Source organism: Ambystoma mexicanum, chromosome 2q, assembly GCF_040938575.1.
Source record: "Ambystoma mexicanum isolate Mex_15411 chromosome 2q, UKY_AmexF1_1, whole genome shotgun sequence".
NCBI classification, from domain to species: Eukaryota; Metazoa; Chordata; class Amphibia; order Caudata; family Ambystomatidae; genus Ambystoma; species Ambystoma mexicanum.
In genome coordinates this window covers 975,093,960-975,238,138 of record NC_090924.1, presented here as the reverse complement: position 1 = coordinate 975,238,138, position 144,179 = coordinate 975,093,960, and the positions used below count along the sequence as shown (strand labels likewise).

At 47.6% G+C, this 144,179-nt stretch overlaps 1 protein-coding gene across 3 annotated transcripts; it reads right to left on the bottom strand.

Moving 5' to 3' along the window:
- Nucleotides 1-28,882: 28,882 nt before the first annotated feature.
- Nucleotides 28,883-126,625, bottom strand: CTNNB1 (catenin beta 1). 3 transcript variants are annotated; one of them, XM_069648272.1, is made up of 16 exons: nt 126,380-126,625; nt 80,809-80,877; nt 80,166-80,393; nt 79,489-79,742; nt 67,343-67,581; nt 67,056-67,257; nt 66,638-66,782; nt 66,266-66,369; nt 61,313-61,651; nt 60,659-60,817; nt 60,443-60,562; nt 59,426-59,576; nt 52,187-52,308; nt 40,455-40,515; nt 32,012-32,238; nt 28,883-29,600 (listed from the first exon to the last, which is right to left on the bottom strand). In XM_069648272.1, the coding sequence occupies exons 2-15, from the start codon at nt 80,819-80,821 to the stop codon at nt 32,030-32,032; spliced, it is 2,346 nt and encodes a 781-aa protein (XP_069504373.1). In that variant the 5' UTR covers nt 80,822-80,877; nt 126,380-126,625; the 3' UTR covers nt 28,883-29,600; nt 32,012-32,029. The 3 variants fall into 3 exon arrangements, with proteins under 3 accessions (XP_069504373.1, XP_069504372.1, XP_069504374.1); XM_069648271.1 differs by having other exon boundaries at nt 126,073-126,527; XM_069648273.1 differs by having other exon boundaries at nt 126,344-126,428.
- Between the last annotated feature and the right edge of the window lie 17,554 nt (nt 126,626-144,179).

The following is a 144,179-nucleotide window of genomic DNA, read 5'->3' as shown; positions in this document are numbered from 1 at the left end:
AAATGAGTTGACACGGCTTGATTTTGCAAATTACCCTGTGAATCAGGGGAGAAGGCAGAAAGGCATAGGCCTTAATGCCAGTCCACTGGAGGTGAAATGCGTCGCCCATAGAGCTGGGGCCCTGACCTTGCCAGAATGCGAACTGGAGACACTTCTTGTTGCACCAGGTGGAAAGGAGATCCACCTGGGGGTGACCCCACCTGTTGAAAATCTCCTGAACAGGGTAATTTAGCTGCCACTCAATTGTCCACTCTGTCTGCTGAGTCTGTCCGCTTCCAGGTTGGATTACCCCAGGAGGTGGACTGCCATGAGGTAAAAGTCATTTTCCAGGGCCCACTCCCACATGCTGATCGCCAGTCTGCACAGCAGAGGGGATCTGGTGCCTCCCTGCTTTTTGACATAGTACATGCTGGTCGAGTTGTCTGTCTGGATGACGACAACCTTGACCCTGAGCAGTGGTAGCGCCAGCCAGATAGTGTTCAGCACTAGCAAATTGATGTGGTATTCCTGCTCCCGTAGGGTCCAGGTGCCGTGGACGGAGCGATCAGCTGGCTCCCAGCCCTAGAGCAAGGAATTTGTGGCGATTGTGGCCTGCAGAGAGGGCGGCCAGAAGGGCTTGCTCATCCGTAGGTTGCAGTCTCTGGACCACCAAGTTAGGTCCGGGTGCAGCGATGGAGGAACTTTGATCTCGGATTGAGAGTCCCGCTCTGGGTTCAATGAGGCCACAAGGTGCAGCTGAATCCTCCTCATCCTTAGTCTTGTGCGGAACGGCTAATAGGACCGCTGACAGAAGACCTGGGAGTTGTTGGTACCACCATGCCAAGGTCACCTCTCTGCTGAGGAAGTGGGTGGTGGCACTCTTGATGGTCGAGATTTTGTCCTCCGAAGGGAAGACCTTCTCGGAGCTCGTGTCCCAAACAAGGACCAAGAATGTCTAATTCTGCCTGGGCTGCAGCTGCGACTTCTTGAGATTGAGCAAGAAACCCAGATTGTGCAGTTTCTTCATAAGGGCATGGGAAGAGTGGTGATCCACTTCCGGAGATGTAGTCCTGATGAGCCAGTTGTCAAGGTATGGGTAGATGTGGAGGGCCCTGTTCTCTGAGGAGGGCCGCCACCGCATTTATGAGTCTGGTAAAAACCCTGTGGGCCGAGTTGAGGCCAAAAGGAAAGACCTTATATTGAAAATGGTAGCCCATGATCCTGAACCGCCTGAAAGAACGATGGGGCTGCCAAATCAGGACGTGTAGGTACGCGTCCTACAAATCCATGGAGCACATCCAGTCTCCCTTGTCCAAAGTCTCCGCTATAAAAGCTGGCATAACCATCTTGAATTTTTGCAAAAGTAAGGAGAGGTTGAGGGTGGAAAGGTCCGCCTGGTTCTTCTGAATGGCGAAAATCCTCGAGTAAAAGCCAAAGCCTTGCTGGGAGGCTGTGACTTCCTCCACTACCTGGCTCTCTACAAGCACCCAGATATCCGCCAAAAGAGTTGCTGTCCCAACCGGTGGGAGTGGAGGAGAGGCTGGGATAGGAAGGCGGTACCCCGTGGATACTACATAGGATCCAGGGGTCCGCAAAATTCTGGTGCCAGAAATGTGCATGGAGAGCAAGCCTGCCCCCCACCCCCCTAATGGAGACATGTGGCCCTGAAGGGGCATGTCATGCCTTCTTTCCCCTCGGAGGCTGTTGCTGAGGAGGTGGACTGGAAGAAGCCCTTATTTCCCCCCCCCCTTTTTTTGTCACTTCCGCTGGTTCCGAGACATCGAGCAGTCCAGCTGCCTGGATCTGTGTTCCTGGAAGCCGCGGAACCCTCTGTACGTACAACCCCTTTGTGAGCGCTGCTGAGATTGCGTGTATGATTTGGCCTAGTCTTTGTAAGGATGGATAAAGACTTAGCTGTTTGTGAGCTGTTTTTCATCTTGTCCAGCTCTTCGTCCGTAGAGGAGTGAAGGAGGTCTCCCCGCCCCCCCCACTTTAAATGGTAGATCTAGTATGCGTTCCTGTACATCCAGGTTGAATTTTGTTGCCCGGAGCCAGGCTGTCCTTCTCAGATGCGTGGCAAGACAGATGGCATATCCTGAGGTGTCAATATGAGCCACTGTGGATTCCATGAGGTCATGCACCACCAGCTTGGCCTCAGCTAGCCCCGCCTTAAAGTGCGATTGACTCTGGGTGCGACGTTCTGGGAGGAAGCCCACAATTTCCAACCATAATCTCTGGTTGGCAGCTGCCAGCATGGCGTTGGCCTGACGCAGATGTAAAGAGGCGTTGGAATAGAGTTTCTTTCCATACGCCTCCAAGATCATCTTGCCTAGCAGCGCCACAGAGAAGGCTAAGGACAACTGAGGCTTGGAGTATAGTGATGCTGCAGCGATTACTGAGGAGTGTGGCTGAGGATGGGCCGAAAGCAAGAGTGTATCTCCCCCCCGGTCCCCTCCATCTGCCTGTACTTGGCGTCGATTGACCGGCTGGGCTGAGTGGGGCTTGAGCCAACCCTTCTTGGCAAGGGAGACTACATCAGTCTGCATAGGAATCCCCGAAGTGGCAGAGGGTGTCATGTGAAGACTTCAGCCAGAACCCCCTCTGCAGACTGATTGCCCTCAGGCTGGGGAAGGCCCAGTTACTCCACTAATCCAGCAAGACTTTCATGGAAGGCCCTGGCTGAGGATGGTGTGTCCAGATCCTCCTCCTCATCCATATCGTGCCGATATGGAGGATCTTGTGGAGGAGTAGTTGGTGCAGGAGGCGGGGTACAGGGACCGCAGCCGGAGGTGGCAGCAGCGGTTGAGACATCGACTCTGGAGCTGGAGGAGGCAGCTGCGCCAGGGCCTGGGCTGCCAATGGAGGCGTCTGTGGTGTCGCTAGCATGGCGGAATGACTTCCTTGATGGTGTCTTTGAGGATAACCCTAATCCGAGGTGAGTTCATGAGACCGAGGAATCCCTCGAAGAAAACCTCCTCACTGACTTAAGTGGTGGCAGGGGGGTGTTGACAGGGTAGCGGGAGGCTGCCGAGGCCGCTGCATACCCTGTCCATATGGATGCAAAGGAAAGCTGTCCTGCGCATAAGAGGGGTAGACTGTAGGCCACGTACCTGATTGAGGCCAGTCCCACCTCGACACTCGTTCTTTGCCAAATTCCTGGAACGGCATCGGACGAGCACCTGAGTCTGGCACGGTGACCATTTTGTTGCGCTGCCTGCCACGTGTTGCTCAGCCCGTTGGGCCCAGCCCCCTTAAAGACTCTTGCATGTGGATCGCAAGGCCTACCCTGCTCCTCGAGCCTAGGCCCAGTAGGTGTGGCTCCCTGGACCCAGGGGTCAGTAGAGCTGCGTTTAGGCACCCCCTCTGACAGATGTCCGGTTCCAGGGCGTAGCCCCTCAAACATGGTGCCGTACAAGGGCAGAGCCCCTCGGGTGAAGACATAGTAAAAGAACCTTCCGTTCCCTAAACACTCACCGTGGGGGATCTGAGGATCCCTCGGACCGGAGGCCAGTAGCTGCAGCAGCCTCGGTGCAAGCACTGGTAGAAGGACCTGACCAGTCCCTCCCACGTGAGAATCCCTGGGAAGGAGTCCCCCTTGTGGGGTGCGAAGGAGGATATCAGCTCTACCTTGGGCCTGGCTCGATGTTTCATGAAGTTCTTGAGGTCTTCTGTAGGAGACTTCTGTAAGAGCTCCCTCCACCTGGCTAGTCTGTTCTTCAGCACTTTTGAGGACAGCGAGCCTCAAGCTTGCCAACCATGGTCTGGCAAAACAAAAGAGGTGATGGCTGGAAGGTTTAGAATGAATCTTAACCTCTGGCATCGCTCGGGGCAACCTTCCAGACCATCGTTCTTCACCTGCCAAGCCATTACAAAAGGGGAAGACCATATGCAAAGCAGGCTTGGTCCCACCCCCCAAAGGTGTAGTCCAGCCCGAACTGTTAGGTCACATCCCTTCTGCACGAGACCACAAGCATCCCTAGACATGTTTCAGCCTTCTCGGGCGTCAGTGAGGAGTAGCTTGGGTCTCTAGAGGAGCCAGGAACGTAAGCGGGACAGAAAGCCGTTCAGGAGCAGTCATTTGCCTAATTTCTGTACAGATTACATTTGTTATCCTTGCAAGATAAGACTATTGGCCTTAATTCCCTAGAGGATTGAACATGGTGTGAGCATGATTAGGGATACCCCAGTAAGTTGGGCTACCTTTCAGAGGGCACAAAGACCATTGGAGCTAATCTGTTAACTCTGACCTGTTGATATGCCACCAGCATTTACAATTGGTGACCAAACATCGCTCACTTGCAGGTCCCCAAAGCATGCATCCAACTCTTCACCAAATACATACAAGAAAAGTTTACACCATACCTCCCAACCCACACACTGGTAAAGCACAACCCTGGCACCAACAATCAGGAACTCACTGCCCACGTCATTCGACACATCCAAGACTACATTGAATTCCAAAAAACTCAAAACCTGGTTCTTCTCCCTAAATGGTGCAAAGGACAGATTTGGCCTTCATCCCTCCACAAAACCATGCCTCCCAACTAACCCTTGCAGACAATGGCATAGAATCTAGTACTACGGACAGGTAAGAAGAACCAGGAACCAGATTTTAAAGTTATGATAGTGTTGGCTCCTTACATTTCAGCAATTAATGGCCAGTAGCACCTATGGGCTAATGTGATGACTGTTTGCCATTTTTCTGGAAATGAATGCCAGTGACTATGAACCCTAGGCCTAGTAGCACTTCTGTTATAATGCTATGATTGGGCTGGCCCTTTGTATACCAGGTATGCAATATGCTCTCAGATCAGGTGATCTCTAGCACGTTCAGTTCTTGTATGAGGCAATGATGCACTCAAACCATAAACTAGAATGGGACTACCCCACCATCCGCTGTAAAAGAATACCCAGGACCCATTAGCCCTTATGTTCTACCATTATGACTGGTGTGGCTTTTGTTTCACTGGAAATGTACTACGCACTTAAATCAGGTGAGGACTCTGGCAATACCTGCTCTTATATGTGACAACGGTGAGCTGTTCGCCTACAAATCAAACTAAGCTATACCTGGAATACTCGGCCATCCACTGCACCTAACAATGTCAGACAAGTGCATCATTAATTGGACAGCCTGGTTTTGATGCTGGAAATTTCAGGTTCGTTGAGTACCCAACCACATATCTAGGAAGTACTCGTAATTCTGACAGAATTGGGGGTCAACTGCTCATCAAGACTGTTAACCAACAAGCAATTGCCCGTTCAGGTAGACACAAGGCAGCCTGTAGATCTGCAATTGATTGGCCCACTAAAGCACCAGGATTGTTGCCACTAGAATGGCAACTACCCTTTGCAGCCCCTGCCATACCTTGACTTGAACATTCCACTCCAAAACAGAGAAGCAATAGCCTGGTATAGCAGGTTTAGGAAACTGGCTTAACAATATAGTCAATGTTGAGTTTGGCAGAGAGGTACGGCCATGCTTGTAGTATGTAGTTCACACCAGAACTGAGACATTGCTGGAGAACTAAAGTACCAGATCTGCAACTATCCTCATACAATTTCAGCCTAGCTGCACACAATTACACAAGACTACGCGCACCCCAGCAATCTTTAGAAAGCAGCTATCCCCCACGAAAGAGAAGGGGAAGAAAAAAAAGAAAAGTCTAGCTGCACACTCACACAAGCACCACCTCTGCTAGAAAGTAGCTACCCAAGACAATTCAGCCTAGCTGCACACATACAGAGTGCATACATGCACTACTTACCACCCTCTCCGCCAACATGGACTACAGCCGCCAAAGGCGATCTACCAACACGCTGAGATCATACTGGTGAAAGGCACTACCAAATGCCCAGCATCACAATACAACAAAAGGGTTCCTTTGTCATGGTCTCTGCTGGCCCACCAAAATAGATTGTTGGCCACTGACCTAGACATGTCCTTCATGGCAGTTAAGTACTGGGACCATCGATTCCCTCAGCCACTGCAGAGATCACATGCAGAGTCTGGCCTCTAGCACCAGAAAAATGCAGGCAGCGATGAGACCCAAGAGGCAGAGGACTGAAGTCGCTGGTAGAATGTAGTGGCTCTGGAAAAGCTGACACTGGTGACCATTTGTGGGGGCAGGATTTTCCCCCCATCAAATCATCCAGGTATGAGAATACATCAACACTGGATCTTGGGAGGTACATCACTACCAAAAGTGAAGACCCGGGCATGGAGGTTAAGCCAAAGGGGAGAACCATGGGGGCACATGAAAATAACCACCCCAGAGATCCAGCAACACCAGTGCTGAAAATTCAGAGCCTGGAGAATTTCTTTCAGCGTTCCCATTTTGAATGAATCTTTCCTTGAACTGGTTTAAAGCCCAGTGGGCCAAAAAGGGACCAGTACTCCTTTCTTGGGTACCAGAAAGGAACAAGAATACCAACCCCCTTTGCTCGGGTGGCTCACTTCTTCCTGGGCGCTCCTGTTCTGGTTGTTACTCAGGGGTGGGAGGGGATCAGTCTGGCAGTTGGCTTATAAATGGTAGACCGTACCCGTTCCACAAACTGCAATGCCCAGGCATCTGAGGTTATCTCCTTCCACCGAATCAAGTGCTTGAAAATTCTCAACACACAGAAGATGTCAAAGCAGCTTAGTGGGCACCAACACCCCTGCTACTGACAACTAGTGGCACCTCTGCCCCATCCAGGACATAAGGAAAACCTCTGCCCTTGCCAGCTTGCAGGAGCTGTGCCGTCTTTCCAATCAGAATGTACAATCTGTAGGCTTTTCCCCTTGGAGAAGCCAAAAGAAAGTTTTGCAGGTTCCTGGACAGCTTAGCGACTGGGCAGCTAAAATTCTCCAAGGATGCAGCAGCCTTTGGGCTGAACGGGTGCTCACCACCAAAAGCCATGTCCAACAGTTTAGCTTGGATATTCAGCAAGAAACCTGAACTGTGAAGGTAGGTTGAGCTCCCTAACACTATGGATGATCCCATTGCACGGATACACCATGGACAAACTCCATTGAACAGCGACAGAGTTGGCAGTGTCCAGGCCAAACTGCAGTGCTTGGCATGCCACCCCCTCTGCTGTGAACAACCCACAAGAATCTATCACTCATCTCACCAGCTGCGATGTGCCCCCACTGCTTCGAGTCCACAGTCCATGGGACTACACAAATGCACAGGAGGCATTGACTGCTTTCAAGGGCATGCTACTCAAGGCAAAGATGTTATTAGCAAGGGCATCAGTTTTCTTGATTTTGCCCATTAGGCAAGTTGGCGGTGGACATGGCTGATCTGGAGCTTACTGTAGCAGCTTGTAATACTAGGCCTTCTGGCATGGGAATACATGCAGGGCAAACCCTCTCTAACCAGACTATCAAGTTCAGAATCCACAGCTGGATTGGACCATGGTCTCAGCCATGTTGAAACAGGGCCTGAGACAGTCATTAAAAGGAAATGCCGTCTCCCAGCTCTACAGATAAGGAATTCATAGGCCACTTAATAGAAATAGGCAAAATACTCCCCCACCCCAAAAAAAACTATATAGGCCCTTGTGCTCCTGCTTTCACCCACACAGCTCCATGGAAATAATGGGACCAGTAGTGCAGATCGTACCACAAGAAACTTACTGAATGAACCAGGGACTTGGAGACAGCTCATTGGGGTGGGGGGGAGAGGAATTATAAGTTACTCACCGTAATATACTCTTAGTCCATAGTCACTTTTCTCCATACTGTATGGGCGTCCCTTCCAAGGAACAGGAGACAGAACCTTTTTCACCAGAAACCCCCCAAGTGCCAACGCCTTTTTTGGTATTTTGCCATTTAATGCCTTCTAACATTTTCTGTTTCATTAACCCCTTAAGTGCCAAGGACGAAGCCATCATCCAAACAGTAATGCTTGCAGAAAGCCCAGGGAGAGGCCCAAGTGGCCGCCCTGCTTATGACTTGCCAAAGGACATGGCGCTGGAATGCGATGGCCTTTGCCTTGGCCCTGGTTGCGTGGGCATGCATGGACGGGAGCAGCTTGTGCTAGCCCTCATGCTTCTTTGATGGCAGAGACCATCCAGCAGGATATGGAAGCCTTTGAGCCCCGATAGCCTGGACTTGAGTGTCCGAAAGTGACGAACAGGGCATCTGATTTGCGGAAGCCCATGGTCCTGTCCAAGTAGAATTTCAGGGCACGCCTGACATCAAGGTAGTGCAGCACTCTGTGCTTCATCCTTGGGATCAGGAAAAACGTAGGAAGGACCATTTCCTCATTCAAGTGGAAAGCAGTCCGAACCTTGGTCAGAAATGCCAGGTGTGTCCGCAGGACTACTTTGTCCCTGTGAAAGGTATGGTTCTGAGGCGACCAGCGCCTGGATTTCACCGACTCTACATGCCAAGGTGAGGATGACTAATAAGGCAGTCTTGATGGTGACCAGCCTGATGTCCACATACGCCATTGGCTCGAACGGTTTGTGCACCAGGGCACCCAAGACTATGTTGAGGTCCCACACCAGGTGCAGTCTCTTAACAGGCGGGTAGAGCCTTGCGAGTCCTGTCAGATGTTTCTTGCTGATAGGATTAGAGGGGGAAAATGCCTTCCTCCGAGTTCCTGTACACCCCAATGGCTGCGAGGTATGTGCAGCAGGTGTCCACCTGCACACCCGAGTGGGCAAGGTGCGCCAAAAAGGAGAGCACGTTGTCCAAGGTGCACATCAGGGTGTCAATACCCTTGGAGTCTGCCCAGTGGCAGACTAGTCCATTTACTTTTATACTGAGCCCTGGTAGCCTTGCTACTTGCGCCCTGTATGATTTTAAGATTAGCCTGTAAGAGGCTCAGGTGCTGCAGCGTTACCTGCTCAGGTACCACACTGTGAGGGCTAATTTGGTGGGTGGGTGGGTGACCCTGCCCCTGACCCCCCCCGCCCCGCACCAGAAGATGTGCTGGGCCCGTTGGGAGGTCAGAGGCACCTCTGAAAGGCTGAGCAGCTCCAAAAATCATGGCCTGGCCGGCCACCATGGACCTATTAGAACGATGTTGAGCTGGCGAGACTCCTTGATCTTGCAAATTAATATGTGAATCAGCAGAGTGGGCGGGAAGGCGTAAGCCTTCATGCCCTTCCGCTGAAGTTGACTTTCGTCGCCCAGGGAGCCAGGGACCTGTCCCTGCCAGGAGGCAAACTGAGGGCACTTCTTGTTGTGCCAGGTGGCAGAGCGCCACCTGGGGATGACCCATCCTGATGAAGATCTCCTGAATGACAAGGTTTAGCTGCCACTTGTAATTGTCCACTCCCAACCTGCTGAGCCTGTCCACCTCCAGGTTGGCTTACCCCGGGAGGTGGACTGCCATGCAGCGATGTCATTTTTCTGGGGCCCACTCCCACATGGCGATTGCCAGTCTGCACAGAGAAGGGGATCTGGTGCCTCCCCGTTTGTTGACGTAGTACATGCTGGTCGAGGACAAGCTTGCCCCTGTGAAGTGGTAGGAATGCTCCAAACACTAGTCAGATGGTGTGGTATTCCTGCTCCTGTGGAATCCAGGGTGGTTCCCCAGCCCTCGAGCGAGGGGTTTATGGTGATGGTGGCCTGCGGGGAGGGCAGCCGAAATGGCTTGCCCCTCCATAGGTTGCAGTCCCTGGACAATGTTAGGTCCAGGTGGAGAGATGGAGGAACATTGATCATCTCGGATTGAGAGTCCCGCTCCTGGTTCCATGAGGATACACAGTGCAGCTGTATCCTCCTCAGTCTCATGTGTGGGACGGCTAATAGGCCCACCGCAAAGAGAACCAGGAGATGCTGGTACCACCAAGCCAAGGTCACCTCTCTGCTTAGGAAGTGGGTGGTGGCTCTTTTGACAGCCAAGATCTTGTCCTCCGACAGAAATACTTCTGGGAGCACGTGTTCCAGATGAGGCCCAAGAATGTCAGTCTGCGTGGGCTGCAGCTGCAACTTCGAGATTGAGCGAGAAGTCCAGATCATTCAGCGTGTTCATGAGGACATGGGAAGAGTGGTGAACCGCTTCCAGAGATGTAGCCCTGACGAGCCAGTCGTCGAGGTATGGGTAGATGGAGGCCCTACACTCCGAGGGCAGCCACTGTACTCATGAGCCTGGTAAAGACTCTGGGGGCTGAGTTGAGGCCAAAAGGAAGGACCTTGTATTGAAAATGGTAACCCATAATCCTGAACCAAAGGAAAGACCGATGGGGCTGCCAAATTGTGACGTAGGTACGCATCCTTCAGATCCAGGGGGCACATCCAGTCTCCCTTGCACAATGTCTCCGCTATAAAAGCTGGCGTAACCATCTTGAATTTCTGCAGCAGTAAATAGCAGTTCAGGGTGGAAAGGTCCAGCACAACTCGGGCCTGCCTGGTTCTTCTGAATGGCGAAAATCCTGGAGTAAAAGCCCAAACCTTGCTGGGACTTCCTCCACTGCCTGGCTCTCTACGAGCCGGATCTCCGCCAGAAGAGTTTCTGTCGACGGGTCTGCAAACTTCTGCCACCAGAAATGGAAGCGTCATGCCTTCTTTCCCTCTGAGGCAGTTGCAGAGGAAGGGGTGGGGGAGGGGGGCACTGGGAAAAAAAGCACTTACTCTCTCCTCTCCCTCCCTCCACCCCACACCCCTTTTTTGTTGCTTGTGCCAGTTCTGAGACGGCAAGCAGTCAGGCTGCCTGGATCTCCATTGAAAGCCACAGAACCCTCCATACGTACACTCCCCGTCAGAGCACTGGTGTGACTGAGTGTACGACTTCTGCGTGGTCTTTGTGAATATGGATAAAGACTTGGCAGTTTGTGAGCAGTTTTCTTCTTGTCCAGCTCTTAGTCTGTGGAGGAGTGCGAGAGGTCACCCCTCCCACCCCGAAACAGCAGATCTAATATGCATTCCTGGATGTCTGGGTCGAGTTTCGTTGCCCAGAGCCAGGCTGTCCTCATGTCCGTGGCGATACAGCTGAAACGTTAAGGTGTCAATATGGGCCACAGTGGATTCCATGAGGTCCTGCGCCACCAGCTTGACCTCAGCCAGTCCCGCCTTAAAATGTGATTGTGTAGGAAGTTCCTGGAAGACGTCTGCAATTTTTAGCCATAATCTTTGGTTAGAGGCAGCCAGCATGGCATCAGCATTGGCCTAACCAAGATGCAAGGACGTGTTGGAATACAGCTTCTTCCCGTAAGCCTCCAAGATCATCTCTTCCTTGCCTAGCAGTGTTGCAGAGGAGGAGGCTTGAGGATGACTGCTGCTTGGAATATAGCAATGCCACAGCGATCACCAAGGAGTGTGGCCCGACAGGAAGTGTATCCTCCTCCATCTCCCTGTACTTGGCGTCCAGGCATCGATCGACCAGACAGAGTGGTGCTTGAGCCACATTGGTTTGGAGTGGAATCCCTGTTTGGCAGATGGGCATTGCGTGAGGACTTCAGCCAGAACCCCCTATGCCAGCTGTTCAACCTCAGGGGTAGGCTCAGGTACTCTGCAGCCCTGCAAGACGTTTGTGGAAGGCCGTGGCTGAAGATGGCATGTCTGGATCCTCCTCCTCATCCGTAGCCAGTGGATCAGGAGGATCCTGTGGAGGAGCAGAATGAGCCGGAGGCTGGGGTACAGTGAGCGCGGCTGGAGGCTGGTACGGAACCGCTTGAAGAAATCAGCTGGGGGGGCAGAGGCTGCACCGGCAGAGGTGCCACCAGCATCGTAGGGAGGACCTCCATGAGGATAACCTCCATCAGCGGTTACTTCATGAGCCCGAGGAACCTCTTGAAGAACCCCTCTTCACTGGCCGGCGGTAGGGGGTACCGACTGGGTAGCTGGGAACTGCTGGAGCCACTGCATACCCTGCCCGTATGGATGCAGTTTAAAGCTGCCCTGCACATAACGATAGGCTGTAGGCCCACGTGCCTGGTTGAGGCCAGTCCCACCTCTACACTCATTCTTTGCTGAACTCCTGGAATGGCAGACGGGTGTCTGTCTGGCCATCTTGTCAAGCTGCCTGCCACGTGTTGCTCAGCTCACTGGGCCCAGCCTCACAAGACTCTTGCATGTAGATCACGAGGCCTACCCTGCTCCTCGGGCCTAGACCCAGTAGGTGTAATACCCTTGAGCCAGGGGTCCGTAGAGCTGCATTTAGGCCAGTACTAGGGCTTAGCCCCTCAGCCATATTGCCGGTACAAGGGCAGAGCCCCTCTGATGACAATCCGATACAAGAACCTTCTGGTCCCTCAACACTGCCACCAGGAGGATCCTGGAAAACCTCAGTAAAGAAAAGAAAGTTTCACTTCTGAACTGTCTTTCTCCCAACAACCAATCACTGGTCTCCAGGTCATACTGTCCCCAGCCAATTACTGCCATTTACCTAAGCCCCTCTGGCAGCCATCTTCAGATTTGGTAGCACATAAAGTGGCAGTAGGACCAAGAGAGGAGCCACAGAGGGGTAAACTGGAGGGTTCACAATCCATGCCAGACCCATGCTGGAGAACAAAAGTTAGGTAAGTAACTGGTTCCTTCTCCAGCATGGGGTCTGGCATGGATTCACATGCTTCTGAATAAATAGCAGTACCCACATGCACAGCCACGGGAGATGGCAAGGCTCAACATTAAACATCTTACCTCCTTACCAGGCATTCAAGCAAACCGGTTGCTCAGCACTGCTTGGCCGACTCTGGACTCCTCCCTGGAATCCCGGTCGACGCAGTCGAATTTCGTGAAGGTGTGCGTCGACCTCCATGTAGCAGCCCTGCAGATGTCCAGCAGGGGCACACCAGACAGGAATGCCGTAGTTGCAGAGATAGTTTGTTGAGCTGGAAGTCCGATAGCACCTTGGGCATGTAGGAGGGGTGCGTCCATAGCACCACCCTCTCGGGGAATGTCAAGTAAGGTGGTTTACAAGAGAGGGCCTGGATCTCTCCCACTTGTCGTGGGGAGGTGATGGCCACAAGAAACTTTTCCATGATAAAAACTTCAGCGGTGCCAAATGTATAGGCTCGAACGGGGGACCCATGAGCCTAGTCAGCACCACATTGAGCTCCCACGCCAGTGCCTTCACCGGCGGGAACGAACGGAAAAGTCCTTTTATGAATTCCTTGACCGGGCGGTGTGACCAGAACGACAACCGCCCTGGAGTCCTGGTTTAGCGGGAGATAGCCGCCAGATGAACCTTGATGGACGCATGAGCCAACCCTGCCTTGGCTAGCAACAGTAAGTATGGCAGCACCTGCAGAGCCGTAATCAGAGGGTCAAGTTTCTGTGTGCGGCACCACCAGACAGCAAACCTCTTCCACTTATGTCCATAGCATTTCAGTGTAGACAAAGCCCTAGCCTTGGCAAGCACTGCCTTGCAGTCCACCAGGAGATCGTATCCAAACTCTAGTGCTGCAGGAGGCAGGCCTGCAAGCTCAGCGACCCTGGGTCATGGTGTAGAATCGTGCCTCCTTCCCTGGTGAGAAGATCAGAGTCCGTCAGAAGCTTGGAGAGTACGCTGACCTGTCCAGAAGGTCCAGGTACCAGATCTGCCTTGGCCATGCTGGTGTGGCGAGGATCATCCTGCACCGGGACCATCTGAGTTGATTAGCAGCAATGGAAATGGGGGGGGGGAACGCACAGAGGAACAGGCCCTCCCAGGGGAAGGAGAATGCATCCCCCATGCTCCCCAGCTAGGGAAACCGGTCGACGAACCTCCGGCACTTGGTGTTCGTCGCTGCAAACTGATCGATCTGGCGACAGCCCCATCGTCGAAATAGAAGATCCACTTGGTCCTGCCGAAGCTCCCTGCTGAGTCAGCAACAGTGTTCTTCACTCCCAACAGATGAAATGGGACGAGGATCATCTCCTGTAGCACCAGAAAGTTGATGTGCAATGACATCTCCGGTAGCCACAGGCCTCCTGCGTGGAGACGACTGGTATGTGCACCCATCCTTCCAGGGATGCGTCGGTCGTGACAGTCTCCTGATGGGGGGGGGGGGGGCTGGAAATCCACACCTGCCGACAGATGCATGCAGACACACCCCTCCACTGATTTGCTCGACAAACTCTTGAGGGCGATCTTGTCCTCGAAGCTTCCCGATACCTGGATCCAACGGGCATCAAAGAACTCCTGCAGCAGTCGCAACATGCACAGGCGCACAAAGTATATGCATGACGACATCATGCTGAGGATGGACTTGAAGGACCTCACCCTTGCGACCTTCAGGGTCAACATTGTACCTTGCCTAGGATGGCCACTATTCTCTCCGACGGGGATGACTTAACGCTCACCTGGTATCCACAGGGACGCCACCCAGCCGGGTTACTCACTAGTATGCCTCTCAGCTTTGATCTGATGGTCTGTGGGGAAGTTTCTGCCTGAAAATACAGGAGGACTGTGTTCAAGACTGACCGACTGGGGTAAGGATCTTCCCTCTACCCCCATATGATTTCAGTCCCTCTGGTGCCCTCTCCTCATCTTGTGGTAGAATTAGGCATGCTCTCCGTCCTGCCTTCTTTGCAGGGGCGCGTTGTCTTTCATGGGCGAGTGCGGTCCAGTTACTTCACTGACACCGGCCCATTTGATATTGTTCAGGTAGGTCTTATTGCTTTTCTTTAGTTTTGTTGCTATCCTGCATGCCTCTTGGTTTAAAATGTCTTTTCTCCCTTAGGGATGCAGAGCTTCAGCGCGGCAAACTGGCTTGGTTGAGCCCCGCTGGTAAATGATGGTGCATTAAGAGCGCTATGATGCGGTAAGTAAACGCTATGCGCAGCGCTGCCAAGTCTTGTCTTTGTTAACCTGCGTTTTCCTTCCTTGTAGGTCGGAGTGTTCTTCAGCGCAAGTGGAATGTCCAGAGTGATGCCAGCCGAGAGGCGACCAGCCAGGTAAGCCTTTTGAGCAGTTCGTAATTTGTAAATGTCTCCACTGCTTTCTTTAATGTTGCCTCTATCTTCCTCTTTCAAGTCGTTCTGTCCGGGAGGCGTGCAGATTCGAGGAAGCTTTTCTCAGTAGCTGCAAGTGTTAAAAGATGAAGACTGCAGGTAAGATGCTGCTGCTAATGATGTTCCTTTCGTCTCCTTGCAGGTTCTGCTTCTCCGAGGGAATAGCTGGACACGGTGAGCGTCACGTTGCAAGCTGCAAACTAATGCGAAGCGTGTTGGTTTAAATAGCCCCAACAAAATAGTCCAGGTAAAGTAGTCCCTAGGCTACCACACCCAAAACACTAGACCGCATAGCTTGGTTCTTAGGCAGCTAGCTATGTGGATGCCTCCATGATGGCTGACAATACAATACAGTTCCTAAGCACATTGTTTTTGATGGTGTACGAGCCTGGCACCATAGGTGCCAGGACTGGCCCCATGAGGGCTTTTGAAGAGGATGCCAGGCTCTAGAGGCCAGAGTCCTGACTTCACCTGGCCAATGAGTTTGCCAGAGGGGGTTTTGGGCCAGGGTCGTGACAACAACACTGTTGAGCCGGGACCCCAGAAACAGCACATCCTGCGGTGGCACCAAGCAGGACTTTGAAAAGTTTGAGAAGCCTGACGGTCCCCGCCATGTGCTAGTCGGAGGTCTCTCGACTTCGCTCGGATGAGCCAATAGTCCAGGTAGGGGGAGACGTGAATCCCTGCATGCGCAACCACGCCGCCACTGGCACCAGACACTTGGTGAAAACCCTTGGTGCCAACTTCAATCCGAATGGAAGGGCCTTGAATTGGTAATGCTGCACTTGGATCACCAAGCGCAGTAACTCGTGGTGTCCCTTGTGAGGGGAGGGGGGGGGAGGGGGGGGGGGGGGGGGGGGGGGTGGAAATAGGCATCCTCCAAGTCCAGAGATGGGAAATTCCCTTCCAGTTTTCCCAGCACGTGCTAAAGGGTGACCATCCGAAACTTCTGGGACCTGATGTACTTGTTGAGGCGGCAGAGGTCTAGTATGGGTCTCCAACCGCCCACCTTTCTGACGGAGTACAGAGTACACTCGAGCCCCGGAGCCTTTTTGGGATGAGTTCTATCGTGCCATTCTTCAGCATGGCCCATTCCTCCAGAAGTTGAGGGATGTGGCTTTCCTTCCTGGCCACAAGTGGAACACAGACACCTTCACTGAAATCCCAGGATGTGCCCATGGGCCAGGGCATCCAGAACCCAACAATCGGTGGAGATGGACTTCCACATGCTGACCAAGTTCGCCAGCCGGCCTCCCACCAGGGTGTGCAGGTGGGGTCCTGGTTCAATCCTGCTTTGCTGTGGGGCACCACCTTGGCGATAATGGCAACCTCAGGACTTGCTGCGGCCCCTGTAGGCTTCCCGAGCCGAACAGCAGGACAGTTGATGATAGGATGAACCACCACCAATGCCTTTGGAGGAGGACCCCTGGGACTTTCCTCCAGAGGTCCGAAACGACAGGAGTCGCTGCTGGAGCGTGCCCAAAGCATGCGCCATCTCGGTATCTGCCTTGGACTGAAGGGACTCGTCCAGTCTTGCTGAATACGTTGAAGGACATGTCCAACTCCTTCAACTGTACATCCCAGCAGAAGCTAGTGGCCCCTCAACCAACCCCGCCACCACCGACTAATGCAAACGTCATTGCCGACAAGACAACCGAGTCCGGGGACAGCTGGGATCTGCAGAGTCCGACACTGTACTTCTCGTACCGGTCCCTTTTCCCCGGGGACAGGTTTTTCCTAAGGGACAGTCCCTCGTCCCAAATGCCGTCCAGTAGTGATCAAAAGCATGGTCTTCCTATTGGCTTCCTGGCACTGGTACAGGATGTCTTTTCTTCAGGAGCCAGTTGGAACATTTCCGAGGCCATAGAGATCATGGCATGGAAAGAGCCAATCTCGTCAGGCAGTGAGGCCCTGGGGACTGGAGACAGGCGATCCACTCAGTCATCCATACCCATGCCAGTCACTGTATCCGGTTCCGTATCGTCCCTTGGAGGGGATGGCGGCATAGGATGGCAAGGAGGTGGAGGGTGACCTCCTCTTGACAGGTGGGGTCCGCCAACATGTCCGGTAACAGCGGTTGCTGTGGGAGCAATGGCAGTGGTGTGATGTCCTCCAGCTCGTCACCGCCCTGCTGCTCCTCGGTTTACTCGCTGCTCTCCACATCTACCTCGCCGGGGTCCTTACCGTAGGATCTGGCCTAGAGTACGGTTTTAAGACCAGAAACCACCTCCGAGATGTCCGAGTCCTGCAGGACTACCCACCCCCCCTTCTGCTCGACCAGTGGGACGGTCTAGGGGAGATCAGCACCATCTTCACCGTTCTTCTCAATGGGTAGAAAAGATTATTCCCTCCGAGCAGACAGGGAAACTCATCTTAGGGGCCACCTCCTGCAAACCTGCAGCTATCTCTAGGGACGCTGCCACTCCAAGGGAAGAGGTCGCCTGGTTAACCTGGACCTTCACAACCTTTGGCACACTCGAGGCCTTCACCATGGAGGGAGGGTCAGCGCCCTGCTGCTCCTTGCTTTCTCCATCGGAGTCGACTGGGACTTCTCCAGAAGTTTAACCGGATGGTCTGACTTACTCTTCGCTGATGGAGTTGGCTCTTGGTCGAAGGTGCCGTTCAAAACCTGGCCGCCAAGGAGCCCGTCCCAACGGCGCTCCTGGTCTCCGCAGTGCTTTGCCTTATGTTGGGCCCCGTCACTGACGCACCCTAGGTCTAAGACCATTCAGATGGTCTCTTGCTGGGTAAGGCTTGCTGCCGGGACTCACCCACAGCCCGGATCTTAGTCTGGAGCCACTCAGAGCCGCTTGGGACAGTCCTTCATGGTGCAAGGCACCATATGCTTGCAGAACGCACAGGCATCAATGTACGGTTGGTCGGAATATAGGCAGTAAAGGCACAGGGAGTGCCCATCATCCAGGAAATGGTTCTGTGGTCCACAACCAGGACAGATCCTGAACAGCGGCATAGAGTCTCCTTTGTCTTCAGCCATGTCCACACGAAGTAGGACTCAAGAATCTTCTGGAATCCTCCAAGAAGGGAACTAGACCAAAAATAAATATATTGCCCTTGAGGGGCATAGAAGGTTCCGAAAAACAGGTCCCTGTTAGTTGGATGATGGACGCAAATGCAGTAAAACGCCCAGGGCTAATCACGAGGGCTCCCAACACTTGAACGTGCTGTAAAAATCTGAAGATGGCTGCTTGAGGGGGGACTTCGGTAGAGGGCAATCATTGGCTGGGGGCAGTATGACAGACAGTGATTGGTTGTTCAGAGAAACAGTTCAGAAGTGAAACAAGGAACAAGTTACTTACCTGTAACTGTTGTTCTCCAGCATGGGTCTGGCATGGATTCACATGCTCATGAATATTCCCCGTCGTCAGGCTGGGAATCCTCGGTAAAGAAAAAACCAGTATCAGTTTCGTTTCTGATCTGTCTTTCGTAGTAATAACCAATCACTGGTCTCTGCGTCATACTGACCACAGCCAATGACTGCCCTCTACCTAAGCACCGCCTCTGGCAGCCATCTTCAGATTTGGAAGCACATGAAGTGGCAGTATGACCAAGTGAAGAGCCGCAGAGGGGTAGGCGGGAGGGTTCGCATGTGAATCCATGCCAGACCCATGCTGGAGAACAACAGTTACAGGTAAGTAACTTGTTCCTTCTCCAGCATGGGGTCTGGCATGGATTCACATGCTCATGAATAAAGAATACATAGCAGTACACACATGCACAACCACGGGAGGTGGCAAAGGCTCAACATTAAGCATCTTACCTCCTCACCAGGCTCACCTCAGGCGAACAGGTTGCGCAGCACTGCTTGGCCGACCCTTGACTCCTCCCTGGAATCCCGGTCGACGCAGTAGAATTTCGTGAAGGTGTGCGTCGACCTCCACGTAGCAGCCCTGCATATGTCCAGCAGGGGCACACCAGATAGGAACGCCGTGGTAGCTGCGATCGCTCTGGTGGAATGGGCTCTCGGACGGCCAGGCAGCGGTCGGTTTGCCAACCGGTGACAGCACATGATACAGCCGGAGAGCCATCTGGAGATGGAAGCCTTCGAGAGAGCCTTCCCCTGATTGACAGGTCCAAAGTTCACAAAGAGTTGTGACGTCTTCCGAAAACCCTTCGTGCGGTCCACGTAGAACTTCAGCGCTCTAGCTACATCCAGCGAGTGCAAAGTCCTCTCAGCCGGCGACGAAGGCGACGGGAAGAACACAGGTAACACCAAGGGTTCGTTGAGATGGAAGTCCGACGGTACCTTGGGCATGAAGGAGGGGTGCGTCCTGAGCACTACCCTCGTGTCGTGGAAAGTCAAGTACGGGGCCTTGCAGGAAAGGGACTGGATCTCTCCCACTCGTCGTGCGGAGGTGATGGCCACAAGAAAAGCTGTTTTCCACGATAGAAACTTCAACGGGGCCGAGTGCAGAGGCTCGAACGGAGGTCCCATGAGCTTGGTCAGCACCACGTTGAGCTCCCACGCCGGGGCCGGAGCCTTCACCGGCGGGAACGATCTGAACAGTCCCTTCATGAACTCTTTCACCAGACGATGAGACCACAAGGACGTCCGGCCCGTGGTTCTGGTGTATCGGGAGATCGCAGCAAGATGAATCTTGATGGACGCATGTGCCAGACCAGCTTTGGCCAGCGTCAGCAGGTACGGCAGTACTTGGGGAGCCGTAATCCGTAGAGGGTTAATCTTCTGTGCGTGGCACCAGACAGAGAACCTCTTCCATTTGTGTCCGTAGCATTTAAGAGTCGAGGACGCCCTGGCCTTTGCAAGAACCTCTCTGCAATCGGCCGGTATGTCGTATCCTCCAAACTCTAGTGCTGCAGGAGCCAGGCCTGCAAGTTCAGCGACTTCGGGTCGTGGTGGAGGATGGCGCCTCCTTCCCTGGAGAGTAGATCCGCGTCCGCCGGCAGCTTGATCGGCGGGGACGCTGTCAAGTCCAGAAGGTCCGGGAACCATATCTGCCTCGGCCACGCAGGTGCGACGAGGATCATCCTGCACCGTGACCTCTTGAGCTGGTTGACGAGCCGGATTAGCAGAGGCAAGGGAGGGAACGCGTAGAGGAACAGGCCCTCCCAGGGGAACGAGAAAGCATCGCCCATGCTCCTCGTCTGGGGAAACCTGCTGGCGAACCTCCGGCACTTGGTGTTCGTCGCCGTCGCGAACAGGTCGATCTGGGGTGTGCCCCACCGTCGGAAGAGGCGATCCACCAGATCCTGCCGTAGTTCCCACTCGTGGCACGAGCGCAGCTCCCTGCTGAGTGAGTCGGCGATGGTGTTTTTTTATCCCTGCCAGATGAAACGGCACCAGAAAAATCCCTTGGGCGACGGCCCAATGCCACAGGTCCTGCGCCTCCTTGGACAGCGCTGGGGACCTGGTTCCACCCTGTTTCCTGATGTAAAACATGGTGGTGGTGTTGTCGGTGAAGATCCTCACCACCTTGCCCTTGAGGGACGGAAGGAAGGACCTGAGGGCCCAAAACACTGCACGGAGCTCCAGGACGTTGATATGTAGGGACTTCTCCGTCGGGAGCCAGAGTCCCCTTGCGTGCAGATTTTCGGTGTGCGCTCCCCACCCTTCCAGGGAGGCATCCGTGGTCACAGTCTCCTGGTGGGCTGGGGTCTGGAAGTCCATGCCCGCCGTCAGATGCGCGCGGGTGCCCCACCACCGTATCGCTCGTCGGAAACTCTCGTCGAGCTTGATCCTTTCCTCGAAGCTGCCCGTCGTCTGGATCCAGCGCGCATCCAGGAATTCTTGCAACGGGCGCATCCGGAGCCTGCACATGGGAATGAGGTAGATGCAGGAAGACATCATCCCGAGGAGGGACTTGATGGACCTCACTTTGGCCGCGTCGGCCACCAACATCCGTTGCACCTTGCCCAAGATGGTCCTGGTCCTCTCCTCCGACGGGGAGGCCAGAAGGGACACTGTCGAGCCTCGCTCCCAGAAACAGTGCGACTTGCGCGGGCACCAGGTGGGATTTGGCGTAGTTCACGGAGAATCCCAGGTCCGTGAGGAGTTGGACGGTCCTTGCCGTGTGGACCACGGCGAGCTCCCTCGTCTTGGCGCGGATGAGCCAGTCGTCCAGGTAGGGGTAGACGTGGATCCCCTCGCGGCGCAGCTGCGCCGCCACCGGTGCAAGGCACTTGGTGAATACCATGGGTGCCGACCGTAGTCCGAAGGGAAGGGCTTTGAACTGGTAATGACGCCCTTGGACCACGAATCTGAGGAATTTGCGGTGCCCCTTTAGGATGGGAATGTGGAAGTAGGCATCCTCCAAATCCAACGACGATAGGAAGTCTCCTTCCTCCAGCTGACCCAGGACGTGCTGGAGGGTGACCATCCGGAACTTCTGCGCCTTGATGAACTTGTTCAGACGTCGCAGGTCCAGGATGGGGCGCCATCCTCCCGTCTTCTTCTTCACGAGGAAGTATCTCGAGTAGACTCCGGAGCCCCGAAGCCTCTTTGGGACGAGTTCGATGGCGCCCTTTCTGAGCATCACCTTTACCTCCAGGAGAAGTTGAGGGACGTGAAGTTCTTTCCTGGCCACGGGGGGGACGCGCGGGCACCTTCTTTGAAACTCGAGCGCGTGGCCCCGGGCCAGGGCGTCCAGCACCCAACGGTCGGTGGAGATGGACTCCCACACGCTGACGAAGCCCGCCAGCCGGCCTCCCACCGGGGTGCTTCGGTGGGGGCCCGACCCCAAGGCCGGTTCAATCCTGCTTGGACGCGGCCTTGCCGCCTTGACCTCCTTGGCGACGACGGCGGGGTCCGCTAGACTTGCCTCGTCCTCTGTAGGCCTCTTGCGACGACGAGCGGGCCGCTTGACGGTAGGAAGCGAAACCGCCGCCGGAACCTTTGGAGGCGCCCTTGCCTCCGCCGCTCCGAAAGGGCGTCCGTCGTTGCAGGACTCCAAGGGCCTGGGCCGTCTCAGTATCCGCCTTGATGGCCTGAAGGGAATCGTCCACTGTCTTCCCAAACAGGTTGTTCCCGTCGAAGGGCATGTCCAGGACTCTGGTCTGGACGTCCTGCCGGAAGTCCGTAGCTTTGAGCCATCCACGACGTCGAAGGCAAACACCGTTGCCCAGCTGGCGGAATCCAGTGTCGGCGATGTCCGTCGCCACGGTGATGGCGTGGTCCGAGGCCACCTCACCTTCCTGCAGGATCTCAAGGGCCTCCGCCCTCTTGTCGTCCGGCAGAAAATCCAGCAGGGGAGCCATCTTGTACCAGAGCTCCCTGTCGTAGCGGGCCACGATAGCTAAGGCGTTGGCCGCTTTAATCGTCGTCGCTGCCGACGAGATGACTCTACGCCCCATAGTATCCAATTTCTTTCCCTCGCCGTCCGGCGGGGAAGTCGATGTGGAGGCCGCACCCCCCCCCGCTTTCTTCCTGGCTGCCGCGGAGACGACGGAGTCCGGGGTAGGCTGCGCCCGGAGGCATAGGGGGGCCGTGTCCGGGACCCGGTACTTTTTCTCGTACCGGTCTCTTCTAGCTGGCGTCGTGGAAGGGTTCTTGAGGAGGGAAAGGCCCTCATCCCAAATGTCGTCCAACAGAGGCACTGCGAGGACCGTCTTCCTCTTGGCCTCGCGCCGCTGATAAAGGAAGCCTTCCTTTTTCTTCTCCTCAGGGCAGAGTTGGAAAAGCTCGGAAGCCCTGGAGATCATGGAGTGGAAAGATCCGATCTCGTCGGGCGGAGAGGCCCTGGTGGGAGGCGACGACGGAAAATCCTCGTCGTATGCCTCGTCGTCCGTACCCGTCGCTGCCGTGTCAGTCCCCGTATCATCCCCTCGGGTGGACGGGGAGGAGGGCTGGAAGGGGCGCGACGGTTGAAAAGGAGGTGGTGGATGGATCCTTCTTTTCTTGGTAGGGGGAACACCAGAAGGTCCCGGTTCTGGATCCCCCGACGGGAGAGGTTCCTCCGTCGGTAACGGTAGCCTCGTCCTTATCTCGGAGCATAAGGACTGTATGGCCAACAAAATGGCCGCCGAGTTGTCTTGCGGCGCTGGCAGAGGGGAATCCGACGGGCGAGCAGGGGCCCCGTCGGTATCCTCGACGATGTCGTCGTCGTCACCTGCGTTGGGGTCCATTCCGACGGGCTGGCCTTCTTCCACGCCTAGGCCGTGGCTTAAGACCTCGATCAGCTCCTCTTCTGAGGTTGAGGCCGACTCTACGACGACGCCCTGCCCCCCCCTTCTTCCCCACGGAGGGTTTCACGGGGGTCCTATCAATGGGCACAAAGGAAGACTCCCTCCGAGGAGGCAGGGAGATTCTGGGCCCTGAGGTCGCCACCACTGGTGCAGCCACCACAGGCTGAGCCAGGGCCGCCGCGACCGTTTCGATAGAGGGCTTGGTCGGATGGATCAAGGCCTTCACCACCTTAGGTGCACTCACCGCCTTATCCTTGAGGGAGGGGGCACTGCCACGCTCCTCCTCTGCCTTAGAGCTCGACCGGGGCCTCTCCAGGAGCTTCGCCGGGTGCTCGGCCTTCCTCTTACCCGACCCAGAGCGTTGGCTCGTGGTTGATGGTGCCGGGGAGGGTGCGCCCTGCCTGGCGCCCGTAGAGCCCGACCGTTCGGCGCTCCCGGTGCCAGCGGACTCACGGTGCTTGGCCTTATGTTGGGCCCCCGTCGCCGGGGCGCCCTCAAAGGTCTTAGAAGACCGCTCGGATTTCTTCTTCTCGCCAGACGGGCTCTTACCCTCCAGCCAGTTGGCGAGACGTTGATGGCGGTCCTTCATGGTCCGTTCCGACATGTTGCCGCAAAACGCACAGTCCTTCTCCACGTGCGTCTTGTCCTCATGAAGGCAGTAAAGGCAGAAAGAGTGTTCGTCCTCCTTGAAGACGTTCTGCAGCTGGCATCCAGGGCAGACCCTGAACAGCTTTCCGGGCGTCGAGCTTCCCTTCTCCTGGGCCATCTCCGAGACAGGGCCTGAGAAGCTTCTGGAGTCCTCCGAAGTGTAGCTCGACGAAATCTTCACCCTTGAGGGGCACAGATGAATCCGACACGGGTCCCCGTTGATCGGATGTAGGATCGGTGGAGCTTGAGGCTCTTTTGACCGAAAGAATCGAAGTTTTTTTGTAAAAAGCGCGAAAAAAATAGCACTAACGCTCGAGAGCAATAGCACGAGGATCCCAACACATGAACGTGCGGTAAAAATCTGAAGATGGCTGCCAGAGGCGGTGCTTAGGTAGAGGGCAGTCATTGGCTGTGGTCAGTATGACGCAGAGACCAGTGATTGGTTATTACTACGAAAGACAGATCAGAAACGAAACTGATACTGGTTTTTTCTTTACCGAGGATTCCCAGCCTGACGACGGGGAATATTCATGAGCATGTGAATCCATGCCAGACCCCATGCTGGAGAAACTGATTTTTCTTTACCGAAGATTCCCAGCCTGACACGGGGAATATTCATGAGCATGTGAGTCCATGCCAGACCCCATGCTGGATAAGTGGGCCTTCTTGGCAAGGTCCGTGATGCGAGGAGAGAGTGGAGTCGAAGGATGACTAAATGCATGAAGACTTGCCAGAAGCGCAGGAGGTTACAGGAGTAATACATGGAGACTGAAAAGGGCAGTACTGCGTGAAGTAGGTAGCTTCCTAAAGCAGTTGCTGTGCATGTCACTGTTGACCCACTGAGAGCCTTGACATTTTGTCAAGATAATAATTCCTGGTTTGGGTCCAGAGGAGCAAAAGCAAAACCTGTCGGAAGTCACACAATTGACTTGGAGGATTGGTTCATACCCCAAGGGAGGACAGATGTTCAACATGCACTGGATCAGCTCCACCCATGGAGGACTGGGAAATTGATGGGACACTTACTGGGTGGCCTGGAACAAATACGCTCTGGTTTGCTCTGCATAGCGAGTGTTGGCAGTAATTACGACCATGCTTCTGGGTCTGGCAATGCAGGAATGTTCAGGGGGAGTAGGCTTTCAAACAGTCGATGTGATCCACTCGTCAAAAAAAAATTCAGTGACCAAGAGGGTTCAGGCAGAACTTTCATTATAGTTTCAGGCCATTCTGAGTGCCAACTGTTGGCAAGATCATGTCCCCATCCCTCCACTTTGAATGATGCCGTGTGCGCGATTAGGTGCAGTGTTCAAGCCTCTGGTAATCAGGGAGTGGTCCACCAATTGCCAGTTATACCCCCCTCCCCCACCATGCACATAGGAAGGACTTGCACAAAGGAATCGACACAACGGACTGCATGAAAACACTTCTGTCTGGCAGATGCCAAACTACAGCCCCTAGCCACACACCAAGTGGTCCAAGATGACAATTCTCCGACAGAGGGACCGACGACTAGTCCTGTGATGCCTCAGATATGAGAAACTTCTTCCTCCATTTTAATAAATGGGGGCTCAAAAGGGACCTAGCCAGCTAAAATAGATATCATTTGTCTCATCTCCCGTCCCTTGTGGCACCGAGAAACACTTATGTACAGGCGAGTTATAAATATCTTTCATATGCTGGGCCTCTGCATCTCTAAAGGAGTAGAGTTCCTCTCCAATTAAAAGCTACAACCTACTCCTTGGACTCTCACAAAGCCTGCGCCATCAGAACCCATCTTCTAGCCTTACCTTGACAGCTTAGAAAGAAAAGCTAATTTGTTCATTCTTTTTAGGAGGGGCTGCAATAAAAAAATATGATTAATTGGTGGCATCTTTTCTGTTGTGTATTGCTTTTCCACTTTAGCTTTTTAAAATCGATTACCAAGCAAGAGAATATGCAAGCACGTGTTTCACAGAAATGTAAAGTGTGTACTGTACCTGTGAACCACCCACCTCTAAATTTAAACCTGTGCTGTTCAGTCAAAACCACCACTTAGTTGAGAGCTTCCACCTCTGGGAGGCTGGTCGTCTTGAGCCTGGCGGGCTTGAGAAAAGTCCAACCAGGGTCAGCCTGATCACAAGTAGCTCCAGCATATTGTTGCCACATCTGCTCACCACAACATCCAACAGGTGAGCACCTCAGCCTTTCAGGGACACATTCAGTGTGTGGGGGGGGTGGTAAGGGTTGCCAAAAGCAACACCCATGTCGTTGCACAGGGACCACAAACAAGGCCTGGCATGGTGCCAACATAAGGCCACCTCCCATCCTTAGAAGCAAAGACAGTGCCCGGGCTGTGTTCAAGACCACACCAATGAACTGGAGGAACTAAAACAGCGAAGTGGATTTTGGAAGGGGGGGTGGACCCAAACTATGCAATTCAAAACTCGGTACTTTGTACTTATAATGGATTGCCACTTTAAGCTACAAGGCTGGCTAGTGTCCTTGATCTTGAGAACATGGAGCATCTGGGCTACAGGGACCATTTTAACTTGAACCTTACGCAAAGACCGACTCAAAAAATCCTATTATCCTGGATGGGCCCAAACTCCAATTTGTTCCTTCTTGAACCAGGGAATACCATCCAATGCCTAGTTCTGTGCAGGGAACCAGTTCAAAGGCGCCAGAGTCAGATTAACTTCCTCCAGTAGAAGGGGAGTCAGCAACAGTGGTTGGTAGAACAGCAGTCTGGGTATTAAGAAAAATGGACCCAGTAACCCCTACACACCACATGCATCACAAGTATGGCACCACTCCTCGCTGAGCAGGTCTAAAGTACTAAGGTTTTGCACCTGGGGCCAATGTGAGGATAGTCAGAAAGATTACCTTGTGTTCCATGACCTCTGCTGGAGAGGGATCAGTCAGGGAGGGCAGAAAACATTACAGCCAATGCTTGCTGAAGGGAATTAGTCCCCTACCATGGCGGGGGCATCACTGTTAATACCCTTGGCCTCTGATGTTTAGGAAAGCTAGGCCAAAAAATGTTGCTGTGGTTTCAGATGCCTGCCTTTTAAAGAATCAGCAATTGCTCCAAAGTGTGTTATATTCATCCAGAGAAATCCCAAGAGCTTCTCATCCAAGTGTGCCTCGTGACTGCTCCGGAGCCCATTGTACATGCTAAACCAAACCATGGCAAGGTTTGACTGCAAGATCTGGTACATTGAGAATGTCCAAGTCTGGGAGATGAGTGGGCTCCAATGTCCTGCAAAGAAAGGCCTCTCTTCAGAGATCATGTGCCAGTGGTCAAATGAGAAATTGGCCAAGAAGCATTTACTGTTGTCAGGGCAAGGCGGCCTGAAATGAATATCTTGCCCCCTCTACCCCCATCCCCCACCACAAGCATCCGCTTTTTCCCAAAATCAGGAGGTAAAGAGCAGTTTGAAGTGGCTGCTTGCACAAAATGTCCAGGGATGCATAGGTGTAAATGAAAGCCCAGAACAGAGGGTACTTGGAGAGGCTTTGGACAAGGCCCTGCTCCACAACAGGTTACGCTGGCTTTTCCCAGGGCTCCAACACTGGCGCTTCTAACGCCAGCTTTAGGGCAGCAGGGTCTCTGGGGCACTCGAGGGTGGTTAGTCATTTGGATATTAATTTTGGGCCAGCTGGTTGCAGATAACCCCAGTGTTTCCCCCAATACCATCTTCTAATAAGCAGCATGAGGTTTTACCTGTGGTCACAGGAAAGGCTATCCAGCTCCAGGGAGGTGTTGCGATTGCTGACCTCCAGGTTTGTGCAAAGCCCAACAAGTCCTTTTCCTCACCATACAACTGAAGGAGTTCTACTGTCCCTCTGGATCCATCCTAAATGAGACAGGACCACTTACCCCAAAAAAGGAATTGCTGTAGGAATGGCAGATCCCTGCACGGATCTAGTTCCAAGGCAGTATGTTCCTCCGGGTTCCTGTGTGTGGAGGTAAGATGGCGAGGAGACCCAGTTTGTATGGGCGCTGGATCGGTGAGAATGTCACTAATAAAGCCTGGACACAGGCCATGACAATTACTGGCAACAGTGCCAATGAAATCAAGACTACGCACAACCAAGTTTTTGATCATTTACTGACGCCAACAGGACTTTAGTGAAATTCTCACAGATCCAGCACCCAAACAGGGTCCCATCTCCCTTTCCTACCCCCAAAAGAGGTCTGCAGTCTTGGACATACACCTGCAGGATGCCCCTTGCAAGAGGGTGAGGTGGAGGAAGAGAGTGGGTGAGGGCAACAGCAGCTGGTGCTGAGAGATAAACCGCAGAGGGCGGAGCAGCACAGTGCTGGTTGGGGCCAAGCCCAGAGGGATGAAGCCGGTAGCCATGTCTAAAGGAATTCCAGATTACAAGCCATGTGGATACAGCAGTCCCCACAGCCTGGGCAAAAAGGTCTATAATCTGAAGTTTGGAATCCTCCCATTTCTCTCAGGTACATGTTAGGAGCCGATTCCTCCAAAGATTCAATGAGAAAGAAGCGTGCTGCAAGTAGTTTCATGTGTACTGATCAGGCTTTGCATGACTGCTCCCACCAGGTGGTGTTTACTAATCTGATTGGTCTCCAGTGCTAGCTGCATTTGCAATCTGTGCAAGGAATTCAGGCGGGTTTCTCCAAATAGGTCATGATTCAATTCGAAATAGCGCAGTACATCACTCCATAAATCATGGATTAGACAGTCAACTGGAGCTTCACATATGCGATTCATAACCAGAATTGGCTGGCATTTATCAAATATCTATAATCCCACCAGTCTCCCGTTTCATTGAGTTCCCCAGGGATTAACCTCAGTTTTTTTTCAAACTAAGACAGTAAATTGGTTGGTTGCAGGACCATGATTCACTTCACCAATCAGTACACAGAGATCCCATTGTCTTTTACCGTCTTATGCTCCAAGCACCAGCTTGCCCCAAATTAATCAGTGAACTCATCTTTACTCAGTTTCAGCTGTTAAGATAGTCAAAGGCAAAGACTAACAGTACAGAAAATGTGAATTTGTCCTATTGCCAACACATCTGTATTTTTAAAACCAGAGTACCGACCACGTCTTAACCCCCCCCCCCTTTGATAACATGGGGCAGTTCAAGAAAGTCTAAGTATGAGCATTCTGCACCCACACCCTGTAAAAGAAATGGGATTTCAACATGTTCATTTGTTTCCAATTGCTTTATAGTCTCTGCACATTGCAAAGAACTTCACAACAAAAATGAATTAAAAGTCCACTTTAATTCTTGAGCCATTTTATAAGAAGCATCTGTATTGCAGCAGGCTACAACTTTGGGATAAAAAGGCAACTGGTAATCTGTCCAATAAGAGCTTCCAAAACAGTTCTTACTGGCCCCTACCCAGACATCTCAAAATCATAAAAAAACATTAAAAATCAACTTGCTTATTTTAAGCATTTTAAAAAGGAAACCAAATTGGACCATTGCTATTTGTCTATTTCAGTTTTTATACAAAAGGCTACACAAAGTTACACTTTATTCAGAATACAAGAATTATACTATTAGTGTTCTACACCATTAAATTTATCCTTAAAAATCCGAAATTTATATGCAGCAATATTCACTATAACTTACAGAAACTGAAAAATAAAAAATAAAAAACAGTACTGCAAAGTAATACACTATAAAGCAAGCCAAAGTCAGTACCATTGCAAGAGATTATTAAAAAAACGAGAAAAATAGTTTAAACAAGCAAGGCTAGGGTTGATAAACATCTTGCGAGCCATTCTTGTGCATTCTTTGAAGAGTCACTTCTGAAATCCATTTGTATGGTTAATCCAACCGAAAGGTCCAGAAAAGTTATTTCCATTGCTCCATCAGGAAACTCAGCTTGGTTAGTGTTATCAGGCACTTTCTGAGATACTAGCCCACCCGTCTCGGCAACTCTACAGGCCAATCACAATGCAAATTCATATGACAGCTGTAAAAAGAATAAATGATAATTAGTTTTAATCATTTCAATAAATCTAGCTACCTACATACGAGTAGTAAAACATGCCAATCCATACAAAGGCGAGTGTCGGCCACAGCATGTTAATTTGGTTATAATTAACTCGCAATAATTAAAGGGCCTCGATGGCATCCTCTTACAAAGAAAAAAGCATTACACCGTGCCATCTGAATTTCCACAATGTCGGACTACTATGGTTACATGCAATTAGGCAAGAAAGTTGGTAGAAAGCGTTCAAATTGATCTCGTGCTACAGGTTAATATTCTGGAGACACTAGGCTATCAAAAGGAGCATGCCCGATCTGCCTTTGGTACAATGGCGAGTTACTTTTTGGTAGTTTTGTGCCATGTCTTTACACATCGGCCTTACTTTAGGACAACGGTCATGATTGTGTTCCTCTGAATTGCGCCTGGGCATCAAGCAATCGGTTCTTGTCCCACTTCTGCTGTGGACTACCATACGGTGGAAGTGTGTTCAGGTGCACTGTATCACTGGGAAGTGTTGGCAGACTTGCAAAAATTCTTTAATCCAAGCAACTGTTCATCACAGAACCAGTCTAGTGTGTGGCCCCTTAAATTAACTGAACTTTAGTTTTCACTTAATAGTAATACTTGATATTCAAAATCGTGTCGGAACGGGCAATGTAGCTGTAAAGGGCTCAAAGTGAAGACCGTTATGCACTGAAACGACAACTATACCCAGACTGGCACTTTGCTTGATACCTATGTAATGCCCATTCTATGGGAAACCCCAAGCAAAGCAATTTTTACGCAGCAAAACACAAAGGCAAGATGCAGAGGCATCGTCTGTCATCCTCCATACACCCACCTAACTAGGCAGTGTAGAGTGGGTCCATGGAGGAAACACTACCTGTGAAGTATTCCCCAAGGTGACCAACTTAAGTTTAAAGTATCAAATTCAGCAGAAGGCTAGTATTCAAAATCTAGCCACATTAAAGTTCTGTCACAGAACAGGTCCACAAGTGGAAGCCCAAGTAGCTCCTCCGTAGGTTACAATATAAACATGCTTTTGTAAAAGTACAGTACCTGAGGGCACCTTTGTGATATTGCATGTACATGAAAGTCCATTGAGGGGATAACACGCCCCCAGCCCCGTCTGCTGGGCAGTAGAGGGAGGGGGCATCGAGCACATAAAATGTGTGCTCAATTAACATGAGCTAAAGGAGAGCGCCTCAGACCGAGGAGAAAACGTGCTACAACCTCAAAAATGTGGTTGCAGTAAATTGGTGGCGAGAGGGGGGCTCGGCGCTTAGTACTCAAGTCCAAAATGCCTTTACAGGAATTCACAGCTAAGAGAATTGTTCAATGGATGTCAGTGTCCACCAATTGCGTTTCCATGTTTACCATATCTGGATACTATGCATAGTGTGATGGCTACCTAGTTACCCTCACAGACATCGGCAGCAAGTACTGTTCCATGACTTTACCAAGGCATGTTTTACATGAAACAGATACTTGGTATCAACAAGGTACTTGCAGTCATCCCTTTAGATGTGCTCTGGATGAGCACATTACCCAATCTGCAGTAGTTTGCTTCCCCCAAGTTAGAGCAATATCCAAGCAAGCCACAGACACTAGTATCCAGTGTGCCATTTTTACATTCCACAACTGCCCTTCCTCCTACCAACAAAATTTGCAACTATGTAGTCACTGCCTTGGCCAGATATGCAGATATGCTTGACATGTTACGTTGTATACCCAACCCCCTTGGTTGGTGTATATTTTATAAATGACTACCTCAAAAACAGTGACATTTATGAAAAACTGAATATGCTATATAGGAAATGGGCAAAACCCTAAACCTCAAGTGTGCCCTTTTGGTCGAAAATCGACCAATTAAAAATGTATGTGCAGCATACAGTGAAATTAATTTGACCAGTTTTGTTTAATAGAGGGCCCCATGCCCCCTACTCTAGCCCACACCCCTGGTTTCGCCGAGAGGGGGGAATGGGGCCCTCCAATAAACAAAACTGGTCAAATTAATTTCACCATAAAGGGTACAACGTGCAGGCATTTAAAAACGGGTCCATGAAAACATGCATCACCCCCATAATGTCAAATTGATTATATTAGATTATACATTTTACATCTTGCGCTACTAAGCAAAGGCCAATAGACTGTAGATGCCCAAAGAGCAAATTGAAAATACATAATGCAATGGTTAAAGCCAAATGACTAGATGTTCTTGGTGTGGATTCGTTTGAAGGAACACCGGATTCAGTATGACACTGGCCCCCAGACCCCAAATTAAATGCTCACATTCAGCCAGGGTGACTGTCTTAGGACATTCAAGCACTGGAAGTTCGATTAACTGAAGCAACAAAAGTAAAGCTTCAAGCATACCTTTAATTTAAGCTTACCTAAGAAAAATTACACAATTACAAGTCAGTATCGAACCAGGCCAGCTGATTACTGTCACCAGGAGGCAAGCCATCCATAAGGTCCTGGGCATGTCCAAGATCAGGCAGACCATCAACTGGATATTCTGAACCTGGATGGTGACCTCCCATTTCATGCTCCATCATTGGATCTAGACCCATGGCATCCTGGCCATAACCACCGGAGTGGAACGAACGATAGCTAGGATCTGCAAGGATTACAAAAAAACATGTTGATCGTACCTTACAACAAAAAATAAAACACTTTTATATCTTTGTCCTTCGTTAGCTTCTGTTCCAGGATTTGCATATGTAGGCCTCATTTGGTGTAGAGTAGCTAAGTGAAAACAGATGCCTAGAGACCTGGATTAAGCCAGTCAAACTGGCAACATTTCTAGTAAAGAGCAGCACCAATTCTCATTAATGTTGAGGGCCATCCTGAGGTAGGCTGAAGGGAGGGGGGGGTGATCCTTGTGAGCCTGCGAAAAAGCTTTATAATATTCTGCTCCACCTCACCAAAAAGGAATTCTTCAAACGAATGGTTTACACACTGTAGTGTCACCTGTACTTCGTCCAAAGTCCTCCTTCCACCATAGTGATGGGGTGTCCCATGGAACAGAGCCTGAACCATAGTAGCGTTTTAATAGAACTTTACATTGAAGCACAAGCCACACCTCTTCACAGCCCCTCCTTCACGCACCCCAACCGTCATAAACGCTCTCCAGGTCAGACTTGTGTCAATTAGCCAGGAGGGCTTATGCGGAAAGGGAACTTTGGACTAAGTACAGCTGTTACTACATGGACTAAGCTTTCCGTACTCTTACCCTTTCTCCATTCTTGAGCATCCCTAATTTGGAGGTTGGTGCAATGCCCCTTTTGGTTTTATGGACAAGTCCCTCCTTGAACCCATACCAACTAACGCATACAAAAAGAATCAGAATTTACCATGTGGCTGCCTTACATGCATCAGACAAAAAGCAGTTGAGGCACAGACTTCTCCCGTTTTAATTACTTTTACAGTAATTTACAATTACTTCAAATGTTATGCATTTAAGGGTTACGTGATGGTTGGGTAGTAGTGATGGTAGAAGGGTGCATGGAGAACCTTCAAAACAAAAACTCAAAGTAATTGCAATGATCACCACAAAGTAATTTAATTTGTTGTAATAACGAAGACCAGAGGCAGAAAATGCAGCCCCTCCAGCAGCTTCTCCCCCCCCCCGCATGTCGAAATGATTTTCGGTAGGAATGCAGGCTGGGTTCTGAGCACCACCTTGTCTTTATGCAAGATTATGCAATGCTCCTCGGTCCTTATGGCCAGTAATTCCCCAGTGTGACAAGCAGATGGGATGCCTACTAAACCAGCACTGCATGCCACCAATGTGGGATTGTGAAGGCAGGCACAGCCTTAGTTGCATCGACTGTCAAGTGATGGTAGCAGGTGCAAAATGATTAGAGTACTTGAGCATCTAATGTGCCTGGCAAACTCCTAAAACCAGTACACAAGCCAAAACCAGTGACGGACAGTGCTTATAAATAAGGTGGCTGAGGGCAGACCCGGTTAAGACATTTATACTACCAGTGGTGGATTTACAACGCCAATTAAGTCATTAACTAATCAAGCTGTACCTGTACTATAGTGATCTAGTTCCCATGAGCAGGTGTTTTGGGAGGGGTAGGAACTGGGTGCGAATGGCCATAGGGATCAGCATGGTCACCAGTGGGCAAAAGCTCCCTAGACGAATCGTTTGAGTTTATATGTGTCGCTTGTGACACCCAATAGCGCAAACTAAAAAAGCACTTTGAGGCTTACCCAATGCAACTTGCCCCATTGGTTCAAAGTCTGCATCATGGCCACCAACAAGTCCCATGGAGCAGGAGGCTTCCTACTTGGGAGGGTAGTCAGTCTTCACAATTCGAGTGGCTAGTGTATTTGCTGCGTTATTCTTCCCTATAGTGGCTAAATCTACAGACACATTGAACTCAGCCAAGTGACTGAAGAATCACCCAGTTTTGCATCCACCCCCAAACCCAGGAACCAGTAACATCATTTGCTCAATTACTGTGAACGTGTGGTACTTTTCCTTGCCATGTTCTCCAACAGGCCCAGGTGCCGTTAGACCAAGTCCTTTGGCACCAAGCTGTCAAGGAAAGCAATCAAAGCCTGGATGAAGATATAACCCTCCGACCACCCCACATTTCCTACCAAGTGTAGTTGGTTTCTCATGTGCAACCTTACCCACCAACACAGAGGAAGCCATAAACCTAGTAGTCATAGGAATGTTATTGCTAGTAGACAATTTTCAAAAGTCTCAATGCCGATTTCACTTTGTGTCCAGCCCAATGCAATGCTAGTTGTAGGACATTCGAATGACTAAAGTACTCTCCAGATCACACCGCCAGTATAAATATGGGTGTATATGTATGCCCTCGACGTAGAAGGTATGCCACCCCTGCATCCATTACATTCGTAAACACACGCTGAGCAGAATTCAGTCCCAAAGGGCAACACTCTTTTTTTCCAATACTTAAAAACCCACAACAAATACAATCAATTTCAGATTGGAATGTACACATCTAGCAAGTCCAACGCGCGTGCGCACCCACAAGCACACCCCTCTATCAAGGACGCCATTATTGGTCCAGACATGACAATTTTGAACTTCTCCACCGATTTATTTGTATACAGGAGGAACAATGCTCTGGATCACAAAAGAACGTACTATAGTTACGAAATCAGATTTAGGGGAAGCAGTGAGCTTCTTACAATGGGGCACGTTTGAGTGACATTCAATTCAGGTTGTGGAGGGGAGTAAAAGGAACATTGTCACACATAAGTGGACATACATAAATTAAGGACAATATTTGACATTAAGTGCATGTAGGCAGTACAGCCAGCTGTGTGGGATGTGACCAAGATGGGTGAAGTGCTAGAGTGGAGGCAGAGGAAGCTAGAGGCGAGGGAGACACGTTAGCTAGCAGGCAGATGAGGTAGCTAAGAGGTAGGCTTTTAGTTTGGTTTTGAACAAACCCATGTGGACCTCACCCTAGAGGCAAAAAAAACCTTGGCGTCATCTTCAACTCTTCTCTCCTCACATCATGAACCTTGCCAAGGCAGCTAACTTCACCTGCACCTCGGAAGAATTCTCACTTTCCTCCAGAAACTATTGTCTCCAGAGCTCTGGTCCTCCTACTGCAACAGCCTCTTCTGCCCAAATCCTCTGTCCAACTAAAGCAGAATGGGACCGCAAGGCTCATCCTTGGCCTCAAGTTCAGGGACTGCATCTCTCCAGCCCCAAAATATCTTCATTGGCTTGCGGTTGCTGCAAAAGTTCAAGACCCTCTGCATGATCCACAATGTCTGGGGCCTGGAACCCTGCTACATCAGACTCACTCCCTAAATACCTCCCTGCTAGAGCCCTTTGGTCTTCTAGCTCCAACTCGCTGCAGATAAGACGCTTTTCTAAGCAACGAGTTGGGGTCAAGTAGATCTCTTCCGCAGAAGCCTCTCTGGCATGGCCTCCCTGCCCCTCCCAGACATAAGCCAGATCTGGAGTTATGGAAACCTCAAGACCCTCCTTTTCTCTTCTTCCATACTAATGCCCCCTCTGCCACAGTGACCGGCTGCCTGGTTCCTTCCGATTCTTACAGGCTCGACACTCCAAACCTGCACTTGCCTTACCGGGCTCCATCCCCTACACTAGCCAGTCAGAGCCTTCACCCCTCAAGCCCATCCAGCCCGGTCCTCCATGTGGACCCTCATTCCCCTGCATGCTGCATTCCCTGCACCCGGATACCCCTTTTCCCCAGCCCCTGCTCACTCCAACCTGCACTTCCTTTCCCTGACTAGCATGAGCGTATGCTTCTCTGACCGGCACCCCCCCCGCCCCCCACTTTCCTGCACTTCTGAGTGAAACTTTACATACCATAGTCCTACCCAGGGCTTTAAGTGGGCTGGGGCCTGATGGGGCTGGGCCCCAGGCAGGCTCCAAAATCTTGTTTTGAGGGGGGGGGGGGGGCGGCCCTGCCGGGGCCCACTAATCTCCCCTGGCAGCCCCAGCCACTACACGAAAAGGCATTTTCCCTAGTCGTGTGGGAGCGCTTCAGAAAAAAAAAATTACTTTCACCCATAATGGTGACGCCGCACCTGCAAGGCATCCCTTTAAGCAAGAGATGCCCGTCAACCAGAGCCACCATTATGGAAAAAACATGAGGCCGCTGGAAGCAGAGGCCTGGCTTTCTAAATACTGAAGCTCCCGGGGAAGTTTGTCTTAAGGAACAGGGCCTCTGCTTCCAGTGGCCTCACCTTTTCAGCCTTAATGGTGACGCTGCCCCTCCCCAGCTGGCGAAAGGCAGCGCCACCATTAAGGCTGAAAAGGCGAGGCACTGTCCCCTGCCAGGCAAGCCTCTAGAAAATAAGGCAGAGATCAGCACCCTCTCCCACATGGGGAGCGGGTGCCAGTAGCCCATTGAGCCAGGGCTCGTCGGTGGGCGTGGCCTAATGGGCCGGCAGGACCCCTGCTTAGGCCAAAACCCCTCAATGAGCCCTGGCTCATTTTGTAGTGCCACTTCAGGCACTGGTCCTACCTGTGAAACTACCTCAGAGTGACGCTACAGCAAAACCCGAGGGCGCCCATTCCCAGCTCGTCCAGATCCAGAATGTAATATAGGAACAGAGGGCTCCTGAGAGTAAAACATCCACGCCAGACACTAACTGCTTCTACCGCTATGCTCACTCTACTTACCAGAGTGCAGCTATTACTCTCCCCCGCCCCCGATCAATTTTGGCCTAGCTGCACACATACGAACTCCATGAGCACACTTCAACACCCTGCTAGAAAGCAGCTATACCCCCACGAAAAGAAATCTGCCTAGCTGCACACAAATGTCCTACACAGGCCTAATAGTGTCGGAGACCAAACACATTCCACTGATCTCTCACCATCACCCCCACCCAACGTTAGAATGCAGCTACCATCAGGCAATCACACTTGCAGTGCCCATATTGAGTGCATCCAAGCACCCTATACCATCGTACTCTAGTGACCTGGACTGCGGTCCACAATGGCTTTCAACCCACAAGTGCTTTGAGATCATATCAATGATATATAGGGCACTATATAAATGCTAAAAAATAATTGCACTTGCACGATCCGAATGAAAAAAGACCTAGTCTGTTTATTTCATCCCTGTTCCCAGGGAAGAGGTAGCATTGCAGGTCCTCATGCGAGTGGGTACACCTTCATTTGCACAGCAGCCGGAGCATGTGTGTGCAAAGACCCATAATTGAGGCTGGCGCGATTTAGGGGTGAAAGCAAGCAGTGAGAAGGAGTCTTAGTAGGGAGTGGGATCTGGAGAAGGCAAGGTTGGTGGAAGGAGCACTGTAGGTTGGAGAAAAAGGGGGTGGGAAGTTATAAGTTACTCACCATAGTGACTGACTTAGTCCATAGTCCCCTTTCCTCCATACTGTATGGGCGTCCCTTCCAAGGGATGGGAGACTGAACCTTTCTCACCAGAAAAAACCTTCCCCTTTATTTAGAGGCACAGCCCAGGGAGCATTCACTGCCCAGACACCGCCTTGCGGCACCACACCTAAGTCCCCATTGATGTGTCGATGATAGATTTAACATTGCCTAATGACACCAGAATTTTTAGGGGGGAGGTTGGAGTGACATGAGGAAAGGGGACTATGGACCAAGTAACTGTCACTACAGTGACAGACTTATAATTACTCTTAACCTCCCGCCCTCCTTTCCTCCATACTGTATGGGCGATTACGACTTGATTGTAGCCCCAGGGTGGAGAGGAGACACTCAAGCAAATGAGAACCTCCTGTCCAAAAGCCGCATCAGATCTAGAGCCAGTATCCAAACAGAATGCTTGCAGAAAACGAGGCCCCAAGTGGCCGCCCTGCTTATGACTTGCTAAGGGACCTTGCGCTGGAATATGATGACCGTTGTCTTGGCCCTGACTGCGTGGGCATGCATGTTGCGGATCTGGAGGATCCTGTGGAGTAGATGGTGCCAAAGGCTGGGGCACAGGGACCGCAGCCAGAGGATGAGGCGGTTGCAGAGTTGGCTGTGGAGCCGGAGGAGGCAGCTGCACCAGCACCTGGGGGCACGATGGAGGTGTCTGGTGCCGCTAGCCTGGCGGGAATGACTTCCCTGATGGCGTCTGAGGATAATGCCCATCCTCAGTGACGTCATGAGGCCAAGGAACCTCTCGAAGAAAACATTTTCACTGACTGAAGCAGTGATAGAGGGTGCTGATGGGGTAGTGGGAGTTGCTGAGGCCGCTGCATACCCTGTCCATACAGACGCAAAGGAAAGCGGTCCTGTGCTTAAGATGGGTAGGCTGTAGTCCACCCACCTGGACACTCGTTCTTTGGCGGATGGGTGCCCCTTTCTGGTGCGGCGGCCATTTTGTCGGGCTGCCTGTGACATTTTGCTCAGCTCGCTGGGCCCAGCCTCCTCCAGGACTCGTGTGTGGATCACAAGGCGTAGCCTGCTCCTCAGGCCTAGGGCTGGTAGTTGCGACACCCTAGACCCATGGTGCCGGTACAAGGGCAGAGCCCCTCTGGTGAAGACCCGGTAAAAGAACCTTCTGGTCCCTAAACAGTCATCGGGAGGATCTAAGGATCCCTCGGGCCAGAGCTGCAGCAGCCTCAGTGAGCATTGGTAAAAGGACCTGACTGGTCCCTCCCGCACCCGAGTGTCCCTGGGAAGAGTGTCCCTTGCTGGGTGCAATGGAGAATATTGGACCTACCTTGGGCCTGGTTCGATGCTTCACAAAGGTCTTGCGATCCTCTGGAGGCGACTTCTGGTAGAGCTCCCAACACCTGGCTAGTCTGTTCTTCAGCGCTTTTAAGGCCAGCGAGTCACACGCTGAACAAGACTGCCAACCGTGGTCTGGTCAAGGCAACGTAGGCAGAGGGCTTGGGGGGTCTGAAGTTGGAAAAGAGCCCGTTGCAGGAGGGACACCTGATGAAACCTGTAGCAGTCGACATACGCCAGGGTGCACCGTGATGCCTGAGGACAGTAACTCAAAGTTGACCCCTGGAATTACAAGGCCGAAGCCAAACCCAGGAGCGCTGGTGAATTCGGCCTGTTCCCGTCAATGCAGATAATGGGACTGGGGTGTGGTAGCAGAGTCAGTGCAGCGCATGCTCCCTGGGCTGCACCCCTGCTCTCCTCTAAATTTAAATGGAAACTGTTTTTTTCTGGAGCAAAAGGTTGTGTCTTCTGTCCCTTGGAAGGGATGCCCATACAGTATGGAGGGGACGTGACGCAAGTATGGCAGAAGGTTCACATTTCCTTTTAGTAAAAGGAAAAGCAAATGGTGAGGAAAGGTCAGAGGGTGGTGGAAACAACTGAGCAAGATGGCCATTGATGTCAGGTATGTAGAAGATCATTCCAGCCAGGTTAGTCGTCCTTGGAACAGGCCAAGAATCTAGAGTGGCATCCCACAGGTTGACACTGCAGATGATTACCTCCAGGTGTACCGTTATTTTTTTGGAGTCAGTTGATTATGAAAAGGTCCATGGATCCCATGTGGGCTGCTATTACACTCCCCCCCACACTCCCTCCCCCAAGCTACTCCATATCATCTAATATTCTGTCGTGAAAATTCATGAAAGACTGGCTGCCCTCATTCCATGCCAGCTGTTTTGGCCACATCTATCTGTTGGATTGTGGGTGGCTGTGTGCCTTGCATTAGTGTGGTCATTGTTTTTCCCAAATATAGTCACAGCACAGCTGCTGCAGTCTGCTTGGTCACGCCCCAAGTGGATAAAGGGACAGACATGGAGTATGTGAAGGAGGGAGCATTGAGGAGGGGGCGTGAGAAGGCATGTCTTGCGCGCCGGTCTCGAGAAAGTTCTATAAAATGCTATGCATCATGCTCTAGTCCCATCAGGAGAGGAAAGGGGATGGGATGCAAGTACTTCCACAGTCCGTTAATCTGCAAGAGCAATCTAAGATTGCATTTGTAAACCAAGGCCATCTCTGTAATGATCCAAGGCACACTAGGCAAAGTCGAGGGTAAATTTACTTCTACCCAATGTAAAATATTGGGTGGCAAGTTAGTTCACTGTTCCTGCCCTGGCCGAGTAAAAGGTTGATAGTTGGTTAGAAACCTTTACAAAGAAGGCCAATTTCCCGTTCCAATTAAGCTGCTTCACATGCTTTGTTCCAGCAGTCACGAGTTAATATTGAAGAAAAGTAACAGGCCATAGAATGATAAATATGGATGAAAGTTTTTTTGATCAACTTGTTTATGCTGCTTGAATTGCTGCTGCCCCCACCAAAATGCCAGAACTGCTTGTACCCCCAGTACCACTTCTTTAGAATTATCAATGTTAGACATTTTAGAGACATGCAGACCTGGGATTTCGCAAATAGTGAAAGTTAAAGTGTAAAAGGCTTACCATCCTGACGATAGCCAAGTGTCTCACCCTGTGCACCAATATCGAGTCCCAGATCCCCAGTCTAAAAGAACAAAAGAAAAGGTATTCATCAAAACTTGCATGCAGAGGACGCTTCATGAGAATTTCCAAAAGATTATACCATCTTATTCCAGTACTTTTCCTTGGGTAGTAAAGAGGAGTAGGTTTCCCCATGTTCTTGCTTAAGTTCCTGCACTACAGCTTTGAAAGAACAAATTACTTACCTCTGGTAATGTTATTTCTGATGGACGTTACTCATCTTGGATACATTCTTCCCACTTCCGCAAATCTCAGAAACTTGGCGCCATGCAACACTGGCGTAGTTTCCTCTGCAGCACCCTTCCAAGGTCCGAGGCAAAGTCTGCGCAAGTAGCTTGTGTTGTGCCCCATTTTCTCCTCATGCCCAGCCACGTTAAGGAAATCAATTAACAATTAGAGCTCTAGCAGAGGCGCAGGATGAGACTGCAATTAGGAATCTGTGGGAGGAACATCCATCAGAAAGAAAATGACTGCCCCAACCAGTTCCTCTTACATTCATAGTAGTATGGTCATGTAGGAGGAAGAATAGTGAAGTCAAATTAAGGCATTTTGCAATACCGTCCTACCAAAACAGGAGTCTTGACCAGACAGTGCATCCAGGCAGTAATGCCTTGGAGGTATGTCGCAAGGACCATGTTGCAGCCTTGCAGGTGTCCATGTCTGAACTATTCTTTAGCAGCCTTCCCTGCAATAGAGGGACATTCAAATACACAAGACAATATTGATAATGTCTTAGGGTCAGAGCTTTGCTAATTCTAGGACCAGTCTACCCCATGAAAATCTGGTACCACTGCTTTCCTGGAGATCTAAATACATAGTGCCCTCTTTGGGTCTAGTCTCTGCAAACTCTTCCTTTGTGGAAAGATTTGTGTAAAACACTGGCAGGTACAATCTGTGAACAAAGAAACCCAGACCACGTTAGGAAGATCAGGCATACTCCGAACATCACCTTGTCCTTCGAAAAGAAATGGTTCAAGGCGGCTTGCAGGAAAAAGGTTGCAGTTGCCAACTCTAGGTGTGGAGGTAGTCTCTGCCAAAATATAGTTTCCACATATGGAATTTGAGTTAGCAATGCATCGGCTCCCATCAGGCAAGTCAAGACCAGATCTAAATCCCAAGTTGGCACAATGAAAGTAGCAGGTGACATGTTGGTAAGATTTCAAGGAATTGAATCACAAGTGGCATGTTAAAGTTTGACCCATGTTTAGGAATGCACTTAAGGAAAGCTGAGTTAGCTCTCCCTTTCACTAGAATCAGGCAAGGTGTAAAAGAAAGTACAGTACCATAGATGTGTTGCAAAGGTAAGGGGGATTTATCACCCATGATCTACAGCAGCAATCAAGAGATTTCACGGTCAGCCATCTAACAACACCTCCAAGTAGTCTTCTGCAAGGTCTGTCTATGCAGCCAAATCTCTCAGAAGCTAGATGTGAAGGTGGAGTCCATCCTACAGATGGCAAATCGGGCATTCCGCTTCCGAGATCAAGCCTGTTATGAGGACACCATGAAGAACAGATGGCCATAGTTCTGGGTAACACGTAATCCTGGCCCAATCCGGGGAAACATGGTGGTCTCAAAGCGGTCATGAGTAATGACTAGCAAGTTCAAATCAAGTACAACCCCTTCCTGTTGGCACTGGACAGAGATTGAAGACCTCCAAAAGAACTTCCTGGTAACTCACCTGTGGGAAACCAAGCACCTGCTCAGAGAAACTACCACTTTTTCCCAGCCAGTTGGACTGCAGATGGATCCAATTCGGCAATGCCCAAAAACCGATTAATTGCCTCTGCCTCCATGCACAGAGATGGACTATTTTCTGGCACTTTATAGTCAGTCACGATCAAGATAGAATTTGCCCTTTTGACTTCAATACAAGGAAATTGGCACTACGGGGGTGCTCGTCAGCTCAAACAAGTATTGTTCAGTTTGGTTTCTTTTGGAACTTAATCAATTCATCATCAGCTCGTTCAATTATGCTCCCCGGCCCTTCAAGGAGGCATTCCTAACCAGTCACCTCTGGAAACTATTGATACAGGTTCTCAAGCCATCAAGTTATCTGCTGGCCCACGGCAGGCGATCCTGGGATACCCTGCTCTGGGACATAGTCACGCTGTCTCAAAACACAAAGTCCTCACTGAAAAGACCCACTTCTCAGTAGCGACTCCAGCACCAGTAAAACGCAGGACGCCATGAGACGACTTGCAACCATATCAAGTTTAGGGCCGGAACGGTGTAGGCGTTTCAGAATTTCATGGCCTGCTGAATGTGCAGATCCTGGACCTCAGGAGGGAAAGCTTTCCCAGAGGAAGAGACCAGGACCAATCCAAAGAACGAGTGTTTATGAAGGTGCTCCATGGGACTTCAGTGGAGGGGAAAACGGTTTGTGCAAGAAGTCACAAGCGTAGCTGACCTGTTGCTGCTAGTTAGGTAAGATTTTCACAGAACTGGTAAATCTTCCCGACCTGGGTTAACCCCAGAACTGTTGCTTTACTAGTGGATATTTTTCCTTAATACCTCAGTGAGTGGGAACCTTTTTCCACACTCCGTTTTTTAGTCTTCATGGGTGTCATTTTTCTGATTCTTTAAGTTATCCTCTTAAACTACTTATTGGCAATAAATGCTGGTTGCTGGGTTGCTCTAAGGGCTCCCCTTCAAAATTTCTTTTTCTAATCTCGAGCACTAGAGTCCGAAGGGTGGAACAAATTACTTACCTGTAACTGTTATCCAGCATGGGTCTGGCATGGATTCACATGCTCATGAATATTCCCAGTCGTCAGGCTGGGAATCCTCTGTAAAGGGAGAAGAAAAAAAACCCAGCATCAGTTTAGTTTCTGATCCGTCTTTCTTAGTAGTAACCAATCACTGATCTCTGGGTCATACTGCCCCCAGCCAATGACTGCCCTCTACCTAAGCCCCTCCCCTGGCAGCCATCCTCAGATTTGGTAGCACGTAAAGTGGCAGTATGACCAAGTGAAGAGCTGCAGAGGGGAAGGGGAGGGTTCACATGTGAATCCATGCCAGACCCATGCTGGAGAACAGTTACAGGTAAGTAACTTGGTCCTTCTCCAGCATGGGGTCTGGCATGGATTCACATGCTCATGAATATAAGCATACATAGCAGTATACACATGCACAACCACGGGAGGTGGCAACAGGCTCAACATTAGGCAATACAACAACTCAACATTAAGAGCTCTTCCCTCCTCACCAGGCTCACCTTAAGTGAACAGGTTGCGCAGCACTGCTTGGCCGACCCTGGACTCCTCCCTGGAGTCCCGATCGACGCAGTAGAATCTTATGAAGGTGTGTGTCTACCTCTATGTAGCAGCCCTGCAGATGTCCAGCATGGGCACACCAGACAGGAACGCCGTGGTAGCAGCGATCGCTCTGGTCGAATGTGCTCTCGGATGGCCGGGCAGCGGTCAGTTTGCCAACCGGTGACAGTGCATGATGCAGCCGGAGAGCCATCTGGAAATTGTACCTTCGAGAGAGCCTTCCCTCGATTCACAGGTCCAAAGTTCACAAACAGCTGTGATGTGAAAACTCTTCGTGCGGTCCACATAGAACTTCAGCGCTCTAACCACATCCAGCGAGTGCAAAGTCCTCTCGGCCGGAGACTAAGGCGACGGGAAGAATGGCAAAACAAAGGGCTCGATGAGGGGGGGGGGGGGGGGGGGGGGGGGAAGTCTGACAGCACCTTGGGCATAAAGGAGGGGTGCGTCCTCAGCGCTACCCTCCGGTCATGAAAAGTCAAGTATGGAGGCTTGCAAGATAGGGCCTGGATCTCTCCCACTCGTCGTGCAGAGGTGATGGCCACAAGAAATGCTGTCTTCCACGACAGGAACTTCAACGGCACCGAAAGCATAGGCTCAAATGGTGCACCCATGAGCCTGGTCAGCACCACGTCGGGCTCCCAGCGACTCGTGATGGAGAAATGGCGCCTCCTTCTCTGGAGAGAAGATCTGCGTCCTTCGCCAGCTTGGTAGGTGGGGACGCTGTCAAGTCCAGAAGGTCCAGGAACCAGATCTGTCTCGGCCACGCCGGTGCGACGAGGATCATCCTGCACCTGGACCTCTTGAGCTGGTTGATGAGATGGAGCTGCAACAGAGGGAACGCGTACAGGAACAGGCCGTCCCAAGGGAACGAGAAAGCATCGCCCATGCTCCTCGGTTGTGCGAACCTGCTGGCGAACCTCTGGCACTGGAGTTGGTCGCCGTCGCGAACAGTTCGATCTGGGGTTTGCCACACCGTTGAAAGAGCCGATCCACCTGGTCCTGGCGTAGTTCCCACTCGTGGCACGAGCGCAGCTCCCTGCTGAGTGAGTCGGCGATGGTGTTTTTTATTCCTGCCAGGTGGAAGGGAACCAGAAACCTCCCCTGGGAGACGGCCCAGTGCCACAGAACCTGGGCCTCCTTGGATAGGGCTGGAGGGGAGGGGGAGGGTGGGGGGGGGGGGGATCTGGTGCCTCCCTGCTTCCAGATGTAGAACATCATGGTTGTGTTGTCAGTGAAGGTCCTCACCACTTTGTCCTTGAGGGACGGAAGGAACAATTTGAGCGCCCAGAACACGGCTCATAGCTCCAGGATGTTGATGTGAAGAGACCTCTCCTCCGGGTGCCAGAGGCCTCTTGCGTGGAGATCTCCGGTGTGGGCCCACCCCACATCTCCCTCCAGGGAGGCGTCCGTCGTTACCATCTCCTGATACGCCGGGCCTTACAGTCCATGCCTGCCACAAGGTGCGCACGGGCACCCCACCATAGAATCGCCTGACGGAACTCCGAGCGGGATCCCGTCTTCGAAGCTGCCTGCCGCTTGTATCCAGCGGGCGTCGAGGAACTCTTGTAGCGGACGCATCCGAAGTCTGCAAAGGGGCACAAGGTGCATGAGGACATCATCCCGAGGAGGGACTTGATGGACCTCACGCTGCACCTTGCCCAAAATGGCCTTCGTCCTTTCTTCCGACGGAGATGCCAATCGCTTCACTGTATCGAGCTTCGGTCCCAGAAATAGTGCCAACTGCGACGGGACCAGATGAGATTTGGGGTAGTTGATGGCGAATCCCAGCTCCGTGAGCAGGCAGACGGTCCTTGCCGTGTTCGATGGCGAGTTCTTGACCGCACAGATTAGCCAGTCGTCCAGGTAGAGGTAAACGTGGATCCCTTGCGGGTGCAGCCGCGCCACCGGTGCGAGGCACTTGGTAAACACCTTGGGCAGGGATCTGAATTGGTAGTGACGCCCCTGGACTACGAATCTGAAGAACTGTCCTTTTAGAATGGGGATGTGGAAGTAAGCATCCTCCAGGTCCAGTGACGATAGGAAGTCGCCCTCCTCTAACTGTCCCAGCACGTGCTGGAGGGTGACCATTCTGTGCCTTGATGTACTTCATCCGACGCAGGTCCAGGATGGGACGCCAACCGGCTGTCTTCTTTCTGACGAGAAAGTATCTTGAGTATACTCGGAGCCCCGGAACCTCTTGGGGACGAGCTAGTTGGCACCCTCCTTGAGCATCGCCCTTACCTCCAACAGAAGTTGAGGGATGTTATTCTCCTTCCTGGCCACGGGAAGGAATGCAAGGACACTTCTTTTGAAATTCTAGCGAGTTTCCGCGGGCCAGGGTGTCCAGCACCCAACGGTCGGAGATGGACTCCCACACGCTGATGAACTTCGTCAGCCGGCCTCCCACCGGGGTGCTTCGTTGGGGGCCCGACGCTACGGCTGGTTCAGTCCTGCTTGGAAGAGGCCTTGCTGCCTTGGCCTCCTTGCCGACGGCGGCGCGACCCCACTTGCTTGCCGCGGCCTCTGTAGGCCTCCTGGGACGAGGAGCGGGCTGCCTGGCGGTAAGTAGAAGAGCCACCGCTCGGTTCCTTGGAGGCTCCCCATCTGCCTCCAGAGCTCCGAAAGGGCCACCATTGCTGAAGGACTCTTAGGGCTCAGGCTGTTTCCGTGTCGGTCTTGATGGCCTGGAGGGACTCATCCACCATCTTTCCAAACAGGTTGTTGCCGTCGAACGGCATGTCCAACACTCTGGTCTGGACGTCCTGGCGAAAGTCAGTCGCCTTGAGCCATTCTCGTCGGAGGCAAACCCTGTTGCCCAGTTGGTGAAATCCGGTATTGGCAATGTCCATTGCCACCGTTATGGCGTGATCCGACACCACCTCACCTTCCTGCAGAATCTGTAGGGCCTCCGCCCACTTGTCCAGTAGGAAGTCTAGCAGAGGAGCCATCTTGAACCAAAGCTCCCCGTCGTAACGGGCCACAATCGCTAAGGCATTGGCCGCCTTAATCGTCGCCGCCGACATGGCTCGTCGTCCCATGGAGTCCAACTTCTTGCCCTCGCTGTCCAGCGGGGGAAGTGGAAGTTGAAGCTGCAGCACCTGCTGACGGGATGTCTGTCATGTCATCACGATGGTCTGGAAAGAGGATTTCCCTCTGCAGTGGCAGGGAAACTCTGGGCCCCGAGGCCGCTTCCACTGGCGTAGCCTCTGCCGGCTTCACCAGGGCCGCTGCGACAACCTCGATAGAAGCCTTTGCCGGGTGGATCAAGGCCCTCACCACCTTAGGTGCGTCCTGGGCCTTCACTTTTTGGGGGTTTGGGGGCGCAAGGGTCATCGCATCGCTCCCCCTCGGCTCCCTTCGAGATCAACCGGGGCCTCTCCAGAAGCTTACCCGGGTTCCCGGACTTCCTCTTCCCCGAACCAGATCGCTGGCTCGTGTGCCGGGGAAGTCACACCCTGCCTGGCAGCCGAGGAGCCCGGCCTTTCGGCACTCCCGGTGCCCGCAGACTCGCAGTGCTTGGCCTCCTGTTGGGCCCCCGCCGCCGAGGCACCCTCACAGGACTTAGAAGACCGCTTAGACTTTTTCTTCGCCTTCTCACCTGCTGCTTCTCCAGCCAGGCGGTGAGGCGGGAACGACGATCTTGCTTGGTCCGTCCGACAGGTTCTTGCAGAACGCACAGTCTTTCTCCACGTGAGTCTTGTCCTCATGAAGGCAGTAAACCATCTCAAATGCTCGTCCTCCTTGAAAACATTTTGCAATCCGCATCCTGGGCAGCTCCTGAACAGCTTGGATCCGGGCGTCGAGCTTCCCTTGTCCTGGGCCATGCCCTTTGAGGTAGGCCACAGATCTTCTGGAATCCTCCAAGAAGCGCAACCCGACGAAAACTTCACCCTTGAGGGCCGTAGAAGAATTCCGAAACGGGTCCCCGTTATCTGAAGTAGATACAGTGGAGCTTGAGGCTCGATCACCCGAAAAAAAATCTCCTGAAAAAGCACGAAAAAAAGCAGTAAAAGCTCGAGAGCTAAAACACGAGGACTTCCAACACTTGAACGTGCGATAAAAATCTGAGGATGGCTGCCAGGGGAGGGGCATAGGTCGAGGGCAGTCATTGGCTGGGGGCAGTATGACCCAGAGAGCAGCAATTGGTTACTACCAACTGATACTGATTTTTTCTTTACCGAGGATTCCCGGCCTGACGGGGAATATTCATGAGCATGTGAATCCATGCCAGACCCCCCATGCTGGAGAAAGAAAGGAACCTTGTATCCTTTTACATTATATTCTGTGATGCCAGCACACCAGACCTTTTGTGGGGGGCGATACAATGTATCCCTTTCACACTAAAACTAACAATTCTGTTACAGGGACAATCTTACCTTCAGTGGCTGGTGGCAGGGATGCCTTGTATTAATTTGGTGCACCTTTACCGTGGGCACAGCTGCAGTTAAGGCACCCAACGGTGCTCATTTTACCAAAATGGCCCTGGTCTTTAGTGCCATTTTAGCGTGTGTCATTTACGCCAACATCCAGAGCGGTAAACACCTTGTGCGATTTTTATGTTCAGCGGGAGTCACACCCGGGCTCCAGTCTGAGGGCAGGAAGCGAGGAAGGAGTCCAAAACTCCACAGCCCTTTGTCTTCCTGCTTGCCTGAATGGGGACAAATCCCAAATGCGGGGAGCGAATGCAGAGGTTGTGCTGTAGTTCGATAAATACTGCAACCCTGGAGGCTGAAGAGTAGTCGACCACTGGAACAGAAACCAAAGAGGATGATTAAGGAACAGCGGCTGAAACTATTTCCAGCAACCGGAGATCCTGTTGTGTAACCAGAGCCTGCTGTAGCCCTTCCTTCCAATCGACCTGGTGGCTCTGAAAACAATGACCCAGAGCCTGGTGAGGCCCACTGGACTGGAGCCATTCCACACGTTGCTGCAACCTTGCATTGCTGCAATACCCCAATACCCTGGGACCTCGTGCCACTGTGCAGTGCATGTTCTGAATCTCGCTAAAACTTTGTGGGTATCCTGGTGATCTCCAGAGACATGAATAGAGTCCGAAAAAAATTCACAGCAACAGTGCTTTGGAACGACGAGAATTCAAGCACGATTTTCTGGCCTCTTGTGCTCCTTGAAAAGGCGCACAAGCCGGAGAACCACATTCAGCTGCGAGGGAAACTGCCTAGAACCTTCATCGATCCCTGCTGCAAAGTTCCTTCCGAGGTCCTGTTTTCAGTCACAACAACAAGGAATCCTCAGACCAGGTTTTTGGCTGCAAAGCCTGAAGTAGTCCTGCTGAAAAATCATCTTTAATGCCGAGGTACTGTGTTGGCTTGGGTATGTACTTACCTTAAGTCTGTTAGGATATCTGTGGCGTTTTCTGTGATGGGAGGCCTCTCATCCAGTGCACCCAGTCCCACTGCTAGAATCCTGCTAGTGTGTCTTCTGCGAAGCCAGCGGACCATCAGCTAACCGGTTCGCCTAGTCTTCCTAAGGAACTCCACTTTTGCTACTTAACCTATCTTGACCCTGCCGTTGGACACTAGACCCTAGCTATTCCCCCCCCCCCCCACCCCCATTGAGAACACTCATGCTCCAAGAATAAGGGCAAGTGTTTTGTCTTCCATAGAAACCGTTTTGCCAGTCTAATAGAAATTAGATTTGACTGTATATTACTCTGCTGTGATTAGGTTGTGCCTTTTCCCAAAAGGCAAGTTTTGGCTTCACCAGATTATTCCTGCAGGCTCATTTTAGGAGCGTCCCCCAACAGGGTCTCACTTCCGCTGACTTGCTGCTAGCCTGTCCAGAGTAAGTCTGCATTAGGTTGTTGCCCACCTAGAATAACGGAGTCAGGCAAGTCTAACATTGGGTTTTACTTTCCCTCTGCTATCTAACCTAGATCATGTGGTTCCAACTGTCCCTGATAAGTCATCCTTACAACTGGGAAAGCTCTAACCCAGACTGCTTGTGAGATAAAGTATGGGTTTTACTTACCTAGAGTTCTGTGTGCCTTCCCAAAAATAAGTTACAAAAGTTACTGCTCATCTCTGGTTCACTGATCTCAAAAAGCACCTGTAATGGACTAGGTTTTACCCCTAGTATAAAACTGATATCACAGAAGTAGTTCTATGTTTTTACTGCACCTGGAATAAGTGTCCCACTATTCACAAAAAGTAGATTGTCCAGTTGACCAATTTGTACTGCGAATTGTATAATTGGGAGGGTCTACTGGCCTTGCATTACTGAATGCAATTGTGAAAGTAACCATTGGATTTTAATCCCCAAGAATAGGTGCGACCTATACTATGTGTATGAAAAGGTTTGGACCTCTAGAACTGTCAGGGGTTCCCAATGAGGTTTATACTTGGTCTGTGTACCTTATATTGAGATTTCATGTAATATGTTAGTGCTTACTTACCCCTAGATTTATCTGGGCCTACCTGTATTTAAATAAATCCTTGTTTTTTGTATAGTGTGTCAGCATCTTTGGACCCTTTGCATTACAATTTCACTACTGATTCTACAGCCCTCTCCCTCTTAAGCTGCTCTGTCTACACTACCATGTCCTCAGGTGGTACAGCCTTATATTAAGAGTGGAGTCTTGTACTGCCTCATTTGAAAGGTTTTGATGGTAGCACTTCAGAAAAACTGTCTTACACTGCTCCTGCATGCATTGTCAGAATAGCCAATCATCCCGATGAGGGCAAACACAAATTCTGCCCCTCAGCACAGCCACCACCTCTGAAGGCAACTGTAAGACAGGTTAATATTAGCACAAAAGGTCAAAAACAATAGGTAGTACTGCCTGAGCTCGAGATCAATCACGAAAGCAAGCATATGACGCCAACCTTGGCGCTCAAGGGAATGGTCGACATGCCTGCTTTGTTCTGAGAACTTGTGCCTCAGGTCCAAGAGGAGTTGCAGTCCCCTTTTGTACAAGGAAGTAGTGAGACCACTATCCATGGATCCTTCCGAAAAAACTGATGCCACCTTTCTCCAGTAGGGATGTGATCTTCTGCAGAGTATCGCATCAGAGTTTAACTCTGTTCTGAGAGCTCTCTCTGTCATGGCCTGACAAGATCTCGGTACAGTGCCCAGAGCCCAGACACCACAGGCAGACGTGGTGAGGACCCATAATTTTATCCTGCAGTCGTAGCATTTTGTAAAGCTAGACTTTGGGATCGAAGAAGACTTTTCTATGCAGTAAATCACTCAAAGCTGAAGCTTTCGGAAAAACAGAACTAAAGCTAATGGATGCTGCATGCGCCATTCATACCGACAATGACGTCAACAGAGGCTCTCGAATGACACTAGGGCATTGCATACAGCACCCTCTGCCGAGAATATTTTTTTTTTCCGAAGCAGCAAAGCTGACGAGATGCATCACCACAAGATGAGGAATAGGTGGGTGGACAATCCATTCAAAGTGTGGTTTGCAGTGTGTGCAAATAACCAACATTTACACCAACCACATTTTTAAAATGTGGTCTTCAACCAGGTTGTCCCCACTTACATACTTTAAGCAACTATTCCACTCAATCACCACCAACACCCTTAGTTGCACCCACTTCCAACTATAGACCAAGCTAGGGCCGATTTTTTTTTTTTTAACCGTGCAAAGCTGATTGACATGTTTATCTTAAAGGATATTTGTACCGCAACCACCACCAGAGTGGTCCCCTGGCAGATCTGAAAATGAGAGTTCGTGGGAAGCAGCGGGGAAAAGCTTCAGTTCGGTTAACACCGTTCACTGAGCTTGGGGTGCTTTCCGGTGGGTAGCCATTGCATGCTGTTGTGCGACAGTGGTTTTGTTTAGTTGTTGGTGTAATGAAGTTTGTTTGGTTTGTTGCGTTTGGTTAGAGTTGGTGTATGAAGAGGGGTGAAATTGTTAGTGAGCTGGTTATTGGCATTGCTGTCTAGAAGTGGTGCTAAATTTCCACGATGTGGTGTGTGAATATCTCTGCATGTCTATCTAGATCCGGCAGTGGCTAATACTACCAATCCCTTCTATAGATGACGCACACCAATATTCACAACTATATCCAAATGTGGCATTGGCCCACCTTCAAAAATCTGTCTATATGCCAAGCAAGCTTGCATTCATAATTCTATCGAAATCTGGCATCTAATATTCCCAATGCAGTCAGGATGTGGCAATGGCTAATAGCTAGTCTATCTATAAGTGGCACTGGCAGACATTCACAATCCTATCCATTTGTGACACAGGCTATTGTTCACAATGTTATCTAAGTGTAGCACATGCTAACATTCACAATCCTATCTAGATGGTACACATTTACGATGCCATCCAAGTGTGGCACATGCCAACATTCACAGTTCCATCTAAGTTCCATGCAACGAAAACTGCTGCAAACTACACATGCAAAGCAGTAACAAATTCTGTACCTCATTCCATGTCATAGGTTCTGTTCTGAAGAGCGAGCTTGTCAGTTCAACTGACAACCGTTTCTTGTAATCCTGTGGCTTGTCCTCAGACATTCGGAACAGCACAGCAGCTGCATAGGTTGCTATTTGAGGTGAGGAGAAAAGGCAATGATTTAGGTCGCTCCTTTCATGTGGATGTACTGTAGCATACATTGATTAAACTTGCAACAAGGAAGGACAAAAAAAGTGTATGAATCAGGTAGTCTGTAGAAAAACAGACCATTAGGTTTTTGATGCGATTACTAGTGGAGAAGCAAGGATGCTGCAGGCAGGTTATGAGCAGATTACTAGTAATGCCAGGAGTGGTACCAAATGTATGAGTGTGGCATGGCAAATGCTAAAACAAGTTACTTTCTAGTTTTATTTTCCATACACTTGGTCACTACAATCACTAGCAGTAAATTAATAGCATTAAAGGCCTCCATCTCTCAGGTAAACTAATTCAATTGTACTACATAACACTAATATACCTAGTGGGTTGGGGCTGTAATAGCTTTAATACTTGAGAAAAACAAGTCTTTTTGGCTACTTCGTATGGGTCGGCAAACACTTGTTTGTATACAATTTAGCATCAAACCCTAACCTTGCTCTTGTTAAGCCAAACAGGATAGCCATGATCGATGGTCCAAAAAATTTCCCCATCACTAGTCTACTGAAAAGTAACAAGCATGGGTCTGGCAGGGATTCACATGCGCATGAATATTCCCAGTCAGGCTGGGAATCATCAGTAAATCATTTTTTTTAAAGCTTCATTTCTCCTAACCAATCACTGAGCTCTGGGTCATACTGCCCACAGCCAATGACTGCCCTCTACCCAAGCCCCTCCTCTGGCAGCCATAAGTGGCAGTAGGACCAAGAGAAGAGTCGCAGAGGGTTAGGCAGGAGGCTTTGCATGTGAATCCATGCTGGAGAGCAGTTACAAGTAACTTGTTCCTTCTCCAGCATGGGGTCTGGCATGGATTCACATGATCATGAATAAAGACTATAGCAGTACACATGCACAACCACAGGAGTTGGCAAGGCTCAACAGAAGCATCTCCTCCTCCCCAGGCTCACCTTCAAGAGACCAGGTTGGGCAGCACTGCTTGGCACTCTGGACTCTTCCCTGGAATCCCCGTTGACGCAGTAAAATTTCATGAAGGTGTGCGGCGATCTCCATGTCGCAGCCCTGCAGATGTCCAGCAGGGGCACACCAGACAGGAATTCCTTTGTAGCAGCCATCGCTCTTGTAGAGTGGGCTCTGACAGCCAGGCAGCGTTCTGTATGGCAACCGGTGACGGTGGTTGATACAGCTGGAGGGCCACCTGGAAATGGAAGCCCTGGATTGGGCCTTTCCATGGTTCACTGGACCAAAGTTCAGAGAGCCAAGATGTTTTTCCCAGAAACCGAGCAGGCCACAAAACTTCAGCACTCTAGCCACAGCCGGCAACACTAAGTCCTTTCAGCCAGCGACCTATGAGTCAAAAAACACCAAGGGCTCGTTTAGATGGAAGTCCGACAGCACCTTGGGCATGATGGAGGGGTGCGTTTGCAGTACCACCCTCATGGAAAGTCAAGTAAGGTGGTTTACAGGAGGGGGTCCCGTATTCTCCCCACTGTCGTGCAGAGGTGATGGCCACGAGAACAACTGTTTTCCACGACAAAAAGGTGCATAATGCATAGGCTAGAACGGAGGCCCCATGAGCCCATTGCGCTCCCACGACGGGGCCAGAGCCTTCACCTGTGGGAACGAGTGGAATAGTCCCTGGAATTCCTTGACCAACTGGTGTGACCACAATGATTGTCGACCTGGAGATCTGGTGTAGCAGGAACTAGCCGCCAGATGAACCTTGAAGGCGTGGGCCAGCCCCGACTTGGTCAACGACACCAAATATGGAAGTACCCAACGCACAGTGGCTCGATCTTCTGGGAATGACAAATAGCAAATTTCTTCCATTGGAGTCGTAGCCTTTCAAAGTAGACGATTCTCTAGTGCCCAACAGTCTGCCGGGAGATCATAGCCCCCAAAACGTAACGCTGCAGGAGCCAGGCCTTCAGGTTGTGACCCTGGATCATGGCACCTCCTTCAATGGTGAGAAGATCCATGGTGAGAAGATCTGCGACCACCGGCAGCTTTACTGGTGGAGATGTCGACAGGCGGAGAAGGTCCCGGTACCAGTTCTGCCTCGGCCACGCTGGTGCAATGATCATCCGGCACCTTTTGAGCGGACCGATGACTTGCAGTAACAGAAGAAACACAAGAAAGAGGCCTCCCAAGGGAAGGAGAATGCGTCCCCCATGCTCCCCTGCTTGGGAACCCTGCTGGCAAACCTCTGGCACTTCGTGTCCTTCGCAAACAAGTCAATCTGGGGATTGCCCATTTGAGGAACAGGTTCTCCACTAGGTCCGGCCAAAGTTCCCATTCATGGCAAGAGCGGAGCTCCCTGTTCAGAGAGTTGGCGACTGCTTTACTCCTGCCAGATGAAACGGGATAAGTAACATACCCTGGGCAACAGCCTAGTGCCATAAGTCTTGCACCTCCTTGGAGAGAGCTGGGGACCTAGGGCACCAGTTTCCTGATGTAAAACATTGTGGTGGTATGGTTTGCGAAGACCCGCACCACCTTGCCCTTGAGGAATGGCAGGACCGATTTGAGGGCCCAAAACAATGCGTGCAGCTCCAGAACGTTGATGTGCAACATCTCCTCTGGCAGCCACAGGCCTCTAGCGTGAAGACTTCCGTTGTATGTGCTCCCCATCCTTCCATGAAGTGTCTGTTACCACCTCCTGGTGTGAGTGCGCATGCCCCACCACCTCATCACCCGACAATCCCTCGTCGAGCGTGATCTTGTCCTGGAAGCTTCGACACCTGAATCCAACAGGCGTCGAGGAACTCATGCAGGCTGCAGATGCGTCTTCTGCAGAACAGAATGAAGTATATGCATGACGACATGTATAGTAGGGACTTGATGGACCTCACCCTTGCAACATTCAGGGCCAACAGCCATTGTACCTTGCCCTAGATGGCCACGATGCTCAGCTCCAGCAGCGACGCCAGGCACAACACTTAGTCGGGTTCCAAGAAACAGCATGTCCTGTGATGGCAGTCACAGGACTTTGCAAAGTTATCGAGAACCCCAGGTCCGTTAGGAGTTATAGTGTCTTTGTTGTGTGGTCAACAGCGATGTCCTTAGAGTTCACCCCGATGAGCTAGTCGTCCAGGTACACCGCCACCGGGACCAGGCACTTGAACACTCGTGGGGCAAACTTCAACCCGAAGGGAAAGGCCTTGAACTGGTAATGTTATCCTTGCACCATGAAGTGTAGGTACTTACGGTGTTCCTTGTGAATGGGAATGTGGAAATAGGCATTTTCAAGTCCAGCGACAATCGAAAATTCCTCCACCCACCCTCCCTTCCTCCTGTCCTAGTACATGCTGAAGGGTCACCATCCAAAACTTTTTGGACTTTACATACTTGTTGAGACGGTGGAGGGCCAGAAAGGGCCTCCAACCGCTGTCTTCTTTCGACAAGAAAGAAGAGTACACTCGGAGCACCGGAGCCTCTTCGGGACGAGCTCCATCACCCCCCCTTTTTTTTATTAACATGGCCCGTACCTCCAGCAGCAGCTGAGGGACGTGGTTTTCCTGACAGGCCACTGGTGGTATCCTTGGACACTTCCGTTGGAACTCTAGGGTGTGTGGACGTCCAGCACCCAACAGCTAGTGGAGATGGTCTTCCAGTGCACCAGCTGACCTCCCACTGGGGTGCATGGGTGGTGGCCTAACTCTACAGCCGGTTCAGTCTTGTTTCGACATAGACGGGCTCCCGACGATTTCGGGGGCTAACTGTAGGACGAGAAACCACCTCCGAAACTTAGGAACTTGGGATTTCCCCTCTAGACGTCCAAAAGGACGGTTGCCATTGCTCTGTTCGATTTGATGGCCTGGAGAGACTCGTCCACAGTCTTGCCAAACAAATTGTCCCTGTCGGAGGGCATGCCCAACACCTTCGACTGAACATCCTGCAGAAACTCATGACCCTCAGTCAGCCTCGCCAATGGTGGCAAACGCCATTGCCCATTTGGCAGTATCATGTGTCGGCAATGTCCGTGGCCACTGTAATGGCGTGGTCCGACACCACCTCGCCTTGCTGTAGAATCTCACCTCAGCACGCTTGTTGTTGCGGAGGCAGTCTAGGAGAGCCCCCCCCCCCCAAAATCGAACGAAAGTTTTAACGTGCCACGATGGTGAGGGAGTTAGCAGCTATTGTTGCCAGACTAGATCACTTTGCCCCATGGCATCCAGGAGGGCACTGAGGAGGAGCCTGAAGACTTTTTGGCCGCTGCCTAAACCAGTCTGGAGACAGCTGGGACCATAAGCACGTGGGCAAAGAGTTGGCACTCTAATTCTTCTCGTAGCGATCCCTCTTCACCGGATCAAAGGAAGGGTCCTTGATGAGGGACAGACCCTCATCCCAAATGTCATAACGCGATCAAATGCACGGTCTTCCCCTTTGCCTCCCGGCGCTGGTAAAGGATACCCTCCTTCTCCAGGATGAACTGGAACAGCTCCGAGGCCCTGAAGATCATGGCATGGAATGAGCCTCTCGTCAGGCAGTGAAGATGTGGCCGGCGGAGACGGGAGATCGCCTGGCCGCCGTTGTCTGCCAGTTGTTGCAGTATCTAGTTCTGTGTCACCCCCTCGGTGTGGGAGAGGGAGGCAAGGGGTTAAGAGGCAGGGGGGGGGTGAACTCTCCTCTTGGGTGGAGGTTCCCCCGATGGCCTTGGCATCGTGGGTGGGGTTGCCGGCGCCAGGCAACCTCGTCTGGATTTCCGAGCACAGGGTATGCAGAGCTGTAAGCATTTCCACCGAGATAGCCCCAGGTGGCTGCTGGTTTGGAGGCAATGGGAACCAGGGCGTTTGCGGCTTAGGCTGATCCGCTCCATTGTCACCCCCTTGTTGCTCATCGGTCTCCTCCTCGTCATCCAAGTCGGTCGGGATTCCCCCGTAGGACCTGCTCTTGACAAATCTCCCCTCCTGGAGGAGCAGAGGCTGGTGAGCTCTTCCTCGGAGGAAATGTCTGTGCCCTGGAGGACTACCACCCCCTGCGACCAGGGGGTGAAATGATGGGTATCACTTTCTCCAGAGTCTTCTCGATGGGCTGGAAAGAGGATCCCTCAAATTAGGGGCCGTGCCCTGCTAATACGCCCCAGAGGCCTTCGTGAGGGATGTCACTTCTACTTAGATGAAGTGTGGGTCTTTGCCTGATGCAGCTAGGCCTTCGCAGTCCTGATTTTAGGGGGGGGGGGCGAGGGGAGGTCGTGACCACACTCCCCATATCCTTCTCTGTCGGTACAGCTTGGGTCTTCTCAAAAAGCATACCTAGATGGTCCGACTTCCTATTTGAAGAAATAGGAGCGTTGGCTCATGGTCAAAGGTGCTGGAGATGCTGAACTCTCCCTGGCTGTCGAGGAGCCAGTCACAAGGCCCTCCTGGAAACAGTGGACTCGCAGGGCTTCGCCTTATGTTGGGCACCCATGGAAGGGGCGCCCTCAAAGGTCTTCGAAGACTGCTTAATTTTCTTCTGGGCAGAGGAGGCATGCTGCAGGGACTCACCCAGAGCAGGGGACTTGGCCTGCAGCCACTCGTTGATGTCGCTTGTGTCGGTCAGCCCACGTGGCACCATCTGCCGACAAGACACGCAGTCGTCCTCCACATGCTTCTGGTCAGAATGCAGGCAGTAGAGGCAAAGGTAATGTCCATCGTCTGAAAAGAAGTTTTGTAGGTTGCAGCCGGGTAAACCAAAGAGGTGCCGAGTCCTTCTCTGCAAAATCCATGCATGCAGGCCTTGAAGCTTCTGGAATCCTCCAAGAAGCTCTCGACAAAATTTGCCCGAGGGGTGCTAAAGAATCTGAAAATGGGTCCCTGTTAATAGGTGGCGCTTGAGGTTGGATTGACAAAAAAAAAAACTTTAAACTCCCAACACCTGAACATGCGGTAAAAATCTGAAGATGGCTGCCAGAGGAGGGGGCTTAGGTAGAGGGCAATCATTGGCTGGGGGCAGTATGACCCAGAGACCAGTGATTGGTTGTTAAGAGAAAGACATAGCAGAAGTGAAACAGATTAGCTGGATACCAGAAGTCTAATCCATTAGCGTTGTGTGCCATATATTAAAAGATAATGATATTGCACGTTGTCAGGTGGCTGCAAGAAGACTGAAGTACCTTGCAGCAAACGTGAATAGCTTGAAGGACAAACTGGCAAGTGTTGTCTTGGTATAGACCAGTTTTAGCCTCAGGCAGACTCGTGTTCCTGGGAGCGAGACAAGCATATCATGTTAGTCTTAGCCCAGTCCCAGAAATCAAGGAAACAGATAGTGGGGCTTTGTGTAATTTTACTGTGCTCTACAAGTTCCTGGTAGGCATGAAGAAAACAGGAAGGCTGTAACCTAGGGCTATCATGCAAGGTTTAAAGAATAACAGTTCCAGAGTTACATACTCAAAACAAGTGCCAACAAGGTTTTTTGCCCAACAACTGCACTGAAATGACCAATTTGGGAGGTGGAGGAGGGGGGGGGGTAAACACATGCCCTTAATTTAGTCAGTAGCCAGAAATACATCACCAGATCAGGAAAGCCTGATCTGAAGCAAGCCTCCAAATCTCTCCCAACTACGGCTCACCTTTCACTTCACCATCTGCTAGACTACATACAGGGACTAGCATGTAAACAGGAGCTTCATGAACGCTGCAGTCACATTATGCAATCAATACAACTCCAAACAAGACCAGCAGATTCACAGCGTTCAAGCACCGGCAGCCAATCAAATACAACTAGCACCGGTTTCACACACCAAGTCTTACGTTTATTCCAGAACTAGGTGCCATGCTGCCACCAAAGTGGCAGCAATGCATTATACAAGACAGCGTGTAACTGGTTCTGGAGAGAAAACTCACGGATGACATGGTTGTGAAATCAGGGACTACCAAACCTGAAATTGCAGGAACGGTAACACTACAATGGTTTAGTGGCACCAACACAAGCTTACCAGTCACCTGCCATCAGATTTTCAGACTGAAATAGTTATATGAATGTGTACTACTAAAAGCTGAAGGTGGCATCCAAGGTGGACTTTACCTGAAGCCTGCATGTAGGTTGCTTAAGTAAAGTTGTCCCTGCTGACGTTAGGCCATGATCATAGGCCATGACCATGCACAACTTACCAACACCTTCATTTCTAGAGTGAAGTAATTCCGTCAATGGTGCAGTTGCTCCCTCAGCCTCAATAGCTTCGGCGGCTTCTTTGTCCTGTGCCAGTTCACAGAGTACTCCTGCAGCAACTCTCTGGATGTTCTCAATGGGAGAATACAATAGCTAAAAGAAATAAGGCAGTTAATAGCAGCAAGTTTATAAGGCTTGCTGTGTCTACCAGTACAACACAACATGAAGAATCCATAATCAACAACAGTACATGAGCCAATGTTCATCTGGTGTTTAGCTTTGAAAATGCTAGTTATACAAATGGATCACAAACGTTCTTGCTGGCAAACTGAGATTGAAGATTTTTACAGGAATGCTCACTGCTGTAAACGTGTACATGCTGTAAATAAGTTTGCCACTTGGGAACTTTTGGCATTGGCTGTTGGGAGCATCTTCCCATAGATCAGGGAGTGTCGAGATTTGATCTAGAGAGATCACTTGTCCCTGAAAGGAGGCAGGCTGCATTATTACAGCACCGATCTTTCATGAATCACCGATTGTAATTTCCCTACACATGGGGAGTCTTAAGAGTTGCCTTGACTCACCAGGCTTTCCCTTTCCTGACTTCAGCCAGTTTCCCCTTCAACATACCCTACCCATAGTGGCAGCCAGCCTGCGGAAACAAATCAACTGTACTCAGAACGATTGGCACAGCCAACAGTGATGGGCACAGTACAGAAAACAAATAGTTTCAGGTGAATGAGGATAATGTAATGGGTTGACTCCTACAAGTGGAGTTCTCCCAAATTGGTAAGGTTAGCAAAACATGCACGTATTTAATCCAGTTGCCTGCAACCTTTGGGTCGCCAGACTACAACTCCCATGTCCTTGCCCCATTGCGGATAGTTAAGGCTGATGGGCATGCATCTGGAGAGCAGAACTGTGTTCAGGAACACCCATAGACAATTCAAATTTGTCAAACCAGTAAGTGAACTGTCCAACGCTAGTCGGTACAGAAACGACCTAAGGAACACACCTACCTGTACAAACAATGGAATAGTATTTAAACCTCTGATAACAATTCGATTGTGGACATCACGTGCCAAGATATGCAGGGCACCAGTACATCCCTCTACAATTTCTTCCATTCGAACTCCCTCCTTGAAAACAAAGTCAAAGGAAAATGATAAATGCAAATCTAGCATTTAACAGCAAACGTGAACAGTTGGCTACTATGCATACATCACTGTACCTACCACAAATTGCTGTTGTGTCCCACCCATTGAAGTGCGTCGTTGAGTGTCCTGATGTGCTCGAACCAGCAACTGCACTAATCTGGGAATTGCACCTTGTTCCCGCAGTGGGGCATGATTAGCAGGGCAAAGTGCCAGATTGCGTATAAGTCCCACAGTAGCCTAGGGAAAATATAAATTGCTGAAATCTTGTACAATTGTGCTTTACAAATCAAGAGTAACCAACCTTTGTACAGGCTTAAAAATAACCTTCCTCCAATAAAATAAAGCTTTAATTATGAATCTGAGCGATGCTTAAGACAGGGAACTGACCATGACAGTGATCTGGATCAACAAAACACTAGCAGCAGCATCTTTATTCTCAAATGAGCAAATATTTACATCTGCCCAAAAAGGCATTCCCGTGGTTTTAGTCAATTACCCGCCCATCCCCTGTAGGATCAACTAATTAAAATTATGCACAAAGAGCTAATGTTACGTCCAGTGCAGCTATACTTGCCTGGAATTCAAACAAATTGGATGGCGTGTAAAAGTCATTTCATTTTGAAAGCCCTACAAAAACTGCGTGCATTAGTCCCTCTCGTGCTCTAACATGCCTGTCTTATGCACCAAGTACTTAATCACAAATAGGTTTGTAACATTTTAAATTAAAAGTACCTTTATTAGTGGCCAATGAGAGGGCGGGTGTAAAAGTTTGACCACAACTGGTAGTCCATAATGAAGACGCACTGCATTTTGCGCCATCTCTGCTTCCTGGTGCCTGCTCGTTAGATGACGAAGTGCACAGATAGCAGGTTCTGTAATGTCCTCCCGGTCACCAGCACGTAAAACTGTTCGCACAAGAGCTTCAATACCACCAACTTGACAGACCATCATTTTATTCTTATAATTGTTGCATGTCAAGTTGGAAAGAATGCCAGCTGCACAGGTTACAACATTGATGTCATCAGAGCCAAGCAGTTGGACAAGTGTTCCAAGAAGACCTTCCATGCCTTCCTGTTGGTAGTAATGGGAATACATTAATAGAATGACTTAGGCCAACTACTTCAATAGAAACATTAAAACTGCTGTACTGAGATTAACATTGCAATTTAACAGTGTCAAGCCAGATCCATTGATGCTCAGACACAGACAAGGATGCAACACAACTAACAATTTACCACATTCCCTGCAAATTAGAACGTGGTCAGTTGAAGGTTTCAAGTTGAGGCATGGTGCATAAAACGCAAGCTTTGTCTCCTGCATGGCATGGGAACTCTTGGTCAACCCAGTAATAATGGCACATACAGGAGTTTTCAAGTGCCAGCTTCTAAATACTAGTTGTGCCAATATTAAAATATATATACTTTGGTAGTTTGTAATGTCCCCCAATTTCAGAGAAGAACTTTTTGCAACTACTAGACAGCGAACAGTGGAATAGGAAAACCAATTTGAATCTAATTCAGAAGGTGGACAAAACACTTCTGGCAATCCGGAAAATTGGGCTTGTTTTGTTAGTTTAACTACACTTTGTGCCTGCCAGGAAAATCGAGACGGCCACAGTTAATATGAAGGCTTCAAACAGGTGTACCTTTGCCCCCTCCAAAACCATGACAAAATAGATCGCTCCAGCCTTGGCTGATCTCTGCAATCTCTTGCCACTGGAGTTTTCCAAACTTTTAAGCACTCCCTACCCCTCTGTTCCGGCAAACTACTGCCCTTTGTCCATCACCCCTTTCCTGGGTAAAAACTCCCGGAGAAGCTGGCCATCTCCGCTCACCCTCCACGCAGAAACTGCTGGTTGCTTCCACGACCATCAGTCTGGCTTTAGAGCATCCAGAGGCACAGCGACTGCTCTTCTGAACACCTGTGAAGACCTGCTCTCAAAACCTCGACAACACTCACCCTGTCCTCAATTCTTCCTGACCTCTCATCCGACACAGTAAACCACAACATCCTGATCACACATCTGAATGACACCCTGGGAATCACAGGTCAGGCTCTGGCATGGTTAACCCTCCTTCCTTTCCAACTGCCCATGCCAGGTGGAACCTGGGTCCTTTCTCTCTACTATCACCCCATCAACCTGTGGCGTTCCCCAGGTTTCAAATCTATGCGCCCCCCCCCCCCCCCTCACCCCCTGGCTCTTCAATGTCCACATGTCTGCCCTTGGACGTGCAATTGCCACCTTCATCTCCAACTTTGCGTTATGCGGATATGACAACTCTCCTTCAGGCTACCCTCAGCCATAATCGGACCATGCGCAATTTAGTCATGTGTGCTGCAAACGACAAAAAAATAAAAGTGTACCTGCTCCCGCTTTCCCACTCGCGCTGGCGCTCTCCCACTCTGGCCCTGCACCCAACCTGCAAGGCAAAAAGCCTTCAGGTCAACTTTTGACAGCTCTAAACTACCAGCTACACCTCAAAAGGTACTCTTCCTTTTCTCACCTTCCCCCAGCAGCTCACTGAGCCCTGGTTCTCTCAAGGCTGAAATACTGCAACAGCCTCTTTTTCCAACCTCCCTTCCTCTGTAACTCATCCAGAGCAGAACTACAAGACTTATCCTTGTCCTCAAGCCGAGAGACTGCATCACTTATGCGCTGAAATCCATACACAGGCGCCCTGTGGCTGCCAGGATAAAGTCCAAGACACTCGAACATGGTCCAGAAGGCTTTCTGGGACCTTGCCCACAAGGCTTTCTTGGGGCCTGGGACCTACCATCTGCAATGCTGCCTACCTAAATACGGTCCGTCCCCGAGCCCTCCGCTCATCTACCTCCAACCTTCTGTGAGGGAGCGGGTTCTCAAGCAGAGATTCAGGGTGAGATCTTTATCCTCTGCAGGGGCATCCCTCTGGAATAGCCTCCTTGCTGCACTCATCTTGCGCCAGAGTTCCAGAAACTCACCCTCTACCCTACTAACATTTCTCCGCTCTAGCCTTTTCCCTCCTTTTCCACGCAGCCTGCTGACTGGCTGCCTGGTGTAACTCAGTCACAGGTCCCCGGCACCCTCGCCAGTCCTCTTGCACTTACCTCATCATTACTGCACTTGGTGAATGACCCATGAGTGTGACATCTCTCAGCAGTTACCCCAGCTTGACTGACTGGGCGCACTTGATTCCCCATCCTCCCCATCCCACTCCTGCAACTGTGTGCGCACTTGCACAATCTGAATCCGCCATGCCTTGACCGTATGCTTTTCCCCTCCTTGCATGGTGGCGCCTCAATGCGCTGGTAAAACCGCAGAATTGTTGTCGGATCCATTTACTGTTCTCTAAATGGTTTAATTGTATTATGTGCACTTGTTCATGCACCCAACGTGCAGACTGGTATCGTTCAGAAATTCAAGGGCTCTGAATGACCTTTTCCTCCTCCCTCATTGAGCGCTTTGAAACACTTGCTTTGTGTATAGGCCCTTCACAAACAAAGCCATACTGCAAGGATCAATAGTTATCATGCCTTGTTCTTTCGAGAGAGGGGCGCCTGCTACCTTTTTTGTATTTTAGAAAGGAACTTGGGGTTGGTCGCCCTAGGTTACCTGGGGGCAACCAGACGTGGACTCCCTGCTCACTGTGCTTAGAGAGGCTCAGCTTCACCTCACTGATGATGCCAAACAAGGCTGAAACACGTGTATGGGGTTGCTGATGGTACTCTTGTTCAGAAAGGAATTGCCATAGCATGTCGGTGCTGGACTGCCCTTGTGGGCGGGACAAAGACTGATATGCAAATGGATATTTCCCATCTGTGAAGGTACAGTGAGCAAAAAGCAATGGCTGCGAACTCTCAATGTGGTTAATAACCACTGAACAGGTTATCATGCCTTGTTCTTTCGAGAGAGGGGCGCCTGCTACCTTTTTTGTATACTGCAAGGATCAACTCACAATTCCACTAGAATAAATTTTTGTACTGTAACCGGCTTACTTCCATGTGCCAAAACCGCAGTTCTTTAGCAATACCCCTGACCAACTAAATTCAACCTTGGAAAGATGAATGCCAAGTTAGTTTGGCCAGGATGCCATTATCCTGAGGTGGTGCGGTTACTTGAAAACTAATGACTTGCCATTGAGTTAACACCTTGCTGGCTTTAAAGCAGCACTAAGGAAGTAGGGCCTTTCACAAGACTGCCGGCCTCAACAGATCTTTGCAGTTTCTAGACATTAAATCTGGTGTAGTTGGACTTCCACTATGCCTACAATCTCAGGAAACCACAGCTAGCCGGCCAAGCCAATCGCCTGGGAGCTAGGAAAACTACATTAAAGATAATCTCCATCTGAGTGTAAGGTATGTATACCACGTCTGGACAAGCACGGCCACCTATGTACTCTAGAATGGAACTTATGGTTAAGCGAATCCAGTCTAGCAACGCGTACAGCCATCCATGCTGTATCACCACGCCCCCCCACTCCCCTCCCCCCCGACGTACCCAACACGTGCCCTTAGTATAAATCGACAACCTACAACAAATGTTGGTCTAGCTGGGCACACAGCAAGTCTTGGCACAGCCTTCAATCCTAAACCACCACCACCTGCCCACATGCCTGACATCCAAGCTGCTTACTGGAGTCTAGCCAGCCCACCCAAGCACTAACCTGGCAAAATGCACACATGCAGAACTAGTGAATAGAGTATGGCACAAGGGTTCTGCGCTGGTCTTGGAAGCAAGACCACGTAGAGCAACTACACATTGAATCCCAGATCCATGCTTCGTAAACCGAACTCCAGTACAGAATTAGTTATTAAAAAAATAACTTGGAATCTCCCACACATGGACTTCAGTCCCTGAGGGCATTCTAACCCCAAAGCACATGGAGGCCATACAAACAGGGAAGGGCACTACATAAATGACACACAACCTCCAAGCTCACATTCAAGATAGTCTGCATCACCAACACCACTGTCCAAAATGCATCACCAACACCACTGTCCAAAATGCATCACCAACACCACTGTCCAAAATGCAATCAACTTCACAGAATATGCATCGGGACAATACAACAGTAAAAGGCAAGATATAGACAGACTAATGAAAGAGCAAGAAGCACAGAAAACATGCATTTTTCCAGCTTGGCTGCAAGCCTTCCCACCATCAGGCTGACTCGCACCTTCTGGCGGTTCAGGAAAGTTGTATATGGCCATTTGTCTGAACTATTCTACACCATAGACTCACCCAGAAATATGTACTACTCCCTCCTTTGCATAGCTCTTTGTTGCGGTCGAGCTAGATTTACACACACCTACTTGGAACATAGCTGCAAGAAAAAGGATGCAACTTGGGTCCAGTCTGCCACCATCTTACAATATGCAACCAAGGCACCATGTTCAGTATACCCCTCAGAGGTATTACTGCGCTATACAATGATATTGTTCAGGTGATGGCTCTTGCAATGTCAAAGGCACTTACAATTTAGCATCTAGCTAAATAAGAACTGCTTCAGCTTGCTAAGGACTATTGCATAAAGATGGGTCTGGTCAATGACAACATGTAGAGAATGGCAGAATGGTTAGTTTCACGGAGGTGCAAAACCTATTGAGTTGAAGCTGGACAGCAACAGAGGATCATCCCGGTCTGCATTGGATTAAGCGCTCAAGGAACTGACTAGGCAAATCTGGCTGGAAACTATGCACCCTTACCTGTTTAGTTGCAGCATCTGAAAGATTTCTCAGAGTCCAGAGACAGTTCTGAACAAGCCGCTGGCTTTGATCTGTAAGGTGAAGTCCTAATGCCTGCATGCCACCTAGAAAACAAATAGTGCAGTGACCAGTGACCAACCACAAGGTAGGTAGCTTGAAACTCAAAAAAATAAACTTGTGCCAAAAATGAAAATCCATCGTTAGTTTATACAGGACTGCTATTTAAAAGCAATTAAACTGTCTTTGCCGCCCCCCCCGCCGCGTTTTACAAACTAAGTTGCTGTTGATGCAACTTCTGTTCGCCAAAAAAGGTATAAATTGAGAAAAATAGTACACTTCAGCAAACACAATTAGGCATCAAAATAAACATACCAGCTTCAACAATGGCAGGTTTGTTACTTGAGCAGACAGACAGCACTTTCAGTACTCTGCTTGTGGTCCATAAAAGCTTTTCATAAGTATAGGTCCTCATTATGTTCACTAGTGCTTGAGGTCCACCACTTGCAAGAATTATCAACTAAAAAAGAAAAAAACATTAAATGTAGGTCTGTACATTCATAACGATCCCCCCCCCCTCTAATTCCCCCACCATATCCCCCCCCCCAAACTAGAGCCAGAGCAAATAAATCTGAGGTGGCCTGGAAAAGCTTTGTTTGGATGCGCTTAACCGCTAGACTTACAAGCACAGTTCATCAATTGTGGAAAACGCTATCAACATTCCTTTTTCAGTATAGAAGGGAGGGGGCGTTTCAGAGATCCAAGTGCATTCGTATTACTTGAATGTACAAACCTTGCTCTCTTGGTTGCCGTAAGCTAAAATTTGAAGACAATCTGTAGTGATGGCCAGGAACTTGACATTGGTCTTGTTTAGCAAAGCAACCATTTTCTGTAGCCCACCTGCTAGGCGGACAGCCATTTTAGCTCCTTCTTGATGCAACAAAAGGTTATGCAGTGTAGTGATTGCATAAAAGAGCACAGAGTCCACTGGAGAACTGAAACAAGACAAACCACATTTAAATAAAATAGAAACTTGTAGTTATAAAGATTGATAAGTGGAATATTAGTGTGTGTAAATACCCAAGCATTTTAACAAGTGCAGGGATGCCTCCCGATTTGAAGATTGCCAAAAGCCCTTCACGATGGTGGGAAAGGTTATGCAGAGTTCCTGCAGTGCAGCGTGCAGTTTCAACATCATTTGTATTCTGCATGGTCCGCACAATAGCAGACACCATTTGGGGGGAGCGCATGATGGCATGGCGTGAGGCTTCTTTTTTAGATAGTTGATGTACCATAACTGCAGCCTTGTTCACCACCACCTAAATAGCACACAAAAAACACAAATGTTAAATTAGTGTCACTTTAAATATCTCCACTGCTATAGTCCTTGTACTTTTAGATGCCTTTGCCCAGACAGTTACTCCGAGAAAACATTCCTGCATTCAGTGCAGTCCTGAAAGCCCCACAACTACGATTCCCTGTACATCAATGGAGGGATTCAAACCATTGAACTTCTTCCGTGTATACGTAGCAAAGTAAGCAGCCAAAAGTAAGACCATGTTAGGGCTCAAATGCAGATAATGCCCTTTGCCAGAGGGGTACTGCCAGCATGGATATGTGACCAGAGCTACTGGTTGCCAAGGGCCTAAAAAGGTTCGAGCTGTAGTAGAAACTATAGAGTTTAATGCCTGGGGCCTTCGGGGGCAGGGTGGGTGGACTGCAAGGACAAGGCTGCCCAAAAGCAAAAATCCCATCTATGGATGAGGCTGGAAGCCAGAATGGCCTGTGCACATCAAGTAAAGTGGCTACATCAAAGTGGCATCACTAACCTCTGCAACACCTAGAGGATGACTGGCAGCTGGATTGAAGATCAAGCATGGCCATTTTATTGTTTCAAACACTCACTGGCCAAACTCGTGTAAGGAGGAGGTCAATAGCAGGGGTTTTATACATACGCTAGGATTTGCTTTACTGCTTTTGGAGAGAGTACTACAACAATCACTGAGGAAAATGGTCCACTTCAGAAATTCGATTAGGAGTGGCAGGGTTGTGTTCCAAGATTAAAAAAAATGTATAAACAGATTTAGCAAATAACCAACAGCATTGTATAGGAGCAGGCAAGATGGACAATGTTCAGCACAATCAGAAAGAAGTTTCCTACAGAATGCTAAAGGGGCAAGATTATGACATCCCCTAATCTCCCCACCCCCGGGCATTTGTGGTTCAGGAGGGTAGCAAACTACAACATACCAGACCCCACCTAGATACAGATCAACAGTATCTTGAACCGGGTCTAGGAAGATTACTCAGATTGTGTTAACTAATACAAACTACAGCTAGGTTCTCAGAATGGGATCTGGGGCCACAAAACCTTTAGACTTGTGGTTTTCAATGGTAGTGACCCTCTCAACTTGTGGTGCCTGGCATTGTCACCAGGTGGATCCCATTCCACAGCCCAAGTTACATTTACAGCTGCTGCAGCCAGAAAACATTCAGGCAGGGCCCAGTTTGCGACATGGGAAAGCTTAAGGAGGCAGAGGGGCCCCCTTTTTCTGTGCTACAAAGAGTACAGCTGCTGGAATGACAGCATTCAGTCCTGTATTCTGACCTTCTTTGGGACACAATTTAAAAACACCAAGCCCAAAAAAGGTGTGGCAAGCATCTGTAGAATATGGCATGTGTGGATTACTTCTGTGACATTCAGAGAGCCTTCGATAACCACGTTCTGCATTGAATACAAGCATGCTGTGTGCTTTCCACATCCAGGTATTTGGGGGAGATTGGAGGGCAATGTAGATCTCCAAATGATTGCATCTTGTTATTAGGGAAGTAGGGGTATCTTGTGTATTGTGAGTGGTATGAGAGGAGGCAAAGAGCACTGAAAGACGCAGAAGGGAAAGAGATGAGGGGCAAGTTTCTTACTTGTAATGTCTTTCATAGTCCCATACTATGAACATTCAGTGGTCAAGCTGGGAATCTTTAGTTACATTTAGTAATTAAAGAAAAATGTTGGCTTTTTGTAGCCTCTCCCGTCTTTTGGCCTCGACCAATGGGCAGTCGTGTGTAGCACCTCCCCTGCAGCCTCCATTCCGATTCTACCCAATACATGACAATATAGGAAAAGCCTTTTTTTCTGCAGGGCGCATAAGACTATGAAAGATTCATAATGCTGGAGAAGTGGTAAGAAACCTACCCCAGCTCCAGCATTGGAGCTTTCATAGTTTCACATGTTATGAACAGATTCAATGGTGGTTGGTAACAGAAAAAAGGACTACCCCATTAAAGAGGCGTTGCAGGCCTGTTCTCCCAGTCTTTGCGTCGGCAGCATGTTGCTCCTGGAGGCAGTGATGTCTTGTGAACGTGTGCTGGACAGCCCAGGTGGCTGCCTGACAATTGCCTTACAGGGGCACCCTGTAACACATCGTTTGGAGTGTGTTGCTCAAATGGGGGCCTGGAATGGGCACCCCTGGGTGATGTGGTCACATGATGCCCACCGCTGCAATCTGTGCATGAGCTTGGTTATCACACCCTGACCTCCCACGATCCTGTTTGGGTGCAGTTGGTTGCCAAGAACTCCTGTAGCGGGAGCATGTTGACCCTGCAGTTGGGTAGGAGCAGGAGGCCATTGTCCCCAGTAATGTCATGCATTGCCTTATGGCGAGCTGTACCCCTGGTTTCAATTGGGGAACCAATGACTTGAGTGTGCACAGTCTGCCCCAAGACAGGCACACCAAATATCAGAAGCTACAAATTAGACTCCTGTAGGTTTTTGGATGGTTGCAGCAAGAATTTATCAAAGTTTCTCGAATCGGAGCTGGTTTCTGAAACAGACGTGCGCGCCTTTGCAACATTTGGTGCTAGCACTAACCAGTCATTGAGATATGGGTATATGTGCGGTGGTCTCTGGAGGGCTGCTGCGACCGGTGCAAGGCATTTGGTTAACGTTCATGGGGCAGATTTTAACCCAAAATCGGAGTAGCCTGTACCGATGGTACCGCTTTCCTATTGCGAACAGCAAGTACATTTGATGTTTGCGATTAATTGGTATGTTGAAGTACGAGTCTTGGCTCTAATGATGCTAGGAAGTAGATTGGTTGCACTCTTGTTGAAGCGTCACCATTTTTAATTGCTTCTTTCTGATCAATTTGTTTAGCTTTCGCAGATCTATTACCGGGTGCCAGCTTCCGTTTTTTTCTCTCTGCAACAAAGTACCAGGAGTAAACCACTGAGTCGAGTTTTTTTTGGCCAACATTTGTTTTACCTCACTCCTTTACACCAATTGTCAGTTATATTGCGCCTGTGGTACAATAGTCTCCCACGCTGGTGTTGCACTGGCTGTGCAGTCAGATGTGTGCTTTTGCCTTGACCCTTGGGAGCCAGTGGATCCTCTTCACTGCTTCTGCAGTGCCTTTGCCACCGATACCCATGGGATGGTTGATCCCTGGGAGTATTGGGAAGATTGCCAGTATGTTTGAGCCTCGTTGAGTGGGTAGATCTTCCTGCTGCTCAAAAGGAGCACTTCTTCTGCAGCATGGTCAGCGACTTCGCTTTTATGTCCTTAAGGGCCTCGCCAATTTTAGGGCCGAAGATATGTGCCCTCAAAATGCAGGTATAGGTGCTTTTGTTGCACATCTGGCCTGAAGTCGGTGCAGCATAGCCAACCCGGTTGACCTAGCACCTCCCCATTATTGATTTGTTTAAAGCCTGCCAAAAATAGACAGTGGTAGTTTGCTATACTAAAGGAAGGAGAGGAAGCCGCAAACGGTCCTAGATGCTTTTCCTCCAACAAGTGTTCTAGTAGTGGTGCAAGTCTGTGCCACATTTCCCAGTCATTTTGGTTTTACTGCCAGTGCATTTGCCGCTTGGTAGCTCCAAAGAACAGCATCTCCTTCCTAGAGCATCTATTTTGTAGCACGTCAGCGTGTACCTTCCTGGTCGCTGCTGCGACTACCAGCTCCGGTGACGCAAGTAACTACTTTGGGGTGGTATCTGGTGCATTACTTTTCTTTTGGAGCCTGCCTTTGAATGCCGGCTCTGAACGGGTGCTTCATTATGAGTAACCCCTCCTCAAGGATGGGGATTGATACTACAGATTTTCTTCTGGGCATGTGATCGAAAAAAGTCCTCAGTAGGTATCAGGCCAAATTCTTGGCAAGCTTTCATTATTAGTGCGTGGAACACTATCTGGCAGGACGGTTCTTTGGGGCTCGTCCACCAGGTCATCCATTTGATTATAGTCTGTGTCCCACCGATAATCCATGGATGGAGGTCCAGTAGCAGTTGTAGATTCCAGTTACAGAGCATTCTCAGAAATGTGCTAATTCGCCTTCTACCTTAGAGACCACCAGCTCTTTTGCTGGACCTTTGTATCCTGCAGAGAGACTTATGTATTTTTCTTTGATTTAAACAGTTTTTTGGTTTTGGAGTCTGACAAAGTCCATAGGCATCGTTTTACATTGACAGCAGTGCAGTGGCAGACAAAGGATTTCCCAAAGGTTTTTTTTTAAAAATAAAAAAAACCTTCTCTTGCTTATACTAGAGTAGTAAAGTGAAATTGACTTCACTTACCGTTTGTAACTTTGTAGGCCCAGCATACACCATAGAGTGCTGGAGGAGTTACTTGTATCCCATTGGTCTACTTCCTCATGTACTATGTTAACCTCATTTAATGGCTGATGGCAGCCGTAACTTTCCTATCATTGTGTATTTTCACCGCGGACTGCATTCGCAGCTGCAGTATAGCACCCATGGGTGCCCATTTTTGTCAAAATGGCCCGGTCTTTCTCCATTTGTTGTTGTAAAGGTACTTGAGATTTGCTCTGAACGCCAAACCAGGTTTGGTTAGTTTTGTCTTTGGCAGGGTTCACTGCTGAAGCCCACCTCTGGCAGAGCAGGAAGCAAGGGAGGTACCCGAAACTCTGCTTCATCTCCTTGGTTACAGGAATGCACCCAAGTGATTGGTCGGCTGGCTGGCTGTCCTTGGAAGACAGCCAGGCTGCGAATGAATGGAGAAAGGCAAGGCATTTTGGATTTTGTAAGGAAGGCCGAGTCGACCACTGGACAAAGGAATCCGATGAAGAACTTGGAAGAGAAGCTTGCTGCAACTCCTGGACCATTGGTTTGCCTGTTGAAGCCTGTTGCTGCAGTGCTGATGCTCCGAATTCACCTCGACTAGAGAAGCCCTGGCAAGCGGGGGGGGGCGGGCTTCTCTGCTTGGGTTGGAGGGACCAATCGACCCTAAGACGAATTCAACCGGAAGTCCTCTATGCTGGCTATACTTCCATTGCTGCTGCAGGAACAGAGTGCATGGGACAGGAACACCAGAATAGAGTGCATCGTTTTTAAGCTGGACCTGAGCTCCAGGAAGATCCTCCCGACTCCCTCAAAGCAGGATGGACCAAGCCTGAGCCACAATAGAGAGCTGGAACCCACAAGCAAGGAAAGCCCACAAGTTGTCCAAGAACCACGGTGGTGCTATTTGCGAGAAGCTGAAACTGCGAAGTGCTGCTGACCTGAACTTTGCCCAGTGCTGCCACCAACCTTCAAATCGTAGTGCTCTAGCCCTTGATGTCCTCCCTCTTGTCCCCACAACTGAGGCCCGGGACAACATGATCTGCAGTAACTACAACAGGAACAGAAGCCAGATGGAACCATTTCTTCAGACTTAAGGTACTGTGAACTAAGGGGTACTTGCCTCCAGTTGTGTAGCTTGCTTTCTCTCAATTGAGACTTGCATTGGCTGCCCTTTGCAGAGTTGCTTGCAGCTTTGCCCATCATGAGCCTCCCAGCTTGTGGCCGAACAGCGATTTCATTTTCAACAAAACGCCAATAACATTGCGCAAGAATTACCTTCAAGAAGTGCTTCCGCTTCCCAAGACTTTGCTCAAGTACAGCCAATCTCTGACTGCGTTTTAGCCATCCCTCCAAAAAGTCACACACCTTACTTGTATAGCTGGGAAAGGGTTAATCTACCTTGCATTGGTGGGGGTGGGGGGTTACCATTGTTGGTTTCCTTCCCTGACCTTTTTGCCACAAGTGTGAAAAGTGATATTAACGTCCACAGTGTCCCAACTATTGAAGTCACCTCAGGGTGTAGGAAAATGTGTGCCATCCCAAAAGGGTATAAGGAGTATTGTTGCCAAAGAAGGCTCATTTTAAAACTGACTTCATAAACAATTTTATCAAGAAACCTTGAGGGTAAGTGTTATTTGGATACTTGTCACTGTGAAACTATGTTGCAACTCTACAGCTCACATTGACCCCTCGAGATCCGCCTGGCTGCTCAGTCACTCTACCAACTTGTGGAGTACAGACAAGGTTGGGTTTAACTATTACCAAGAGGACAAGGCTGGTGTAGTCTCCCACAGGGTTAATACATACAATCCTGCCCAACAATTCCTCATCTTGTGGCTCTTGGTTGGTGCGTGCATGACCCTCGCTCCTGGTTCACTTATTGTTGCAAGTGCTTCCCAACGTTTGGTTTTTGCGGGATGTCTCCAAGTGGGGACATGACCTGTCGACGTGCTTGCGCTTTAGTTTATTTGTGCACGAGTGACTTGTGCGCTTTGACGCAGATTCACCCGATACCTTTCTTTGAACAACTTAGCACGTCCGGGTTGGTGCTGTAGGGTATGTAGTCTTTATATTGAATATGTAATACATTATTTTAGAGAATGCATTTAGGGTGGGGTAAAGGGTTAAATATTTTTGGGAACCGAATCCTCGAGTCTGAAAAAACAGCTCAAGCGCTTCAAATCAGAGTCCACTTTCAGGCAGGACCAGGGTGTATGGTACAGGGGGAGAGTGGAGCTGTAATTGGATGAGACTGTCCCGCCCAGTTCCCCTGCGTGAGGCTGCAAGGTTTTTGTGCAGCGCCCTGGGCCTTCATGGCCTCATCCGTCTGTTTTGCCATGTTTGATCACGTTCCCTGTCATTATCTGTCCTCGTTCATGAAATTGGTCGGAGGAGCACTCCAGCCAACTGGCTTCGCCCAGGTGTTTCCCGGTCATCTTGGCTTGCGCTTTCCCGCCGACTAGGCATTCACTAATTGGAAAGCACTATCAATCGACAGGCGACTCGCCGACTAGTTCTTTCTTGCAGTGAAGGCCTTTTCTGTAGCTCTTGGCTGCCAATGAGCGTGGCCAGTCCGTCTGGTGCTTGCTGTCGAGCGATGTTTTCCCACAAACTAGGTTATCTTCCCTCGGTGGGGCAAGGCCATTCGCCTTGCTATCCGTCGTGACAGTCGACAGATAGCAGGGCCAAGAAAAGCCAATTGCTCACAGAGGGTGAACCAGTAAGGCCAGCCTAGTTTCTGCACGCTTGGAGGGCCGGATTAGGCAGCCACCAGATCCACACAGCCTTCTAATCCAACATGAAAACTACCACCTAATTTCACCGGCACAAAACGAGTTCTGCCATCTATCCTTCTAGCTGGCTGGGGTCTTGCACCAGGAATTAGCTCTGTGGTGGCGATACTTGCCCGTCTTTAACCCATAAGGTTAAATTTACTTGCAACTATTGTTCTCCAGCATGGATTCACATGCTCATGAATAAGGAATGGTGCATACACAGCAGTACATCATACAACCAGGGGTGGTTGCGAGTCTCAGAGGTAATCACTTATCCCTGGAACAGACTCCCTTCAAGCAAACAGGTTGCGTAGTACTGCTTGGTTGACTATGGACTCCTCCCTGGAATCATTTGACACAATAGAACTTCGTGAAGGTGTGTGTAAGCCTCCACGTAGCAGCCCTGCAGATGTCCAGCAGGGGAAACCATAGAGTAAAGCTGTCATTGCAGCAATCACATTGGTGGAGTGGGCTCGGATGGTCCAGTGGTCGGTACCCCAACCAATGACAGTGCATGATGCAACTGGAGAGCCATCTTGAGATGAAGCCTTTCTATGGTTCACAAGAACAAAGTTCACAAACAGAGAAATCTTCTGAAGTTTTCGGGTGTGTCACAGAACTTCAGTGCATGAGCAAAATCCAGCGAGTGCAATGCCCTTTCCGCCAGCGAAGGTTGCGGAGAAAACCAGCAACACCAAAGGCTTGCTGAGGTGGAATTCCAACGAACAGTCACCATGAAAGATGTCTGGCAGAGATGGCCACAAGGAAAGCAGTGTTTCACAAAAGAAACTCGTCGTGCCCCCGCCCCATGAGCCTCATTGGAACCACCTGGAGCTCCCATTGCGGGGCCTTGACTGGCAAGAAGGATCAGAAAAGTCCTTTGAGAAACTCCTTGATGAGTCTGTGGGACCACAAAGGCTATTCCCTGGGAACGTGCTGTAGCGCGAGATGGTTGCCAGATGTACCTTGGAGGTGTGAGCCAACCCACCTTTTGGCAAGTAGGACAGGATCTGTGCAGCAGTGACCCTCAGAGGGTGTCATCTTCTGCGACCAGGACCATGTAGTACAACGCTTCCACTTACTCTGCAGCAGCACTAACTCCTTAGCAAGGACGCCCCTGCAGTCCGCTGGCAACTCTTAACTTCAAAGGCTGCAGGAGAAGCCTTTGGGTCACGATAAAGGACTGAGCCTTCTCTGGTGAGCAGATCCAGAACCACCACTGCTGGAGACGACGCTGCTAGACCAGATACCAAATTCGACTCAGCCACACCAGGGCAATGAGTATCATCGGGCAGTGAGTATCATCCTGCATAGGAGTGCTTGGACACATAGCAGGAGAGGGATTGGGGAAAATGTGTACAGAACCAACCCTTATGTGATGAGGGCGCGTTCCCCCTAGACCCCTCAGCAGATGAAGGCACATTTCTGGCATTTGCCGCTGTGGCAAACCAATCGATCTGGGGTCTGTCCCATTGGGCTTCGGTCCACCTGATCCCGACAAAGTTTGTAGTCGTGGCAGGAGCGCAGTTCCCTACTTAGGGAGTCTGCAATTGAGTTGAACTGCTGCCAGGTGGAGAAGGACTAGGAACATCCCATCGACGGCCCAGTGCCACAAATCCTGCACTTCCTCGGAGCGCTGGGGATAGAGTTCACGATTCCTGATGTAACATGGTGGCGTAGTCCATGAAGAACCTCACCGACTTGCCTTTCAGAGATAGTAGGAACGATTTGAGGGCCCAGAACACTGCCTATAGCTCCAGGATGTTGATGTGCAGATCCTTCTCCAGCAGTCACAGGACTGTGTGCAGACTGCAGATCCTTCTCCAGCAGTCACAGGACTGTGTGCAGACGTGCTGTGTGCCCCCTCCCGGATAGTTGTACATGGTGGCCCATCCTGTTCATTGGCCTATGTGGTCATGGGCACCCCACCACTGTCGCCTGCCGGAACTCCTCATCGAGAGGGTTCTTGTCCATTAAACCTCCGGACACCTGTAGCCAACGGGCATCCAAGAATTCCTAAAGGATCGCATCTGCAACCTGCAGAGACAGACAAGGAAGATGCAGGACATGCCCAGTAGCGACTTGATGTCCCACACCGTAGCAGTCTTACCCAACAGTCGCTGCCCCTTTCCTTAAATGGCCATCTCCTCCGAGGGCGATGCCATGAGAGCCACTATGTTGAGTCTGGCACGGCGGAACCGTGCGTTCTGCGATGACGTGAAGCAGGAGTGATGAGAATCCCAGATCCGTCAGCCAATTGTACAGGTATATGGGTATGTAGATGGGCCACCACCGGTCCTAGGCATTTAACACTTGAGGCCGACTACAAGCCGAATGTTAGGGCCTTTAACTGGTAGTGCTACCCCCTGCACCAAACGTAGACATTTGAATGGGGACGTGGAAATAGGCGCCTCAAGAAATCCCCTTTTCCAGCTGGCCGAGCACGTGCTGCATTAGGACCACCCTGCATTTTTTTTTGGACTTTGTATTTGTTCAGAGGGCGCAGGTTCAGGATGTATCCCCAACCCTCAGTCTCCTTTGACTAGAAAGATTTAGAGCAACCGAAGCATGTCGCACTGGCCTGGGTGTAGGCAGTAGAGACATTGCAGGTGCCTGTCCTCACATTCCGTAGCCAGCACTTGGTACAGGATCAGAAGAGGGACCTTTTCACCACTTCTCCCCAGTCGTGGTCAGAGGGCGTGAAGTAGGCCTAAGATGGCCTTCAAGAAGCTGCAATGAATCTTCACCCTCGAGGGATGTGTCCTCGTTGCCAGCAAATGATGAAATGGTACGCTGGCTGGAGGGATAAAAAACTTCAAAGAACTAAAAGAAACATACAAATAGCTCAGAGAGCAAACTAGAGGACTCCCAATACTGAAGCGTGACCCAGAGGAGAAATACACTGAAACTTTTACCGAGGATTTCCCAGCGTGATGGGAAATATTCATAAGCATGTGAATCCATGCAAGACCCCACGCTGGAGAATATCTGCTTGCCTATGCACTTCATAATCAAGATGGGGCACTTCACGCATGCTATAAAGTGAAACGGAATACATCACATATGATGTATAAATCTACAGGGACCTACAAAAATAGACTGGAATTTTAGCAGACACCAGTGGCACCAACTGCGAGGCACTCCGTCCCATAGAATTTGTATTGGCGTTACAGGTGTAATGAGACCATGTAGAGCTTGTATTCGGCCTAACAATATCCTCACTTCTGGGGTCATGCTGGTCCTATAGTAACTAATATTCTGGACTAAGCAATGAGCGTTGCTTATAAGAAATGATATACTCAGCCACCTCCCCTTAGCATTAAGATACTGAGCTTTCCAACAGATAAATATGCGTTAACTACAGGTGTGGGAAGGGGAAAGCCAGCAGTCATAACAGCTAATGCATATTTTTAAGTGCAACCCTGCCCCCTTACCTCCTCCTCAAAATACAGTATTATTTTTTCAATGTCTATAGGGATCTCTGGTTTAATCTATTGGGACAAACTCCCTACCCAGCATACTTCCCTGGAGTGAAGCAGATTGCTCTGCCCTTTACTACCCACAAGATTCCCCCCCCACCATCTTAAGAAAGCAGGACTTTCCCCGCCCATCGGGAGATTTATTCCAGAGCTAATGAGGTGTGGTAAACAATTTAAGTGGTCTAAAGGCAAGCCCTAGATGGATCTTCAGATGCCATTAGGTGCCCATAGTTGTCCAAGTAGGGCTATAGACATGTCATTGCATCTCATCAGCAGCAAACAATTACAAGCTCTGCACAAATAGAGACGAGAGGGTGGTCGGGGTACACTGCTGGTAGTGACAACACACCAGACATCGATTTACTGTGGGTCATTCAGATCCTAAAACAGAATTAGCCCTACTTTAAATTCATGACAGCCAGCCTTCCACCTGATGGTAAGAGCTATGCATGCATTTCATGTACTAGCTTGGAATGACTGGCTCTTCCACATTTCCAAGTTACAAAGCCTAGCATTAAGGAGTAAAAGTAGGGATTCAGGCTCCAATCCTGAATTTACAGGGTGTGGACAAGACCCTCACTGCAAGAGCCCATTATGAAATAACTCAACCAGATGGTGCAGAGCGCAAGGATGGGTGCTTTTTCTGCCCAATCACCAAAAGGAAATCCAGAAGTCCGCCGGGATCATGGTTTACAATAGTGAAGCAGATTAGTAGATAGCATGACCAATGCAGAAGACAAGCTGTGCAAGACAGGACCATCATTTGCATCCATTTCAGAGCATACGCCAAATGAAAGATTTAACTTGGTCATACAATATTCTAGTCCGTCCAGGCTAACGTGATTTTCCGCAGCACCCAGAGGACCAGTCAACCACTAAAATCATTTTCAGCAAGTTACTTACGGGAGGTGATATAAAAATTACACACATGTACAAAGAATAGCATTTGACCATATGCCATTTTCTAGTGTAGGTCTGGCATTGCTTAAAAAGGACCACTGCAAGTCCCAAAACATTCCATATGTAGTTATCCAGAACTTTCAACAGCTCGATTTAAAAAGTAGCAAAGAGGTGGTTTTGGCCAACATTTAATTTCAGGCTTGCTTTAGTTGGGATTGTGCATAAAGAGCAAGCACAAATAATTACAGCATCCCCCACAATTCTCCACAGAAATTTGCCCACAACTACAAATTTTACAAAATAATGTGTGCATTTTGACACCACAGCAGGACTATAATTAGTGGTCCCTCATTCAATATTACAAGAAAGTGAAACATCCAGTGGGGCTTGTGTAGCAGGCGACAAGCATGGCTCCCAACTGACCTGGTGGATTAGCTAGTAATACTACATTTAGAACTAACCTACCAGCCTTAATCACTAAAAAACACAAGCTGCTCACCTGATCTTCATCGTTCAAGAGTTTTGTTAGCTCAGGAATGGCACGTGTTGCCAATTCAGCATCATCCTGATAGTTTATCAAGTTGACAACTGCATGCTTCAGCATTTGAGAGGGTTCAGCCAATCGCTGCACATTTGTAGGGTGAGCCGCATCAAACTGTGTAGTGGGAATCTGCATGCCTTCATCCAGCGTTTCTGGGAACATTGCAGCACGTACCCTCTGAGCTCTGGTCATGGCAAACTGTCCATCAATGTCTGCCAAGAGGATGGGAGGTAAAGAAGTCAAACGTTAGAGCCAATTAAGAAACATTTGTGCACACATGCTAGAAACAGCAGCACTTTAATCTCTTAAAATACCACATTTGTAAGGTTACAAACGTGCATCGCAGCACAGTGGCAAGGTGTTTTTGTAGTGCGACTACCTTGAAGGGCAAACAATCATAGATCTGAGGAAGTAAAGGTTAGTAAAGTGGGCATGTGGGGGTGAGGAGGGCAGATTCATGTAACAAAAAACGTGTAATGATCTCAGCGCCTACATACCTCCGGGATTTGTGCCCTCTATAAAATGACAAAATAAATAAAAGCACTTTTCAACCCAAAAGTAGGGGCGTGGGGCGGGCAGAGGCACAGTTTAGTTCTGCACCAACAGATTAGCCTTCACTACAGCTGTGTTCCTACCTGAAACTTGCTCATGAGTGAAGGATTGGGAAAATCCTTGTTCCCATTCATACAATACTTGGTTGGTATCCACATCTTCATCTTCAGGGTTGCCTTTACCACTCAAGGAGGGCGCTGTGGTGGTGGCTCCAGAATGAATACCAGAATCCAGATAGGACTGCTGCTGCCAGTGACTGACCGCTGCTTTCCGATCTGGTTCCATAGCCATGTCCAATTCCATCAAATCCGCTGGTAGGAGGAAGAAAAAAATAAAAACATTGAAAGTTAAAATTGGGTTCATTTTGTATGTGGCAATGCAGATGTAAATGCAATGTTCGTAAATAGGCAAATCTGCACCAGGTTATGGTAGATCAATTAGAGTCTAGTAATGTATTGTGGAAAAGTGGCACAGGTACAAATAAAAGGGTTAAAACCTGAAGCAGTTGGTCTAGGAACCTTGACAAAAACCAAAAAAGGATAAATGTGTGCGTTTGTTTGGGTTGTAGTAAAACCACACTACAGTCACATTAAAAGGTTTTGCGTTTTGAAGCATTTCACTCAAGTACCCTCGCCAATTATACACAGACTACGTATGTAGAAATGCTTCTAGCCACGGTTGGCCAATTCTAGAAAGCCACCACAAATCGTACACCAAAAAGTATACCTTGAGTTGCCATGTTCGGTGCAAGAGATCCAGCTCAGATTTCCACCCTGCAGGTTATTCTTCAAACACCTAGATGGGAAAAGAAAGGTTTAAAGTTATAAATTCCAACTATAGGGACATCCCATTTATAGAACATCTTTCAGTTTTACTCCTAGTGCTAGGTGTTCATATGCCCCAAAACTGGTGACCACTCCCCTCAGTCAAGAGTTCCACAGCAATGCAAAACATGAGCTAACTAATCTTTGCATAACCCCACATCACTGTACAGTAAAAGCCAATGCCTGGGGATAAGGAAGGAGGGGGTTCTATGGTGCGGTGCGATTGTATTAACTAACGTTTCGCATTAATGTACAGTGAACAAAAAAAAAAAAAGCAGCACATGGCTAGCCATACAAGCTTTACTGGGGCTATTCTAGGAACATATGTGCAGCAGTACCTAGTCGCTTGTATTGATGCCACGATACAAAGTCAGAGCTTGGATTTGATACACATTAAGTGCCAACAACCACAATGCATCAGTACTCATTGGTTCCCCTGTCTCTCTGGTGTATATGCGCGTAATAAATGCCATAACACTGGTAAGTGGGCCAGAACCCAGAACGAGATGCATGAAACCTTAAGCGCATATAGACCATGTGTATCTTAGCGAGAATGTAACAGACTAAACACCCATTACAGGTACGTAAATCAAGCCAAGGTGGAGCAAGGTGTAACTTATGAATACTCCTGTTAATTTAAATAAAATAGAAATCTGGTTTTCCGCCACTTACACTGGTGCAAAATTGGTTAATCATACTCGGACCCTTTCCAAATTGGTTTTAAAGTCTTGCATGTACGCCCGTACCCCCATGGACACATTCAATTGTTTCCATTTAAATTTTGAAGCCCTACAGAGAATATGTTATGGTCAAAAGGTGTGTATTATCGGAATAGAAGTGCTAGAACTTAATCTCACATGTACTATGCTATCAAATGCTTCTGATCAACCAACTACACCTCAGTAGCGTTACCCTACTATAGAAAATATTGCACTATGTGCCTGCTCACGTTAGAGTGCCTCGAGCGGGGGGAACGCAAGATCAGCTGTGGGGGTTTAACAAGTTCTATATTACCTTTGGGTCCTGGACACAGCCAGGCTCGGATTTTAGGAGAACAATGCAGCCTGAATACAGAGACAATGAGGGAGGGTTTTGGGGCTAGATAAGAGTAGGTAGTGAATTCTGTTCCCACGCCCACATTGCATACTCTACCAAGCTATCGAGATGTCCATCTGCATGGCAACCCAAACAGCCTCCAAATTTGGACTTTATGCATCCTGTTGAAGCTCAATTACCTAGGCACATTGATCAAGAGCATATCTCTGGGCATATCCCAGGCCAAGCAATTGGGGTACCTCTCACTAAACTAGCACCTTTTGCCATATACAGCCATCACATACAATCAAAACCATTTGAGGCCACTACAAACAGCCCATAGGTTCAAATACAAGCAAGCTACCTTAACGACACTCCTTGCAAGGATTTAAGTTGTCCGCCGCCTCCGCCTCCTCCTCCGCCGCTTCCTGGTCTCTGCAGCCTTATCCCCCTCCTCCCTCCCGCCCCATGCACCGATTGGCCTGTTGCTCCCAGGGCCCACTTCCATACTCAAGGCCTGCATCGCTGCAGGCCCAGCATTAGTCCTCCTTGGTGTTGCAGATAAGGTTAGTTCCCCAGCCTCCTCCTCCATTTACCAGTCCTGCAATTATTTTTTTGCACCCTGCACGTGGCCAGTTCTCTGCCTCCCTGGTCTCTGCGGCCATATCCACTCCAACCATCCCCTCCCAATGATTGGTCCCGTTCCAATCTTCCTGGGGCAGCCCTCTCTGCCTGTGCAGCATTCGCGGCTAAGGGCCCAAGGAAAAGGGCAGCTCCAGATAGTGTCTGCCTGTGAAGCCAGTGGCCAGCCGTCAATCAGCAGCGACCACCATGGAGGTGTGGCCCGGGCGTGGATTACAGCAATCGCTTTACTCTAGAAGCCCTGCCACTCTACTTAACATCCTGGTCTGATATGTTTTGAGGGTAACACGAAGCAGCTTAACAACTAGACGGGACTGAATGTCAGCCATTGCCTCACTTCTAGTTCTGCCTTCTGAAAATTAGCATGCGTCATCACTTGGATAGAATTGTGGACTTGGCTTGCGTCACCCCTCTGGGGAACTGTTAGTTTAGCCTTTGCGCCAGATCTGGTGGGTCCAACATTGGGATGGAACTGCGATTAAGATTTTCCTGTCCATGTTAACCTGCATCGCTGTTTTACGGAATGCACAATACTAGCAATCTCCACTACCAATGTACTCTCAATCTACGGCATCTACCATTATATTGTGAAACCTAGGCCTCAAATCTAGGCCCGTTTGCTCTGCTCCATTGGACAAAGATTGCAAAAAAGTTAGAAGCTTGCAGTGCATATATCTCACACCACCAGTGTGGACACAGGCACGGCCAAGCAGCCATGCAGGATAGAATGCTGCATTGGCTATGCTCATCCGGTCTAGCATCGCATACTGAAACACCCAACGTACCTTAACACCTGACACTAGCATACAGCGACTACTACCCGAAAGGAACGCGGTATAGCTGACCTCACAGACTCCCGCTCGCAATAGCAATCTATTGCAAACCTTCAACAGCGCCCACCTACGTGCCTGACCTCTTTGGGCTGCTCAGGTGAGCCCTGGCAGTCACCCAAGCCGTAGACTGGCAACATGCACACAAGCATCCCCTAAACTAAACTCCCTAGAATTTTCCACCACATGAACTACGGTCACCGAAGGTGTTCCAACCAAGAGGAGAGGGAAAAAAAAAAAAAAAAAAAAAAAAAAAAAAAAAAACAGGATTATTAGGCCCCGAATTAAAAATGAGCAGGCACCAAAAGCAGTCCTAGTTTGGGATCCAAGGATATATGATTGGGTATTAAGCGCATTACAAAGGTTTCGAAGCATGGACCCGGTGATCGAACCAGTGTTGCTCCATGTATTGCTTCCAAGGCAAGCACGTTGCCTCTGAGCTATCCTCCCTAGGAAAGTAGTTTGTATAAACCAAAATGAAAGTCCAACTTCCGAGGGAGGCACATTCATGCAAACAAATGGTCTTAAAAAATAAATAAATGTCTATGACAAGTGCAATAATACTTCTTTATGCAAAATGCCATGGGAAAATCCAGGAACAATTCCCACCCTAGAATCACCGATTGAAGTGCAAATGGCTTGCTTCTTCACCTGAAGATCTTACTCAATCACTGCCTTGCAGCTTTCCCACTTGCATGATCCTTCAAAATCACCAAGTTGGCAGTGCTTATAAAACTAAATGCTGATCTGCAAGTGAAAACTAGAATACCTCGCTGCACAGAGTAATGGCAGTATCCCCTCATCCTCAACCACCACTTAAAATCTTGACAATCCTCGTGCACAACATTTTAATGCATGGACAAAATCCAGCCCTATTGGCTTGGCCAATGCACCATACCAATGTATGTACTCAGTCAACTATGCAGGTTACATATGTGCAGATTCAGTATCCCAACACCACACCCCCAGTAGGACTAGTCGTGAACCATAATAATGCAAAATCAATGCCAGCAACATCACATTAACATTCTCATCACCAACAGGTTGATATGAAAAAGTAGGATTATTTAATACAGCAAGTATTTTTAACTATGCAGTGCTTTGGTAGGTTGCCTCAAATTGCCTCCTTTATTTTGGCCAACTTGGCAACGGTTGGTCTCAAATTCTGAACCTGCACATTCAATCATGTACCAAAAGAAGGTTAAAGTTTGCACAGCTTTCATTCATGGCTCTAAATAAAAACCGTAGGGACTACTTAATAGTCCCCCCTCCATACTTGTGGATATTTGTTAGGAAGAATTTATATTTGTGCCGAAATCTTCCCACCTTGGAGACACGCTCTTTTGCTTGAGTTTTTAACTCTTGAGCAAGTGGGACCCCCCCCTACCCTCCCCGCCCCTCACTCAGTTTTTCCTCAATTTGGATTTCATGTTTTCACTGTTTTTGGAGAGTGACAAATTCCATAGGTAGCTGAGGCGACACAGCACCTTCAGTGTCACTAAGAAATCCTTTGGATTTCTCTTAAGGTTTAAATGCCTTTTTCTTGGGTGAACTACAGTTCCCAAGAACGTTAAGATAAAATTGATTATACTTCCCCTTTATTTGTAGGTCCAGCACACACCATTTATGTGGCGCGCTGGAGGGTTACTTAGTAGCCCCATATCCTACTTTTCTCATGTTACATTTGTTACCCTGCCTACTTTAAATGGCTGGTGGCAGTGGTTTAATTTGTACTACCATTGTGGTTTTCTAACGCAGGCTGATTTCCCCCCCCCCCCTGTCAAAATGCCCCCGCCACACCCCCCCACCATTTTCTGTTTGGGAGGTCTTTCTTGGCTTTACTTGTGTGGAGACAGATGAGCCCTTTGTGTGTCTTGCCTTTGACCCCATGTGTCGGGAAGGGCAGGAAATGAGGGAGGATCCCAAAACTCCCCTGTCCTATGTCTCGGGGGGGGGGGGGGGGGGGGGGGGGGGCTGCACAAAACCAGTTTCGATTGACCTGCTGACACATCAACTAACTTCTCCCCTTGGGTTAGTGGGACCAACTAACCCAGAGACAACTCCACTGGCACAAACCCAGACTTGCTGTGCCTCTCCAATGCTGCAGAAGCTCAATGTCAGAGGTTGAGTGTCCATATGATGGGTTACGCGCTTAATACCCAGAGGTTTCTAAGCGCAGACCTGGGGAAATCCAACCTTTGTTGCTTGTCTTGCTTCCAAGGCGAGCACCTTGCCCCTGAGCCATCCGCCCACCCCATAGTAGAGTGCAACGTCTGCCGCGAAACCAATCTGGTCAAAAGCTCCAGTGGCATCCTCAGACACTCCAGAGGCAGGAAGTCCAGATCCAGAGTCCCCTCACCAGAATCCAGGACTGAGAGCAAGGAAAGTGCACCCAGAGATTTGTTCTGCATCAGTGCTGTTTGTGAAGCTCTGAAACCACGAAGTGCAGCTGAAACGAAAACGAGCCCATGGCTGCTGATGACCTTACGAGTACTGCCGCAGCAGCCCTCCAGACGTCCTGCCGTTGGTCCCCACGACTGAGGCTCAAGAACCATGGTCTGCATAGCTGTAACACACTGTACTGTTGGGGTACTTCGCTTCTTGCCTTAAGTCGTGCTGCCCCACTTGAGATTTGCACCTGCTTAACTGAGTTGATTTCAACTCCCCTTTGGACAGGCCTTAGCTTGTTTGTTCAAAAGGAAATCACTGAAGACAATCTGACTTTGTGAAAGACTGATCCAAGAAGTCCATTAGTCTGAATAACTGGCTGTTTTGGCTTCCTAAAGGCCCTCCTCTAAATCCATCGGCTCATTGCTTGCCCTCATAGGTGGTTTGCTTACTTAGACTAATTCAGTTGTCATCACCTTTAAGAAACTGTTCTAACCTTTTCCGGCAACCTAGAATCTACAAAGTATATTGGTGTGATATATAAATGCAAATACCATCCTTGTAATTGAAGTCACTTGGGGAGAAGTGTTATGTGCATATCCCAAAAAATATTAACAGCTTTGATTCTGTAAAGTATTTGCAAAAGCTTACTTGAATTGTTACAACAAATTGCCTTTTTAAAGCATGCTCATTTAAAACTGATATTAAATAAACCACTTATAACCAAGTGTTACTTGGCTACTTGCATCAACTGATACATCTGTACAGCAGTTACCCCTCTTGAGATAGGACTGGCTGCTCAGTCACGCAGATAAGTCTCGTGTAGCCTCAGTGTGAATTCATCAATTCTTACCAAACAGTATTCAGTTATCGAAACCGGAGATTTTTGTAGCACCATACAAACTAAACCAATTTTTTTTTATTTATTTGTGTTGCAAGCCCCGAACGCATGCTTGGCTACAGGGTTGGCCCCATCAAGACCCACCTCTGGGTCTCACCCTTCAATCCGTCAACCAGCCTAGGTCGGGAAGTTACTAAAGACGGTCATTTCTAAGTGGAAGGAGGGCGCATGGAGGAAAGGATACTACGGATAGGAATACTGTAGTCCCTACAGGGAGTAACTTCCTTACTCCCACCCACCCACCCCCCCACCCTCTTTCCATATGTGTGGGAGATTCCAAAGCATGCGTCTCCCAACAGTGGAAGATTTTATTTGTAACCTCAACTGAAGAGGTTCTTCCAACCAACTGAGCATCTGCTCTTGAGCTCATGTCCAGGCAATTGGGCTTGTAAAAGGTGGACGGGGTGCCCACGTTGCTGCTTTTGCGATAACATCCCAAGGGTCAAGCCCCTGAAAGGCTACGGATGCTTTTGCCTTGACTAGGTGAGCGTAAAGTCCCTTGGGTGTGGCTTTTTTTGCAGGAAATAACTTTAACGAATAACTGCTACAATCCATCTGGCAGTGGTTGCTTTAGATGACGAGGACCCCACAAAAAAGGACGAAGAGCTGAGGAGATTTCTGGAATTCCCTGTACCTATCCAGATAAAACATAAGCCGTACCGTAGTCACGATGGGTTTTGAAAAAAAAAAAAACACCTGATGCCAAGTTATCACATGAATGTGAAATAGAGATACAATCTTTGGCAGAAACAAGGGGTGGGGGCGGTGTGTGTCACCACCATTTTGCTAAGGAATGTAGTACATTGTTAGTCCCCACTAAAAGGCCTGCATTTCAGATTTTCCTGGCTGATGTTATAGCTACCAAAAAGACTGCCTTCCAGGACACCAGCCTGACATCATTGGCGCGATCGGTTTGCGGCACAATGCCATTAGGGCTACATTAAAATCCTACTTGGGATGAAGGAAATAGGAGACACAGATCCTCAAGGTTCTTGATGGAACAGCACTGATCTAAGATAAGATAGGCATCCAGCGCTGATAAACAAGTTCTGCATGTTTTGGGTTTATTGCCCGACTCAGCCAGAGGGGTGATAATCATCCTGCAATGCAGAAAGAGGATTTTACCTTCTGAGAGACCAGTAGCAAAACCTAAGCAGTTTGCGTTTATACTGTGCTCTGGTGGAATCCTTTCACGCCGCTTGTAGGATCTGCACGTTTTCATCAGACAGGCCGAGATGGCCTTGGGATCTGACCTCAGGTACCATAAATTCAGAGATTGGGGCGGGAGGAAGAATCCTCCATAGACAAGTTGTGGCAAAGCGCAACTGCGTCCGATTGGCAAGTTTTACTAGAACCAGAACCTTGCTGGCCACCAAGGAGTCACTATTATGAGGACAATCCCTGAATATGGAGTAGAAATGCCCTGAATGCTTAAAAGACAGCATGCAGCTTAAGATAATTGATGTGTTGGAAGCAGTCCTCTCCAGCCATAGGCCAAAAGACTGCAGATCTTTCTCTCCTGGGTTGGGGGAGCAACCATTAAAACTTTTTTTTCCCCCCAAGTTGGTAAAGGTGTACCCCATTATACTATTTAAGGGGAGCAGGGGTGTCCCCCCCTTCCCTTAAATGGTATAATGGGTCCAGGGGATGCCACAGAATTTTTGCTGCAAAATTTTGTATTCACTGCCATTTTTGCCGCGATTTTAAGACATGGAACCCATTTTAATGGCAGCCTGCGAGTAGCGTCGTGAACGGTACTCCTTGCAAGAGATTCTGGGGATAAACCCCACCATTACAAATCAAGCCAATTCTTGAGAATTGGTCATGTTGCAATTAAGCCCTGCAATCAACACCCCAGATCTAGCTGGGTTCTCGGCATCTTTACCCTGGCTAGTGGGACTGCACAGAAACAGGGTGCCATTAACCCTAGCAGTCTCAGGGACCACCACGTGTAGAAAATGCATGTCTGTCGAAAGTCTAAAATACTCTAGGTTTCCACGAAGAGCTTGGCCTGCAGGGTGCCCTCAAAGGAAGCCTTTGAATATCAGGTGGGTCAGGTTGAACTTCCTCGAATAAAGAGAACCGCAAATCATAAAGCAGGTCGAGTAGATAAGCTAGCATAGTCCTACTTTCCCCAGGGAGCAACCTCTCATCAATCTCATAAATGAGTCATGCAGGTAAGGGTAAACAGGTATACCCCGGAGACAGGAGCGCAGCGCACTCAATTGCATCAACACCCTGGGTGCTGTATTGAGGGCAACGGTAGATTCAAAACTAGAAATGGTACTTCCCACTGAAGACCTAAAAACGTGCAATGTGGGGTCCATGTGGGAATATGCAAATAAGCACCCTTTAAATGCACTGGAAGGCCTGAACAGATTGGAATGATCATTTTGAATTTTAGAAAGGGGGGCATGTGGGGGGGGGGGGGTTGTAAGGTCCAGAATGCTGTACAGGCCTGCCTGGTTGAGTTCACACTGTTAAGTCTGGCACAGAACCCCTGTCCAACTTCCAGAGTCGGAACCGGCTCTTTAGCCTCCAACTCGAGAAGCTTAGCGATTTTACGAGGGAGAACCAACATGGTTCAAAGGGTAGGGGGGGCAGGACTGAAGGAGTCTGAACCCCTCCGCTGATCAACAATGGCACCCATGAATCATAAGAAATAGTGCTCCGGGCCCCTCAGTGAAGGGACATTTCCACCCCACCTTCTCCAGCCTCCAACCACCCATCCCACACTGGAGTTCTGTGGAACCAAGCAATAGCACGATTTGGCCAACTTGTCAGTAGAAGCTGCAGACAATGTGGTTGAAGCAGCCTGGTGCGAGGAAAAACCCTCTAGTAGCAGTCTTCTGCTCTTTTTTTCCCCCCCTCTAGGTGCTGGGCTACCTGGCCCGTAGCCTTGCACTTCTGGAACCCAGAGAGGGATCTAGAACATGCAACCACCCTAAAGTAAGGTTGCCTGCTTAGATGGTTGGTTTTGTCAAGTCAGACAGCTGCTGTACTGGCCTTTTTCACAGCACATTAGTCATCCGGCAAGCTGTGACAGTTCAAGCCCTTCTAACGGCAGGCCTAAGACCTTGTCCTGCACCTCCTTTGTAAACTTTGTTGCATGCAGTCATGCCTGCCAGGACGCATCCATGCCAATTGTCACACCTCTCGCCGCTTCATGAAGGTCTTGAGCAACCATTTTAGCATCTGCCAACTCATCTAGGCGATCCGCTTTCCATAGCCCTGGATTTGTGACTGAAAGCAGCGCTGTGGTGTTATTCTGCCTGGGCTGCAGTGCCAAGTTGATCATTACTGCCCAATACACAAAAGTAAACTTCTTTAATGCACATGAATTACTAGTTACAAAGAAAACGTTTTTTACTTGCATATAAAACACTCCCGTCGGGCATTGGACTGCTCTAAAAATCATTTTACTCCCACATCAAAAATCTTATATGGAGCTATGGCAAACATTGTCTGCCACTACCACCGACTAGGTCGGTTGTAGGGAAGGCAGTGCAACGTCCTCTGCCTGCATCAACCTGTAACAAAGATTTTATTGGTGGTGTCCCAAATGCAGTTTCTGCCCAAATGCTTCACCTTTGCCAACTTGTCCCTCTGAAGGACAATGTCTGTTCTGTCAGACTTTATGGACAGTGCCCCCACTAGAACTCCATCTGCAGGACGGGGAGACTAGAACTGGAATCTCCAGGAATCCTGCAAGGTCCAGTCCAATGACAAGCTGTAGCTGAGTGCAGGACCCCGTTCCATCAGTTGCGTCAAGATCCGCTGATGCCTGTAATCGCCAGAAGGATCCTGGCTTGGAGGGACCACATGCGATTCAGGCGCCATCAGGAGCGTTGGAGGGGGACGGGGGGGTGGATTAGGCAACCCAGGAGTAGGCATTATTTTCCTAAAGATGCCCTCAAGTACTCACAAATTGGTTCAGAATACACGAGCGCCTGGAACCTCAAAAACCTCCAACGGATGCCTTTTCTGATGACTAGGCCAAGACCAAGACTCAAATCATGGTGGTCAAGTCAGCCTGGACATCCACGGATCTGTGGAATAAATTGGGAATTAACTTGGGTAAAGACAAAGTAGGTGGTAAAGACATATGCATGGGCGCCGAGGGGTCCAATGACAACGCACTAGGGGTAGAATTGTGGGCCACTCCTTGGCATCAAAGACACCGACGGCACAGGGGGCATGAACGAGGACAATTCCATTTTGGACTGACACCAGAAAGTGCTTTGTGGCTTGAACCCCATTGTGCTTTTGAACAGGGAACCTCTGTGCCGCTGGTACTAGAGGGATCCTCTGGGATCACTGCAGTAAGTTGCATTTGGAATCTAGGGAACCAGGATTTAACCATCCCCATGAGAACCTCGGAAGAAGTGCTTTAGCCCGACCGGGGAACCTTGGCACAAGCTCCAGTATCCAAGTTAGCCTCGGGACAAGTCCTGATTGTTCTAGGGCGTTGGTCCCTCCTGTGCAGGGTTAGGCTATTTAGCTCCAGCTTCTAGCATAGGAGCCTGGTCAGCTTTAAACCAACAGGAGCTTCTTTTAGCTCCTAGGGCCAACTGGTGTCTTCCTAACATGTAAATGGTGACAATAACTGAATATTTGAAAAAGTTTAAAAAACCACAAAGGTTAATACAAAATGTTAAAATAGCATCTCTGGCCAACTCCCAGTTCCCCTGCGGCAGCTCCTGCCCATTGGTTGATGCCAGACACCCAGGAACTGGTTTTAGCTCCTCCTCATTGAATCTTAATTTCGAACCCGGCAGTGACTGGGAAGATGTCCCCCCCCCCTCCCTAAAAAAAAAAGTTTTAAAAAATTAGCTCCCGCAGCGAGAAGGAGGGGTTTTGGAGCTGGGGCCAGAGACAGAAATGTGCTATGGCGCGGTTCTAGGTTTAAGTTTCGAAAGCAAAGGCTCAAATGCCTTTTGTTTCCACAGTAAAAGGACCGAAGAAGAGCACATTTTTTATGGGTTGTGTTTTATACATGCTAAACTAAAATATATAAATAAAAATGTCGATCCTTTTTTCCGTTCTTTGGTTTTCGATCAAAAGGTCATTAGATTCCCCCCCCCATCCCCACCCGAACATTTGACAGGACACAATATGGCGCTACAAAAAGCTCAGATCCTGCCCCAATGGACGGAATACCAGGAAAGGGTACGGACATAGGGTACATGCAGTGCAGGCTCCCTTGCCTTGCACTCTGAAATACTTGTTCATGAGCGCGATACAAATACAATATCAAGCAGTAGCCACAGCGGTTAGTAGATTTCACTGTAAGGAAACTCAGCACTAAAAGACCATTTTCCATAACCCCTCAGTGTGGCTTAAACATCTTTCATAGAAGGTCCCCTATACAATTTATGGAAAGTTTTTTGAAGGCTACTGAGGGCCAACATTACATTTTAAATTTTTGTTGGAGCCGTGTTGTACCAGGTTGCCAATTCTAGTGGAGATTAGTCATAGGGTAGGAAATGCGTGCAGCTAATTTCTTGGGATATTTACAGCACCATTCACTGCATTAGACCAACTTCCATTTGAGCAGAAGGGAGCTGTTGTGCCATGTACTGAAGTTTACTGCACTTTTTTGCAATGCCTATTTATTAATCTCGGTTTGCAATATGCCACCACTTTAAAATAAAAAGGAATAGGAATATGCTCCATCAGCTACTTAAGGAGCTCTGACTAACAAACCATGCAACTTACAAGAATGCACACAACTGCCGCACCACTAACACCACCTTCAAATTTTCTGCAAACTCTGCTCAACCACCAAATAAATACCACAGCGCAAAACAGATGGCACACCCCTTCTAATTTTACTGAACTCACACACCAAGTATCCAGTACTACAGCAAACAAATCTGGTATAGACCCACAACCAAAACCACCATTTTATCCAGAAGCAAACGAAACCGTGAATATTTTTCCAAACTGAAGCTTCCAAAAGCACAACAAAAAAGCTCTTGCGCTATCCCCGTCAGTCTCACTAATCCCCCTACCTTAACAGGTATGTGTAGGATCAAGTATTTAGCATGAAAGGCCCCAAAAATAAATATATTTGAAGGGTTGGTGAAGCAGTATCCAACTGCAGCTTTGCAACTTCTCCAGACATGTCAATTGACAGCCACCCACCTCTCCCCAGATCCGACTGGGTGGTAGTGCAGCTATAAGGCGCTGCTTCAGTGATGTAACAATTTTCCAAATACATGCTTGTGCCACAAGGGTTTCCTATAGATCTATAATTCTCTGATGGGCACATATTGTTGCAGTGAATGTTTCTGTATACAGTTTGTGATCTGGCATATGAAGTTTCAGAATATGTTGGGATATCCACAGAAAGCTTTGTAAAGCCCAAGGACTTCTATCCAATGGCTCTGACCATGCCCCTTCCTTTACACAGACCTCAGTCTGAGGATACCAGTGGCAGGGTCACAATATGCCACAATTTATCCAGACAAGACCAGGTGCCACAAGACCACTACAGTGATAGCAGGTGCAGTACAAGCCTTGGATAACAGACCATTTAAATGTAGATTATTGTTGAATATGAAACCCAACACCACTACAGGAGTCGAAATTGGAAATCTGGAGCATGAAGTGGCTCATGGAGTTACTCATGACCTAGGAGTTATTAAAGTCCAGCCTCATGAATGTGCCTTAATAATGAAACTCTTCCCAGCCCCTATACCCGACTCCCCAAACAGTGGCACGCACCCAAAATTGTACACCTCCCATAGATGCCAACATTTCACAGTGACTTGGGTCACTTGTGTGGTGCCACTCCAATGGCCCAGACTCAATTTACATGCCCTCGCTGATTTCTACAATCACTGACAATGGATCCTTTCCCCTCAAGCACTACCTTGTGCGCCGATGCCTGAAATTTCAGAACCTACCTGCCCTGCCAACTAATGCCCTATTTCCACCACCCCTTTCCTGGGGAAGCTGATGGAGAAGTTGGCATTACCCCAACTCACACCGAAGGGGATTGTCTCCACGACCATCTATCTGGATTCCGAGCATCCAGGAGGCACGGAAACTGCTCTTCTGAACACCTGTGAAGAACTGCTCGCATCTCTGGACTCCACCTCCCCTGCGATACTCATCCTTCTCAATCTCGCCTCTGCCAACCATTCCATCCTCATACAAAGGCTCCTTGGTATCTCGGACAGGCACTGGACTGGCTGACATCCTTCGTTACCGACTGCTCTTCCCCAAGCCATCTACCTTCTCCACCTGTGGTGCCCAAGGGGTCTATCCTCTCCCCTTGGCTCTTGAACATCTGCCTTGCTCTGCTTGCACACCTCATCTCCAACTTCCAGTGTTATGCACAGGACAACACTTGCTGCTCACCCTTTTGCACCCTCCCAGACTGCCCATCAGCCATCCAGTCCATGTTCACCTCCAATGATAATCTGCCTCAATACTTAAAATACAGTAAATCTGAGATCCTTGACCCATGTTCCCTCCTACCTTCACCCTGGCCTTCCTCACTGGGCTCTCACCATGCTCCTTCTGAAGCGAGACACCTTGGAGTCATCTTCTCTCCTTCCTCCCTCCCTCCCTCTCATTGAGGATATTGAGACGGAAGAGTTGAAGTGGGACTTCTAGTTCAAATGAATCCTTCACAAGGCTGTCTGGGCCCATGAACCACACCATCTTCAGCTTGGTTTACTAAATATTCTCCCCCTAGAACACGGATCCTCTGGCACAAACTCTGTGTAAAGTGTTTTGCTAAAAAGAGGGTAGGCGGTCGAACGCTTTCCTCAGCTGGCTTCCTCCTACGGAGCAGCAGAGAGTAAAGGCAGGAAGGTTGAGAGTGGCGGCTGCAGTAGTCTAGCCTTAAGAGAACCAGAACGAGTGTTTTGGGGAATTGAGAAAAAGAATAATGCCGAGGAAGTGAGCTAACGACAGCCAACTACTCCACTTGTCACATTGTACATTACTGTATATAATTATATATTACGCGAACAGGAGCAAACTCCTTGCTCCCCTGTCCTTGATCTCTCCCTGTTCATATCTGCTTGCTGTAATATTGCTGATGTCTGTCTACTCTTCCTGCCTCTTCCTGTACTTGCAATTAGCCGAGCATATCTGTAACCAAGCTCGGCGCATCTCTGTACCTTCATCTGATTTCTATGTACCTGTAATTAAGTTGAGCATATCCTTGTCTGTTTGCGCCCCGATACTCCAGGGTATGGTGCGCTATACAAATAATAAACTAAGTGCAGCTGACACCAAGAGGTTGATGTGAGGAGAGAATGTACAGCTGAAGATAAACCAGTTTTTGCCTCATGAGAGGGCGGCCAGAGTGAAGCAGGAGCAGGGGTCCCAGTGAGGAGGATCTCATTCCTGCTAGCATTGATGCACAGATTACTGCATTCCTGAATCTCAGATACATTCGGAAATTAGCGAGAGAGGAGAGGCAGCAGAGGGGAGCAGAGTGCCATCTGCAGACCACTGAAAGGAGCCATGCAAGTGTTGAAAAGTCGGGGTGAAGGGTTGGAGCCCTGGGGAACACAGCATGTGGAAAGGGTGGTGGTGAGAGAAAGGACCCCAGTTGGACCAGAGAGGGACTGTTCAGGAGGTCAACCAGGAGAGGGCCTGATCTGCAAAACCCATGTTCCCATGGAGACGATTGACATGGTTGTCCGTGTGGAAAGCAGATGTATGATACGAGGACAGAAATTAGTGAGCAGGTCTTCACAGGTGTTCGGCAGTTTGTGCCTCTGGCTGCTCTGAAGCCAGATTGGTGGCCATAGAGACACATTCAATGTGAAGAATGAGCTGAGAGATGGCCAGCTTTTCCAAGAGTTGCGCAAGAAAGGAGTGATCGAGAGGTAGTTTGTTGCCAGACAGGATCGATCGCCAGAAGGTTTCTTCAGGAGGATTACAGAAATAGACCAGTGCTGGGAGGGAGTCATGTGCTCCTTGATGGTTCTGGAGGAGCAGGGGAGCACCTGCTTGGATAGATGTCTGAGTGTCAAAGAGCAGAGGGAGAGGCAGCTAGAAGGGGGCCTGGTGAGAAGCAGACCACAGGATGTCCCAAGTTTGTGTATAAGTGAGAGGCCAGAGCCATGCAGAGAGCCTGGGAGTGAACAGGAAAGGTGGGAACTGCAGCAGGACTGGTCAGCTCCTTACAGAAGAGTTTGGCTGAGTTAAGAGGCTGCAGAGACACAGGCTTGGATGGGAGCCCTCTTCTTGGGCAGGTCAGAGCCTGTATTGCCTTTGGAGCAGGCAACAGGGCAGTTAGAGGAAGACAAGATGCCCTCTATGATATAGGTAACTTTAGTCCAGTACATAACATTCATGATTAACATGTCTTCTAGAGATTTAATATTGCACCAATTCCCCAGATACAAATATACCTATTTGACATTAACTATGTATGGCACTGGTCGTCCTGAGGAGCCTTGTAGATGTTGGCATAAAGCCAACCAGGCTCTTCTAGGCCATATACAGGAGCTAAATTGCTCCCAGCAATTCCAAACTCTGCCGCTACTGTATAGTCCAACGCAAATAGACTTGCACAATTATTGGATTTCTGTTCAGAAAACAATGTCCGATAAATAGAAAAATTATACCTCCAACTAAAACCCATTTAATGGGGGTCAGGGGAGAAGAGATTACAGCTTCGTTTCGGGTTGGCTCCCTCTACACTTTACCAATTGAGGGTGGGTACATTTACACCACTTCCAAATTAATTCCCCAGCTAAAACCATTTTCTTGTGGATTTTCAAATGCAGGATAATGCTGCCCAGAAGGGAGGGTGGCGTGGGGGGCCGGGGTACAGACATTTAAATCCAAACCAGCAATGTCACAGTTGGTCAGCCCACATCTAAGGGATTCCATTTGTTACCAAAAAGGGATGGCTGTTCCTACAGGTACCCATTAACAAATTTGTGCCCCCCCTTTAATTTATTTAAGCCACTTGCAATATTACCTCAACTCGAAACTTTGATCAAAATACTTTTAACCAATTGAGTTCCGCTTTAAACCCAACTATTCAATTTGTATGTAATTGATCCTTCATGTATACCAGTGTATAATCCATCGGCTTTGTCAGAACATGACAGGCTAAAGGCTGAACCCTAGATTCTTTTTGGGTTTTTCTTCTTTTAGAAAGCCACAAATACAAGCCATCGGAGTTGTACGGACCATTTTTTTTGGTGCCCCTTCGCTCTCACTTCAATATAGTGATTCGTAATAGACAAACTCACTCCCCAAGAACAGGCAACACTAGGCCAGAATGAGCTGAAGGAAATAATGGCTTATATTCTGCTTCTACAATAGGAGCAACGCTTGGCAACCCAAACAGAATCTCTTTATATAAAAAAAAAAAAAAAAAAAAAAAAAAAAAAAAAAAAAAAATCGCACACCAGCTGAATGTATGGCCCATTAAAGAAAAAACACAATTAGGAAAGCAAATTGTTTAATCCCGGGATCGAGTTACAGAAAAAACTCCAGTCACTAAATTATAGTTTTAAAGTTGCATAGACCCAACTCTGCCTGCAAAAGAGTGCAAGGAAAACTCGTAAGAATGAACGACGGAAAGTGGTAGTGTATCCTACGGGACATCCAGATGAGCAACAAATCTGCAAGATATTGGTCAAGTGGGACGCTTACATCTTTAGGAATAATATTTCTAGTCCCCCCATTCCCTGAATTTAAGATACTTAACAGTGAATAATGTATAGATACATTTTAACACCTGCAGTATGAAGGTCAAAACCTTAGCTCACGTCTGTGTCAAACCCAGTTAACTAAGTGGCGATTAGACGAGAAGGATTCCGTCCGTAGCATACCACATTAGCTGTGGTAGTAGTCTATACCCGTCTAATACTTGCAAAATACAGGCTACTAGCCAGACAATAAAAAAAGTAACTTGCCTCGACAGTTCTCCACATACACAGCAGACCATGCCTTACTCGCCCAGTCAATTACTAACTATTGCAATTTTCCGAAACCTGTCTAGGATAGTGCCTCAGATTTTGTTGGAGCTACAATACACTAACGAATCTGTCGGCAGCACCTTTACAGATCAAATCGTGCATATTAGGACGACTGCCAATGCTGCACAGCATTTCATACATCAATCTTCTGTCCACTCATCTACCCGTCTGTACCAAACTTTTACAATCCAATTTCATCAGTGCCAACTTCGGGGCTTGGCATTGTTACTTTTGTTAGTTATTTAACCATTACCTTTGATGAAACTAATGGAAATGTACAGTTCTGGCCAGGCTGACTACAGCAACAATTCTAAGCAGTGCTGACAGACCGCACTGTAGCCAAGGCCCCCCATGTGGACTGAGTTGTGCTTTGACATGTAGTATATTCACATTACCCGAGCAGTGCAGGTAGTACAAATGCAGGTCTTGGGAGCATGAACGGCAACATCTAGGCTAGACCCAAGAGGATCAACCATATAGGCTAGGGGTAAACCATTGCGAGCTACTAGCCAAGATCACTGGCCAACTGACACTCACCAATGGCCAAGTCCGAGTGCAAATGTTAAGGCCACACAGTGTGTGTCCAAACTGTGCCATCTGTCCAGGGGGACCATTCTTCTAGTGCTTTTTCTTGGAAACATTACAGTGCAAGAACTAGGATGCCGAAATGGACGTCCATGTATTTGCAACCCCTGCTAATGAATCATACCTGCAGTTTTATCAGCTGCAGTTGACAAACCACAGCTTACTGACATGGAAAGGGGATTAGAGTAGTGCATTTGATGGGTAAAACTGGTTTACAATCCAATCAGCTTCATCCTCTCAATCCTGCCCTTCCCACAACCCTACCAAGTCCTAACAAATTTGCTATACTACAATCACTACCACACGTTCAAATAGGACCGATTAAGCAATGGCAGTTTCAGACTGTGCAGGCTCAGTGTGTGTAGATTACTTCGTGTACAAGTATCTTGAGTCTTCTGTGGAACTATTGGATTCTGGTCAGGCAGAACTTGAATGGGATAGTATTTTCTCATTTGGGCAAAAATCGCCTCTACCCAGAGTAACCAAGGGAAACTATGCCAAAGACACCTACCTGCAAATCCACAATGATTAGCTGTTCCTATGCCAAGAAACAAGCTTAGAGGTTAGGCGACGTTATTTTTAAGCACATTAAAATGTATCAAAGCGACATGGCTGCAGGCAGCAAGCAGCATAGTCCCTTAATGGTTTGAGACCAAGCACGTGTGCTTCCAGATTAGACTTGCAGCTTACAATTTGCAAGCTCCAATTCTATCTTTCCTGTAGAATGAGCTCCCATCATGCTTGGCACAACAAGATTATATTGTCTCGTAGGTTTATTTTGGGATCTATGCATCGTCATCTAAGTGTATTTTAGCTATGTTTACCCTAGACTCCCATGACTGCGCCCGCTGGCGCCACCATCACTGGGACACCGAAACCCCAGCACTCTGAAGACCAAACTGAAAGGTCTATTCCAGTTGGTAGTCTGACATTTCCAGATGCCCATAAATTAACCGTTCAGAGGCAAAGGGATGAAGGAAATCACGCAGTACAGCGACAATGTTGGCCTAAGAGAAAACGACTCAAACCGGATGGGGCAGCTCAGTAGAGAAATATACCAGACTGGGCCAAAAAGAGATCATTCACCAGAGTTCAAGGAAGAGGACTGATGGAAATCCCAACACTATGGTAGAAAAACAAAGCTACCCATGGAAACAGTTTCCAAAACACTGGAAAGATTAGCAATCGGCACCATTCGTGATACACAGGAGAGTAAACCATCAGCTTTTTCCTTTGGGGAACTTGCATAGAAAACTGAAGGGACCAAAGCTGCCATGACAGGACAGATCTGAGCCTGATCTTGCTAGTTTATTTAAAAAATAAATCGCATTTGTGTGGTCAGTAAATATCCAAGCCATCTATTCCTGGAGGCAGCGGCCAGGGAGGATTTGCAGGTTGGGAATACTGCATTCAAACAGTTGAGGAAACATCAGGATTTTCAGTGTGCATTAGCAATTTCAGAAATAATTCAATAAAACAAACAGATGCAAGAAGAGTTAAGATTCAACCTTGTGGGCAATCCAAATGTCCAGTGCGCCCCGGCAATTTTCTGGTGCATAAGCTATATATTGTTAAAGTGGATCACTGCATGTACTGGTGATGAGGAAATGCCCAAACCTCGAATTTAAATACCTAACGAAAAAACACCAATTCCCTGCGCCGATCCCATTCTTGTGGTTTCATAAAGTGACCAAATTACAGTCAAATTCATATAACCTTAACCACCAATTACATGTGACAATAGTGCACTAATCGAGCAGACACGTGTTTTGACCAGTCTTGGTTTTTATCAAGCCTGTGCACGGTTGCCACTCAGGCGAAATAGTAAAGCAAGATTGGGGTGGGGTTGGTGGTTTGAGAAGTTTGCGGGGGAAGCAAGAGCTGTGGTGTGCTGTTGGCAGCTTCCATTCGGAGGGTGGCTGTAATGTGGTGGTGAGAGATGGTGTTGTAGAGGGGTGGTTGTATTTGGTGCAGAATGTGAGGGGTGGATGTGGAAAGTGGAGTTTTAGTACACTGTTGGAAGTCGTATTCTTGCTTCCACTGTTCCACAGATGGTTGTACCTTCTTCCATATGCCCCTTCTGAATTTAGTGATTGTCGCCTCCATGAGTGGGATTCCTATGCCTCGATGGGCTGTCTGATCTGTAAAATACAAGTCCCGTTTCTGGCGAGGTAACGTGTTCCCTGTTGTGAGGTGGTCGGAAGGGCAGGCAAGGCCGTCTAGTTAGCGAGGGGGTTCTGGTTATTTGTGCTCTCTTGTTGGCCTTCCCTGGGGTATGCCTAGGCGGACTACTCTTAACTGATTTCCCTCCCCAGGTTTTCCCCTAGGTCTCCTTCCCTGGTCTAATTGTGTAGGGTCTGCCTTCTGCAATTGAGTAAGCCGTCTTCGGGGGTTCTTGTGTTGGGCCGCAGTAAGGCTTTTCTCTTCCCAGTCCCATCCTTCAATTCCCTACTGTCTGTGGGGTTAAGGTTTATTTTCCCGGTCTTCACCCCCATTTCTCGTGTCTTTTACCTTTTTCAGTACTTGGTCGGTTACGAGGAATGCAGGCGCCGTTGACAGTTTATTTGTGGAGCCTTCATTGTTTTGAAGGTTTTTTTACTGGGAGCCAACAGCACCCTGAGAGCTGGTGTGATATGTTCACTCTGTTAAGGAGAAGTCTGTCTGCCGTGTTTCGTATTAGTTGCAGTAGTTATTATCCAAAACGTTAAAATCTTTGATCGCTAATCACAAAAGTTTTAATGCCATTCCATTAAGGGCCGGCATCTCTAAATGGTCAATAGCATCAGTAAATTACTAATTGGTCACGGTGTAATGCGTCGTCCAAATTTCTATTATAGGTTTTGCCCGGTTTCTGCAAAAATGTGAAACTTACTTCGTCGCAAAATGTGAGGCGTGCCTGCATTTAGTAAAGACCCCCTCAATTGCCTGGAATCTTATATACGAGTAGATATAAGAGTAGCTAGCGCAGACAGCAGCATTAAGACATCTGATTGACAAACTAAAATCTATACCTGCTCTTATGGTGTATTAGTTATTACTGCGCTGATCTGATTCTTCTGAAAGAACCGACAAAAACACCCAGAGTGTACTGGAATCACCACTCCACCACTCCCTTTCTCTTCTCCACACCCTCTACATACTTACACACATCCAGAGGGTTGTGAAATAAACCACACGCGCCTCTTTAATCATACTGCAAACAACTCTGACACCGGATGACAACCTTACAGTAACAAGCCCAGTGGACAAAGCACAACCAGAAAACACAAAGCAGACATCAGTTCCTCCTGGTTCTGCACGCTTCACCAGATTAGCATAAATTACATCATAAAAGCTACCCACTTTTCGTACAGCGCCACGTGGGCTCCTGGAGACCAAACAAATAGCTGCAGTATAAAGCATAACGCTGATGGGTGGTCTTGCACCATCACAGCAGCCAACATTTAAGGATATTGTAAAACCAGACAAAACAAAAAAGTTCACTACATGATTAACTGCATAGTAAGATCCACAAACTGGTTCGATTTTTCGTCATATCACTTGCCCTCAGGCTTTTTCCACCGATCTCTGTTAAGAGAACAGATAACCGTGTTATAAGGCAGAACCAACCAGACAATGTGCCCGTTACATCAGTATGTGCGACTGATATGTAGAGGGAAACTGCAGATCAACATGACAAGCAGCAGCCAAGTTGTCAAATCCTACAACTCCTGCTTAAACTAATTTAAACAAGTTGGGGCATTGATGTGGCACAAATAATGCACTTGAATTGTCAGCTGCATTTCTTGTATCTACATGCGTTCAGAGCAAAAAAAGTACACAAATTTGAGTGCCAGGACATCAGACCTCCAAACCCAAATTCCTCTCCTACTCATAAAACAGACCACCATCGCACTCATGTGCAGAATAGACTATGCCAACATTATCTCTCCCCCCCCCCCCAATGCCGGAACACCCGCTCAAGAAACTGCAAAGTAGCCAAAATGCAGCAGCAAGACTTCAAAGGGACCATATCACCCCAGTGCTAAAAATGCTACACTGCCTGCCAATAAAACAGTGAATTACCTACTGACGAACTCGGATCACACAAAGACTGTTGGTCTTGGTGTACGCGGAGAACAGTGATGGTGTGTACGCCAAGAACCTTATTTCCAATTATGTTTGCTATATGGATAGTTTGAACCTGGTGGTAAATGCTGAAAAGTCAGCTGTGATGGCCTGGTGGAGGCATACTGTGACTTTCAGGGCAATGTACTGCAAGAGCACTGATCCGCAGAGTCGATATCTGGGGGCCAGTTTCTCTTCAATTATGGCCCCACTCTGCATGTGAGCAAACAGGCTGTCCGAGTCAATGGGTGGGGTCATCAGGTTTATGGGTATGTTTACAGCTAAACCAATTGATCTGTTGCTGAAATACCTTGCCCACTAGATTTGGTATGGAATTGTGGGCATTTGACAATGTTAACCCAATACAAGTAGTGGAGAATCAGAAATGGAGTCTTCCGCCCACAGCACCGAATGTTGGCATACGCCTAGAATTGGGCTGTAGATTAATTGACATGATCTCCCTGCAGCCAGTTCTCCATTCATTCAGGTGGTCTGGTAATGAAAAAGCAGACCTTATAGCGGATCAATTTCATGATTGATCAAAGATACCTGCAGAAACGTCCCATTGCTGTGTTACATTAGGAAACGACTGATGGAACACAACATACTTGTTCTCCCAATGTTAGAATGTTCCATCCCGAGGTGAAGCAAGATTGCTGACCATTTATTTATGATCATTTATTTATGACCATTTTGGGGCATAAAGTATTGAGATGTTGAAACCAAAGAACAGAAGGATAATGAGCATTATGTTGACGGGTCTGCAGCACTATGTTATGGGCCAAATCTCTGGCAGAGCACACAGTTTGATAGAGTTCTGCTAGGGGTTGCGGTGGCAGCATGCTCTGATCACAGGGCCAATCAGTCCTGCTCTTTGCGTGATGCATCATGAAGACCTTGTCCACTGGTTATCTTTTTGTCCTGAATATTTGAATGCGAGAGGCTGTTACAACCTTTGCTTTGTGTACTGGGCCTTGCCCAGTATGAGCATGCCCGGATTTGTTATGTGCTGATCTCCACAGGTGGGATCGTCTCTCCTAATGTAACTGAAATCTGCACTTATGAGTAAGTTATGATTTGCATTTTTGGATTGTTTTTATGGAATGTTTTGTACACAAGTAAACATGAATGTACTGGACACAACTGTCAGGCTGTATCCGATATAGGATTTGAAATTGCTGGAAGCCATTGTTAGCTCCTGGTTATAGCCCATACTAAAATATCTTAACGAAATTAAAATGAATCCTGATGTGAATGAGCATTAGGAGAGACCCAGAAATGGGTCATGTAAAACAAAAGTGCATCTCGTGTGTGAGCTACAGTTGCAGCAAGCTATAAATTGCTCCTGGTACCCAGGGGTAGCTCCGGCTTATTGGGTGATGCTGGATACCCAGACGCTGTTTTTGAGCTCCTGCTAATAAAATCTCATCTCGAACACTGCTATACTTGTACACACGATGAACTTCATGCCCTCTGACCACAGAGCTCTAAAGCTGCATTTCCAAGAAGGCATGTACATTGAGATAGAGTAGGAGAAAAAAACCGGCGCTAGCATAGGCTGCCTCTTTGTAGCAATTATCCCAATAGGCCCATCCACATGTTTTAATGCAAGTGATTCAGTAGGCATGTTTCATTCAAAACGCTCCATGCAAGAATCCCTTTTTGCTTGGTTTTTTGAAGAGCTTTCCATCCCAAGTTTCTACATTGTCAAAGTTTAAGCCAAGCATCTAAGCACCAAACTGGGCCGGGGAGGGAGAAATAACCGATTAGAATGACTGTCCTAAAACAGAAGTTCCATTTTTAAAAAAGGAAACTTATTTAAACAAGCAGCGTTCCAGGTTTAGGGTATCTGAAGCCTAGACGAGCCTCGTTAGCAAAAGCTACTTTTAGCTCCCTGGGCCAACTAACGCCATTCAAAAACCTATAGGAATTTAACGGAATGTAACTCTTGCAATTTGTGACAATCTATACATCTCCACAACATTTTAAGCAATAGAGTTGATAAAGAATGTACAAAATGATCCATTTTATGAGGCCGCTGCGTGGAACACTACGTACTTAATCCTCGCTACACAGTGGTGGCCCAGTGACTGCTTTTATTCAATCACAATTTGGAGCCCACTAATTACTATGTAAAAAATATTGCAATACCAAGAAAACCAGAACTTAGAATTCGGGTATCCTAAAATAAAACCTGCCAAAAACATGGACATTTTATCAGGGAGTGCTGCTTGTAAGCCCATCATTGAAGAAAAAAATGACATTAACTCTAGTCTAGTAATTAGTGTAAACAAAAAACGGTATGAAAAGTTACTGGTTAATAGCGGCGCTGTATGCCATCTCCTATTAGTAATAGGAGTTGGAAGGAACGCTAGAGGCAAACAAATAATCCATGATTATCTCTGCACAAAGGAAACAAAAAATGTGCAGTATGCATCAGGACAGGAATGCCTAGTAAACAACACATTTTACTCCCTAAACTGGAAAGTGGCTCATTTGTCCTTCAACCCAGAGGACTGGACGCCTGTGCGGGCATCTCAAGACCTGCAGGGCTCGAAAAAAAATGTCTCTGGGGTTTGTAGCAGTAACACTGTCTGGGATATTTGCATACAAATATGTTAATGGCTCGGCACGTTCACATTGGCAGTGTAAGAAAATGTAGCCCCGAATCTGTATTTTCAAGTAAAAAAAAAAATCCCCTCCACAAAAATATAATTGGTTGGCATTATACAAAGCGTGAAAAGTATAGGGTTATGAAGATCTGCTAACCACACACAATGTATAGCTAGTGCCAGGAGCAAGCCCATAATACTTCCAGATCTAGCAAATTAATGTAATGTTATAGGGTAATGTTAGTACTGCTAAAGTTGGAGGCAGAGCATGACATTTGCCTAGACAAAGTCTGTATTGCCTAGCCAAAGTCTGTAAACTGTTTGCAAGTTCATTGCGGGGATGACGCAAGCAGGGCCAGACAATTTAGAGGAATTTAACAGAAAGCAAATGACAGGCAACACGTGGCTTTTGGCTTCCAACAGTCTTGAGCAGCTTGACAAATAGCACCATAGGTACCAACAACATTAGTCAGCTGTTGCCATCTTATGACAATGCCCATCCATTTAGGACTATACAAAATGGAAACTGTTGCCTTGGGCGATGCTTACAGACAAGAAGTTTAGAACCTGGAGTGGCCAACATCCTAGATTGCAGAATTTAATAAACATAGTTCTAAACAATCCAATACATAGTTCGAATGTTGACCACAGGAAATCTGTACCTGCTCCTTACGTTTGAGACTTGAACAGTGGCTATTTAGCAGCCCTCACATCTTGGAAATTATTTTAGGAAAAGGCTGTTTCAAGAGAAGGGCCGCTTACACAATTTCCTCGAAACACACATCCTTAGTAAATTGGCAGTGAACTCCTCATAAACCTTTTATTTTGGTGCAAACTGGAGTCTAACCATCCGGTCCGACAGAGGTGGAGTTAAAAAAAAAAAATCCATCCCAACAGCTCCGTTGCTTCCAGAAGTCCAGGCGAAGAGCAGTGTGTGGACCTAGGCGTTAGGTTTTGAGGAATCAGTCCCTAAAGGTCTTGAATACTTTCCTGAACTGTAGAAGTGATGGGGCAAGTATGATGTCGACGAGGTGGTTCGAGTCTCGGCTTCTGGTTCTTTACTTCCGGCGCTGCCGTAATTTCAGACTGCACATTTCCTTACGCCTGGTAGATCACAGGCCTCTGGAGATATAAGCCTACACAACAGGTTTATTGGAGTAAGCTCCATATGCCTCAAACTGGCATTTTAAAAGACGCTCCGTATCAATGTCTCACCCCAAATGGGAGATATGTTGTGGCATTTGGAATCCCATTTTTAATAGAGAAAATAAATCCTATATTGTTCTACAAATTAATTAGCAAGGTTTGATGTACAAAAGGCCTCACTTGTGACAGTTAGGAATATGGAGTAGCCTAGTTTTTGGCAAAGCAACAAAACATAATGCAGTTACAAATTGTGGTGGCGACAGATATGCGTTAGTGTTAGTTACTTGTACCGTGCACCGACACCAACAGAATTGGTCCTCAAGCGGATCTGCAACAAAAAGCCGGGAATGGGTTAGTCGGGTGAAGACGGAATAGGAAGTGAGAAAGTGGTGTGCTGTCGATAGCTTCAGTTCGGTTTTCACTGTGCGCTGAGCTTTGGTGTACGGACCAATGGAAGTCTTTGTGCTGTTGGTGCGGTTTCGGTGTTAATTGTTGCAGTGACATGTGACAAAATGACAAGTGAATCTTGATTTGGCACAGTGTAATGAAGCCAAGAGGGGTATCGCGTTGAGTAGCAAAAAAAAGTCTTTATAGCTGCCGAATGAGGGCTAGCAAAATACATTTCAGAAATACACTGTTTTGGGTGGGAGGGGGGACGGCTGGGGAGGAACAGGATTAAGCACTCAATATTTAGAAACTAGTTTTTTTTATTCATTATAGTGAGTTATTAGATGTCTTGCATCCTTTTCACACTTACACAAAACATACATTTATAAAAAATAAAACTACAATCATGTTATTAACACATACAATTCATATACAGGTTTTCCATATAAAAGAGTCTTAAGATCGCTTGGAGCATCACCATCTGCTTTAGCTATCCTTTTACGAGCTACCTCATGCAATGGCACCAAACTTAGTACTGATGACTTGGCCCCAAACAGCACTCCAAAATGTCAGACTTCGGGTTACTATATTTTTAATATGCCCAATTATGTACTGCTCCAAAAAGGTGTCTAGCCGTCTCAATGGTCCTCCCATATAGTTTACATAATCTTTGCTCTTGTGGGATACCACTCCAAGCACCTGTATTTTCTAGGTCCTTAATGGTTCGTAGTCATTGTCCAATATCGCTTCCTATCAGATACAGGCTAGGGCTACTTCTATCAAAGGACTGACTGGCATACTTGCTATATTTCTTTAAGGTGCCAAGATGGATCAATGCAGAGTCTATGTCATTTGTCCTTGCCTTATCAGGAACTGGCGAGATTAAGTCTAGCCAAGTTTCCGGTATGTGTGTTTTAAACATTGTTTATCCTGTAACTCACTGAACCACTTGCTGGATTCATATCTGCTTGCATGTTGTGTAGTGAGCGAAAGAAGGCTGTGGTCCAACTTTATTTTTGCCCATAAATTACAGGAGGCTACTAACCAACAAACTCAGAAGCAAGTCCCAGTTCTAATCTAATCGCCTGGGCAGGAGTGCAGGGCGTAGCACTAAACGCAATATCTTTCCTTCCAATTTTTCAATTGGTTCAACCCATTTCCAAGGGGAAACCTCTAAGGTGTATAGAATTGTTGGCACAATTGATTTTTAAATGCTAGGAGTTTTGCTTCCAAGCATGTACCCCGTTGCCTACCAATTGTTTTCTTTAAGGCAAGCCATCCCGCCCCGCTCCAAGCTTTTTTGGTAACTTACTCTAGAATAGAAGACCGCCGCAAACTTTGTCATGATGGTAATTACCAGGTAACGTTAACTACTGGTGGTTTCTACTCCCTCCCCCCCAACCACCAGTTACTGTGTTTATTAGCGGCAGAGGTATCCCAAAATATCATGATTTGTTTTTTTTTATATTTGGCTTGAGTGAAACTCCTGAGAGAAGGAGGATAATGCCGCAAATGAGTTGTAGCCCAACTTTAGTTCCATCAAGGCTCACCACATCAGCATATGCGATACAGGCGAGTCCCTTTACCATATTGCGGTGGTGTATTCTGTGCTTCCCCCCAATCATCTTGCCAACAGGGAGAATATGTTGAACAAGGGGGCTAGCTCGCATCCTTGTTTCAAGCCCATCCAAGTAGGTATACTATCCGAGAGGGTCCCCTTCCTGTGACTAGATTCTTAGTACCATGTCCTCGATATAAAGCTTTTATAAGAGAAGGGTCAATTTCCCACACTTCAAGCATGGACCACAGTTCCTCTGTCTACGCTGTCTAATGCGGACGAGTAGTCTACAAAAGGCAAACAAAGCCATCACTGGTTTTACATCTCGGTCAGAGACCAATGTTAACAGGGTCCAGATAGGGCGAGTTGTGAGTGGTTAAACACCCCTTTCTGAACCCCGTTTGATGGTAGGTTAGAAAACCCATTTTGGCTGTCCAATCCATGAGCAGGTCTAACAGGATTTTGGCAAATACTTTCCCACTGCAGTCTAGTAGTTGATAGTATTCTGGCCCTTCTTAAACACTGGGATCAGAACGGCCCCTTTCCACGTCTCCGGGATCACCCCGGTTTGGCAGATCTGTATGAACAGCTGTCTTAGTGCGCTAGCCCATAGCTCAGGATCACTTTTCAGAGTCCGATTTAGTCCATCTGGACCCATGGCACTAGCTGTTTTTTAGTTTCTTAATTCTCGCCACTAGGTCAGTTTTTCACTAGATCACATTCCTTGGCGTTTAGTTGGCTGCAGATAGCTGGTGCCATCCTTTCTGGGCCATTTGTTCTCAATTACTGTGACTATCTCCTTCTGTGTCCCGGATGGTCTCTGGCCCTTCCCTAATCAGTACCAACATTTTTTTGAGGCATTAGTTATCAGCCTGTTCAGTATTTCCACCCCTCAGCTATGGTTGTGGAGCCAGGATTTAGAATATTCCTTACGGCCGTTACCTGCTTTTTTAGATTAATGGTGCATTCTTTAAGCTTTTCCTTGAGTTTTCTGATAGCAAGTTCTTTTTTCATAGCTATAGCAGGGTCGAAATGCTGCATTGGTCTCAGTGCTTTCTTGTGGACCCCTTTCTTTCATGTAACTACTTTGGATTCGACCCGGGAGAAGATTTCGGCAATGATGTCTTGAATCCCATCACCTTCTCTAGCCATCAAATCGGACTCAGAATCTGAGCATTGTCTTATGGGTCCAACGTAAGCGGTTATCCCTAGAGTTGTTGTACGCTCAAGAATGTTTTAGGTCCGAGAATATTCTCATAGTTTACACTTAACATTATGTGGTCACTGACCTTAGTATCTGTTAATAAGGGATTCGAGATCTCCTGCCTGTAAAGTTTATCCTTGCAGGGGTTTTACCATTTGTCCAGGTGGTGTTCTTCACTCCTATCTTCGGGTTAATAAGAGAAAGGTCAAATTCTGCCCTCGCTCTCATCCATGCTTTAGCTCTCTGGGTGCCCTTCAACCTGTAGCTGGAAAGAGGGTTCCCTTTTCAGCATAGCCACAGTCCACATTAAAGTCCCCAGCTATTACCACCATCTCACCGGTATTAGTGGCCAACCATGCTCACAGGGTTCCAATAAGTGTGTCTTTGATTTCGAAGTCTTAGCCCCACCAGGGTGGGGGTCATACAAGGTTGCAACCAAGATAGGAAAATAACTATTTTTGGGGTTAGTAATGGTAGCCGCTTAAAACATTCGGATTTAGGGCCCTTCTGTGAATTCCACCATGTTAACCCAAGTTTTGGACTATGCACAGGCAACCTTTTGGTCTTCCTGTTGTCAGGTGTTCAGCCAATCTATGTACTATTGTGCAACCATCTGACCCTCGATGGCTCACACAACCAAGTTTCTTGCAAACAAAAACAAGACATTTCATTTAGTAACATCAAGGTCTCAGCATTACTTAGAAAGTACCGATGGCCCCTAGAGTTCCATGATGCAATTAACAGTCCCCGATGGGACTTGGCACCTTCTTTTGTCACTGTGGTAGCTTGAATTGCTTCCCATTGACCTCCCCCTCTTCTGACCTCCATGGCCAGTGCCCACTTGTCAGTAGGCCTCCCGTTTTGCAATTTAAATTTTGTTGGTCAACCCGAGACAGGTTAGCAGGAGAGAGAAAAAAAAAAAATCCTATTTGTTTTAGTGCTTCTTGATTTTTACATATGCTGTGCACCACCACTGAGATGCAGCATGTCATCACCCAGTTGTCCGCACTGTATCTCTGACAGCTCTATTTTTACGATGTATTTGGAATAGATCAGCACCAGATCGGGGACCATCTGGTAACAGCTCCAGCAACCACCTTCTGTTCAAGAACTGACTGTTCAGTGGGGTTTCTTTCCACCAGTTTCTTGTGCATGAAATCCTTGCACCAAAGAGGATCTTTAACTTTCTTTGATTAGAATTCTTGGTCTTCGCTCTTTTACTCTGCCCTCCCTGGTAGGCCGAGATTCCGAGGGCCATGCTTCCTCCAAAGTTCTATTTTGCCCAGCCGGTTGTTCCTACTGCCTTGCCATCATCCCTGGGCAGCCATCTCGAACGATACAGCAGGGCTTTTTTGGCCTTTGTGGTGGGCAACATCCTTTTGACTCAACTGATCAGAGGTCCCCACCGGCTGTTTAGGTCCTTCCATCCCATTGTTCACCCCATTCAACACTTCTCAGTGTGAGGTTTTTGAGGATTACAAATCCAGCCATCCAATGGGCTACTCGATTTGTCTAATCTCCCCTTCCCGGAATTTGTCACAATTTTTGGAGTTTGGCTTTAGTGGACTTGGTTTCAACTGTGGGTCATTTGCCCCTTGTGTGGTTTTTTTTGTCCCCCTCGGACTAGTGGATGATTTGACCGGTTTTCTCTGGGGAGAATCCGGGGCATTCATTATAGAAATTTCTGCACATAGTGCTTCAGGCATCCTGCTGTCCTTCTCAGCCACTACATAAGCCCCATCTAAGGGCAAATCTAGTGGTGACGAGGTAAAGTTCTCAGGGGGTGCAAAGGAGCTTCCAGCTTTTTAATAAGAGGATAATTTCTGTCATATCCCCCTCCACCGCTTTTTGCACAGAATTGGAAAAGCGCTTTAATCCTGGATTCCCTTGCCTCGATTCCCTTTAAGAGAAGTAGGTTCCTCCCTGACTTGTTAGAGACTCACTTCCCCCATATGGCTTTTCTTCACAAGCCATGCTGGCCTCTTCATCATCTGTTTCAGAAGAAGTCATGAATTGTTCCAGGTCTGGTTTAGCTGACAAATTAGATGTCAAGTTCTCGGACACTTGCTCACCTGACAGAGTTAAGTCTTGCCTCAAGTTTTAATAACGAACCATCATCATCAACAGAGATTACTGAATCTTGGTTGGTTGTCCCATGGCAAGGTGGTGCAGGCTGTTGGGGTTTTGGCAGCAACTCTTTAGGACAAAAGAATGATTGTATGCCTTTGTGCATTTGAGGGAGGCATGGCAATGGGGCTGACAGATTCCCCTTCGGTAGCTCAGTTGATCAGTCCTTTGTTGGAATTTCCTCCGGTCTTCATTGTCTAGAAGAGGGATTACTATTTCACCTTCTTCTAATAGTCCAACTGCCGTGTGCCTTTAATGCCCTGCAACTATGCTACAAAGTGTAGCGAGATGCCCAATGGTCTCAACTAGGAGTGATACATCTGTGATTCAATCACAAACCACTAACATCCGGTTACTACTCGCCCGTCCCACTTTTCTTATCCCTACTTCTCTCGATCTTACCGTGGACTGGGAAAAAAAAAATGGGCGCACTCGTCCTCTTTTCACAACGTTACATCAACGCGGTTGCCCTTTACTAGTAGCTTTGGAAACTGCACATTATGAAGCCTATAAAACCAACCACGAATGCAAAGTAAGTAACGCTTACTGTCTATCATTCACATCCCCTCGTATTGCTTAACAGGTCCTGAGAGAAGTAGGGATAAGAAAAGTGGGATGGGCAAAAGGTCTGGGTAGTAACCGGATGTTTGTGATTGAATCGCAAATGTATTGTGGCGAAAAAGTGACAGTATTGGCAATACGAGTCCCGTTTGGTTTAGAGGATGCAGAGACATTAAGAAATGAAAATAAGTAGCACATAGATAATACTCCTGCATATCCCTCAGTGATTAAAACGGGGCATTTGTGACAATGACAGTTGGATACAAATGAATGCTGTTTCTGTAATGTTATGAATTTAGAATGGTATCATTACAAACACGGTATCCTATACTAGATACCCGTGTGAAAATGGGGATATGGTAGGCTAACAATATACTCTAAATAAGAAAGGAGATAAAGTACACACTGAACACGTTTTTGGTGTTCAAATGGCTCGAATCCAGGTGTGATTAAGGCTTGATTAAAAGAGATCCATGGGCTAAAAAGTAATAGAATATGTATGGTTTTCCTGGTTTGCTACATATCACACAAAGTCACACATGATATTGATAAGTATGTCCGTCTGTTTTAATCTTTTAGATCTGTTTCGGAGCATTGGGTTGTTAGTGTCCTGAAGACAGAATCTATGAAAAATATAAAGGAAATTGATTTGACTATTAGAAAATCGTATATAGATTCTAGAAACACATGTCTAGTGTTGGCACATTTATTTTCCTAAAGAGGAGAATGTTGTACTGAATACGCACAGCTAAGTGTGTCCACATGTTATGATTGATTTTACAAACCCAGCGAAAGGCGTTTTGCTGCATACCCACTGTAATGAAATGGTGGAAAGATGCATTTGTGTGTGAAACCATTAGGGTTCTTTTGCATGTATTCTGATTTTTATAATTCTGTTTTATGAATTGATGGACATTAAAATATATGTATTTTTTTAAAAAATAAATCTTGTGTGCCTACCTACATTTTGAAAGGGTAGTGTGTGTGTAATTGGCAGGTGCTATCGACAGACTCGTAGCCTAAAAGGGAGGAAGCCGTTGGGGATTCAGTATTTTCCAGTATGGTTCCAAGTAATTCTCTAGAAACAAGTCAAAGACTGAAAGTCTATAAACAAAACACAATGGTTGCTTCATCTGAAGCTCATGTGATTTGAATGCATGAAGGGTTTGTAGGTTGACCGTCGTACCCAAACCGGTTACAAAACCAGTCTGAAAGGGATGCTGAAGCTTCACGGATTACATCCAGCAGTGAAAGTAAAAAGTTTGCCTGGGACATCAAGTAGGGCAATCGGTCTATAATTTTCAGGAATGTGTCGATCTCCTTTCTTATATATGGGGACAATTCTAGACACGCCACGATGGAGGAATTTGAGACTCTAAAGATACCAAACAGGATCTTGGTCCATACATCTGGGTGGGACTTCAGCATTGCCGCCCGGTCCTCTACGCGAGTTAAGTTTGGATAGGTAAAAGATTATATCCTCCACATTAAGGCCAACATCTACTGTCATCGGTACGGAGTCCTGGCACCGGACGACATAACGGGGCACTGCTTGGGTGATTTTATTAGCCTTGTTCAATAAACCCCATGTCAGAGCAGAACTTGGAGACCAGGGCCGGTAACATTTGTTGAGCATCTATTTGTATGATCAGAGCTTTCTATGATGATTTGATCCAGTTTTTTGCATCTGGTTTTGAGTAGCTTGGCAGATTTAATTAGTAGTAAACTTAATCAATGCATGCCTAGATGATAGCTATGCAGTTAAGCTCATGATCATATGCATGCATATGTTTAGTTTGGGGTTTGGAGAGAGAAAGCATTGGTAGCCTAAGGGACTAAGGCAACACAGCTGTCAAGTAAACTAGCTACACAGATGGAGAATATCTGAAGGATATTCAAGGTGTAGGTTTAATTCTTTTAGTAGATTGGGGCCCATATGAAACAGTTTCTGCCGTTGGATAGTGTCAAGGTTTGAGCGTAAGATTGATGTTGAAGAATGGTAATCGGAGAGGACCACGAGAGGGACAAGAGCTCATGGTCGCTGTATTTTTGGGGTTTGACCTGAAAGTTAGCAATTTTAGCTTAACGGGGTAGAAAATGTATTGTTCATTTAAGAGTTTTATTTGTCAAAGCAAGTGTGATGATCAGGTAGGGCGTCACGAGCTTGCCATATCATGGAAGGAGGATCCCCGACTGCATCCACAGTCGGGCAATAGATTAGTCATGATCATTTATTAAATCAATTTGGGCAGCATCAGCAGAAGAGAGATCTTCGAATGTCCGCAAGAATATTATGTTCCACTAAGGTCGTAGACAGGATAGAGACCACCTCTACATTGGAGAGTTAGATGATAAATGATGAGTGCTATGCATCTACCAGTTCCAATTTAGGAGCATCCATTTAATTTGCAAATGAGGAATTTGCCATATGCCTCAGATTCAGGTCCTACAGATTTGGTTTTGCAATGATTCTCTTAGTCTGATTTTGTACTTTTCGACGTGGCTGGTATTTGCAAGAGAAGTGAGCAACAGATTTTGCAATCTCGCACAGTTTCTCTTCTAAAGTGAGAAAGATCACCTATTGTAGAAGTGGAAGGACAGAGTCAGACGAAATACATTCAGATTCAGGGGTAAGAGGCAAAGAAGTAGTACTGTGGGAATATTCAACCACCTGCATGCAGTAAGTTATCTAAAGGTTCATATGCCAAGTCAGCTGGAGACTGAGGCAGATGCATCAGCCTGTTTTTTCCACAAGAGATTTTGTGGTGGGCTAAGTTTGCATGTTCTGTAACGTCTGCACTCGCAGACGGGATTTTGTTTGGAAGTGTCAAGGAATGTATAAAATATCATTAACTCAACCGATTTGGTAAAACTGGTTTGCTCAATTTAGTTTCTTGGAAGGTGAGGCAGTTTAGATCAGTTTCCCCGATTTGAAAAAAATTGTAAATGCTGGATTTACAAGGGGGTGATGGTACTGAGGGTTTGGTTTGTGGTCGACTATCAGGAATCACAAGGATGTCTCCCCAATGTGCAGTCGGCGCGATTGCAATCTCTGGATTAAGTACAAGAAGGCAGGAAAGAAGTAGTCTCATAGGAGCATCAGAAGAAATCATGTTATCCAATTCATATTCCAAATGCTTATTTTCGGAATGCAGGCGTTTTGTTGGTCTCCGTTGCATTAGTATTTCTTGCTTGGGCATTTATTTTCTTGTCATGGTTTTCACAGTTTCGTTGGTGGAAAAAAAGTTTTATTCATCACGAAGTGTAATTCAATCAAAGGGGAATGGCAGCTCGTAGGGATTGGGGCATGTGCGAGCGAGTAGCCGTTATTTTTCTGGGAGTAGGATTTGTGAAGAAAAGACAAACTGACGATTCATGAATAGAATTTGAAAACATAACAGGAGATGGGAGAGATCAGAGTCAAGGGCATCATGCAAAGCAGGCGATTTAGGAGCGAGGCGAGTGGATGGTTTGCAGTTTGGGTAATTTCCGACGTTAGCATCTGCATCGCTGAGGACATCGTTCTGAACCAAGACGACGCTTTTAAGTACTATGAAAGGGGGATGGCGAACGATTATGCAATCGTGTCACAGTGACAATCTCGTCAGAGCTTTCCAAGGTGGGAGCACCGATCATCTGCGACTCAAGTAGTAAGGAAAAGCCAGCTGCTAGTAAAGATCTGGGGGAGCACACAAATCATTGGTGAGGTGATCGATATCGCCTTCGGAACTTGTTAATGTAAGGATTGTCACCATTGCGGTTGTAATCTGAATGAGCAGAGTTAGAAGTGCAATCACTACAAATATCAGTTAAAGGAAGCGTAGGCGTGGCCACTTATTGGATTCAAAGTATGAGACGTTTAGGCGTACATTTTGACTCATCTAGTTTAAAAAAAAAAAAAAAAAAAAAAAAGGCTGATGGTATAAAGTAGATCCGAGTCCACACGAGTCCATATTAATCCGGACAGCAGGACACAGCACTTTCAAAATGCAGCGAAAATGCATGCGCACACCAGTGCCAATAAGGGGTTGGTGGGTAAGTGGGCAGAGCCAGGTGAGTTTTTAGGCGAATTCTTCTACAGCCAGCAGGACACAGGCAAACAGGCAAAATGCACGCATCTTTATTACAAGAGGTAGTGCCCTGTGAGAAAGTTTGTCCCTTGGCTGGGTGGTCTTAGAAAAGGTCAAACAGTTCAAGTAATGTTGTCTGCCTGGAGAGTCACTAGAACTTTTGTGCATCTTGGGTAGTAGGCCAGTTTAGTTTCCCTCCCGTGTTCCCTCATATTACACGTATATTCAGTTTTGGTAAAGTCATTTTTGATTTCTTAGATGTATTTCCAAATATTTATTTCCAACCTTCAGCTTGGAGTTTGCACACAGCAAATTCAATTTTCTCTGACGTCCCATCAGTGTATGAGCGATCATACACGAGGCATAGAACACAAATTCTACCAGATTTAGGAGGCAAGTTATGCACGGATTCCAAACTTTTCCCCAATGTCGCAATATAAGCTGAATAAGTAGGGGGTTAGGGTACACGCCCATATGTCAGTCAAGTGCAAATTACTTTCAAATGGTAGTTCACTTCTTGAGAAAACAGCTGTATTGGTGTAGCTGAAGTAGAAACAAGGAAACTTTTGAAGATGCACTCATTCAGATCTTTTGAGACAGTGTTGAATGCAACAGAGTCGTCAATAATAGCTGCATTCAATTTTTTTAAAAATGATAGTTAGGGAAAAATTAGCTACGGCTCATATGCCACATTGGAAAGGTTTCCCAGCAGTCATTTTCTCTTTTTCTAACATTCTTTCAATATAATGTTGCCATAAATGAGCTGATAATGTAGGAACAATTAAAAGCAGGCCTAGTCGATGCAAGATGTCAATATTTCATCCACACAAGTGGATTTCCTTTGAGATATGAAGTGGCCATCCTATCTGGCAGGGAGCCCTGGAATTTAATCTTAGGATAATCCCCAAGTCTCAATAATATGGTGTGCAGAAGTCCCTTCCACGACAGGCAATAGTCTGAGAATGGTTTAGGAAGGCACAATGGTTTCCCAATAAAAGTCACAAGCATTGTCTAAGGTTTAGGCAAAGCACAGAATGCAATTTACTATGAAGAACAGTCATAAAAGTAGAGGGAACCTTTTTTTTAATACAGAATTCGGTTTGTATGTTGTCAAAGGGCAAAGATCACAAATCCATACCAATTATTGGGTCAAATTTGAGACCCTTAACTTTAAAGTATGCCCCTTCAGGAGGTATTTGGAATTTATGGAGCAGGGAGTCGCTCTCCGGCCCAGGAGCTATTAAGGTGTAGTCTCAAATGGTAGTGCCTGAAAGATGGCAGAACATTCTCACCCAAACTTTGGCATGCTCCCAGAAACGCACAGGCCTCGAACTCCTCTTATTGTTTTGCTCCGTCTTATACGCATTTCTGACTGTTTGTTGAATCTGCTGCCTCTTGCCATATTTGAGGTCTTTAAGTTACTTAAATTGCTTACTCGCATTATTAAGATTTTACATCCGCTCTGCTATGCTGTCACCACCATCTGTGATGCAACTTTGCTCACTGTCAACACTGTGGCAGAATAAGGCATCAATACATATGCAACAAATCTAACTTCATAGTAAGATTATGAAACTATAATATGGGCTGTACATACAACCACTCTTCCTTCTAGAGGTTTACTAAAGCAAATTCCCCTACAGTTAGGTTTATTTTTTGGCACCTGTTGGCTTGGTGGGCCAACTAATTATTCAAAACAATACAAATTAATTCAACGTTGTCAAAGAACAATGATTCAAAGAGTTTGTTGTAAACGAACATTGAAACAATGCAGGCTTTAACTTTACACCAGTAGTGTAAAGCTGCAACAAGATGATGCAACACAACCCAACCATGTAATTCTTACTATAATCAGCTGCAGGTGGCCAAATCCTTTTCACTGAAGATAGTGTTCACATGGCAATCTCCCTTTCCTCTGGCTTCAGACATGCTCACAAGCGGGCCCAGGTCTTACAAAGACAAGCTTACCCACCAACATAGTTGCAATTTAAAAAATTGTAGGTTCCCTGTTGGTATTTTTTTTAGTCAAGGCAGTCGAATAGCTTAGCCCAGCGCTGTCATATTCCGCAAGCACGATGACCAAAGCACACGTGTTTGCATCAGGTTCTACCCGGATGTAGTTGACCCTGTGGTCTAGTAACTTACAATAGTTAGTTAAAGCTCATTAGGATTTCAAGGCCAAAAATGCTTCGCAAACAGGTTACAAACCGGTGAAGGCCAAATACACGGTTACAAAATAAAATGAACAAGCAGCTCTTCATTTTGAATTTGACAGATGGGCAAAGCCATGTATTTCTACAAAATCAATAAATCTAAAAATGTATGAAATGTATGTGGATTGAAAAAAAAACCGGGAGAAGAGTGTCATAAGCTACCCCTATTACACCGTTTAGACCGCGGTAGGTTTTCAAAAGGCAGGAAGCCAGTTTGTAGGGAGGGGATAGAAAATTCTGGTTTATTCAGACATACATATAGAATTCATAGTAAAGAATACACAGTTTGAAACGAAATAAAATACTTGGTAGTATGTCATAGTGACTACTATGACATACTACAAGTAGTATTTGAAATCCACAATATATGTTACTAACCCTCACCTACCAAACTGATGTAACAGTTTTGTACTCATTTCCATTTTTTGTGTTCTTTTGTTACAAGCCAAACTAGGCTTGCATGTGATCTTTCATTTCAAACTGTGTATTCTTTACTATGAATTCTATATGCATGTCTGAATAAACTTTCTATCCACTCCCATTTTTTGTGACTTCGAGCTAGCATTTACAAACTAGCTTCCTGCCTTTTGAAAACCTACTGCAGTCTAAACGGTGTCATAGGGGTAGCTTATGACTCTTCTCCCTGTAATTAAACGCCTTTTTGAGTCAAGCCCCTCTAACAAAAAAAAGCAACTAGCGCCCTTTCTATAGGGTTGAAAAAAGCCACCCCCAAAATATGAGATTAGCATAATATGCCATACATGCTTCCGAGACACAGAACATAGTAGCAAGACATGCCGACAATACGTTCCAGGGGCAGCATAACATTCTCCTGTTTTGATTACCAAACCAGGAAGTAGTTCCGTCGAGATTATACACGGCCGTTTTGGTTCAGCTGGGATATGAATTTTACACCACTTCCTGAAAATGTAAACCTAGACACCCAAGAAATACCACAAACACCCCAATCAGCTATTTTTGAAACGAAGCAGAAGTTCCCGACCACGTTCTTAGAAAGCTCCTCCACTAAATTAATAAAGTCGACCACACACACGACAGACGAGTTACAGCCCGAGTTACCGCATCAATGAGAAGCACGCGTGATCGATGCCATTATTAAAACCACTAAATAAATATTGGTGTCCAATTCAACAAGTAACCCAACAAAAATCCTCAATTCTCTTATAGCCTCATTGTAGGGCAGAGCTACAGAATCACGCAGACATAGCAGCTAAAAACGTCTTTCGCATAAAGAAAATGGATCCCATTAAACCGGTAGGAGTTAATTCCCAGACCTACAATCCCATTAATGTGGATAGTGACAGTGGAAACTAGAGAAGCGATGAGGAAAAATTAACCTTAAGATGCTACATGCGCAGCTACAATTTCTGGTATGCCTGCAGGCAAAAAAGGAAGGAAATTGTAGAACAGGCAGCATCTGTGGATCCATTTTCTAGTTCTGGCCACGTAGATTAGTCCTCGACTTAGTGTTGAGGAGGTCAGCATGCACTAGTGCACATTCTGTGGCAGGGCCGACTTATTACCCAACTGTATACCCAAAGGAAGGGCTGCCAACGCCTATTACAGAGTTTAGTGGGAAGAATCCCACACAAACAGCTACATCAAAACCAACGACTGGAGCCATGAAGAGGAACAGCAACCTAATGGTCTAGCGACACCAGATGTCACAATACAAATAAATCCAGTCAGCAGTGATTGCCGAGTGCAGCTTTGTGGCCTAGGAATCTGGAAATTAGTCCGTACAGGACAGCAACAAAAACAGTTATCACCCAGATGAGTCTCTCCAAGAGAATGACTGGGCATTGCCTTGCATTAGAACCAACATCCGTTTTGTATTTTTTCAAGCGCAGACCTAAACTCGAGCAGCAGAGCACAGTACAGAGCGTGGCTAGCAGGCATTTGGGCTAGCATCTTTTAACAATGGCGCAGTACTGTGCTTTCATTAGAATTAGTCCTTGTCAGGTGATGCTGAAAGAGCAAAGTTGAGAGATTTGGGAACATGGATATATGTGGGTTCATTCCGAGCACACACTTGGATAGAGCCCCAGAGGGTCGTGCATGACAAGAGAAGGATTGTTTGTGGCTCCTCTTTGCAGACTTGCGATTCAAGCCAGTTGGTCGATTTGCTGCGCAATGAGCACCTGCTACCCGATTATGTGGAGCTTAACTGCCAGGTACACTGGTGTGCTACTCGTGTCCGCTTTGTAGACGTATCCTGGCTTGGAGTGGAAGCCAATGTAGTTCACGTAGGATAGGGTAATTGGTCAACTTTCCATGCTCTTGTAATAAAAAGTGCTGCAGGGTGGACGGCCTTTAGTGGAGTCAAGTGAGCAGCTGGGAAACCTGTCAGGAGGCCCCCTCCCCCAATACATGAGATCACAAGGGCCTGCGGCTGGATGATGCGTTTGATTTTTCAAAGGGTAGAGATTCTGAGCCAGGCTATTAGGGCCTTCTTGACTGTTTCTGAAGGACAGATGCAGTCAATGGTGAAGCTTAAGGATTTTGCCGAGTCTGAGCGCTGTGAATCAAATCTTTAGTGGGCAGACCGATAGCCTGAAATCATTCTTGGACAGACTTAGTTTGAGGCAGTCAGACATCCAGAACTAGACGATGGGTAGGTAGTTGGAGATAAATTACATTGTGCGCCCCATTTTACTCGTGCAACAGGGTATAATCTGTATTTGTGGATAACTATATCGGGATCTTCGAGTGTCACCGCAGAGGCCTGGAGTTGGTTTGAACGCAGCGAGTTGACCCGACAGCCTGGTGTCAGAGGTAGGAGGAAAACCAATTCTGGACAGTGCCAGAAAACGGCACTGTGGAGCCTAGAGGTCAAGGAGGCATTGTTCACTGGTATCCATGAATAGGCATTTTAATATGTAATCACTACAAGGATCATAAATATTGCGAATCCTCCCCACTACGTACAATATTCCGTTCAATCCAGTGGGCCTTGAACATTAGTGGTTCCTCAACTGTTCATTCTGCAATGTAAGCTACAATTAAAGGGGCTCTTGCAAAGTTACGCTAAGCATTCAGTTAGCTGCTGTAAGGTGGTGCAGAGAATTTGTACTGGCTTATTGATGACCTCCACCGAACACGACTACTAGGGCTGTATAGAGTACCCATTTCACATGCTTCTCAGACAGTCCTCTGAGCAGCAGCCTGCCACTATTGTTCCATGCTATTTTCCCTAATTGACGTAGCCCGTAAGAGTCTTACGACCAGCCCGTAAGAGGGTGAGGTCTTACGACCAGCCCGTAAGAGGGTGAGGTCTTACGACCAGCCCGTAAGAGGGTGAGGTCTTACGACCAGCCCGTAAGAGGGTGAGGTCTTACTGTGGAGCTGGCTTTCACAATAGAGGGAGCAGACCTGAACACACTGTGGGCGTGAGGTTGGGGGCATCCCCAAACAAGAGGAGGGCTGGAGTGCAGAATGAAATTCCATGCAGGGCCAAACCTGGGACACGTTAGCAAAAGCAGCCCGCAGAGAATTTCATACAGCTGCATAAGGAACCAGCCAACTGGTGAGATGGGTATGAATCTGATGAGTTACACCACCAACAAACATAGTGGGCATCCTTCCACAACAACCAGGCTCTGCACTCATGCTCCAACCATCTTGAATGTCTGACGGTTGCAGTGTAATAATTTCTGGGTGGAACCACGCCTACTTCCATACGTTGTTGGAAAATACTGGCTGCATCACATCAAAGCAACCACAAGAAGGTGAAAACAACGCACCTATGCGAGTGATCCTGAAGAGATTTCACAACGTTGTTTCCACTGCTTGAACCTTGCCCGTCGAATCTCCAAAGTGCTCAGTTATTGAAGGAGCGCGTTTGCATCTGGGCGAATGAGTGACCTTTATTTGGAAAGTTTCTCCCTGCCATTTTGACTCTGCCTTTCAGCGAACGTCTCTGCAGTACTTTAAGCCCCAGTGTAACCATTCGGTCGCAGCGTTGCTAGTTTATGTGTACGATCGACTACATTGTGCCGTTAATACCGTTTAGTTCCAGAGAGTGAGAATGACTACCCATTCTCTTTTTCGTAGAGTAAACAAGGACATCAGTAACAACTGGGAATCAGTAGCTGGAGCACAACTGGGAGCATACTCGTTCCCAATATGGACCGAAGCTATAATTTTACAATGGCTTAATAAACTGGGCAACTATGACCCCGAACACACAAGTTCATTTTGTGGAAAAAAAAAAGGACCATCGAGTTTAGCATACACTTTATGCACAGACTGATAGGAATTGTGTAAAATATATGTTCATTGGGGCTCTGTGAAGTAAAGGAAATGACAAGGTGCAGTGCAAATACAAGTTTAGGAGGTCACCCGTGGTCTTTGGGCAAGTTATCACGCCAAACGAGATGCTATTATAACTTGCGTAAAACTGATTACACCCCCTCCTCCGAAAGGTTTTAAATCAATGCAATGGTCCTTCGCCATAATGGGCACCAAAGTAAGATCTTCACCGAGCCCTAACACAGAAAAATGTAGTGGCGGGAGCGCTGTAAATAGGGCCGAGTGCAACCACGTCTTCGACAAGGCGCAGCAGGGTAGGATACCACCGACACAACATTTAAGAGCAGTAAGCCACGCTACCAACTGTACACCGTACACTGCATGACAACTGGCCATTTGTCAACGCTGCACACGGATATAGACAGCATGAATTCTCGACAATGTCCGCTCCACACAGGTCAGTATTACAGTTTCTGTAAAGGCTAGCAATGACATTAGCCACGTTAAAACGAGATAGTTGTGCCGTGGTAACATACACTACTCACTCCGAACAGGATAAATTAAGATGCGCGTACCAGAGTTGGACAGCATTTACTGTGGAACTCCCCCGCCCCGCAATAAACAGCATTTCCTTTAATGTTGCATATTTTTACAGAGCTGTACTTTATATATTTGTGCTGCCGAGTATAATCTTGAATATTGTTCCAACCAGGCGTTTCCCGATGACCAGAGTTCGAACCCCGGTCACAAAAGCCGATTTGTACAAATAGCTTTTGGAACCGAGACCCACTGAGAAATGTTTTGCCGGATCTCGGAAAATTCAGCCCAATGACCAGCGCGGACCACAAAACATGTTGCGACTACAGTAGAAATTCACGAGACAACACTAACAGCAGTCATCCATGAGACTGCTGTAAGAATAGGGCTACTTGTCAGCACCTACCAAGTAGCAACACAAGCAACGCTGCAATGACCTTCAACACAAAACGTCCGTAAAAAACACGTACGGCCGGAAAACCAACGGATCCCATCTTTTCTGACGTGAACTCCAGGAAGTCATATGGGGCAAACAAGGGTACCAGCGGCTACTCCTCCCTGGAAATCATAGCAGTGCCCTATGCTACACATGTGGAATTGTCAGAGGCAGATAGAAATAGCCTTTTTTGAAATACTAAAAGCTACAACATGCTACTTTGCTTCATGAACGTTTGTCCGATAGATGTATTCTTTGCGTTCTAGCAACGCGCGTTTAACCCCTTAAGTGCCAGCCTATTATGCAAGTCTATGCAAAAAGGACGAGCATACTCGTCCTTGGCACTGGGTAAGAAACAGGAGTGACATGGGATATAACCCGATATGCCTGGAATAATCAACATATTTAATAGCCATTCTTAAACCTAAAGAACTAGGACGCACATGAAACAAATTCATTGAGGAAACAATTCCGATTGCCACTACATCATGTCAAAATGACAGAGCGCATGATGTCTTACAAGTAAACTCACACAGCCATTAGAAGTGGTAGATCTCCCTTATGACACTACCAAAAAGGCTGCGAGATGGGTGGTCTGCGCGGAATATTGTGGGAACATTCCCATAGAACAGGTAATGTTGGCACAGTATAGTATGTGAAGGGACTTCGGTGGGGTTCACCCCAAGTTACCCAGGATAATGCAGACATGGTCCCCTTGCTCACCGCGCTTAGAAGGCCCAACAAAGTTAAAACTTGTTTGGGGTTACTGTTGGTACTCTTCTGAAGAGGAGAATTGCCTAGCAGGTATGTTCTTCCTCTTCCGGGCAGTCCAGAAGTGGGGACGGAACAGGTTGGGTTACTGCAAGCTGAAAAACCCGGGTGCTAATATGGTCTATATGTCTGCGGTGAACATGGGTACAGGTGTGTGGGGAGGGGGGTTAATGTTCTAGCAGGCAATGCAGTACTTTCAGCGTTTTTTTTGCCAGTATGGATTATGGCTAGGGCGACATTTAGTGTGCAAGTGCGGGTATAAGTGAATGAACGGGGTGCATTAGGTATTACCACAGACATGCATACATCTTCATGAGCCACACAGTTGGACGTTGGCCCATTGGTAAAGAGCGCCAAGTCTTGGCGCTATAATCCACCCAGGCTGTATTTCGTAGTCTGATAAACGACTAAACAAGTACCCGGTAGGCCCCAAATCTCAAAAGCAACTGTGGATCATGCCGATGCGTACACGCCACCTGCCCACCAACTCATTTAATATTATTCAGCATGTATGTCGGTGGAGCATAGGTTGGGTAACGAATCACACACACCTCTGCTTGAATGCGCGCAGTGGAGGTTTAATAATCGGGGCAAGAGAGGGAACAGCTTTGAAACCGTTCAACGGCAAAACACTGATGTAAAGCTATCCAGAAAGATATCAAGCCAGGACTTGATGTTACGTTAACCAGATGAGGAAAAATACAACTGGATACCAAACATAACCAGCGCATTTACAAGACTGCACTGCGCTCACGGTTTAAAGCCAAAGTCTGTCAACAAAAGAACAATGGCGGAAAAGCACAGTGAAGAAAAGAGTTTTCTATGCTAGAGTAAAATGCCAGAGGTCTTCACTGTGAATAAAAATTACTTGTACACAGTAAAACCGATCTAACGGATTGCATTACATCCCATTAGCGACACATTACGACCACCAATAAACTGACAATTATATTAATGCAAAGGAGCAAGCGAAGAGAATGCTGCCTTATTTTCCAACACCGTAGACTAGAAGTCGCTTTTTGTTGAACAAGTCGTTTGTCGTGTATGAGATCTGGAAGCCATAGCTCCCAAAAGCCGGAGCGGAGATACCGAATCCAACTTTCACAGCATCCTGAAGCAAGACCTTTGAATGCGGAGCTCCATTCGCAAGTCACATTCCTAGGGGGAGGGTGGGGGGCGAGGGGCCTGGAGGGCACAGACGGAGCGCGGCTGCGGGACAGACTTTGTGGGTGGGTGCAAAAGGCAGCGTTTAGGAGGAGGGAAGATTTCCCAAGGAATGAACGAGTTGCGTGCGCCTCACTTGGACGACGAGAGGTGGTAGATTTGGGTCCTCTTCTGTTGGGGGGTCTGGCAAAGGAGGGGGGTAAACCGGAAGGGACAACGACCAAGCACACTGCCACGCACCCAAGTTCTAGATTAGAGCGATAGGGTCAGAGATCTGTAGGAGAAATTAAGATATGCAGATGCATCTCAAGTACACGCAAGCATGCGGACAAGGAAAACAGGAGCACGAGGTGGTTTAAGAACTATAAAAGGGACTGTTGATATGCGCGCATCGCCATCAAAGCTCGACACCAAACAGAGCATAACAAGTCTAGCCCGTGACCCCGGAAGCAAAACAATGGGGGTGGGGGTATTGGGTGCTGCCATAATAGCAGAATCGGGAAAAGTAAGGAGTAAAAAAACAGGTCTGCCCAGACAGAAACCCGCTGGTACTGCTCGCACCACCACCGGACAGGAGTGTTTTACATCTACCCACACCGAAGTACTTGGTGCTCATTGTTAACGAATCGGTGGGGGGAAATTATAATCCTTGCCTGTGTTTCTGTTCCCTTCTCCGGCCTCCGCCGCGGTGCTCCTCGCCGCCTCCGCCTCCACCGGCGTGGAAGGACCAACCAACAACAACACACGCCAAATCCAAACACCCGCTCCGCAGACAGAGAGGTTTAAAATGGCGTCCAACACGGAACTCTTATATGAGACGCAGCGCTCCTATGTATCCCGCCGCCAATTCAATCCCGCTGCCCCTGGGAAGGACCAAGAGGAAGAAAAAAAGTAGTTCCGGGCTGCTCCCAGCTCTGGTCGTACCTCATACAGAGCCCCGAAAAAAACGACGCCCGTTACCGTTTTTGGGACTGGGTTCGAGCAACCTCCGTTCACAGATCGCAGCCGTGCAGTACCGGATTCAAGAAGGCGAGCTGTGAGAGCGGACTAATACCGCCCCGGAAAAGAGTGAGCCGTCCGGCCAAACCTATCACTGAAGTTGGAATGCGAGTCTTGGGAGGGGGCTGGAGACTCTTAAAGAGCCAGTCGCAGCGCCGCAGCTGGGTCAGGGCTGAGATTCAGGTAGAGGATGTATGGCTCCTCCCTCCGCCCGCTAGGGTCCTGCCTGCGGAGGAGAGGGAAGGGGAGGTTACCGTCTGACTGTACAAAAGGCATGTGGGAAATAGGAGGACCCTCCCTAGGGAAACAGTACAGAACATAAACACAGACTGGGGAAGGGGGGGCGGCCCCGCGCCCACAGGAAGCTGGGTGCATGCTCCTAGGCTGGGACGCCTCCGAATCGTACTTATTCTCTGCAACGCTCTGTAATTGCTAGGTGTGTGAACACAGGCGATGTACACGGAAAAGCCTGACATGGAGCAAGAAGGGGAGGTACGCCTTCACACAGCCCAGGTGATCCTACAATCAGGGTTGGATTGGGACAAGAAGTAGGCCCATGCACCCCGAAAAAGTGTCCCACATTGGTGAATCGCGGCCATTTCCAACCTTACAGATTAGCTCCTGAAGACTACCAAAGACCCTGATGCCATAAACAAATGGTTGTGTGATGACCTGGTAGGGTGACCAGATTCAAAAAGTAAAAAACCTGGACAGGGCAACTGCAACAGCAAGTTTGTAATCTATGGCATCAAGTGCCAATGCAACCTATTGTATATAGGCAGTACTATCAGATTACTCAAAACACGTATAGGGGAGCACATCAGAGTCATCAAAAAATCAAGTTCTTAGATCACCCCTAGCAACACATATTCTAGCCAATCACAATAAAGAACACCTTGAACAGTTAACATTCTTTGGCATAAAAAAAAACTACCACCACCTCCAAGAGGAGGAAACTTGGAAAACATTCTTAGAAAACGTGAAGCTTTTTGGATCAACAAATTTAGACCAGAAACTACATCTTTTTTTTTAACCTTTCAACCTCTCAACCACCCAAATCGATGTCACAATGGTGCATTTTAGAAGCATGAACCAACTTTACTCTATTTATCACACAGTAAGCTAACAACGCTAGATAAATGAAAAGAAGAGCTACCCTTTCAACAAATCAAATTTTCGACTCCGCCTCTGGGGACTCTTGACCAAGATATCTTGTAAAGAAAGTTACTCAAAACAAATAGCATAAACTTTAATCAACAAAACAAATAGAAAGTAAGAAAAACCGGACAAGAACTTTCGCAAACCCTTTTTTAATTTGCTTAAACTCTAAAAATACAGAAAAACTATCAATATAAACTGCATCTAATCCGGTATAAAATATACCCTTTACCCCACCTTACCCAATCCAAAATAGCGGATTATGTATGAAGTCACTGCATAATTAAACGCGATGATGCCATCGGGCACTATTTAATACGGCTGCAAAATTGCAAAAAATACGTCAATAGAACCGCAGGGGACAGCAGAAGCTACGAAATCACAAAAGCAAATATTCAAGGTAACTTTAACAACATTTTCTTTTCAATTTCAATAGCCTCTCATTAAGGATATATCCATAAACTAGCAAAGACCATTTCATTTGAAATTGAACAGAGTAGAAATCTAAAGGTAAACTCCTATTCCCTAACATGAAGTAAATTGTTAACTTCAGCCACAAAGAGGGAAATGAAATTGTGAAAACCCAGTGTGAATATACGTTCGCAGATTCAACAACACCGTAGATAACCAAACTGCGAGGCTCAGAAAACAAAATTCCTAAAGAAAAAACAAGCATTTCAGGTAATTTCTAACAAATGTATTTTTCCCAAATGCCAAACAGTATTTGTCTATTTTTCTTTTTAAATATAACGGGGGAAACCTGTTGCAAAACGCTTAGACTAAAGAATACATCTTGCCCTATAGGATAGAGTCTCGAGGTTCCCAACGTGTCTCATACACAGCATGGTCGGCTAATACAGCCAAGCCCAATGGGGAACATAGAAACCTAAATGCAAAGGAATCAGAATGACCCTATATTAACGATTAATAATCAAGACCACATATGTTCTAACAAATCAAATTTTCACTTTATACTTTGTTCTTAACTGACTCAATACTACCAATTGACATCTACATACCCGTTTTTTGTCTTATTACAAAAGGTACTACTGTATTCTCAACAACAAACCTTTGCACCTCCTGAAGAACCGCCATGTGACAAGGCGGGGAAACGCATGTCGGGGAGCAAACCAGAAGGTAACAAGGGCAACAAACATAAAACAATAAAAACACAACAAGGAGCATTACCCAAAACCTGGGAGGATTTCAGTTATCAACAAATAAAAATGAAATAAGGAAACAATCATGACAGTATGTGTCAACAAAGAGAACAGTGAAGCAAGAAAGCAATTGAATGAATATTAACTGAATCATCTACCCGTTAAAGGATTTAAAATCTCACAAAGAAAATACAGCAAATGACTCAAAACTTTATGAAGTAAAATACAGGCTAATATACAACAACATTGAATTAAGTCAACTGTTATATTGGAAAAACAAACTAAATTAACATTTTGAATCAAGAGAATTCAACTGAAAAGCTGAAAGGCAGCATTAACTTTGAACTAAAACAATAGTGAAGCAAGGTAGCAATTGAATTAACATTAATTCAACTATCTACCCGTTAAAGGATCTTAAACCATATGAATGCAATACAGGAAAGGATTCTAGATCTTATGGCAAAATAAAAATAAAGATAAAAGATTACATATCTTAACAGAATATACTGTCATTATTTACACTATTTGATCAATGAAATATCTCTGAATTTAGTGAAAGCGCAACCAAATTGGATTCCCAATCTTTTCTTGACATAAAAGTATGACTAACTCTTGTAAGTGGCTATCAAGGCACTACATTTCAGTAGCGGTTGGAGGAAAAGGGGGTTTGAATGTTACTGTTCAAATACACACATATAATTAATTGATCACAAACTAACACGATCTTAAGTTGTAAAATGCAGCATTTTTCCGGTGTGTGATTGTGCATTCCTGCCTGCTAGCTATGAAGACCTACTAACAAAAACCGGGACCACTGCAGTTTCCAATGGAAGATTAATGTTGACAAAGGGGGACAGAGACCAAATTACGAGTAACCATCCTAGTCCTACTAGCACCGGCCCGAAAGGAGGGTTGGGCTGGAGCCTGGGCCCCGACAGGATCGCACACCTCTAGTGAGGTGAGGCAGAATGCATGAGGTAATAGTTCAGCTGGCCAATGCTTATGAGGCCTCATCACTTAAAGGCAAAAAACAAAAGCATGGGCAATCAATTTAATAGTTCAAATGCATGCAGTGCTCCCGGGCAAATACCTTTTTCCCACTGATCACTATCAGACAACATTAGAATTGTATTTATTTTATTGGGTATTTATAATGCACCTATGCAGCAAAAAGGTGTTTCAAGGCGCATCAAGACAAGCTGGAAGGGGAACAGGGAGAAATAAAAAACAATAACGTTCCTACTAGGTCTTGAGACTTTCGGATCATGTAAATGCAGTAACAATAAATGGAGGGGGGAGGGGAAGTGTAGGTCGGGGAGGGAAGGGGAAGAAGGTAAACAATAGCATTCCTACTAGGTCGTGAGACAATTTGGATTGTGCAAGTGGAGGAACAATAAAACATGGGGAGAGGTGGCGGAGGGTAAGTGCAGGTTGGGGAGGGAAGGGGAAGAAGACAAAACATTTTCCTACTAAGTCGTCAGACAATTCGGATCGTGCAAGTGCAGTACAAGAAAAAGGAGGAGAGGGGAGTGAGCAGTACTCAGGAGGGAGGGAGGCGAATGGGGAACATTAAGTGCAAGTGAACGGGTTCAAAACCGCCCAAGACTGGAATGAGGAACAATTGGGGTGGAAGCATAACTAAGGATAGCCACACCTCATGGTGCGAAACTACAAAACGTAACAAGTAGGTAAATGCAGTAATGGGAAGCCTCACCGCACAATGCAGGGTGACTACGTTAGTATGCAGTAACAAGTAAATGGAGTAATGGAAAGTCTCACCCTACAGTTCAGGGGGCCACATCAGTATGCAGTGACAAGTAGATAAATGCAGTAATGGAAAGCCTCACCCTACAGTGCAGGGGACTACATCGGAATGCAGTAACAAGTAGGTGAATACAGCAATGGCGTGCCATGCCTCATGAGGCAGAGGGCTGGACAGGTACGCAAAGATGAGAACGGGTAGCAGAGAAGCATGCAGACATAAGCAGTGATGAGCTTTAAAAAGGCCAGGTAGGAGACAGGCACGTTGGGCGGGCAGTGATTAATTATAATAGTTCTTTTTTTTTGGGCCGTAATAAGGTGGGTGTCAGGCAACCAGAAGGCTGAATAAGAATTACATGAAAAACGGTATCAGGCAGCATACATGTGCAGGGCGAAGCCATGCCACAAAGTAAGTCAGAGTGTCACATAAGGGGGTAGCCTCCTAACAAAGTTACACCATACTATAACATGGGAAGCTCTGTAACACCAAGCAAAGCAGGACAGAGTGGTGAATGTTAGTAAAGTGTACATTTACATATAGGAGGGCAACAGTTTGCCTCACAATATTAATGGTGAATCCTATATAGTTGTACACTAGTATACGGATCTACAAGTGACCAATCCTCAGTCGGTCCTATATGTAAATGTACACTACTTTACTAACATTCACCACTCTGTCCTGCTTTACTTGGTGTTACAGAGCTTCCCAATTGGGAAAACAATTTGTTAAACAATCTGTCAAACCTTATTTGTAACTAAAACAAGTGTTACCCTGTTGTTGCTGGTAAAAGAACCTTACTATGCAAATGATGATGCTATAAGTAATTTTTCTTTTTGGTTTGAGACTGATGCTCTACTATTGCCTTGAAAAAATCTTTTACTTTTCTATTAGAACACTGCATTTCCGTTTTTGTTGTTTTGTTAAAGAATATTGAGTGCATTAAAATAAACTGCACCGTATAAAACTGGTTTCTTGTAATAGAATTTGCCTATACAATACAAAGTATATTGTCTTGTTTTCAACCCCCAGGGGATGTCAGATTACATCACTAGGATGAATCATAGGTTAACTTGTGCATAGACCACCTATTTTATAATACCCACCACATACACAAGTTATAGTATGGTGTAACTTTGTTAGGCGTCTACCCCCTTATGTGACACACTGCTTGCTTCAGCCTTTGGTTCCGCCATTATGGGCTGCCCCTCTAGTGTAGCTACAAAGTAAGTCAGAGGCGACAGATGAAACCGCTGATGACAAAAGTTTGATCATGCGGGTGCCGAGCAGCTACAGATGATGCAGGGCGAAAGTCACATTGGGAGGGGCCCATTCAGCTGTAGGAGCGGTGCGAGCTAACAATCAAATCTGAGTCACAGATCAGTGAGTTAGCGGGAAGGATAATGAAAAACAAAGGACCAAGAAGGCTTGATGTGCGTTTCAAGGTGAGCACAACAACATCAGGGATTTGACAATCCATACCATCTGAATGGGAGGTTGCACAACTCTGACAGTAATGGGGTTGAGACGTTTCCAGCGGGAGGACAGAGCTTCATGAGAGCAGCTGTGCAATTGAAGAATGTCTCAATGTGCCTGGACAGGCACAGACAGGAGATGAACAAGGCCCCTGGATGCAGCCCTTAGATAGGAGCCGGCTTCGTCTTGCTGACTCTCCCATTGTAAAGTCGGGTCCCGGCCAATGCCAGTATTACCATCTAAGAACTCCCAGCCAGTAAACATTCTCTAAGAGTAAAGTGATGCAGTTTTCACATAAAATGACAGCACTCACAGCACTGTTTACTGCACTGGTCAAATCTGTAGATCCGGGACGATAGTTCAGGGGCAACATGCTTGCCTTGGAAGCGAGACGACGCGGAGCACCACAGGTTCGATCCCCAGGTCTGCGCTTAGAAACCTCTGGGTGTTAAGCGCATTATAAATAACCTATCATATCATATCATGCATTCCAGTTATTGTTTGGGTCAGTCTCAAATTGTCTGATGTGCATTATATGGATTGGTGATAGAACGCATACATCCTAATGCTGGGAAAAAATGTTATGACACATAACAAGTAGCAGATGAAGGCACGCCCCTAAACGCTCACACCAGAAAAAAATACAACCTGCTAGGGAAAAAAAGCCCAAGAAACTCTTGCAAGGATAACAAGTTTTATTCCTACACAAATAGGTGTGCCAGCAAAGAACTCAGCTGTCAAGGAACTTTCTGAGGAAAAAGGGTGCACGCAGCAGCTTAAAAGGAGGCACAGGGTCATGGGTGACATCATAACATATAGTACAAACTAGGGGTGTACCGAACTTCGGCTTCGAGTAAGTATTCGGCCGAAGTTCGGTTGAAAATCAGGTATTCGGATTCGGCCAAACACTTACTCGTATCACTATCCAAAGCGGAAGTTACACCCCTAGTCATTATAACATAGAGGCGCAGTTTCCTTTGACAAATATGGGCACGAAAAATTCCAGGTGCTCACAATTTGAGCCTGTGTAAGCTGCAGCAGCACACACCAGGAGAAGGGAAAGCCTCAAAGCGTTGCTGCAGATACTTTCTACAGCAGGTACGGGTAGGTTTGTTTTTATGGGAAATGGCGAACATGTACATGTTTGTGTCAGGGCTCCTTAATGTGTTTCAAATGGCTGGGGGAAACAATGTGTAAACACTGACAAAGCTCATTTAAATTTTGACTATAGATTGCTCACTGTTAAAAGAATGTCCTAATAGTGTTGATCGAGGGATGTCAAAACTACGACTGATCACATTTCTCAAACTTGCAAACCACCCATGTGTCAAAAGAAACGAGGCTCAGTGTAAACCACTCTTTGTGCAATGTATTGGAAATCCCTGTGATGTGATGTGGGAAATATATTTCGGGTGGCAAATTAAATCTCAGGGAAATCCATTATGTAAATGACAAAAGCTATTTAACCCAGAATCCGCAATGGAAGAGTTACATCATCCAGAAATTAATTTGAATACCTCTCATCTTGGCATTCCCTCCCAGGAGCTGTTTAGGAAATGCGGGGCAGTATGTAGTCCCTACAGGTTTCTAAAAATGTGTAGATGGAAATGCAAACTTGTCAAGTTGGACACTTCGCTGTTTATCGTGAAATGTTAAATACAAGTAGACCGTCTTTGCGCCCTATAGTGCTAGTTATTAAATCTCACTATATATGGAAGTGAATGCTGTGCGTATGTTCTGAGGGCTTTTGGGGACTTTTTTGTGCAAAGTGGGGAAATAAATTTAAGAGCTGGAACCAGCCAGTTAAAGTGTAAAATCTGTGTTAAACATGCAGCACCTGGTTGCCTGGAACAAAACCTGCTCTCTGGGCCTTCGAGGTGCGCAGCTCACCTTTCACCGTCAATGACACCTACTCTTACAAGTGTCCGAGGAGGAGCCTGCTCTCTGCATTTCAAAGGCAGCCCCGCTCGGGCCCCCATCCAAAATGCAAAAGCAGATTAGCACCCCCCCATGCAGCAGCACTTACTGGCCTTATTGGGCGCCTGTGTGAAAGGTGCCCAGCACCTTCCCTTGGACGGGCCGATTGTGCTTTTTGGAAAGGCTCACTTCGCAGCCCCCTTTAAAGACCTGATGTCTGTATTTAAAGAAGCCCTTGATCAGGCCTTTGTGCTTGCTGGCCGATTCCACACAATTTTCAACAACCCAAATGCCTTTTTTTCACTTTATGGCGGCAAGGAGCCAACCTGCATTTAGTTTTAGCAAAACTTATCCTTACCTGCAGGGATTTGGAACGAGTTCGAAGTGTGACATCTTCTGTAGACAGAAATTAAGAGAAAGGCAATAACAACTGGATGTGCATATTTTAAAGTGTGTTTTCAATTTACAAAGTGTTTTTCATGTCTACATAACTTTATTTATTAAAATGGCCACTACTCTGTTCCGTATTCGGCTCTGGCCGAATACTTGTAGAACTATTCGGTATTCAGCTGAATACTTAAATCTAGTATTCGGTACACCCCTAGTACAAACCTGCATGGCTGGTTGGTGCGACCCTATACATGGTCAACCTACTCCATAGGGGATGCCAGGCCATTGATCACATGAGGCAGGGAAACATGTCTAGAAACACTTGTGTCCAGGCACGTTATAAATGCCACATCATATATCATATCATATTGGACCCAGCCAAGTCCGTCCGTCTTCCTTCATGTGGGGTCTGCTGGGCTCATTGTCTCCAGAGAACCAAGGCCAAAGAACAAATAGTTACATTTGTAAATAGTGATACCCTATCACTATACATTGCACCTGGCATGCTGAGATGACTGGCACAGGGGGAGTCTCGAGATCACGCTAACCCACATACACACACATTTCACTCATTCCGATCATTGCTTCTCTCGGCTTCCACCCTCAGTTTTGAACTGTAATTTTTTTCTCCCTGTGCCTTGCATTACAAATCATTTCCTTATGAAATAAAGGTGGGACAAACATGTTCTTAGATCTTTTATGGTTGCTTGGTTTATGGTCGGTGGTCTGGGGTCAACTAGTATCTTTGAATTCAGAGGTCTCTGGGTTGGGACAGAGTCAGGGGCTATAACTCGTAGTTGGCTCCGTGGGGGTCGGAGGATGCCTGTTTGTGATAACACATACACCAAGGCACCCAGCACTGTCTCATGGCTTTGCAGGGCATATTCTTAGAGCAAACATATTGGCAACAACTTTAGAAAAAAGTGGGGGTTCTGTGGAAGTTAACAGCGTGGGCCTCTTCTCATCAACACTTGTGCCTGTTCAGTTTTATCCTTCTCGCTCGCAATCTGTGTTTTACACACTAAATATTCCTTGGCCATGCAGGTCCTATGCATCGACCATGGCTTCTCAATATCTGCAAAATGGCGCCTACTTATATGCGTTCACTAGGTCTTAATCGGAAAAACTACACATAATATTATGATCGTTGCGGGACCTTTTAGATCGCCCCCTCAATCCTGGGCTATTAGAGGTCTTCCAATGGGGCTCGCCTCACCCTAAATCACCTAGAGGGTGGGATAGGTTCATACCCTTCCCAACATTCTCCCCTTTCGTTACTTCTACAGTAACTAACTCCGCTTCATGCATGCACTCATTTTCCCTGTTCACTGCTGCCTCATATAGTGGGATTCCCTTTTGTGGTATCCATGCTCTGCACACGGATCGTAAGCTTTCCCCTGATCGCGCATATTCATCAGGTGTGCATGTCATATAAATGCACCCCCCATTGCCTGCAAGATCTACCCAGACTTCCTACTAGTTTTCAGGGTCAGGGGGTGGGAAAATGGTGATGTGATACAAGCGGTCCACTTTGTCTCCATAGGGGATGAGGATCATGTGAGGGATGGCGTGGTCAGTTTGTATTTCACTATCTTGTGTATTGTCAGGTACCTTTGAAACCCCAATTGACACCATCATCATTGTGCTACTAGGCACTGCTTTGGTACAAGACCGGAGGCCCATTTGGCCGGTGCAGAAGATGACCAAGATGGACACGATGATGGGCACCAGCATCTTTACAATGGCCCCCAGCCAAGACTGGACACAATCGAATGCAACATCAAACCAGTGATTTCCTTGGATTCCTCATTCTTTCTTAATGCAAACTCCTAGAGCACGTTCTGCTGCAATTATGTGAGACAACGACCCGTTGTCCGCATCTTTGGGAGGTGGGAATGTGCAGCAGGAATCCCCAATTTTCCGGCACACACCTCCTTCCATCGCCATCAGCATATTGAGGACCTACCTGTTCTGCATCATTATCAGCCTTAGAGCATGCAAATCAACCTTTATGACATTGAACCCATGCTCAGTGTCATTTGCCCACTGGACCAGTTCCCAGCATACAATCTGCAGCCATTTTTCATTAGCTGCTGCCAGTACGCCGGGTAGCAAAAGCAAGGCAAAGAAGGTCTCTGTCTAGCTGAATCTTTATACATAAAGCTGAATGTATATATGTGTGTATGATTGTACGGCTATACAAATCCACACTGTTGAGCCCACGTCTATCACATTTTGCATGGATTCCTCTTTTGTCTTGGACAAGACCGTAGAATGTTTGGATGCAAAAATCTTGTCTGCAAAAAAAGCTTTGGGTGTGTGTGTATGTTTGTCCGGCTATAGAAATCCACACCGTTGAACCCGCTGCTACCACATTTTGCATGCATTCATGGTCGGATTGGCCCCTCAGCCTTTGGCCCGTGGCTGGGCCGCAATCGTCCCTGGGAAGTGGGGGCTGGTTTCTACCCATGCCTGGGCGAGTTTTGAAAAAGAAAAATCAAGTTTTTTTTTGCAAAACCGGCTGAGGAATGCGCAAAACCATATTTTTCGTAGTGTACTTAGGAACAATGCTATTTGAGGCCACTTCCTGTTTTTTCAAGGGGTGAAAGGTCGTGTTTCATCACTTCCAGGGATGTCACTTTGGGGTGGGGTCAAATGACATCACTTCCGTTGATGTCATCAGAGGTCAAGTGTGAGACGAGGGGTGGGCCACTTTTTTGAGGCGAGGGGTGGACCACTTTTTTTTGGGTGTCCGGGCCTATTTCTTGTTGCAGTCTGACCCTGCATGCATTCCTCATTTGTATGGTGCAAGATTGTTGCAGGCAATACATTCACTCCGTAGACACCCTCATTTACTGATGCTCTCCCCGATTCACTACAGTAGGTACTAGAAGGAGGAAATATTTGGAAAATTGTCTGAAGCAAAATGTTCCATGTGTTGGTTATTCCTTTGAAATTTATTACTACTGTATACATTTTGAAAGTGTTTATTAAACATTTTTAAAGGGAATATTAAAAAATAAAATAATTGATCACGCCACTCCGAATATGGGGAATGGCAAGGTTACAGTTTACTTAAGTTCATTCACAAGAAGAGAGCACAAACACTCATTCTTTCTTGGACATTTTTGAAATGTGCTGAAGCCATAGAGTGACGGAAACATGCCACACAAAAACGAACAACACTTGGAAAAATCTCCATCTAATGCAAAGCGAATATCAATATCAAGAGCTTCTGAAACACAACAACAAACAGCAGCACGACTTGCCATCCAGAGGACAAGAAGAACTTTCTCCAGGGCAAATGAGATGCCAGAGCAAACCGAAGCAAGACCTGCTGGCATCAGCACAAGTGCAACATTCTCCATGGTACATGAGACACCAGAGCAAACTGAAGCAAGACTTGCTGACAAGAGGACAAAAGCAGCATCCTCCCGTGCACATGAGACACCACTCGATCAGGACACGGGCAACGCCGGTACCCCAGCTAGTACTCTATATTCGTCAGGGATTTCCCCGAGAAATACGACTGAGTCTCTGGATAGATAGTTTGATGATCTATTCTTCCTCTGTAACTTCTCGTATTGCCCTCTTCGGGGCAGAATGTGAAATTCTGGTGGCTGTAACGGATTCTGTTCCTCGAACGCAGGAGAAATTGTTGAGGCTGTGTCAGGTATTGGCCCCCCTTTCAAGTGTTCTTCTGGGATTGCTAATAGTTCTGAGTGCAGTGTGGCCAGCGAACAGTAGCCCCTCCATGATGGTGGGAGGTGCAACTTCACCTGTTGGCCACAGTTCCAGTAGTAATCCATCAAAGCACAGTGCCCTTCTTCAGGTCTGGAATCAGGAGGGTCCTATTGCATTTTTCATTGGAGCCAATAAAAATAGTTCCTTCACTGTCGAAGCAAAGTTCATATGCTTCTTCTCGGTGCACTTTCACTGGTTTTTCTATCGCTGCAATCCATGACAACGTTGTGTTATGCTCTGTCTGGGTTTGTGCGCAGGTTGCTTCCACTCGAGCCAGGAGTTCATCTTCATAGCCTAGGAAGCCCTCCGCCAAACAGCCGAGTGTGGTCTCTTGCCATCTATTGTTTACATATTTAAGTCTTAGGATCACCAAATAGGGTTGCTACAATCATTTAATGTCTGTCGGATTATCGTTATATTGCAGGGGATCTCGATCCATGAGCTCTTGTCGCACTAATGGTGCCTTGAACCCTACATAGTGCAAGATGGACCAGGCATTGTGCCTCTATAATTGGTACTTCCTGAGGAACTAATACGTTGGGTGCCCCTGATGTGGCCAGGATTAGTGAACATACATAGCATCTGCCATCTGCTGTTTGTCTCCCTAGGGCACTCATATCCATGTACCAGCTGTTGGTCATCTCCGGGTGCCTTACATCCTCAATAGCATCAAGACAAAACCCGTGATAGGCATCATATTTAGCCTTCATTCTTGCTGTTTCATTCTCTTATGCTGCACAGTGGGCTTGCCCACAACACTTCTACTGCTAATAGCAACACTTCTACTGCTAATATCATCATAGATGGTTATATTATGCAGAATACTTAAACAAAATAAATGGAAAAACTGTTTCTAATATCATACACGTTATTTTGCTAATACCTATATGTGTGCTTTTTTGGTCTGTTATAACTCATATTGGGCTCATTAATATTATAGTACATATTTACAGTGATGTTGGTAATGTTCGGATATATATACCCCCTGCCCACTCTTTTATATGATCTCCCCATATAAAGGATACTGGCCAATTAATTCCCAATAGAAACATTAAAAATGTAAATAAATCCTTCTCTAAAATGCATACCACACATGTATGAATAGGAGCATCTAGGAACAGTTTGATAACTAACATTTTTCCTAACATATACTGATGTAGTTGGTTCCATTGTCTTCTTTCCTAAAAGGGAAAAAGTAATGCACACAAAAGGTAGGGCGGGGAAGGAGGTAGGGTGAGAGAGAGAGATTTTTATGAAATATGTCTGAAATTGTGCATTTGCAAAAGTGAGATAAGGGCTGATGTTAATCAATAATACTAAGGTATATAGGCAATATTGAGTGCTCTTTAAGGCAATTGTGTAGTGATTTGAGGTGCCCTGTGAACACCTGAAAGATGTATCCAATAACAAAGCCCTTTGACTTTTACAGCGAGGGGTGTGGAAAACACCCCTTCATAGGGACCATGGAATTTGGGATTATTCCACTTCCTGACAAAACCTCTTACATAAATAAGTTCTTCAGGCAGCAGCAGTTGGGTGGATGGGGAATCTGTCGCTCTAGTGTTTGCAGTGACCGGGGTGTCCTCTCGTCATGGCAGTGCAATCTGTTGGGAGACACATTTAATTGCACGTGTTATTGTTGTCAGTTAATCTTTAAATTCATCCCCTAAGACCAATGCTGCCTTATAGGCATCTGATATCCTCCTGACAGGGGATAGGGGTGTAGCTACGCGCCAACCAGTGACCACCTCGTGCGGTGATAGGTGATGATCTTTGCTCGGTTGTGTGAGTAAACTGAAGAAGGACAAGGGTAGGCAATGCACCCAGTTCTTTTTCAACATGGTGCAAAGCTTGGATCGTTTGCTATTAAGAAGGCCGTTGATCCTCTCCACAATGTTGTTGACCTGGGGGGTGATACATTGAACACATCCAATGTTTAATGCCAAGTAGTGCTGTGATCTGTTTAAAGAGCTAATTGAAAAGATGTGTGCCATTATCAGACCTTAGGACATCACACACACCCCATCGGGGGAAGACCTCAGGAACAATAAATTTGGTGCCGCATTTGGCATCCGGGTGGGCACCACAACCTGCCTCAACCCACCGTGAAAAGACGCAGACCTCAACAATCAGTTATCGGAACCCATTGCACCTTTCTCCCATGTCATCATAGTCTATGTGTAGCTCATAGAACACCCCGGGGCAACGTGCCTCATAATGTTCAGCGCATCAGTCCTGTGCTGAATGTTTGACACATAGTGCAGTGTAAGATCATGTTCGTGAGGTGCTCCTGAAGATTGGATACAAACCAATCTTCCTGTATGTCGACTACTATGTGTTGCTTTGAGCTGTGGGAGGGGTGGTGAAGTTGGTCGAAAGCCACAGCTAATAACTCCTGAGGCATGACTGCTTTACCAGTGCATTCTTGCCTCCACAACAAATTGGTTGGGGACTGTTCGCACCCTCTGTTTGCCCATAGTTGTTTCTCCTCATCTGCCGCTTTGCCTTGTATTTTGATTAGCTGTGCAATAAGCACCGCTGTGTTTGGGTTGTTCTGTTGATTAGTTGAGGGCGTGTTGACAACGTACTCGGCAAGTGTGGGTACCAGGAGATAGGCCGCTACTTCCTCAGTGTAATTTCGCCTGTGTTATTGGCATGGGCGGCACACTTAACGACCGCCACTACAGAGGGTTGGGACAATGAGAAAATCAATATGTCTAGTAGCGCAGAATGTTGTACTGGGGAACCGGCTGCTCTACGGAAACCCCTCCTTTTCCACTGTGAAAGACCGGCATGCACTGTTGTAGTGATGTATGCCGAGTTGGAATAAACGCTCGCAGCGCCTCAATGAGTGTTATGAGTTGCACTTCTCCGGTCAAATAGTGCGTCAGCAGTCTTTTCCTGACCAGTGTTTTATATTCACCTCCCTCGAGGTGTACCACTGCGGCACCCTATGTCTCTGACCTGTCTCCTGGTCAGTTGTTGCTGACCTGTCAACAAAGAGTACCTCCCCCTCTTCCAATGGACTACCTACTGCCTTGGGTATGTTATCCTCTTCCCCTTCGTATATAGTGTTACGCTCACCTGACTCCCACGGAGGCGCAGGTCTGGTTTGGAGTGTTGTTGCTTCTTCTATGGTGAAGCGCAGGACCCGGAAGATGGACTGGACCGGACCTTCGAATCTGGCTTGTCTGGCTCGCAGGAATATCTTTCTGTATGTGAAAAGGGAGTATTAACAATCTGCGGGAGAAAGTATAAGCCTCCCGCTCCCTTCTCACACCTCTACGAAACCCTCCTGCGACCCCCACGTGAAGTCTCACCTTAGGGTTTGAAAGGTTGAGCTCTCCATCCTGCTTCTCATGCAGGGGTGCGTTGTATCCAGTTACTTCACTGGGATTTTGATTGTAGAGGGTTCAAGTTTTGTTTTCCCGCTATAGTACCGTAAGGATTCTGTTAATGAGTATGATTCCGCAATAATAATTGTTCGTTGTCTCTTTTTCAGGTGCGGAAACTATTCCGAGAAGAGTTGTGGAACCGAAGAATGAGACTCCGGTGAGCTTGATGAGAGTTCTCTCAGTGTCCTTGTATCAATGCGCTCACTAACGCTGATGTCTTTTTTCCCCATAGGGGTCGGGGTCCGGAAATGCCTGGATGCGGCACCGACCCGAAACGAAGCTCAATCCAGAAGAAATAAGGTAAGTCGTTTGGGTAATGTCTTTTCATGCGCCCACTAACGCTGATGTCTTTTTTCCCCATAGGGGCCGGGGTCCGGAAATGCCTGGATGCGGCACCGACCCGAAACAAAGATCAATCCAGAAGAAATCAGGTAAGTCTTTAATGGGCGTTGGGTAACGTCTTTTCATGCGCCTACTAACGCTGATGTCTCTTTTTCCCCTTAGGGGCCGGGGTCTGGAAATGCCAGGATGCGGCACCGACCCGAAATGAAGTTGGAATAACCCAACAGGTAAGCTTTGTAATGGAAATTAAGGTTTCCTTGTTTTCTTTCCCCTCTCACCTTTATTCTCGTTTTTTTCTCCCTAGGCGCGGTGATGTGGCTGCGAGTCCAGATGTCGACGTAGAACGTGGTGGTACCTTGTACAGGTGAGTGAGATGCGGCGCTGCAGCGATCGATGCGATGTGCTTTTAAATGGATGTCTTCCTTTTCAGGACCGTCGGCGAGTTGTCTCCGGAATGCGGATTTAGCAGGTAAGGACTCTTCTTTACCCTTTTCTCTTCACTTCTCTCTTTGCAGGTGTTCCAGGATGCTGGCAGGAGTGGCAGAAAACAGAATGCAGGAGCAAACACGGTGAGCGTCCAGCTGCTAGATGCAGAACAACGCGAAGCGTGAGTTGCTGCTTGGGCGTGGCTTAAATAGCCTTCAAAGTAGTTCCAGGTATGTATCCTTTCTCTCAGGTATGTATTCCTCCCCTGACCACACCCGCGTGGTTAAGTAGTTCCAAAGATAAAGTAGTCCCATTCAGGCCTCAGAAGGCCTGGATGTTGCAGCATGGTCTGCATCAGGTAAGTTAACACTAAGCACCTTTAACACAAAGTCCCCTTTTATGAGCCTGGCGCCTATGGCGCCAGGACTGTGGCCCGATATGAGCCTGGCGGCAAAGGCGCCAGGACTGAGTCCAAAGAGCCCCTACTTGAGGCTGTTGTGACTTCCCTTGAAGACATGATGTCTGCCTCTGGGGTAGCTGGGTCTTGTCTGGCACCTTGGAGGTAGGCATCATGACAGTACCCCCTCCCAAGGCCCCTCCCAAGGTCGTCCTTTCCGGGGGTTTCGGCTTGCTTGGGAATTTTCGGTGGAATCTTTGCACTAATCGCGGGGCGTGTACATGGTCACTTGGTTCCCAAGATCTTTCCTGAGGTCCGTACCCCTTCCAATCAACTAGATAGAAGAGTTTTGATTTTAACATTTTGGAATCCAATATGTCCTTAACTTCAAATTCTAATTCCCCATCGATTTGAATTGGTTCAGGTGGTTTGCTTAGTCTGGTTCCAGGCTGCACCGGTTTTAACAGTGATGCATGAAAAACGGGATGAATTTGCATGTTGGCTGGTAGATCGAGTTTAAAGGCCACCGGGTTAATTATAGCTTTGATGGGATAGGGTCCAATATATCAGGGATTAAAAGTCTGCGGTCCTTTGAGAGGCAAATGCTTGGTTGCCAGCCACACCTGGTCTCCAATCTGGTACGAAGGTGCTTCACTCCGATGTAGATCAGCATTTTCTTTGTATTTTTTCTTGGCTTGTTGCAAATGAGTTGTAGCTTCCTTGAAGGCTCGGGTTATAGTAGAATGCAAATGATCAACTGCAGGCATTTCCAGGTTTTGAGGAGGGTCTAGGTCTGAGGTCCTAGGATGATGACCATACTAGGTGTAAAAAGGGGTTTGTCCTGTTCCAGAATGTACAGAATTGTTATGTGCATACTCTGCGATCCATAGAATATCTTTCCAGCTGTTTTCAGATTGATGCAACATGCACCGAAGATATTGTTCAAGGGTTTGGTTAGTCCTCTCGGTTTGACCATCGGTCTGGGGGTGGTGACTAGTGGATAAGCGTACATCAATTTGTGCCAGTTGGCAACATTTCCTCCAAAAATGGGAAATAAATTGGCTTCCTCGGTCTGAGATTAATATGGATGGAAAACCATGCATACAAACTATGTTTTCCAGAAATTCCTTGGCCAAGATGGAGGCTGAAGGTACCCCTTTTAAAGGGATAAAGTGGGCCATCTTGCAGAACAGATCCACGATTACCAAGATAGTGTTATATCCATAGCAAGGAGGCAGGTTGGTAATAAAGTCCATTGACAAGGTGTGCCAAGGGGCCGGTGGAATATCCAAGGGTTGTAGGAGACCGGCTGATCTCTTCTTTTGACCTTTATTTTGGGCGCAAACTCCGCAAGACATCACAAAAGATTTTATGTCTTTTCTCCAGGATGGCCACCAGAATTGTCGTTTGATCTTTTCCTCAGTTTTTGCGATACCAGGATGTCCTTCCATTAATGTATCATGATAGTGAGCAATGACCAATTATTGCAGTTCTTTGTTGGGCAGAAATAACCGCCCCTGGAAGTATGGTAAATCGTTATTAACGGAAAAGTGTGACCCCTTTTGAGTCCATTCTTGCAAGGCTGTGGAATTTAAAA

Bases quoted from the DNA above. Each gene is read 5' to 3' on its own strand.
- CTNNB1 (XM_069648272.1), bottom strand. The intron at 59,577-60,442 runs GTAGGTGTGTTC...TATTTCTTTTAG, and splicing joins CTATTCCATTGTTTGTACAG to CTATTGTATTCTCCCATTGA. The intron at 32,239-40,454 runs GTAAGCCTTTTA...TAATCCTTGCAG, and splicing joins ACTTGGCTATCGTCAGGATG to ATCCTAGCTATCGTTCGTTC.